General features: G+C 41.6%; 6 protein-coding genes, 1 long non-coding RNA gene and 1 pseudogene across 12 annotated transcripts in view; 1 reads left to right on the top strand and 7 right to left on the bottom strand.

The window, feature by feature from the left end:
• LOC115201328 (heat-stable enterotoxin receptor) overlaps positions 1 to 16888 on the bottom strand; it is a 29770-nt gene extending 12882 nt beyond the window's left edge. For both annotated transcript variants that reach the window (XM_029764861.1, XM_029764862.1), the window contains exons 1-13: positions 16196 to 16888; positions 15754 to 15866; positions 15499 to 15566; positions 14969 to 15184; positions 14581 to 14702; positions 10381 to 10480; positions 10001 to 10115; positions 8996 to 9137; positions 8757 to 8839; positions 8543 to 8651; positions 6205 to 6280; positions 5915 to 6017; positions 5734 to 5796 (exon numbers count right to left, since the gene is read on the bottom strand). In XM_029764861.1, coding sequence (XP_029620721.1) covers positions 5734 to 5796; positions 5915 to 6017; positions 6205 to 6280; positions 8543 to 8651; positions 8757 to 8839; positions 8996 to 9137; positions 10001 to 10115; positions 10381 to 10480; positions 14581 to 14702; positions 14969 to 15184; positions 15499 to 15566; positions 15754 to 15866; positions 16196 to 16409 — 1524 coding nt within the window. In that variant the 5' untranslated portion in view covers positions 16410 to 16888. The remainder of the gene's footprint in view (positions 1 to 5733; positions 5797 to 5914; positions 6018 to 6204; positions 6281 to 8542; positions 8652 to 8756; positions 8840 to 8995; positions 9138 to 10000; positions 10116 to 10380; positions 10481 to 14580; positions 14703 to 14968; positions 15185 to 15498; positions 15567 to 15753; positions 15867 to 16195) is intronic.
• A 13712-nt stretch (positions 16889 to 30600) lies between these two features.
• LOC115201326 (cold shock domain-containing protein C2) lies at positions 30601 to 40952 on the bottom strand. Of its 2 annotated transcripts, none has more exons than XM_029764859.1 (4): positions 40617 to 40952; positions 32271 to 32643; positions 31982 to 32104; positions 30601 to 31774 (listed from the first exon to the last, which is right to left on the bottom strand). In XM_029764859.1, exons 2-4 carry the CDS (start codon positions 32459 to 32461, stop codon positions 31612 to 31614), a joined length of 477 nt encoding a protein of 158 aa, XP_029620719.1. In that variant the 5' UTR covers positions 32462 to 32643; positions 40617 to 40952; the 3' UTR covers positions 30601 to 31611. The 2 variants fall into 2 exon arrangements, with proteins under 2 accessions (XP_029620719.1, XP_029620720.1); XM_029764860.1 differs by having other exon boundaries at positions 40733 to 40952.
• A 17984-nt stretch (positions 40953 to 58936) lies between these two features.
• LOC115201323 (aconitate hydratase, mitochondrial) lies at positions 58937 to 78039 on the bottom strand. The gene is made up of 17 exons (XM_029764853.1): positions 77963 to 78039; positions 76573 to 76715; positions 75955 to 76213; positions 74282 to 74374; positions 73906 to 74064; positions 73626 to 73776; positions 73278 to 73382; positions 72945 to 73036; positions 72756 to 72861; positions 72393 to 72550; positions 72032 to 72105; positions 63516 to 63627; positions 63116 to 63397; positions 62756 to 62947; positions 62333 to 62465; positions 61070 to 61191; positions 58937 to 60896 (listed from the first exon to the last, which is right to left on the bottom strand). The coding sequence occupies exons 1-17, from the start codon at positions 77996 to 77998 to the stop codon at positions 60765 to 60767; spliced, it is 2349 nt and encodes a 782-aa protein (XP_029620713.1). The 5' UTR covers positions 77999 to 78039; the 3' UTR covers positions 58937 to 60764.
• Positions 78040 to 78269: 230 nt separating this feature from the next.
• Positions 78270 to 90159, top strand: LOC115201325 (PHD finger-like domain-containing protein 5A). Its single transcript, XM_029764858.1, has 4 exons — positions 78270 to 78511; positions 78898 to 78921; positions 87862 to 88028; positions 89968 to 90159. Exons 1-4 carry the CDS (start codon positions 78460 to 78462, stop codon positions 90055 to 90057), a joined length of 333 nt encoding a protein of 110 aa, XP_029620718.1. The 5' UTR covers positions 78270 to 78459; the 3' UTR covers positions 90058 to 90159.
• Positions 90160 to 92650: 2491 nt separating this feature from the next.
• LOC115201324 (thyrotroph embryonic factor) lies at positions 92651 to 112783 on the bottom strand. Of its 4 annotated transcripts, none has more exons than XM_029764855.1 (5): positions 112524 to 112783; positions 102809 to 103168; positions 101399 to 101619; positions 93213 to 93424; positions 92651 to 92732 (listed from the first exon to the last, which is right to left on the bottom strand). In XM_029764855.1, exons 1-5 carry the CDS (start codon positions 112597 to 112599, stop codon positions 92711 to 92713), a joined length of 891 nt encoding a protein of 296 aa, XP_029620715.1. In that variant the 5' UTR covers positions 112600 to 112783; the 3' UTR covers positions 92651 to 92710. The 4 variants fall into 4 exon arrangements, with proteins under 4 accessions (XP_029620715.1, XP_029620714.1, XP_029620717.1 ...); XM_029764854.1 differs by lacking the exon at positions 112524 to 112783 and adding an exon at positions 104372 to 104795; XM_029764857.1 differs by lacking the exon at positions 112524 to 112783 and adding an exon at positions 104667 to 104792.
• Positions 112784 to 122185: 9402 nt separating this feature from the next.
• LOC115201321 (zinc finger CCCH domain-containing protein 7B) lies at positions 122186 to 128521 on the bottom strand. The gene is made up of 5 exons (XM_029764851.1): positions 128433 to 128521; positions 128033 to 128124; positions 127486 to 127567; positions 127230 to 127355; positions 122186 to 123658 (listed from the first exon to the last, which is right to left on the bottom strand). The coding sequence occupies exons 1-4, from the start codon at positions 128491 to 128493 to the stop codon at positions 127237 to 127239; spliced, it is 354 nt and encodes a 117-aa protein (XP_029620711.1). The 5' UTR covers positions 128494 to 128521; the 3' UTR covers positions 122186 to 123658; positions 127230 to 127236.
• Positions 128522 to 128578: 57 nt separating this feature from the next.
• Positions 128579 to 139805, bottom strand: LOC115200808 (zinc finger CCCH domain-containing protein 7B-like; annotated as a pseudogene).
• A 2143-nt stretch (positions 139806 to 141948) lies between these two features.
• LOC115201322 (uncharacterized) lies at positions 141949 to 143682 on the bottom strand. Its single transcript, XR_003879730.1, has 3 exons — positions 143245 to 143682; positions 142353 to 142409; positions 141949 to 142043 (listed from the first exon to the last, which is right to left on the bottom strand). It is a non-coding gene; the product is annotated as an uncharacterized LOC115201322 (long non-coding RNA).
• Positions 143683 to 144179: the final 497 nt, after the last annotated feature.

The raw sequence follows: 144179 nt of genomic DNA, 5'->3' as shown, positions 1-144179 counted from the left end.
AAATTATTATAGATTTTTGTTATTGTAGGATATACTTTCCCATGCATTAAATTGAAACAGTAAATGACTCCACCAAGGCAACATACATAAGGTTCAAGATGTGTATTATTACATTTTCAATGCACCACATAAAAATAAATTAAAATAATAAACCCCAATGAGTTGTGCACAACCCATGTCCAAATAATTTCAAGCTTGCTTAACCTGTTCGCGCGCGTTGGAGCTCAAAAAAATTACGACACACATAAAGTCCCGAAGCACCCCACCGTTGTGGTTACTCACTACTCGTAGATATTCCCTCAGTGAAGTTGGGCAGTTCCTTACAGGTTTCCTCACAAGATCCACAGCAAGCACAGCTACCAATGCAGACAGTACTCTTTAGCAGTAACCGATATCCAATGGAAACATGAACTCGTTAATCTTTCCCAAGCAATTCTCCCTCTGTGTCACACGATGCTAGGCTAACCTCAAGGCTGTCAAATACCTCCACGATGAGACCATAGCTTCAGTCTTTACTAAGTCTTTCTTATCAAAATTATAACAACTCTCTTATAAAATAAAATCGGTATTTCCCTTCAAAACTTGATAGGTATGGGTTTTGTTCTATTTTTATCGTCTTCTTTTATAATTTTTCTTCACCAACGGTCATAATGTAATGTCCATCCTTTTCTCAACATCTCTCTCCCTCTCTTTTTTCCCAGGCCTCTCGTTAACCAGGTCAACTCCCATTGGCCACAGCTTAACAAGCGACCTTATTGGTCAAAACTTAAACTTAAAAGTAAACCAACCTATTCACTTATACATTAAAGAAATATTTATTCAAAAGAAATGCATTAACATTATTACAATTCGGGAGCAATTCAATCACCTTTTAAATATAATACCAATTAATTATAACAAATAAACTCAATACTTGGTTCTAACAAGAATAAACTCAATACTTGGTTCTAACAAGGGTAATACATAAGCTAGGGTGGGGTTAAGACAACAACCCCGTGCAGATAACGACCGGATGAATCCAGAGTGGTTTATGTTGCCCCTTGGTCTGCATGGGAGGGGTGGAACCAGCAATGACTAAGAATTCTTAGTGTCTGCATTTGTGTAAAGGTTAGGTTACTCGGCCCAACAGCAAGACTGTTGGGTTGACCAGCATCATTATTGCAATAACTAATCGATATTGAATAAAGATGATTGTTTGAAGAAATGACAAAGTCTCTCTCACTTGATTAGAATATTCCACAACACTTTCCTGTGGCGGTCCTCATGAGAGCCAGTTTCATCATAGCGCTTGATGGTTTTTGCGACTGCACTTGAAGAAACTTTCAAAGTTCTTAAAATTTTCCGGATTGACTGACCTTCATGTTTTAAGGATTAACCCCCTTTTTTCCATTTTCGCCTCAAATAACATACCCAAATCTAACTGCCTGTACCTCAGGCCCTGAAGCAAGGATATGTATATTCTTGGTACCATTTGAAAGGAAACACTTAGAAGTGTATGGAAATGTGAAAGTAATGTAGTAGAATATAACACAATAGAGCTGGTAAAAGATAATACAAAGAAAAAAAACAACCATCTCTTGAATTTTTTTGGTACCATCATCTTTGAAATACAAGAGAAAGGCCATAATGTATTATTCCAGCCCAGGTGCAAATTAGATTTTGGCCACTAGATGGCATCAGTGTATGTGCAAAGTTTTAGACTGATCCAATGAACCATTGCATTTCTGTTCAAAATGTTATATCAAGACTTCCCAAATGTGCCTAATTTGTTTAATAATAACTTTTCATGTTCAAAATTGTGCACTCTCCTCAAACAATAGCATGGTATTCTTTCATTGTAATAGCTACTGTACATTGGACAGTGCAGTTAGATTAAAAAGAATTTAAGCTTTCTGACAATATCAGATATGTCTATGTCCTGGGAAATGTTCTTGTTACTTACAACCTCATGCTAATCGCATTAGCCTACATTAGCTCAACTGTCCCATGGAAGGGACACCGATCCCGAAGAAGTTTTAAAGTAATGATAGACCGTCGTTTCTCTTTGCTTATTTGAGCATAATATGGACTTGGTCTTTTACCAAATAGAGCTATCTTCTGTATACCACCCATAACTTGTCACAACACAATTGTCTCAAATGCATTAAGAAGGAACAGAATTCCACAAATTAACTTTTAACAAGGCACACCTGTTCATTTAAAGGCATTCCAAGTGACTACCTCATGAAGTTGGTTGAGAGAATGCCAAGAGAGTGCAAAGCTTTGAAGAATCTTAAATATAAAATATAAAATATATTTTGATTAGTTTAACACTTTTTTGGTTACTACATGATTTCATGTGTTATTTCATAGTTTTGATGTCTTCACTATTATTCTACAATGTAGAAAATAGTACAAATAAAGAAAAACCCTTGAATGAATAGGTGTATCCAAACTTTTGACTGGTACTATATAGACATATATACACATATAAAGAGCCATATACAATGCCTTCAGAAATAATTCAGACCCCTTCTCTTTTTTCACATTTTGATGTGTTATATCCTGGATTCAAAATGGATGAAATCTTCTCTCACCCATCTACACACATAACCCCATAATGACAAAGTGAAAACTTGTTTTTATAAATTGTAAGACATTTACTGAAAATGAAATACAGAAATGTACATAAGTATTCACACCGCTGAGTCAATACTTTGTGCAAGCACCTTTGGCAGCAATTACAACTGTGAGTCTTTCTGGGGAAGTCTCGAAGAGCTTTCCACACCTGAATTGTACAACATTTGCCCATTATTCTTTTCAAAATTCTTCAAGTTCTGTCAAGTTCTGGTTGCTGATCATTGCTAGAGAACCATTTTCAGGTCCTGCCATATATTTTCAAGCCGATTTACATCAAAACTTTAACCATGCTCCCTCTCATTCATATCTCTATTTAATTTGATCATTTGTCATGTTACAGAGCCATTTGACCATCTTTGTATAATGATTATTCACCTTCCTGATAAAATGGCCAAGTCCTGGCAAGTGTTTAGCTCTATCCAGTAAAAGAGAGATAAAAGTTGGTAGCTCTAAGAGCTTTCCACACCTGGATTGTAAAACATTTGCCAATTATTAATTTTTAAGTTCTTAAAGCTCTGTCAAATTGGTTGTTGATCATTGCTAGACAACCATTTTCAGATCTTGCCATGTATTTTTAAGCCGATTTAAGTCAAAACTGTAACTCGGCCACTCAGGAACCTTCACTGTATTCTTGGTAAGCAACTCCAAAGTAGATTTGGCCTTGTGTTTTAGGTTATTGTCCTGCTGAAAGGTGAATTCATCTCCCAGAATCTGGTGGAAAGCAGACTGAATCAGGTTTTTCTCTAGGATTTTTCCTGTGCTTAGCTCCATTCTGTTTCTCTTTTATCCTGAAAAACTCCCCAGTCCTTAACGATTATGAGCATACCCATAAATGATGCAGACACCATTATGCATGAAAATATGGAGAGTTGTACTCAGTAATGTGTTCTATTGGATTTGCCCCAAACACAGTGATGAAATCTGTTGGTATCATCAGAAAGATTGGTGGTTTGGTTCATCAGGCTTGCTTCCTAACTCTACGCTAAAGCTTAATTTACCCATATCCCATATCCCCAGTACATATGCCTCCTACCTATACAAGTTACTCAACATACAAAATACATTTGCAAGACTAGCCACCTGCTCTAATTACCTGGCTCCATCTGCACCTTTGTTTAACAAAATTAATCTATTGTCTATTGATGACATTAATGTACGCTAATTATGCACTTTCATCTACAAAATACTCATAACTCCCAGACAGTCTACCTAAACCCTTCAATGGATTCTTCCAGGTTAATTCTGAAATCCATCTATATAACACATTGACAAGAGAAGTATCTAATAAAGGTAAATGAATCAATAATCCATGATTAATTAGTAGTTATGTAGCATGGATATATATAGCCTGTAGAATGAGTAACTAAAGGGTTAAGCATAAGTCTCAGGAGATTGACTAGGATAAGAGAGAAATGGAGGTCTGTGTGTTTAAGTAAACATCAAGAACTGTTAAACTGTGGTTGACCTGACCTAGCTTGAACCCTCCAGGTTTCCCTGATCTCAGAGTACTGAAACTATCAGCTGGGTAAGAATTATGGTGTTGAGAGTTCTGGGGAAGAACAATTAACTCTCCTTAGTGTGTAATGTGTGTGTGTAAATGAGGAGCCTGGTATATAAAGATGTTTTGTGTATGAACTAGAGAACGTTCTCTGTACAAGACCTTTTGCAGAAAGCTGAGTCCTTGCCTAATTATTAACCCATTGTCTTACAAACCTCGGGAATTAGTCAAGGCTTATTGATTGTTAATTATTATCATTAGGATAGAAAATTATTTTAACACACAACATGTTTTTTATTATATACTGAGTATATCATGTACAATTAATGAATAATAATGAATATGAAATAATGAATATGCTTTGCTTAACCGATTGAACTATTTTTTTGTACTTATATTTGTGGTGTGGTTTTCATATACTGTAAGCCCTTTTGGGCTTCCAACTTCACCTGCACACTGTTTCTACCAGTTTTTTTTATCTGCACTGTTTTGTCTTTCACTTAATTTCTTTGGGCGAATAAATACTAACTAAATAAAACCTTAAACACGTTGTATTCAGGACAAAAAGTTAATTTCTTTGCCAGTTTTTTTGCAGTATTACCTTAGTGCCTTGTTGCAAATAGGATGCATGTTTTTGAATATTTGTATTCTGTACAGGCTTCCTTCTTTTCACTCTGTCAATTAGGTTATTATTGTGGAGTAACTACAGTGTTGTTGATCCATCCTCAGTTTTCTCCTATCACAGCCATTAAACTCTAACTCTTTTAAAGTCACAATTGGCCTCATGGTGAAATCCCTCAGCGGTTTCCTTCCTATCCAGCAACTGAGTTAGAATAGAACACCTGTATCTTTGTAGTGCCTGGGTGTATTGATCCACCATCCAAAGAGTAATTCATAACTTCACCATGCTCAAAGGGATATTCAATGTCTGCTTTTTTGTATTTTTACCCATCTAGCAATAGGTGCCCTTCTTTGTGAGTCATTGGAAAACCTTCCTGGTCTTTGTGGTTGAATCTGTGTTTGAAATTCACTGCTTGACTGAGGGACCTTACAAAATAATTGCATGTATGAGGAAGTCATTCAAAAATCATGTAAACATTATTATTCCACACCGAGGGAGTCCATGCAACTTATTATGTAACTTGTTAAGCTCCCAAGTGGTGGGCTAAGGCACTGCATCTCAGTGCTAGAGGTGTCACTACAGACCCTGGTTTGATTCCAGGCTGTATCACAACCGGCTGTGATTGTGAGTCCCATAGGGCGGCGCACAATTGGCCCAGCATCGTCTGGGTTAGGGTTTGGCTGGGGTAGGCCGTCATTGTGAATAAGAATGTGTTCTTAACTGACTTGCCTACTTAAATAAAGTTTAAACAAAAATACATATTTTTACTCCTGATCTTATTGACTCAAGAAATTTCAGCTTTTCATTTTAATTAATTAATTTGTAAAAATTTCAAAGAACATAATTCCACTTTCACATTATGGGTTATTGTATGTAGGTTAGTGAAAAAAAATCTCTATTTAATCCACTTTAAATTCAGGCTGTAACACCACACATGTGGAAAAAGTCAAGGGGTGTGAATACTTTCTGAAGGCGCTGTATAAGTTTGAGTTACCTTTTTATCGTAGCGTCCTTGGCGGATCATATAACTTTTGTTTGTCCTGTGGTCTTCGTCAATCTGACAAACAAACGGACATAGACGGGAGTTAGAAGACGTATTAGAGAATGTGACTTAACTTTGAGATCGCACAATGATGACATGCTTTGGGTCGCCACATACTGATGAACTAGCTGACCTTGAGGGAGACCAGGCTACGTTCATTGTACTCCAGCGGGGTGATGAGGTCAGAGTGGATGTGAGACCATCTCTTCCTCACCTGGCGCTCTCTCCTGTTCTGCCTGGTAACAGATAGCAACACAGTGTAAGAGGTCTCCCTCATAAAAATAGTTATACTTGACTGGGGATTCCTGTTCTAGTAATTATATTTCTATGGTCACCCTGAACATACCATGATAGATAAAACAACCCTCTATGGAATCAGGCACCAAAATGGCAGATTTAAAGTGAATCTAACTTGTGCCTTACCTGTAGAAGATGAATGCGATGGTAGCCACCACCACCACAGTGACCCCTAAGCCAATGACAATGACGTTCTGCACCCCTAAACGTGGGGGGGGGGCATGATTATGATGAGGAGACCAATAAAATGGACTGCGTCATAACTATACAATTTCTCAATGAGTGTGCAGGGAAGGGGGTAATTTAGGTGGTATTACTGTACATTGAAGTTGAGCGACTTAGGGTTCAGTGCCTTGCTTAAGATCGCTGTCGAATCCCCAAGCCAACTTGGTGAATAATCTAGTTTGCTTATGGTTTTGAAACAGCAACCTTTTGATTGCTGACCTAATGCTCTTAACCCCTACGCTACCTGCCACCCTGATCTCACAACACTGGTTCTTGTCCCATATCTTTCTTTTCATCCCTTATCGACCAGATCTGGGATGAAAAACGAAAATGAAAGACAGACCATACCGATCACTTATCGCAGACATTTTGGTGAAATCGTCCATAATGATAAATACAGTGCATTCGGAAAGTATTCAGACCTGTTGACGTTTTCCACATTCTGTTACGTTACAGCCTTATTCTAAAATTGATTAAATCGTTTTTTCCCTCATCAATCTACACACAATACCCCATAATGACAAAGCAAAAACGGGATTTCAGACATTTTTGTTATTGTATTACATATACTGAAATATCACAATATCACATAAGTATTCAGACCCTTTACTCAGCACTTTGTTGAAGCACCTTTGGCAGTGATTACAGCATAGAGTGTTCTTGGGTATGACGCTGCAAGCTTGGCACACCTGTATTTGGGGAGTTTCTCCCATTCTTCTCTGCAGATCCTCTCAAGCTCTGTCAGGTTGGAATGGGGAGTGTCGCTGCACAGCTATTTTCAGGTCTTTCCAGAGATGTTCGATCGGGTTCAAGTACAGGCTCTGGCTGGGCCACTCAAGGACATTCAGAGAATTGTCCCGAAGCCACTCCTGTGTTGTCTTGGCTGTGTGCTTAGGGTCGTTGTCCTGTTGAAGGTGAACCTTCGCCCCAGTCAGAGGTCCTGAGCGCTCTGGAACAGGTTTTCATCAAGGATCTCTCTGTACATTGCTTCGTTCATCTTTCCCTCAATCCTGACTAGTCTCCCAGTCTCTGGTCTGAAATAAATCACCACAGCATGATGCTGCCACCACCATGCTTCACCGTAGGGATGGTGCCAGGTTTCCTCCAGACGCAATGCTTGGCATTCAGACCAAAGAGTTCAAGCTTGGTTTCATCAGACCAGAGAATCTTGTTTCTCATGGTCTGAGAGTCCTTTTGGTGCCTTTCGGCAAACTCCAATGAGCTGTCATGTCTTTTACTGAAGAATGGCTTTCATCTGGCCACTCTACCATAAAGGCCTGATTGGTGGAGTGCTGAAGAGATGGTTGTCCTTCTGGAAGGTTCTCCCATCTTCACAGAGGAACTCTGGAGCTCTGTCAGAGTGACCGTCGGGTTCTCGGTCACCTCCCTGACCAAGGCCCTTCTCCCCCGATTGCTCAGTTTGGCCGAGTGGCCAGCTCTAGGATCAGTCTTGGTAGTTCCAAACTTCTTCCATTTAAGAATGATGGAGGCCACTGTGTTCTTGCGGACCTTCAATGCTGCAGAAATGTTTTGGTACTCTTCCCCAGATCTGTGCCTCGACACAATCCTGTCTCGGAGCTCAACGTACAATTCCTTCGACCTCATGGCTTGGTATTGCTCGGACATGCACTGTCAACTGTGGGACCTTATATAGTCAGTTGTGTGCCTTTCCAAATAATGTCTCATCAATTTAATTTACCACAGGTTGACTCCAATCAAGTTGTAGAAACATCTCAAGGATGATCAATGGGAACAGTATGCACCTGAGCTCAATTTCGTGTCTTATAGCAAAGGGTCTGAATACTTTTGTAAATAAGGTATTTCTGTTTTTTATTTTTAACACATTTCTAAAAACCTGTTTTTGCTTTGTCATTATGGGGTATTGTGTGTAGATTGATAAGGAAAACAATTATTTTAATCCATTTTAGAATAAGTCTGTAACGTAACAAAATGTGGAAAAAGTCAAGTGGTCTGAATACATTCCGAATGCACTGTAGCGTATACTAGAGAAATTTGAAGTTTAAAATTAAATAAGTTAGCTAATATGGGTGATTGTTAATGGAACAAGTGATGGCTACAACCATCTAACTAGTAGTAGTAGTTTAAAGGATCATAAAAAACTGTGGTGCACATTAATGTCATAAACTTATAATTGTATTTATTGTTACTGAATTAATTCAGGCAATTTATCGTGATATGGATTTCTGTGCATTTCGCTCAGCTTTAGTTTAACCCTTACCCTGGTCTGGAGTGTCATTTGGGAGATGTCTGCCCCAGATGAAGGATGGTTTACTGTTGACGATGTTGGTGTAGTTGTAGACAGTGTTGAATATAAATAAAGTTTCATACTGCGGAGGAGACAGGGAAAGTGTTAAAACATTCAAATTGACACGATAGAATGATTTAAGTCATCTGCTAAATTACTAAAATGTAAATGATGATAGCTGACCTACCTTGTTGTCAGTGGTGGTGTAAATGACTGAAAAATTCACGTCTCTGTCCCCATGGTCATCCAGCTTGTAGTGGCCTGCGATGCCTTTATGGAAACACATATACACAGCTTACACTAAACAGATCTACAGAACTACACAAACACACACACATAGACATACACACACACACACACACACACAGGTGACCATAAGTCCAGGCCAGACCACATGGCTTTATGTGTTGTTTCTTGGTCTCTTACCATCGAATGAGATGTTTCTGAAGTGGTTGATATTGACTACCTCCGTGTGGTTGAGCTCAGACTCGGGCTTGCTCCAGATCTTTCTCATCACCTGACCAAACAGCAGCACTGCATCATGGTACGCTGCCATGTAGTCATTCATCTGGAGAGAGCGGAGATTGATTGCACCCTGGTCAAAAGTAGTACATTACTTTTTGCTCCTTTAGTGATAATTGAAATGTAGGGGCAGCAGTTCATTATAATAGTTTGGGGCATGGATTGCTCACAGCTCTTTTTGTGCAACTGTGAGTGAGTGTCATTCCAGTTTATGTAATCTTTTTTGTTAAAAGCAAAATAAAAAAAGCAAAATAATTTTTTGTAGGATGTTTTCTGAGATTCTTAATGTAAACATTTAGGGCAGTAGTGCCATTACATGTTATATATGACTATGGCCAGTGTCGGTGTCTTGTGAAAGACTCACGTATGACTTTGTGTCAATTGAGAGCACTTGACTCAATCAGTGGTTCTCAATTCTCTTCTTAGGGATCCGAAGCAGTTCCAGAACTAGAACTCCTGATTCAACTTGTCAATTAATACAATTATAACACCTATGGAATTTTAACAATATCATATGGCTAACCAGAATAAAAAACCCTGTATGGTTCTTCAAAAAGATCTACAATGAAACTTTGAGATTGAGAAAGGTTCTATATAGGACCTTTCTTCATAAAGTAGCCCCTAAAAGGGTTGTAACCATAGCGGTACTGTTGGAAATGGTTCTTTATAGCACCATACTTGTTACATGTTGAACCTTATGAGCATGGTTCTTTATAGAACCTTCAAAAAAATTCTCTATTTAGCACCAAAAAGTAATCTGCTATGGTTACAAGCCAATTGACCCTTATTTGGCACTATATAGAACCATTTGTTTTTAGTGTGTACAGTACATAGGGAATAGGATGCCATTTTGGATGCAACCTCAGAGTACAGTGATAGACAGGGCCCCAGCCCAGCAGGGTGTCTCACCGTCACGTTGTTGCCCAGGTCTGTGTCCACAGTATAGTTCCTAGTGTTGGGCATGGTGAGAACCAACACGTTCTTCATAGCAGGGATAGAGGACTTATTGGTGTAGTACTTATCACTGTGGGGAGTCATGGGTGCATTGTCAATGACACTGCAAACACTGGTGCTCTCTGACAAGCAAGGCGATTACAGTATTAAGCCTCGTTGAACTCTTCCAGATGAAAAAATGCAAACACAAATAACAGACTGGGGAGAGAGAGAGAGAGAGAGAGAGAGAGGCAGAGAGACAGATAGAGAGAGAGAGAGAGAGAGAGAGAGAGAGAGAGAGAGAGAGAGAGAGAGAGAGAGAGAGAGAGAGAGAGAGAGAGAGAGAGGGGACTAACTTGTAAAGATCGACCAGGATGAAGACAACACTAGGATCAACCTCCATAGTTCCATTCTTCAGGTCAACGATATCTCCTGGTGTCCCACACACTATGAACACTGCACAGTCAGTGAAGAGGAGAGAGTGAGATATATATATATATATATATATATATATATATAGAGAGAGAGAGAGAGAGAGAGAGAGAGAGAGAGAGAGAGAGAGAGAGAGAGAGAGAGAGACATATATATCGTGGCCTTTAATGGCCTGATTGGTCTCTGAATATTTTGATAACTTTGACCGAGACGGACACTGACATCAATCTCACCTGAGAAAGCATCCGAGCGAGCGATACAAAACCCATAGTATGTGTAGCCCATGTATCTGATGCTGTCTGGTCAAAAATAGTATAGAAAATAGTCATATTCTTTTTGGCCAGACAGCATCAGATAAACTACATGGCCAAAATGATTTGGACACCCATTTCAGCCACACTCGTTGCTGACAGGTGTATAAAATCTAGCACACAGCCATGCAATCTCCATAGACATACATTGGCAGTAGAACGGCCTTACTGAAGAGCTCAGTGACTTTCAACGTGGCACCGTCATAAGATGCCACCTTTCCAACAAGTCAGTTTGTCACATTTCTGCCCTGCTAAAACTTGCTCGGTCATCTGTAACTGCTGTTATTGTGAAGTGGAAACGTCTAGGAGCAACAACGCCTCAGCCACGAAGTGGTAGGCCACAAAAGCTCACAGAATGTGACCGGCGAGTGCTGAAGTGCATAGCACACAAAAATCGTCTGTCCTCGGTTGCAACACTCACTACCGAGTGAGTGTTGCAACCGTGACCGAGCAGCCACACGCAAGCCTAAGATCACATGCGCAATGCCAACCGTTCTCTGGAGTGATGAATCACACTTCACCATCTGGCACTCCGACAAACGAATCTGGGATTGGCAGATGCCAGGAGAACGCTACATGCAAAAATCCATAGTGCCAACTGTAATGTTTGGTGGAGGAGGAATAATGGTTGGGGCTGTTTTTCATGGTTTGTGCTAGGCCCCTTGGTTCCAGTGAAGGGAAATCTTAACATTACAGCATACAATGACATTCCATACAATTCTGTGCTTCCAACTTTGTGGTAACAGTTTGGGGAAGGCCCTTTGCTGTTTCAGCATGACAATGCCCCCATGCACAAAGCGAGGTCCATACAGAAATGGTTTGTTGAGATCTGTGTGGATGAACTTGACTGGCTTGCACAGAGCCCTGACCTCAACCTCATCGACCCCTTTGGGATGAATTGGAACGACTGCGAGCCAAGCCTAATCGCTCAACATCAGTGCCCAACCTCACTAATGCTCTTGTGGCTGAATGGTAGCAAGTGCCCACATTAATGTTCCAACATCTGTGGAAAGCCTTCCCAGAAGAGTGGAGGCTGTTATAGCAGCCAAGGGGGGACCAATTCCGTATTAATGACCATGATTTTGGAATGAGATGTTTGACGAGCAGGTGTCCACATACAGTTGAAGTCGGAAGTTTACATACACCTTAGCCAAATACATTTAAACTCAGTTTCACAATTCCTGACATTTAATCCTAATACAAATTCCATCTTAGGTCAGTTAGGATCACCACTTTATTTTAAGAATGTGAAATGTCAGAACAATAGTAGAGTGAATGATTTATTTCAGCTTTTATTTCCTTCATCACATTCCCAGTGGGTCAGAAGTTTACATACACTCAATTAGTATTTGGTAGCATTGTCTTTAAATTGTTTAACTTGGGTCAAACATTTTGGGTAGCCTTCCACAAGCTTCCCACAATAAGTTGGGTGAATTTTGGCCCATTCCTCCTGACAGAGCCGGTGTAACTAAGTCAGGTTTGTAGGCCTCCTTGCTCGCACATGCTTTTTCAGTTCTGCCCACAAATGTTCTATAGGATTTAGGTCAGGGCTTTGTGATGGCCACTCCAATACCTTGACTTTGTTGTCCTTAAGCCATTTGGCCACAACTCTGGAAATATGCTTGGGATCATTGTCCATTTGGAAGACCCATTTACGATCAAGCTTTAACTTCTTGACTGATGTCTTGAGATGTTGCTTCAATATATCCACATAATTTTCCTGCCTCATGATGCCATCTATTTTGTGAAGTGCACCAGTCCATCCTGCAGCAAAGCACCTCCACAATATGATGCTGCCACCCCCGTGCTTCACGGTTGGGATGGTGTTCTTCGGCTTGCAAGCCTCCCCCTTTTTCCTCCAAACATAACGATGGTCATTATGGCCAAACAGTTCTATTTTTGTTTCATCAGACCAGAGGACATTTCTCCAAAAAGTACGATCTTTGTCCCCATGTGCAGTTGCAAACCGTAGTCTGGCTTTTTTTATGGCAGTTTTGGAGCAGTGGCTTCTTCCTTGCTGAGCGGCCTTTTAGGTTATGTCGATATAGGACTCGTTTTACTGTGGATATAGATAATTTTGTACCTGTTTCCTCCAGCATCTTCACAAGGTCCTTTGCTGTTGTTCTGGGATTGATTCGCACTTCTCGCACCAAAGTACGTTCATCTCTAGGAGACAGAACGTGTCTCCTTCCTGAGCGGTATGACAGCTGCATGGTCCCATGGTGTTTATACTTGCGTACTGTTGTTTGCACAGATGAACGTGGTACCTTCAGGCATTTTGAAATTGCTCCCAAAGATGAACCAGACTTGTGGAGGTCTACAATTTTTTTTCTGGGGTCTTGGCTGATTTCTTTTGATTTTTCCATGACGTCAAGCAAAGATGCACTGAGTTTGAAGGTAGGTCTTGAAATACATCCACAGATACACCTCCAATTGACTCAAATTATGTCAGTTAGCCTATCAGAAGCTTCTAAAGCCATGACATAATTTTCTGGAATTTTCCAAGGTGTTTAAAGGCACAGTCAACTTGGTGTATGTAAACTTCTGACCCACTGGAATTGTGATACAGTGAAATATAAGTGAAATAATCTGTCTGTAAACAATTGTTGGAAGAATTACTTGTGTCACGCACAAAGTAGATATCCTAACTGACTTGCCAAAATTATAGTTTGTTAACAAGAAATTTGTGCAGTGGTTGAAAAACGAGTTTTAATGACTCCAACCTAAGTGTATGTAAACTTCAGACTTCAAAAGTACATGGGCTACATATACTAAGACAGAGGGGAGCTGTTCGCTCAGATACTTTCTCTGGGGAAATGTATTCAGCCTTGTGCGAATTGAAGGAATATTATGAAACACGGATAGACACGAGTGATAAATTATTTTCTACATTGTTTTTTTTTAAATTGTAAAACAAATTCTCCATGAATGCACACCACTTTGAAGGCTGAATGTCAATACACTTATGGTGTTTGTCATAGATATTCCATTCAAATGGCGGGTGCACAGTGCATTTCGCTCCCGACTTGCGCAGCGGTCTAAGGCACTGCATCTCAGTGCAAGAGGTGTCACTACAGTCCCTGGTTCGAATCTAGGCTGTATCACATCTGGACGTGATTGGGAGTCCCATAGGGCGGCGCACAGTCCAGCATCGCCGGCGTAGGTAGGTTAAATTAAATAAATAAAAAAATTGTTCAGACGTTGGACTTATTTTGAAGTAGACGAACGTATGCAGGTAACCTACTGTATTTAACCTACTGTTGAAAGTGATTTACTTGACAATCAGATGAAAACATAATGACTGGTTGTGTTCATGACATATTAAAATGAAATACATATTTACAGTTAAATTCCGTCTTTACTATAAAGCCCATAAAAAAATAAAATTCGCTCCTATGCACACATAGGACGTCCAATTAGAAAAGTAGAGAGCCCCCGAATGTCACAGTGTAATTTGCACTTGTGATGGCACTTTCAAGTGAATTTACTGCTGTATGCTAATACCCTTTTATGAAACCTGACCTTGAATGCAAACACTGTAACAAGACTTTTGGAATTGATTCATGATTTATTTGAACTGTAAAATGTACCAACGCTAAGCTGAAGCATTTAATGCGTTGAACCATCATAATTATATACAAAAAAATCCACCTTGCAAATGTTATGGCCACCATAAACTGGGTCTGTGCCCCACCTTGTCCACCCCATTCAAAATGTTCTGGACACTCCATTGCTGGCCTTCCCCCTGGTGGGCTATCTATTTGCCAATCCTCCAGATTTGTGAAAGGAGTGAGATGATGTGGGTTTACTTACAATTGCTTGTCCTCTTTTTGGAGTTTAATGCCATTCTAAGGTCTTCCGCTTTGGTTATAACTTGGGTATTTTTGACATGTAAGGAAAAGTGAGCTGAGCCTGTACCAAGTGCATTGATGTACCTGAGGAGGGATGGGGAAATACAATGATATCAGTATCAACATCACATCTAAGTTAATATAATATACACAAATAAATCATCTCAGTCATCAAATTGTCTGTTAGCCTACGGAATCACTTGTCAATTAATATCCACCTTCACCCTTTTCCAGCATATTACACCTATAGAACTGACAAGTCCGGACACAAGTGACTCAAAAGCAACTCAAAGGAAACTCACAAACAGCTCACAAATGTCTCACAAGCGACCCACAAGTAAATCACTCACCAGAAGCAGTCCTCAGTGTTCTCCTGCTTCTTATAGAGGAAGGCTGTGGACCACTTGGGTTTGATATTGTTGTTGAAGTCCCAGAATTTTGTGAAGAATGTGGAGATCTTGCGTGCAGGGGGCAATATGCGGGTCAGGTTGTCTTTGTAGTCACAGGACAGAGCAAAGCTGCCTGCTGAGATGATGGGCATGAGGAGCTTCAGACCAACCTCTTGACTGGGACATTGATAGGGGAGGGAGAGAGTGATTGAGGGAGGGCGAGAGGGAGAGAAAGAGAAAGAAAGAGGGATGGAGACAGAGAGAGAGACAGCGAGAGAAAGAGAGGGAGACGGGCAGAGAGATGGAGGGTATGTGAGACAGAAAGACAGACAGACACACACAGGGGAGAGTGGGAGAATGACACAACAGTATGTAATGAATTACTGTGTTATTAAAATGTAACTACAAGAGTAAACAAGTTGAATAAAGGTGAGGGCAATATATATAGAGGAAGTAAAAGAGAAAGGGTGTCACGGCAACACAACACTTACTCAACCATCTGAAAGGTTGCATGGGTACAGGTGGGCCCCAGCAAAACCCAGCCCTCCTGGCCTGTTTTCTGAAACAAAGGAGAAGCAGCTTAGATATGTGAATATTTGTTTGTGTGTGTGTGTGTGTGTGTGTGTGTGTGTGTGTGTGTGTGTGTGTGTGTGTGTGTGTGTGTGTGTGTGTGTGTGTGTGTGTGTGTGTGTGTGTGTGTGTGTGTGTGTGTGTGTGTGTGTGTGTGTGAGTTGGTTAACACTCACAGTTAGGTTCTTCAAGGTCTCCACCACCTCACAGGTGCTGCTTTGGCAGCCTTTCTTGCTGTACAAACTAGTCTTGAGCCCAAGGAAGTTTGCAGTCAGGTTTTGCTTCACTCCTTGGAAAAGAAAACGGCAATACACCATAATGATGGCAACAAAGATTAAGGACCCACAGATAGTAATTCAGCAGAACATCAAATCTGAGCTGATAAGATAACTTAAAACACAAGAAAGTAAGCTAGAAATATTTAGGTTAGGCTAAGGTCCTTACATCTATAACACAATGTAGGCCTAGGATATCCTTATAAACCAATGTTGTTTTTTATAGCCTGCTATATGTGATAATTGTACACTACCAATTAAGGGGGCTCAGCCACGGTGGGACTTGAACACCCTGTGCAAACTCTCTATTCATTTACAGTTTTTAAATTATGATTACATTTACCATTTGGACAGCTTTTACAAGGGAGTTCAGCGTCGAGCTGGATCGCACTCTCCACAGCGCTACGGACAAATGTCATACTCCAGGGAGAGATGTCGTCATCCAGCAGAACTACGTTCATCATGATCCCATCCAGACAGTGAGGGTATATCGTCTCGCATCGGCCTGCGATCAACACCATCCAGCAGACACACACCCACCAACCTCTATAAGCCATTCTGAGGACTTAATGTATAAGCTAATGAATGTTCCTATTTTTCATAAGGCGAGTCTTTGGATTTCCCAGTCTAGATGACCTGTACTGGTACTAATTATGTTGTGGAGATGTTCAATGACAAGACATTGAGCTGTGGGTTGATAAATCCATTTGCCAGAAATGTTCTAATAATTCCAAAAAGTAAAAAGTTACTTGTCATCCCTTTTATTCTGTATTCCAAATATCGCAATATTCTCACGCAATATATATTCCATTCAGCACATGTACTTTTTCCAGTTGGAAAAGAAAACAAAATTGGTGTGTGAAAAACAGTCTATAAAAATGTAGTTACTTCTCTGAATGTCTCAAACGTTTTTCATTCATTTAACGACTCTTTCATTAATCGACTGCTTTGTTTCAAAACAAGGATATATGGATTTACACACCTGCTTTGTTCCGCTCAGATTCGTCAACTCACCTGTGCTTTCTTAACTCACCTGTTAATGAACAACTGGAATCGACACATAGTCTGAGGGATGGGTTGGTCTGTCAACAACTTCCTCACCATTCATTGTTCAAGGTCCGTATAAACCAATACTCAGACACACTGCACACTTCACATCACACAACCACCACATGGACAATACACACAGGCTAGTACACGTCCATTGGCCTGTAGGCCTATAGGGTAAAATGACTGGAGTCAACAGCATCAAATGGGTAATGTGGCATCCACCTGACTTCACTTCGAATAATGTATGGGCCTCCCTTCCATCTTATATAGCGCAAGTGAACAGCAAACCTGGTTTAAAAAAAACAAATAAAGCAACACCTCATGGCACAACGCCTCTCCTCCATGTGAACTACTTGTTGTGTGTATGTACTGACATGTACTGTACTTTTTATATATTTTTTATTTTAACCTATATTTAAATAAAGTCAGTGTATGTGTAACGGATAGATGCACACATACACACTACATGTTCATGTTTTTAAATGTATGTAAATTGTAAAGTGTTTTGCCTATAATGTATTATTTTGTTATGTGTCGGGCCCCAGTAAGACTAGCTGTTGCCATTGGCGTCGGCTAATGGGGATCCTAATAAATCAAATCAAATCAAATGGTAAGACAGGAAATGGGAAATGGTGGTTTCTAATTGGAAAGTCTGGAAATTCTAAAATCTGTTTCAAATGGCAGCCGAGATAAGATCTCAAAGGACCTGATATATATATATATAGAGAGAGAGAGAAAGAGAGCGATTTATATGTATTCATATATATATATATATATATATATATATAGAGAGAGAGAGAGAGAGAGAGAGAGAGATAGAGAGAGAAAAGAGGAGGAACAAGACCCATGGCAAGACCAAAGGTTTATAGGGCCATAAACTGCATCATAGATATCTTCTCCTCCTGGTAATAAAAGTGGCCGGATTGTGTGTTTCATCTACTCACCTTCTCAAGCCCGTCGCACTGTTATTGCCCTCCCTTAATGGGGTAATCTTCCCTGCAGCTTTAATGACTGCCCAGCTAACAACTCAAGGGGAGAAAGATATTTTTTGTAATGTTACACGTAATGTTCCCCTAATGTTTGAGTGTGCAGCTTTCTGTTAGTTAGGGGAACATTCTATCTATGTTAGAAAAAACCTTCTGAGAACCTTTTTAGGATATTTTGGCGTTAGAGTTAGAACATTCCCCTTAATGTCAAACAGAACGTACCCAGAACGTGGTTACCATGTTCTCAGAATATATAATATTAATGTTCTAGACACGTTTTATGGGAACGTTGCAAGAACATTCATGTGTCCAGTTTTCTGAGGGATAGGAGAATATTCCATCAACGTCCCACCAAACATACACAGAACATGGTTGCCATGTCCTCAGAACATAAGATATTTATGTTCTAGACAAGTTTCATGGGAACGTTGCAAGAAAATGTCCTGTGTATCAGTTGTCAGGACGTCGCCTAAAGGAACCAAAGAAACATTCTCCCCCCCCCCCAAGAAATTGTTTCATTATACATCATGCCTTGTTACTGATGCTAAGCCAATCAACGCCCTGATTGGTGAACCAATGATAGCTCTTTGTCTGTTGGCAAGGGATACTCACACAGGGCTTTTAACATACAATATCCAGTACAACACACCTATCTGAACTAATTTAAATGAGGTTTTCATTGAAATATGGGAATCTGTAGGATTTCCATTTGAGAACAAATTATGATCACATTTCCACTACTTTATCAGTATTTATTAATTCTATAAAGCTGAGCATCTCAAAAATAACACTATCGTCTTTTTGAAATCTACACCACATATGCAATGTAGAAAAAAACGTGTCATTAACAAACTCATTTTAATTAGATAAGATAGGTGTGTTGTAACTGTTGCCAAATAATGACATTAACATACAGTACCAGTCAAAGTTTGGACACACTTACTCATTCAAAGGTTTTTCTTTATTTTTGCTATTATTTACATTGTAGAATAATAGTGAAGACATCAAAACTATGAAATAACACATATGGAATCGTGTAGTAACCAAGAAAGTGTTAAACAAATCAAAATATATTTTATACTGATGACAGCTTTGCACACTCTTGGCATTCTCTGAACCAGCATGAGGAAATCACCTGGAATGCATTTCAATAAACAGGTGTGCCTTGTTAAAAGTTAGCCAATTAGTTGTGTTGTGACAAGATAGGGGTGGTATACAGAAGATAGCCCTATTTGGTAAAAGACCAAGTTCAAAGTATGGCAAAAACAGCTCAAATAAGCAAAGAGAAACGACAGTCCATCATTACTTTAAGACATGAAGCTCAGTCAATGCGGAAAATTTGAAGAACTTTTAAAATTTCTTCAAGTGCAGTCGCAAAAACCATCAAGCGCTATGACGAAACTGGCTCTCATGTGGACCGCCACAGGAAAGGAAGACCCAGAGTTACCTCTGTTGCAGAGGATAAGTTCATTAGAGTTAACAGCCTCAGATTGCAGCCCAAATAAACGCTTCACAGAGTTCAAGTAACAGACACATCTCAACATCAACTGCTCAGAGACTGCATGAATCAGGCCTTCATGGTGGAATTGCTGAAAAGAAACCACTACTAAAGGACACCAATAAGAAGAAGGGACTTGCTTGGGCCAAGAAACACGAGCAATGGACATTAGACCGGTGGAAATATGTCCTTTGGTCTGATGAGTCCAAATTTGAGATATTTGGTTCCAACTGCCATGTCTTTGTGAGACACAGAGTAGGTGAACGGATTATATCCACATGTGTGGTTCCCACCATGAAGCATGGAGGAGGAGGTGTGGGGGTGCTTTGCTGGTGACACTGTCTGTGATTTATTTAGAATTCAAGGCACACTTAACCAGCATGGCTACCACAGCATTCTGCAGCGATACGCAATCCCATCTGGTTTGCACTTACTGGGACTATCATTTGTTTTTCAACAGGACAATGACCCAAAACACACGTCTAGGCTGTGTAAGGGCTATTTAACCAAGAAGGAGAGGGATTGAGTGCTGCATCAGATGACTTGGCCTCCACAATCACCCAAACTCAACCCATTTCAGATGGTTTGGAATGAGTTGGACCACAGAGTGAATGAAAAGCAGCCAACAAGTGCTCAGCATATGTGGGAACTCCTTGAGCCTTGAGACTGTTGGAAAATAATTCCTCATGAAGCTGGTTGAGAGAGTTTCAAGAGTGTGCAAAGCTGTCATCAAGGCAAAGGGTGGCTACTTTGAAGAATCTAAAAGATTTGTTTAACACTTTTTTGGTTACTACATGATTCCATATGTGTTATTTTATAGTTTTGATGTCTTCACTATTATTCTACAATGTAGAAAATAGTAAAAATAAAGAAAAACCCTTGAATGAGTAGGTGTGTCCAAACTTTTGACTGGTACTATTGGTCCTGGATGGCAGGAAGCTTGATGTACTGGGCCGTACGCACTACCTTCTGTAGCGCCTTATGGTGGGATGCCGAGCAGTTGCCATACCAGGCGGTGTTGCAACTGGTTAGGATGCTCTCGATGGTGCAGCTATATAACTTTTTGAGGATCTGGGGACCCATGTCAAATCTTTTCGGTCTCCTGAGGGGGAAAAGGTGTTGTCGTGCCCTCTTCACGAGGAACATGATAGTTTGTTGGTGATGTGGACACCAAGGAACTTGAAACTCTCGACCTGCTCCACTGCAGCCCCGGTGGTGTTAATGGGGGCCTGTTCAGCCCTCCTTTTCCTGTAGTCCACGATCAGCTCATTTGTCTTGCTCACATTGAGGGAAAGGTTGTTGTCCTGGCACCACACTGCCAGGCCTCTGACCTCCTCCCTATAGGCTGTCTCATCGTTGTCGGTGATCAGGCCTACCACTGTTGTGTCGTCAGCCAATTTATTTGTATTTGTATATTTTTTTTAATGACGGGGTGGATCAGCTTTAATATTACGGCTAGGTTGTAGCTTCTATTCTGGTTAGAGACAGTTTGCGCTGTTCTGTGAAGGGAGTAGAACACAGCCCAAAATATGCCCAAAATAGCCAAGGTAACTTCATACAAATAATGGCCAATATTCAGTGTATCAAAGTCGAACCGCTGATCCCGGATCAGTTTTTATGATCATAAATATGATTGTATGGACAGGTGGGGACCTGATCCGAGATCAGCACTCAGACGCTTTGTGAATATGGAACATATTGCCTTTTTCTATTTACTTTGATAGTGTTTGATTCTGTACGTATCAATATTTGATGATATTTATATTCGATTTTAGATTGAGACTAGTGAAGATTCCTTCAGTCAGAAGTTACATGTTGAGAAGATGCAGGTGGAGTGCCAAAAAAAGAGACTGAACAGAAGTTCCCTACAAGACAAAATTAAAAGGACTACAACAGAGAGAACGTGGTTCTAGGGTTTAGGGAACAAGGCACCAAGGACATCTTAAAACAGTATCCAGCACTCTGTTTGTCAGCCATTGTAAGTAGACAAAAAGTCTGATAGAAAGAAATGGTAACAAGCACAACTAATGTAACGTAGCCAAGTACTGTCATCTGAACCCAAGATATATTGATGATGCATTATTTTAAAAATTTACTCTGAAATGAGATGCGGACAGATGGATGTGGACGGAAACATTCTGTCCGGATATGGCATAATGGCCGACTAAATCATTGCAGAAACGGAGAGGAGGGGTATGGTCGTGGAGTTGCTGCAGCCATTTTGCTCCTCCCCTACTTCTTCAAAGAAGATCCAAGTGGGCTATAGGTCACAGACAGGGTATGAATTTCCCAGCAGACAAATAAATAAATGCAAAGTTAGTAAAACTGTTTGAAATACAGTGTCAAGAAAAAGTATGTGAACCCTTTGGAATTACCTGGATTTCTGCATAAATTGCTCATCAAATTTGATCAGATCTTCATCTAAGTCACAACAATAGACAAACATAGTGTGCTTAAACTAATAACACACAAATTATTGTATTTTTCTTGTCTATATTGAATACATCATTTAAACATTCACAGTGTAGGTTGGAAAAAGTATGTGAACCCCTAGGCTAACGACTTTTCCAAAAGCTAATTGGAGTCAGGAGTCAGCTAACCTGGAGTCCAATCAATGAGACGAGATTGAAGATGTTGGTTAGAGCTGCCTTGCCCTATAAAAAACACTCACAAAATTTGAGTTTGCTATTCACAAGAAGCATTGCCTGATGTGAACCATGCCTGGAACAAAAAAGATCTCAAAAGACCTAAGATTAAGAATTGTTGTCTTGCATAAAGCTGGAAAGGGTTTAAAAAGTATCTCTAAACGTCTTCATGTTCATCAGTCCACTGTAAGACAAATTGTCTATAAATGGAGAAAGTTTAGCACTGTTGCAACTCTCCCTAGGAGTGACAGTCCTGCAAAGATGACTGTAAGAGCACAGCGCAGAATGCTCAATGAGGTTAAGAAGAATCCTAGAGTGTCAGCTAAAGACTTACATAAATCTCTGGAACATGCTAACATCTCTGTTGACGAGTCTACGACACGTAAAACACTAAACAAGAATGGTGTTCATGGGAGGACACCACGGAAGAAGCCACTCCTGTCCAAAAAAAATATTGCTGCACGTCTAAAGTTTGCAAAAGTGCAACAGGATGTTCCACAGCGCTACTGGCAAAATATTATGTGGACAGATGAAACTACAGTTGAATTGTTTGGAAGGAACACACAACACTATTTGTGGAGAAAAAAGGCACAGCACACCAACATCAAAACCTCATCCCAACTGTAAAGTATGGTGGAGGGAGCATCATGGTTTGGGGCTGCTTTGTTGCCTCAGGGCCTGGACAGCTTGCTATCATCGACGGAAAAACGTGTTCCCAAGTTTATCAAGACATTTTACAGGAGAATGTTAGACTATCTGTCCTCCAATTGAAGCTCAACAGAAGTTGGGTGCTGCAACAGGACAACGCCCCAAAACACAGAAGTAAATCAACAACAGAATGGCTTCAACAGAAGAAAATGTGCCTTCTGGAGTGGCCCAGTCATAGTCCTGACCTCAACCCGATTGAGATGCTTTGGCATGACCTCAAGAGAGCATTTCACACCAGATATCCCAAGAATATTGCTGAACTGAAACAGTTTTGTAAAGAGGAATGGTCCAAAATTCCTTCTGACCGCTGTGCAGGTCTGATCCACAAAACATTTGGTCGAGGTTATTGCTGCCAAAGGCGGGTCAACCAGTTATTAAATCCAAGGGTTCACATACTTTTTCAACACTGCACTGTTAATGTTTACACGGTGTGTTCAATAAAGACATGAAAACGTATAAATGTTTGTGTGTCATTTGTTTAAGCAGACTGTGTTTGTCTATTGTTGTGACCTAGATGAAGTTCAGATCAAATTTTATGACCAATTTATGCAGAAATCCAGGTATTTCAAAAGGGTTCACATACTTTTCTTGCCACTGTATGTGTCACGTCTACTCCCTCTCCTCCCCTACTAACCACCGGTCCTGGAATCCATCATTACGGACCTTGCACCAATCATTACGTGCACCTGCACTTCATCATGAGGCACACCTGGACTCCATTACCTCACTTATTACCTCCCCTATATCTGGCACTCCCTTAGGTTCTTTCCCCAGTCAGTATTGTTTCTGTGTCTATGTTAAGATGCCACTACTCTGTTGTCTCATTCCATGTGTGTTGGTTTATTAAACGTACCACCTGCTTCTCGACTCTCAGTGTCTTTACAGAATACTAACTCAAACAATGGAAGCAGCAGGAAAACAGAATATCTCCCAGACGGTCGACCAGCAGGGATAACTTCTACGTCAACACCATGACCAGCTGGCACAACTGGGGACGGCTATGGAAGAGGTTCTTCGCAGTGTGCAACATCTCAAACATAGACGGGAGGCGTTGCTGTCAACTAGCGGAGGATAGCCTACAACCAGTCGATCCAGCGAACCAACTTAACAGCCCATTCAGCAACCCGCTCAGGTCAGCGATGCCCTCCCGGATAAATATGACGTCACCCCATCTAAATGTCGTGGCTTCCTACTTCAGTGCTCCCTCTACTTAGCGCACCAGATGGGAGCCCCCACCACCGAGAGGTCCAAGGTTACCACGGTTATTTCTCTGCTGACTGGGCGTGCGTTGAAATGGGCCACGGCCGTCTGGGAGAGAGGAGAGGAGGAGCTAGATTCATATGAGGGGTTCATGGCTCTGTTCAAATGTATCTTCAATCATCCACCGGAGGGCAGAGAGGGGAGTGCGCGGCTACTCCAATTACAGCAGGGGGACCAGACAGCTTCTGAGTACACGCTCACCTTCCGGACAGTAGCAGCATACAGCGGATGGAATGAGACGGTTCTTCGTACTCTATTCAGAAGAGGTCTGTATGAGGAGGTCCAGATGGAACTGGCCTGTCGAGACGACAACCTCTCCTTGGACGCACTCATTGCGATGGCCATCCGTCTGGATAACCTACTTCGAGAGCGTCGCTGCTCGCGTCGATTCTCTCCCTCCCTCCCTCTCGGTGAACACCCTGGATCAGAGCCTGAACATTTACATTTTATATTTAAGTAATTTAGCAGACGCTCCTATCCAGAGCGACTTACAAATTGGTGCATTCACCTTATGATATCCAGTGGAACAACCACTTTACAATAGTGCATCTAAATCTTTTAGGGGGGGGGGGGTTAGAAGGATTACTTTATCCTATCCTAGGTATTCCTTAAAGAGGTGGGGTTTCAGGTGTCTCTGGAAGGTGGTGATTGACTCCGCTGTCCTGGCGTCGTGAGGGAGCTTGTTCCACCATTGGGGTGCCAGAGCAGCGAACAGTTTTGACTGGGTTGATTGGGAACTGTGCTTCCGAAGAGGTAGGGAGGCGAGCAGGCCAGAGGTGGATGAACGCAGTGCCCTTCTTTGGGTGTAGGGACTGATCAGAGCCTGAAGGTACGGAGGTGCCGTTCCCCTCACAGCTCCGTAGGCAAGCACCATGGTCTTGTAGCAGATGCAAGCTTCAACTGGAAGCCAGTGGAGTGTGCGGAGGAGCAGGGTGACGTGAGAGAACTTGGGAAGGTTGAACACCAGACGGGCTGCGGCATTCTGGATGAGTTGTAGGGGTTTAATGGCACAGGCAGGGAGCCCCGCCAACAGCGAGTTGCAGTAATCCAGACGGGAGATGACAAGTGCCTGGATTAGGACCTGCGCCGCTTCCTGTGTGAGGCAGGGTCGTACTCTGCGAATGTTGTGGAGCATGAACCTACAGGATCGGGTCACCGCCTTGATGTTAGCGGAGAACGACAGGGTGTTGTCCAGGGTCACGCCAAGGCTCTTAGCACTCTGGGAGGAGGACACAATGGAGTTGTCAACCGTGATGGCGAGATCATGGAACGGGCAGTCCTTCCCCGGGAGGAAGAGCAGCTCCATCTCATGGTCGAGGAAGAGATTCACAGACTGGTCAACCGAATGGCAGAGGACCTGCATCCCCATCCCATGTGGTCCATGTCGGTTGAGAGTCATGTGGTTGCCCTTCAGCCTAACATCCCGGAGGTATACCAGGACCTTCGGGTGGTATTTTCCAAGACCTGCGCCACCTGTCTTCCTCCTCATCACCCGTGGGACTGTGCCATTGACCTGCTTGCAGGTTCTGCGCCCCGCGCAGACGCAGCTACCCTCTGTCGGTGGCTGAGACCCAGGCCATGGAAGAGTACACCCAAGAGGCGCTCCAACAAGGTTTCATCCGCACGTCCACTTCCCCTGCGTCAGCTGGTTTCTTCTTCGTAGCCAAGAAGGATGGAGGGTTACGTCCATGTATTGATTACAGAGGACTCAATGAAATCACCACTAAGTACCATTGCCCTCTAACGTTGGGGCCTGCAGCCATCGAACAGCTCCACGGGGCCCAGTTCTTTACCAAACTGGACCTGCGGAGTGCATACAATCTCATCCGCATCCGGGAGGTGGATGAATGGAAGATGGCTTTTAGCACAATGTATGGTCACTACGAGTACTTGGTGATGCCATTTGGCTTAACCAATGCTCCGTCAGTGTTCCAGGCATTCATCAACAAGGTGTTCAGGGACATGCTTGGACTCCAGGTGGTTGTGTATATTGATTACATCCTCATCTACTCGGCTACCCTGGAGGATCACATCGCTCACGTTCAATCAGTCCTGGAATGCCTCCTGGCTAACCACCTGTTTGTCAATACTGAGAAGTGACCGTTTCATCAGAAGCCTGTCTCCTTCCTAGGCTACCAAATCAGCCTGCAGGGAGTGAGGATGGACAACAAGAAGATAGATGCGGTCAGGTCATGGCCAGTCCCCACCACCATAAAGGGGTTACAATGGTTTTTGGGGTTTTCCGACTTCTACTGCCATTTCATCAGGAACTTCAGCTCCGTCGCCGCTCCTCTCACCTCTCTCCTCAAGAGTGGCCCCCGTAGGCTGATGTGGAGCCCAGCAACTGACGAGGCCTTCCGTCTACTGAAGGAACGTTTCACTTCCGCCCCATTGCTCAAACACCCAAATCCCACGATATCCTTTGTGGTGGAGGTGGACGTTTCAGAGATGGGTGTCGGGGCAGTTCTGTCTCAACGACAAGGTAATCCACAGAAATCGTATCCGTGTGCAAATTACTCTGTCCCCTGCAGAGAGGAATTATGATGTCGGTGATCGAGAGCTCTTGGTGGTGAAGTTGGCATTAGAGGAGTGGAGCCAAGCAAGGTGGGCCCTTGTCTTCACAAGATTTGACTTCACACTGACGTATCGCCCAGGTTACGTATTGCCTAGGTTAAAAAAAACACGAAGGCTGATGCCCTGTCCTGTCTCTACGATTTGGGAGAGGGTCCTGTCCAGAATGCACCTATAATCCCATCCTCTCGAGTCATAGCCCCTGTGGTATGGGATGTAGATGTGGACCTCCGACAGGCTCTGGAGAGGGGGCCCCGCACCCACTAACTGTCCTCCTGAGCGCATCTACGTTCCCACGGGATAAGAGATAGGCGGCTGACCTGGGCACAAACAGCTGTCATCGCTGGACATCCAGGTATTTCTCACACTACCCAATCTATCTCTGAAAAGTACTGGTGGCTCACCTTGGCGCAGGGCATCACTCACTACGTCAACTCCTGTTCTGTATGTGCCCAAACCATGTCCCCTGCAACGCTCCAGCAGGGAAACTCCTTCCTCATCCCGTGCCTCAGCATCCCTGGTCTCATCTATCCATTGACTTTGTTACTGATCTCCCCTCCTCTGACGGTTTCACTACCATTTTGGTGGTTGTGGATAGATTTTCGAAATTCTGTCATTTTATCCCTCTCTCTGGTCTCTCTACTGCTCTCCAGGTCTCTGAGGCACTTTTCCAGCAGGTCTTATGGCCGGAATTATGGCCTTCCAGAGGACATCGTCTCTGACCATGGCCCCCAACTCACATCACGGGTATGGAGAGCCTTTATGTAGAAGCTTGGGGTCACAGTCAGCCTCGCTTCCGGGAATAGGTCTCAGTCCAATGGGCAGGTGGAAAGGATGAACCAGGAGCTGGGGAGGTTTCTGATGAGTCACTGGCAGGGAGAGTGGGCCCGATTCCTTCCATGGGCAGAGTACGCCCAGAATTCGCTATGTCACTCCTCCACTGGGCTGACCTCCTTCTAGTGTGTTCTGGGTTTTCAGCCGGCCCTGGCTCCGTTGACCCCGGGCCAGACCGAAGCTCCTGCAGTTGATGAGTGGTGCAGGCGCGCAGAAGTGTGGAGCGATGCTCACGTGAGACTCCAACGCGCTGTCCACTGTCAGAAGGAGCAGGCAGACCACCACTGCAGTGTGTACCCTGTGTTCCATCCTGGGGAGGTGTCTGGCTCTCTACCAGGAACCTCCCACTCCGCCTGCCCTGCAAGAAGCTGAGCCCCCGGTTTGTGGGGCCGTTCAAGGTTCTCCGGAGGATCAACATAGTGACGTATAGGTTACAGCTTCCCAGTGACTACCGTATCTCACCTTCTTTTCATGTCTCCCTTCTCAGGCCGTTGGTTTCTGGTACCTTAGCTGATGCTGTCCCCCACGGCACCCATCCGCCCCCCCTGGACATCGAGTGGGTTCCGGCCAATGCCGTCAGATCCCTACTGGACTTCCGACGTCATGGGGATCAGCTCCAGTACCTGGTGGACTGGGAGGGGTACGGCCCAGAGGAGCGGTGTTGGGTTCCAGTGGAGGACATTCTGGTTCCCAACATCATCTGTGATTGCCACCTTCGCCGTCGAGTCCTCGAGGCCGTCTCTCTGGTTGGCGTCATCCTGCGGCTGGAACCATGCGTGGGGGGGGGGCACACCTTCATCATGAGGCACACCTGGACTCCATTACATCACTGATTACCTCCCCTATACAGTGAGGGAAAAAAGTATTTGATCCCCTGCTCATTTTGTACGTTTGCCCACTGACAAAGAAATGATCAGTCTATAATTTTAATGGTAGGTTTATTTGAACAGTGAGAGACAGAATAACAACAGAAAAATCCAGAAAAACGCATGTCAAAAATGTTATAAATTATTTGCATTTAAATGAGGGAAATAAATATTTGACCCCTCTGAAAAACATGACTTAGTACTTGGTGGCAAAACCCTTGTAGGCAATCACAGAGGTCAGACGTTTCTTGTAGTAGGCCACCAGGTTTGCACAGATCTCAGGAGGGATTTTGTCCCACTCCTCTTTGCAGATCTTCTCCAAGTCATTAAGGTTTCGAGGCTGACGTTTGGCAACTCGAACCTTCAGCTCCCTCCACAGATTTTCTATGGGATTAAGGTCTGGAGACTGGCTAGGCCATTCCAGGACCTTAATGTGCTTCTTCTTGAGCCACTCCTTTGTTGCCTTGTGTTTTGGGTCATTGTCATGCTGGAATACCCATCCACGACCCATTTTTCAATGCCCTGGCTGAGGGAAGGAGGTTCTCACCCAAGATTTGACGGTACATGGCCCCGTCCATCGTCTCTTTGATGCGGTGAAGTTGTCCTGTCCCCTTAGCAGAAAAACACCCCCAAAGCATAATATTTCCACCTCCATGTTTGACGGTGGGGATGGTGTTCTTGAGGTCATAGGCAGCATTCCTCCTCCTCCAAACACGGCGAGTTGAGTTGATGCGAAAGAGCTCCATTTTGGTCTCATCTGACCACAACACTTTCACCCAGTTGTCCTCTGAATCATTCAGATGATCATTGGCAAACTTCAGACGGGCATGTATATGTGCTTTTTTGAGCAGGGGGACCTTGCGGGCGCTGCAGGATTTCAGTCCTTCATGACATAGTGTGTTACCAATTGTTTTCTTGGTGACTATGGTCCCAGCTGCCGTGAGATCATTGACAAGATCCTCCCGTGTAGTTCTGGGATGATTCCTCACCGTTCTCATGATCATTGCAACTCCACGAGGTGAGATCTTGCATGGAGCCCCAGGCCAAGGGAGATTGACAGTTCTTTTGTGTTTCTTCCATTTGCGAATAATCGCACCAACTGTTGTCACCTTCTCACCAAGCTGCTTGGCGATGGTCTTGTAGCCCATTCCAGCCTTGAGTAGGTCTACAATCTTGTCCCTGACATCCTTGGAGAGCTCTTTGGTCTTGGCCATGGTGCAGAGTTTGGAATCTGATTGATCGATTGCTTCTGTGGACAGGTGTCTTTTATACAGGTAACAAGCTGAGATTAGGAGCACTCCTACCATTACAAGTATGCTTCCTAAAGGCTACTGTGCTGATACAACCAGAGGCCTGAATCCCTCCCAAACACTGTCCTTTTTGCTTCAATTTGGACATTCTGAAGTCATCTGATCATATTATACACACTTGTTTACTCAGTCACAGAACTCACAAATGCCTGGCTACTGCCAAAAGGTGAGAACTCATTATCAGCTCATCTCGTTGTAGATCATTCTGTCTGGCTATGACTTTATTTCCCACACACCTGTAACCTGCAGAAACAAAGCTCATACATAAAAAAATGACAAGTGAAGAGGACAGACCATTGGGTTTAACGTTACTTAGTTCTTCTGTCTTAGCTTGTTTGTTCATTCGTTCATGCATGAGTCCATGGGTGTGTGCACGCGCGTGCATTTATAGGTTCGTTCATGCACGTGTCCAGGTGTGTGTGTGTAGTGCGTTAGTGTGTTGTTATCGTATACCTGGGGCACAATGTCCTTTTTAGGGTAAATGCATAATAGCAGGTTTAAGTCTGATTACTGACCACCAGTACATCTCATCAGCTGTTTCTACTGAGCTCTTTGTGTGTATTCATTTTTTCATTGTGTTTTTTATGTTGGTTTGGAGGATAGATTGCAAAGTTGACATCCCCATAAAAAAATGAAAGATTTAGATCTTTTCCATGTATTCAACCAAAGCTGTGTCATCACGGCTTATCTATCTTGGGTTTACAGTGCAAAGTGGAGAGGCCCAGATACTGCATGATGGACAATATCTTTATGGTCAGGGTTAACCATTACTTCATCCCCACTTTAAAGAGGTTGACACACTTCCACACAGTTGACCTGTTTTGTGAAGTACTGTGTGTGCCTTCGAGTTTCTCCAAAATTGGTTGAAGATTACTTGTCCTTGTCTGCCCTCTAATGGACTATCGATGTTACATGCCGTTCTAATAAGCAATTTCTGAAGCAATATTTGAATTGCTAATAACCTATTTTGGACTACAGGTTAACTTATTCATGCAAATAATAAACAATTTCACACAGGAATGTGAATAATACAGTAGTAACTTTTTATCCTAATGACAACACACTAGTCACAGTGATTTGACATAAAAAGTGCTCTAGAACACAATGAAACTTCAAACAGTTTCCCAACATAAGAAGAGACATAGTATTATATAATTTAGTCACAATAAATAAAACATGGTATTAACAATGCATATAAACCTAATTATGTTTAAAAAAGGCTAAAACTGCATGATGAAAGTATGAGACTATTGACAACAGTACATGTTCATTTCTTGTCTATTACTATGGATAACATGTGTTTTAATGATTTTAAAAAAGGAGTTTTGAACCTCATAGTAATCATCAATAACTCTTACAAAGATTAATAAATGGTCATTGGTCAACATTAGACTGAAGGAGTGGGCGTTACCAGGGCAGTATCATCAGAGTGAATTGTGCGATGGGTTAGACCAGGCATATATTGGCATTAAAACACAAATGTATAATCTTATCAACAATATCTACCTCACTTGTCATAACGAATAAAAATTAAATAAATAAATCAAAAGTATGAATAAAAACATAATTTAGGAAGGTTTGTTGCTCTTTGTTTCACAGTTTTCCTTTACAGCAGTGTCTTATTAAACGTACTAGACTCCTGCCATCTTAAATAATCTTAAATAAACCATCAACCTATAATCCAATTTAAACTCAACCCTTTTCCTAACTTAAATATTTAACTTTTCCTCATTCACATTCCAACTGAAACCTACTTAACGCTGTCTTAAGCCTTATATTACCACATTCCAACCCCCAGGGTTACACCTTCACGTAATCACTCCTTCCACTGCTCCCTGTGCTTGTTTACTTCCTCCTTCTTCTTCCCCCTTTACCTCTCTAGGCTCCTTCCTCCCCCACCTTATCTCCCTACCCTGGACTCCACTACTCCCTCCTCCTTCCTCCTCCTTTACCTCTCCAGGCTCCTTCCCACTTTCCCTCCCAACCCCCATCCTCCACTCTTCCCCACACTGCCTCTTTGCAGATGCAGGTCTAGGAGCTGATGATCTGTCCAGACCAGGTCTCATGCTTGGTTCCTGGGGCCAAGTGGGTGATGACAACCTCCATCGCCTGGATCTTCTGGTTCTTGGGGGGGATGGAACAGACTTTGTACGTGACCTCGTCACCTTCCATCGGCACGTATTCTCCATCGATACTAAAAAAGGGAGAGGGGGAGAACGTTATGAGAGAATCCAGGCCTCTTTAGGTCTAGGACATTAAAGTTTATGAATATATGATAAAGCAATAAGGTGTATTGTGATTATAAAATATGATATTAGGTACAACGCATATTGGAATAACACTTCAGTCCCAAAGTGTGTTGTAGATTATAATTGAATCCTAACACTTCAGAATCACTCACTCAGAGATGTGTACAAAGATGTCCTCTCCACCGTTGGAGGGCTTTATAAAGCCATGACCCTGGGACCTGTAGAAGGTCTTACACACACCCTTATACACTGGGCCTGATCTGGCCCGCACCGTACTGAGAGAGACACACAGGAGAGAAACAACATTAACCCATGCAGGCTTTTCTCTGGACTTGCATCCAAAATGGCTCCCTAGTCCCTGATAGTGACCAGAGCCTCATAGATCACACTCAAGGCCATGCACAAACACACTCACTATCACCACAGATTATTCCTACTCACGCTGAGTATGTGCGGGTGCGTTTGGTGGGCAAAGGGCTGGGCAGCTCGCCTGGCATCAGGGGGGGTTTCCTTTCCCTCTCCCATACCCGACTTCCCTCCCTGAGGAAGGGGAAGGATAGGGAGAGAGGGGTGCGGGGGGAGCTCAGTGGCCGTGGGGGATCGGAGGGGGACGAGGGGTCTGAATCAGCCATCTCTGTGAGGGTACCCCTGGGGGTGTGGAGCTCTGTAGGAGAAGCTGCCTCAGCCTTGGGTGGGTCACAGCCAGGGAGACAGACCTAGACTGTCTGCATGATAAGGGTGATGGGTGGTGTGTTTGTGGTGGTGGTTTAGTATGTGTCTGGAAGACGGGATACTGGAGGAGCTTGGTGGTTTCCTGGAGATAGAAAGAAATAAAAGAGTAAGAAATAGAGAAATATATGAATGAATCCGAAAGACTGCAAAACAATAACAAGGAGGGACACAGTGAAATAACAGAGCTCCAGAGTTCTTCTGTGGAGATGGGAGAACCTTCCAGAAGGACAACCATCTCTGCAGCACTCCACCAATCAGGCCTTTATGGTAGAGTGGCCAGACGGAAGCCACCCCTCAGTAAAAGGCACACACCTGTCTATATAAAGGTCCCACAGTGCATGTAAGAGCAAAAACCAAGCCATGAGGTCGAAGGAATTGTCTGCAGAGCTCCAAGACAGGACTGTGTCGAGCCACAGATCTGGGGAAGGGTACCAAAACATTTCTGCAGCATTGAAGGTCCCCAAGAACACAGTGGCCTACATCATTCTTAAATGGAAGAAGTTTGGAACCACCAAGACTCTTCCTAGAGCTGGCCGCCCGGCCAAACTGAGCAATCAGGGGAGAAGGGCCTTGGTCAGGGAGGTGACCAAGAACCTGATGGTCACTCAATCAGGCCGTTATGGTAGAGTGGCCAGGGAAGCCACTCCTCAGTAAAAGGCACATGACAGCCCACTTGGAGTTTGCCAAAAGGCACCTAAAGGAATCTCAGACCATGACAAACAAGATTGAACTCTTTGGCCTGAATGCCAAGCGTCACGTCTGGAGGACACCAGGCACCGCTCATTACCTGGCCAATACCATCACTACAGTGAAACATGGTGGTGGTAGCATCATTCTGTAGGGATGTTTTTCAGCGGCAGGGACTGGGAGACTAGTCGGGGTCGAGGGAAAGATGAACGGAGCAAAGTACAGAGAACCTGCTCCAGAGCACTCAGGACCTCAGACTGGGCGAAAGTTCACCTTCCAACAGGACAACGACCCTAAGCACACAGCCAAGACATCGCAGGAGTGGCTTCGGGACAAGTGTCTGAATGTCCTTGAGCGGCCCAGCCAGAGCCCGATCGAACATCTCTGGAGAGACCTGAAAATAGCTGTGCAGCGATGCTCCCCATCCAACCTGACAGAGCTTGAAAGGATCTGCAGAGAAGAATGGGAGAAACTCCCCAAATACAGGTGTGGCAAGCCTGTAGCGTCATACCCAAGAAGACTCGAGGCTGTAATCTCTGCCAAAGGTGCTTCAACAAAGTGCTGAGTAAAGGGTCTGTACACTTACGTAAATGTGATATATATATATATACACTAGCAAAAAAAAAAAAATGAAACCTGTTTTTGCTTTGTCATTATGGGCTATTGCGTATAGATTGAGGGAAACAATTTAATCCATTTTAGAATAAGGCTGTACTGTAAAACATTTTTTTGAAAAAGTGAAGTGGTCTGAATACTTTCTGAATGCACTGTATGCATGAATTGAACCATATTGCTATTCTACCTAAGCATACGAAATGTAACGAGCACTTTTGGGTGTCAGAGAAAATGTATCTGAGTAAAAAGTACATATAGATAGTGGAGTAAAGTAAAAGTTGTCAACAAATATAAATAGTAAAGTACAGATACTAGAGGTCGACTGATTAATTAGGGCCAATTTTAGGTTTTTATAACAATCGGTAATCGATATTTTTGGACACCGATTTGCCGATTTGAAAAAAAATAATATTATATATTTTTTTACACCTTTATTTAACTAGGCAAGTCAGATTAAGAACACATTCTTATTTTCAATGACGGCCTAGGAACGGGGGTTAACTGCCTTGTTCAGGGGCAGAACAACAGATTTTTACCTCGTCACCTTGGGGATTGGTTTTTGCAACCTTCCGGTTACAACGCTCTAACCACCTGCCTTACATTGCACTCCACGAGGAGCCTGCGTGGCTGGCTGACTACCTGTTACGCGAGGGCAGCAAGAAGCCAAGGTAAGTTGCTAGCTAGCATTAAACTTATCTTAGAAAAAACTATCAATCTTAACATAATCACTAGTTAAACTAGTAATATCATCAACCATGTGTAGTTATCTAGCGTGTCCTGCGTTGCATATAATCGATGCGGTGCCTGTTAATTTCTCATCAAATCACAGCCTACTTCGACAAACGTGTGATGATTTAACAAGCACATTTGTACCAATGTACCTAACCATAAACATCAATGCCTTTCTTTAAAATCAATACACAAGTATATATTTTTAAACCTGCATATTTAGTTAATATTGCCTGCTAACATGAATTTCTTATAACTATGTCACTTCTCTTGTGTTCCGTACAAGCAGTCAGGGTATATACAGCAGTTTGGGCCGACTGGCTCATTGCGGACTGTGTGAAGTCCATTTATTCCTAACAAAGGCCGTAATTAATTTGCCAGAATTGTACATAATTATGACATAACATTGAAGGTTGTGCAATGTAACAGGAATATTTAGACTTAGGGATGCCACCCGTTAGATAAAATACGGAATGGTTCCGTATTTCACTGAAATAATAAAAGTTTCGTTTTCGAAATGATCGTTTCCGGATTCGACCATATTAATGACCAAAGGCTCGTATTTCTGTGTGTTATGTTATAATTAAGTCTATGATTTGATATTTGATAAAGCAGTCTGACTGAGCAATGGTAGGCAGCAGCAAGCTCGTAAGCCTTCATTCAAACAGCACCTTCGTGCGTTTGCCAGCAGCTCTTCGCAATTCTTCAAGCATTGCGCTGTTTATGACTTCAAGCCTATCAACCCCCGAGATTAGGCTGGTGTAACCCATGTGAAATGGCTAGCTAGTTAGCGGGGTGCGGGCAAATAGCGTTTCAAAAGTCACTCGCTCTGAGACTTGGGAGTGGTTGTTCCCCTTGCTCTACATGGGTAACGCTGCTTCGAGGGTGGCTGTTGTTGATGTGTTCCTGGTTCGAGCCCAGGTAGGAGCAAGGAGAGGGACGGAAGCTATACTGTTACACTGGCAATACTAAAGTGCCTATAAGAACATCCAATAGTCAAAGGTATATGAAATACAAATCGTATAGAGAGAAATAGTCCTATAATTCCTATAATAACTACAACCTAAAACATCTTACCTGGGAATATTGAAGACTCAAGTTAAAAGGAACCACCAGCTTTCATATGTTCTCATGTTCTGAGCAAGGAACTTAAAAGTTAGCTTTTTTACATGGCACATATTGCACTTTTACTTTCTTCAACACTTTGTTTTTGCATTATTTAATTAAACCAAATTGAACATGTTTCATTATTTATTTAAGGCTAAATTGATAGTATGTATGTATTATATTAAGTTAAAATAAGTGTTCATTCAGTATTGTTGTAATTGTCATTATTACAAATAAATAAATAAATAAAATTAAAACATAAAAAAAAAAAAGAATAATAGTATAAAAATATCGACCGATTAATCCATATCGGCTTCTTTAAATTTTGGTCCTCCAATAATCGGTATCGGAAAATAATCGGTCGACCTCTAACAGATACCCCAAAAAACTACATGCAGTGCCTTCAGAAAGTATTACACATTTTCTTGTTACAAACTGAATTTAAAATGTATTCATTTGAGATTTGTCACTGGCCTACATACAATACCCCATAATGTCAAAGTGGAATTATGTTTTTAGATTTAAAAAAAATGAAAATCAGAAATGTCAATAAGTACTCAACCCCTTTGTTACGGCAAGCCTAAATAAGTTCAGGAGTAAAACTTTGCTTGACAAGTCACATAATGAGTTGCATGGACTTTGTGTGCAATAATAGCATTTAACATGATTTTTTAAATAACTACCTCATCTGTACTCCACATATACAGATAATTGTAAGGTCCCTCAGTCGAGAAATGAATTTCAAACAGATTCAACCAAAGACCAGGGAGGTTTTCCAATGCCTAGCAAATAAGGGGGTGGCTGTTGTTAGATGGATCAAAATAAAATAGCAGACATTAAAATATCCCTTTGAGCATGGTGAAGTTATTAATTACTCTTGGATGGTGGATCAATACACCCAGGCACTACAAAGACAGACGTCCATCCTAACTCAGTTACCGGAGTGGAAGGAAACCGCTCAGGGATTTCACCATGATGGCTAAACAGAGTTTAATGGCTGTGATAGGAGAAAACTAAGGATGGATCAACAACATTATATTTACTCCACAATACTAACCTAGTTGACAGAGTGAAAAGAAAGAAGCCTGTACAGAATAAAAAATATTCCAAAACATGCACACAAGGCACTTAAGTAATACAGCAAAAAAAGTGGCAAAGCAATACATTTTTTGTCCTGAACACAAAGTGTTATGTTTGGGGCAAATCCAATAAAACACCTTACTGAGTACCACTCTCCATATTTTCAAACATAGTGGTGGCTGCATCATGTTATCATTAAGGACTGGGGAGTTTTTCAAGATAAAAAAATAAACTGAATTGAGGCTGGAGCTTAGCACAGGAAAAACCCTAGAAGAAAACCTGGTTCAGTCTGCTTTCCAACAGACACTTGGGGACAAATTCACCTTTCAGCAGGACAATAACCTAAAAACACAAGGCCAAATCCAAACGAGTTGCTTACCAAGAAGAGAGTGAATATTCCTGAGTGGCCGAGTTACAGTTCAGGCAAGACCTGAAAATGGTTGTCTAGCAATGATCAACAACCAATTTGACAGAGCTTGAAGAATTTTAAATAGAATAATGGGAAAATGTTGCACAATCCAGGTGAGGAAAGCTCTCAGATAGACTCACAGCTGTAATCGCTGCCAAAGGTGCTTCTACAAAGTATTGACCCAGGGGTGTGAATATTATGTAAATTCAATATTTCTGTATTTAATTTTCAATAAATGTGCTACTATTTCTAAAAACAAGTTTTCACTTTGTCATTATGGGGTAGATGGGCGAGAGAAATAAACTTTACATCATCCATTTTGAATTCAGGATGTAACAACAAAATGTAGAATAAGTCAAGTGTCATGAATATTTTATTTTGGCACCGTAAGTAGTATTTTTACACCACTGACTGGAACTACGCACTACTCTTTTTTGCAAAGATTTAAGAAAATATGGCTGAAATGGGCAAGAATATCCTGTTTTTCTGCCTCAGACCTACCTAATTTTCACTTGATTTATAGTTAGACTAAATTACACACTGTCAACATCTGACTCCAGAATTATATGTTCTGCAATTTGTAGTCTTTGACATTTCAATTTTAGGATATGATCATTTTGTACAAAAACTGTTTTTTCAAAGTTACTTTCGTTAAGTAAACAATATTTTTCTTAAGTGTAGCTTAACTTCTTCCAGTTTGAAGTAATTGGTAGCCTGGTAAACTATATTTTCAGCGTAGCTTCCCCAACACTGAAGAAAGTGATTTGGTTTAAAGCACCAGCACTAATGTCACTGGCTTTGAAATCATCCCAAGACTGTCTATATAATCCAGCCTCGCCGAGCAGAGCCTTAGGTTCGATATATAATACATCATATTAACCCCCCGTGTATTGTGAATTCAGACGTCAAACGCTTTGAACAGGCAGTACAACCAGCAGATTATTTTGACAGAAAAAGCCCTAGACAATATCCAATTATTTTGCCATTGAGAGAATTGTGTCTTTGAGACCTATCACAATAGCCCTCCCCTCTTAGAGACTGCATACTAATGGGTTTCTATGCAGTGTTGGGGAGTAGTGAACTACATGTAGTTCAACTAGTAATTAAACTACATTTTGCAGTAGTTTAGTGGTAGTTCAACTGAATTAAAATCTTGGTAGTGTTTTCAGTAGTTAATTACTTTGTTTGCCATGTAGAGGTGTAGCTTAATACTGGAACAACACTACTTTTTTTTGCTAAAATAGAATATGGGTGAAGTAGGCAAGAATTTCCTTTCTTTTTTGGAATCAGGCCTTAATTCTCATTTGAAACACATTTTGTGTGTTTAATAGGCTTAATTGCACATTCTGTGAACATCTGACTCCAGAGGGATCTGTTCTTGCTAGTGCTGAGCAATTAACCAAAATGTTTATTTTTTAGACATTGGTTCAATTACTTGATTTACATTTACTTCGTTTTTTTGTGAGCCAAAGCACTGTTTCTCTAGAAAAATGAAATAAATCACGAGAGAAATCAAGTCAAGAACTATGTGGGACGGTGGGCTGCAGGGAGTTGTAGTTTTCATTAAGCAAATATTCAACCTAGTTCAGCACAGAAACGTCTACAATGCCCATACTCCATTGCGCCGGTTCACTCTGGCTCCGACAGAGATGGATACACTTTACGCCTGCTATGTTAGGTTAGATACAGACTGACCGCATGAGAGAAGAATGTACACAACACAAGGGGATGATGGATAGACAGTTCGTGAAAGTGGCATCTACTTTGAAGAACTAGTAAAATGATTTAGTCAGACAGGCTAGTCTGCCTAAGTATGCTGTAGAGCTATCTAAATAGGAGGTCTTCCCAATGTGGACTTGACAGAGACAATGGAATATTTTCAACATTTTGGCAATTGAATGTTCACTATTTTAGGCTTTGGAATTTTCATTTAAAAAGCATTTTTGTACTTTATCAAAGTAGCTTTAGTTAAGTAAACTATATTTTTTATTAAGGGTAGCTTTAGTGTAGATTAACTTCTTCCAGTGTGAAGTAATTGGTAGCTTGGTAAACTGTGATATCAGAGTAGCTTCCCCAACACCGTTTCTATGTAAAAGATAGATGAGGGAAATGTGTGGCAGACTGCATCCCTAGGGCTGCTCTCTCTATGTGACAAGTGGCACCATCTAAATATAGCTGCCTGCATGGTGGCGTAAAGTGGAGTTTGCCCTTTATTGACTGGAGGGTCAGGGTGGAGACAGGGTTGCGACCAGAGTTTAGAGAGGAGGGTTCAGGGCAGTAGGGAACCATAATGATCCAATAAAGAGGAAAAGGCACTCTATATTCTTTATTGGTAAGAAGCAGTATAATCTCTTATCCCAAAACTAATATAAGAGAAAGGAATTAATAAAATGTCCCCCATCCATGTGTCAAAGAAAGGTGGCAGGTTTTATCATGATGACAACATCACACGCTGGTGGAATTTTGACTTGATTGTGTGTACACCACAGGAGGTTGGTGGCACCTTAATTGGGGAGAACGGGCTCGTGGTAATGGCTGGAGCGGAATCAGTGGAATGGTATCAAAAACCATTCCATTTGCTCCGTACAAGCCATTATTATGAGCCGTCCTCCCGTCAGCAGCCTCCACTCTTATACACACCTCTTTTGTCACAATTTTGCACAGAAAAAAAAGACACTGAAAACTAGTATTGAATTATTGGCTATTACATACACTGACAAGTACTTTAATCCAACAACACAGTTTATCCATCTAATCTGTCTAATTTTATATATACACTACTTGTAAAAGTAGTGACTGTAAACCGATTAAAAAAATAATGGGATTATTATAGGCTGTAAATTTATATTTGACTAGTTTTGGAGTAGTGTAAACACCAGTGCCGACTGGGCTCCTTCAACTAGACAAAGGCTGTCTCAACACCACCATGCACTTCCCAAAATCTGCAGGGCACTGTGGCTGCTTGTCCTCAGCATTATCAGCATGGGAGACACGTAAATATTCAGTAGGCTACACACAGACAGTCACTCACGACGCTGCCCTTTTTGGCGGCCTTTGTCTAATCCCTTTTAACTTTAAAATACCCTAAGAGTTGTCTAATAGCGGTTTAACATGTGCTGTCTTGACTCTCACTCACTCCCCAAATCAAGGCCACCGGCATCTTGATTCCAGAACATTCTTATGTGAACCAGCTGAGACAACAGGAGAATACATTGATCGTTCAAAATAAGGTAGAAGCTGCACGAGACTACACAGTTTAAAAACTAGGCTACTCACACAACACATATTTATCCAGATAAGTTTATAGAATATAACATTTTCACCTGGATGGTGGTAGCTAACTTGTACAAAAATAGCTCCGAAAATAAAATATTTATAGCCTAATGCGCACTATCAAAATGTAGGCTATTGATTAATCGTGCTCTTACCGTAAAATGTTACTCTGTTTTCGGTCAAACGTGTTGATGTCTTGACTCTTAACTGTTATATGACGATAATTATATAATGAAATAACAATACAAATACACAGATGTGGAGAGAATACCTTCCTCTTGTATGGGGTTTCGCTGCACAAACTGGTCTGCCTGGATGATGAGGGCGCAAAATGAAAAGAAAAGAGAGAAGGGCGGGGGTACTAGTGATGGGCAGTTCGGGAACGATTCGTTCTTTTTGAACGACTCTTTTTACTGACTCGAGAGTCGTGATTCGTTTTTAGTCATAAAAAAAAAAGATTCGTTTTTAGTCGTTCGTTTGGCCTGCTGGCCGCAATGTATTCTACAGCAAGATGATTTCGCGCTCCTCCGGCTCAGCCAATATATTCTAATTGCAGACCGCAATTTGGGGGCGTTTCTTGATATGGCCATTCCTTGATTATCTGGTAACACTCATTTGTGCCCGCCATTGGTCAGTCCATTGATATCAGGAAACGCCCGTTAGTGCATGCCATTGGTCGGTCCATTGATACGTGCCATTGGTCAGTTACACGCTATTTGTATCAAGGAGACTTCAAATTAAATAAAATTGTATTTGTCACATGCGCAGAATACAACAGTTGTAGACCTTACAGTAAAATGCTTACTTACAAGCCCTTAATCAGCAATGCAGTTTTAAGAAAAATGTGTTAACCTCTCTAGTGTTAACCTCAACAGCCAGTGGAATCCCGTGGCGCGTTATTCAAATACCTTAGAAATGCTATTACTTCAATTTCTCAAACATATGACTATTTTACACCATTTTAAAGACAAGACTCTCGCAAAACATTAGATTATGTCAGCAGAGTACCCAGCCAGAAATAATCAGACACCCATTTTTCAAGCTAGCATATAATGTCACATAAACCCAAACCACAGCTAAATGCAGCACTAACCTTTGATGATCTTCATCAGATGACAATCCTAGGACATTATGTTATACAATACATGCATGTTTTGTTCAATCAAGTTCATATTTATATCAAAAACCAGCTTTTTACATTAGCATGTGACGTTCAGAACTAGCATACCCACCGCAAACTTCCGGTGAATTTACTAAATTACTCACGATAAACGTTCACAAAAAACATAACAATTATTTTAAGAATTATAGATACAGAACTCCTTTATGCAATCGCTATGTCCGATTTTAAAATAGCTTTTCGGTGAAAGCACATTTTGCAATATTCTGAATAGATAGCCCAGCCATCACGGGCTAGCTATTTAGACACCCACCAAGTTTAGCCCTCACCAAAGTCAGATTTACTATAAGAAAAATTTGATTACCTTTGCTGTTCTTCGTCAGAATGCACTCCCAGGACTTCTACTTCAATAACAAATGTTGGTTTGGTTCAAAATAATCCATAGTTATGTTCAAATATCCTCTGTTTTGTTCGTGCGTTCAAGACACTATCCGAAAGGTAAAGAAGGGTGACGCGCCCGACGCGTTTCGTGACAAAAAATGTCTAAATATTCCATTAACGTACTTCGAAGCATGTCAACCGCTGTTTAAAATCAATTTTTATGCCATTTTTCTCGTAAAAAAGCGATAATATTCCGACCGGGAAACCCTGTTTTAGTTCAAAGACAGAGAAAATAAAAACATGGGGTCGCCTCGTGCACGCGCCTCAGTCTCATTGTACTCTGATCGACCACCATCCAAATGCGCTAATGTTTTTCAGCCAGGGTCTGCAAAGACATCATTCAGCTTTTTCCCGCCTTCTGAGAGCCTATGGGAGCTGTAGGAAGTGTCACGTTACAGCAGAGATCCTCAGTTTTCAATAAAGAGAGTCAAGAAGCCCAAGAAGTCGTCAGACAGGCCACTTCCTGTAAGGAATCTTCTCACGTTTTTGCCTGCCATATGAGTTCTGTTATACTCACAGACACCATTCAAACAGTTTTAGAAACTTTAGGGTGTTTTCTATCCAAAGCCAATAATTATATGCATATTCTAGTTTCTGGGCAGTAGTAATAACCAGATTAAATCGGGTACGTTTTTTATCCGGCCGTGCAAATACTGCCCCCTACCCCCAACAGGTTTTAAGTAAAAAATAAAAGTAACAGCAGCAGTAAAATAACAATAGCAAGGCTATATACAGGGTGTACTGGTACAGAGTCAATGTGCGGGGGCACCGGTTAGTCGAGGTAATATGTACATGTAGGTGGAGTTAAAGTGATTATGCATAGATAATAAACAGAGCGTAGCAGGAGCGTAAGGGGGGGGGCAATGCAAATAGTCTGGGTAACCATTTGATTAGCTGTTCAGTCTTTGGCTTGGGGGTAGAAGCTGTTAAGAAGCCTTTTGGACCTAGATTTGACGCTCAGGTACTTGCCGTGCGGTAGCAGAGAGAACAGTCTATGGGGGGCCTAATAAAATCTTACTTGTCATGTGCTGAAAACAACTGGTGCAGACTTTACCGTGAAATTCACAGTTTAAAAATAATACAAATAAAATAGTACACGAGGAATAAAATACACAAGAATGGAGCTACAGTATATACAGGGAGTACTAATACCAGATCAATGTGGAGCTATATACAGGGAGTACCAGTACCAGATCAATGTGGAGCTATATACAGGGAGTACCAGTACCAGATCAATGTGGAGCTATATACAGGGAGTACCAGTACCAGATCAATGTGGAGCTATATACAGGGAGTACTAATACCAGATCAATGTGGAGCTATATACAGCGAGTACCAGTACCAGATCAATGTGGAGCTATATACAGGGAGTACCCGTACCAGATCAATGTGGAGCTATGTACAGGGAGTACCAGATCAATGTGGAGCTATATACAGGGAGTACCAGTACCAGATCACTGTGCAGAGGTATGAGGTATTTGAGGTAGATATGTACATGAAGGCAGGGTAAAGTGACTAGGCATCAGGATAGATAAGAATAAAATAAAGAACTGAGTATCAACAGGAAATAATGAGTTTAAAAGTGTGTGAGTGAATGTTTGTGTTGTGTCGGTATGCGTGTTATGAGTGTGTGTGTGTATGCTGTGTATGCGAATGTATGTGGGATTTGTGTGGCTGTGTCAATGTAGTATGAGTGTGTATAGACTACATATATATACATATATATACATACATACATACATACATACATACATACATACATACATACATACATACATACATACATACATACATACATACATACATACATACATACATACATACATACATATATATATATATACACACATATATATATATATACACACATATATATATATACACACACACATATATATATATACACACACACATATATATATATACACACACACATATATATATATACACACACACATATATATATATATACACACACACACACACACACACACACATATATATATATATATATATATATATATATATATATATATACTGCTCAAAAAAATAAAGGGAACACTTAAATAACACATCCTAGATCTGAATGAAATAAATAATCTTATTAAATACTTTTTTCTTTACATAGTTGAATGTGCTGACAACAAAATCACACAAAAATAATCAATGGAAATCCTATTTATCATCCCATGGAGGTCTGGATTTGGAGTCACACTCAAAATTAAAGTGGAAAACCACACTTCAGGCTGATCCAACTTCGATGTAATGTCCTTAAAACAAGTCAAAATGAGGCTCAGTAGTGTGTGTGGCCTCCACGTGCCTGTATGACCTCCCTACAACGCCTGGGCATGCTCCTGATGAGGTGGCGGATGGTCTCCTGAGGGATCTCCTCCCAGACCTGGACTAAAGCATCCGCCAACTCCTGGACAGTCTGTGGTGCAACGTGGCGTTGGTGGATGGAGCGAGACATGATGTCCCAGATGTGCTCAATTGGATTCAGGTCTGGGGAACGGGCGGGCCAGTCCATAGCATCAATGCCTTCCTCTTGCAGGAACTGCTGACACACTCCAGCCACATGAGGTCTAGCATTGTCTTGCATTAGGAGGAACCCAGGGCCAACCGCACAAGCATATGGTCTCACAAGGGGTCTGAGGATCTCATCTCGGTACCTAATGGCAGTCAGGCTACCTCTGGCGAGCACATGGAGGGCTGTGTGGCCCCCCAAAGAAATGCCACCCCACACCATGACTGACCCACCGCCAAACCGGTCATGCTGGAGGATGTTACAGGCAGCAGAACGTTCTCCACGGCGTCTCCAGACTCTGTCACGTCTGTCACGTGCTCAGTGTGAACCTGCTTTCATCTGTGAAGAGCACAGGGCGCCAGTGGTGAATTTGCCAATCTTGGTGTTCTCTGGCAAATGCCAAACGTCCTGCACGGTGTTGGGCTGTAAGCACAACCCCCACCTGTGGACGTCGGGCCCTCATACCACCCTCATGGAGTCTGTTTCTGACCGTTTCAGCAGACACATGCACATTTGTGGCCTGCTGGAGGTCATTTTGCAGGGCTCTGGCAGTGCTTCTCCTGCTCCTCCTTGCACAAAGGCGGAGGTAGCCGTCCTGCTGCTGGGTTGTTGCCCTCCTACGGCCTCCTCCACGTCTCCTGATGTACTGGCCTGTCTCCTGGTAGCGCCTCCATGCTCTGGACACTACGCTGACAGACACAGCAAACCTTCTTGCCACAGCTCGCTTTGATGTGCCATCCTGGATGAGCTGCACTACCTGAGCCACTTGTGTGGGTTGTAGACTCCGTCTCATGCTACCACTAGAGTGAAAGCACCGCCAGCATTCAAAAGTGACCAAAACATCAGCCAGGAAGCATAGGAACTGAGAAGTGGTCTGTGGTCCCCACCTGCAGAACCACTCCTTTATTGGGGGTGTCTTGCTAATTGCCTATAATTTCCACCTGTTGTCTATTCCATTTGCACAACAGCATGTGAAATGTATTGCCAATCAGTGTGGCTTCCTAAGTGGACAGTTTGATTTCACAGAAGTGTGATTGACTTGGAGTTACATTGTGTTGTTTAAGTGTTCCCTTTATTTTTTTGAGCAGTATATATATATATATATATATATATATATATATATATATATATATACACACACACACACACACACACACACACACACACACACATATATACAGTTGAAGTCGGAAGTTTACATAAACCTTAGCCAAATACATTTAAACTCAGTTTTTCACAATTCTTGACATTTAATCCTAGTAAAAATTCTGTCTTAGGTCAGTTAGGATCACCACTTTATTGTAAGAATGTGAAATGTCAGAATAATAGCTGAAATAAATCATTCTCTCTACTTTTATTTCTTTCATCACTTTCCCAAGTGGGTCAGAAGTTTACATATGCTCAATTCGTATTTGTTAGCATTGTCTTTAAATTGTTTAACTTGGGTCAAACGTTTCAGGTAGTCTTCCACAAGCTTCCCACAATAAGTTAGGTGAATTTCGGCCCATTCCTCCTGACTGAGCTGGTGTAACTGAGTCAGGTTTCTAGGCCTCCTTGCTCATAAATGCTTTTTCAGTTCTGCCCACACATTTTCTAAAGGATTGAGGTCAGGGCTTTGTGATGGCCACTCCAATACCTTGACTTTGTTGTCCTTAAGCCAATTTGCCACAACTTTGGAAGTATGCTTGGGGCCATTGTTCATTTGGAAGACCCATTTGCGACCAAGCTTTAACTTCCTGACTGATGTCTTGAGATGTTGCTTCAATATATCCACATAATTTTCCATTCTAATGATGCCATCTATTTTGTGAAGCGCACCAGTCCATCCTGCAGCAAAGCACCCCCACAACATGATGCTGCCACCCCCGTGCTTCACGGTTGGGATGGTGTTCTTCGGCTTCCCCCTTTTTCCTCCAAACATAACGATGGCCATTATGGCCAAACAGTTCTATTTTTGTTTCATTAGACCGGAGGACATTTCTCCAAAAGGTACGATCTTTGTCCCCATGTGCAGTTGCAAACCGTAGTCTGGCTTTTTATGGCGGTTTTAGAGCAGTGGCTTCTTCCTTGCTGAGAGACATTTCAGGTTATGTCGATATAGGACTCGTTTTACTGTGGATATAGATACTTTTGTACCTGTTTCCTCCAGCATCTTCACAAGGTCCTTCGCTGTGGTTCTGGGATTGATTTGCACTTTTTGCACCAAAGAATATTCATTTCTAGGAGACAGAACGCGCCTCCTTCCTGAGCGTTATGACAGCTGAGTGGTCCCATGGTGTTAATACTAGCATACTATTGTTTGTACAGATGAACGTGGTACCTTCAGGCATTTGGAAATTGCTCCCAAGGATGAACCAGACTTGTGGAGGTCTACAATTTATTTTCTGAGGTCTTGGCTGATTTATTTTGATTTTCCCATGATGTCAAGCAAAGAGGCACTGAGTTTGAAGGTAGGCCTTGAAATACATCCACAGGTACACCTCCAATTGACACAAATTATGTCAATTAGCCTATCAGAAGCTTCTAAAGCCATGACATTTTCTGGAATTTTCCAAGCTGTTTAAAGGCACAGTCAATTTAGTGCATGTAAACTTCTGACCCACTGGAATTGTGATACGGTGAATTATAAGTGAAATAATCTGTCTGTAAACAATTGTTGGAAAAATTACTTGTGTATGTAAACTTCTGACTTCAACTGTGTGTGTATACATAAATGTATACATATACACACACAAATCGTCAAAAGTTTTATAACACCTACTCATTCAAGGGTTTTTCTTAATTTATTTCTATATTGTAGAATAATAGTGAAGACATCAAAGCTATGAAATAACATGTATGGAATCATGTAGTAACCAAAAAAGTGTTAAACAAATCAAAATATATTTTAGATTCTTCAAAGTAGCCAATCTGTCCTTTGGTCTGATGAGTCCAAATTTGAGATTTCTGGTTCCAACTGCCATGTATTTGTGAGACGCAGAGTAGGCGAACGGATTATCTCTGCATGTGAGGTTCTCACCGTGAAGCATGGAGGAGGTGGTGTGATGGTGCTTTGCTGGTGACACTGTCAGTGATTTATTTAGAATTCAAGGCACACTTAACCAGCATGGCTACCACAGCATTCTGCAGCAATATTGCTATCCCATCTGGTTTGTGCTTATTGGGACAATCATTTGATTTTCAACAGGACACTGACCCAACACACCTCCAAGCTGTTTAAGGGCTATTTGACCAAGGAGAGTGACAGAGTGCTGCATCAGATGACCTGTCCTCCACAGTCACCTGACCTCAACCCAATTGAGATGGTTTGGGATGAGTTGAGCATATGCTGAGCAGCCAAAAAATGCTTAGCATATGTGGGAACTCCTTCAAGACTGTTGGAAAAGCATTCCAGGTGAAGCTGGTTGAGAGAATGCCAAGCGTGTGCAAAGAGGTCATCAAGGCAAAGAGTGGCTACTTTGAAGAATATAAAATACATTTTTGTAACACTTGTTTAGTTACTAGATGATTCCATATGTGTTATTTCATAGTTTTGATGTCTTCAGATAATTATACAATGTAGAAAATAGTCATAATAAAGAAAAACCCTTTAATGAGTAGGTGTGTCCAAACTTTTGACTGGTACTGTATGTATAGTGTGTAGGTTCAGTGCAAGATAGAGTCATAGAGCACATAGTTTGGGTAGCATTAATTTCCTATTTAGCAGTCTTGTGGCTAGAAGAGGTCTCGGAGCCTGTTGGTCCGAGAGCTGATGATCCAGTCCAGTTGCTCCAGTACCGTTTGCTGGATGAATTACTGGCAAAGTGAGAGGTTATAACTCTTCAGCTATCCCTAGCTACAAACCTCAAAATCTTAAAACATGATCTCTACCAGTGATGTAGTGGTAAATTCTGATTGCCGTCAAGTGTGAATTAAGTAACTGTCCCTATACTTTTAATGCATTTTTCCACAAAAGTTGGCTAAAACCTCTCACAAAATAAAAAAAGGTGTGTGAACTCCACCACACCACTGATGTCTACTGTATAGAAATATACATACAGTGCTTTCAGGAAGTATTCAGACCCCTTGACTTTTTCCACATTTTGTTACGTTATAGCCTTATTCTGAAATGCTAGAAGCTTGGCAAACCTGTATTTGGGGAGTTTCTCCCATTCTTCTCTGCAGATCCTCTCAAGCTCTGTCAGGTTGGATGGGGAGCGTCGCTGCACAGCTACTTTCAGGTCTCTCCAGCGATGTCCGGGCTCTGGCTGAGCATCTCAAGGATATTTAGAGACTTTAGAGACTTTATTTAGAGTCCCCAATCCACTCCTGCATTGTCTTGGCTGTGTGCTTAGGGTCGTTGTCCTGTTGGAAGGTGAACCTTCGCCCCAGTCTGAGGTCCTGAGTGTTCTGGAGCAGGTTTTTAATCAAGGATCTCTCTGTACTTTGCTCTGTTCATCTTTCCCTCAATCCTGACTAGTCTCCCAGTCCGTCGCTGAAAAACATTCCAACAGCATGATGCTGCCACCACCATGCTTCACCGTAGGGATGGAGCCAGGTTTCCTCCAGACGTAACGCTTGACATTTAGGCCGAAGAGTTCAATCTTGGTTTCATCAGACCAGAGAATCTTGTTTGTCATGGTCTGAGAGTCTTTTAGGTGCCATTTGGCAAACTCCAAGTGGGCTGTCGTGTTTTTTACTGAGGAGTGGCTTCTGTCTGGCCACTCTACAATAAAGGCCTGATTGGTGGAGTGCTGCAGAGATGGTTATCCTTCTGGAAGGTTCTCCCATCTCCACAGAGGAACTCTGGAGCTCTTTCACCTACCTGACCAAGGCCCTTGTCCCCAAATTGCTCAGGGCTGGGCAGCCAGCTCTAGGAAGAGTCTTGGTGGTTCTTGGGGACCTTCAATATTTTGGTACACTTCCCCAGATCTATACCGACACAATCCTGTCTCGGAGCTCTACGGACAATTCCTTCAACCTGGTTTTTGCTCTGACATGCACTGTCAACTGTGGGACCTTATATAGACAGGTGTGTGACTTTCCAAATCATGTCCAATCAAATGAATTTACCACAGGTGGACTCCAATCAAGATGTTGAAACATCTCAAGGATGATCAATGGAAACAGGATGCTCCTGAGCTCAATTTCGAGTCTCATAGAAAAGGGTCTGAATACTTAAGTAAATAAGGTTTTTCTGTTTTTAATTCTTAATAAATGTGCAAAAATGTCTAAACTTGTTTTTGCTTTGTCATTATGGAGTATTGTGTGTACATTGCTGAGGACTTTTTATTTAATCAATTTTATAATAAGGCTCTAAAGTAGCAAAATGTGGAAACAGTCAAGGGGTCTGAATACTTTCCGAAGGCACTGTATATAAACACTAATTATAAGCACTACTTCTGACTAATACTAAGATCCGTGGTGACGCAGGAGCAGGAAAATGCACTCACCTACCTGGCATGGTACATTATTAGCTCTCATGCATACGGGCCTCTACAGAGTCATCAGAAACAAGCACTATTATTGTTGTTATTATAATAAATTTAATTTTAAGAGCTTTTCAAAACACCCAAAGTCTCAGCCAACTTTAATGATCAAGTCAAATCACGTCAAACTGTATTACAATCTTTCAATTCACACAGATGCTTCAGTTTCATAGTGCTTGGATCAGTATCCTCTCCTCATGGAGAGGGAGGGAGTCAGAGAAAGAGAAGGAGAGGAAGAGAGCAGGATGCGAGACAAATAGACTACTATTTCCATTCCCTATGATGACATTATTACCTGCAGTCTGGCGGTGTCTCATAAGTTTATCTAGTCTAGGAACATAATACCTTCAAACAGTAATAAACCTTAAAAACAGAGAGACATACTTGGTTTAACCCAGACCCCCCACACACTCCCCAACCCTGGTCCTGGAGAGCTATAGGGAGTACAAGCTTTGTAAGTTACATATCAGAATTATTACACCTGATACAGCTTATCAAAGTCTTGATGAGAGGTTGATATGTTGAATCAGGTGTGTTAGTGCTGGGCTGGAACAAAAGCCTGCCCAATGCAATTCACCTCTAATTCAGACAGATCCCTCAGTATCAGGAGAATACATACCAACTCTAACCTAAAACTACATATTATACACTATACGGTACATATTGTGAATAAATACCAATGACATCACAGGGTCAGTGTTGATGAACAAATTTGGAATGCTGCTACAGACTGAACTCTGACCTACAGGGTCACAATCTCATATCCTATTGTGCATTTAGAGTGCTAATGAGTAGACTTTAAAGCAGGGGTTGGTGTCTCAAAGGGTCGGAGAGGATGGGTAGCCGATGGTCTGTAGTTTGGTTCAGGTGTGTGTCTAGCTGACAGACTTTAGTTTGACCCAGGGGTAGTCCCACGGACCTTCATGGGCAGTTTGTTGGCGAAGTTGTGGTTGCAGAGCTCGTCCAATGGCGGCTCAGGGTTAGAGATCGCAAACTGGACCACATCCTCAATCACCTTCCTGATCTCTACAGCTACACTATATATAAAAAAGTATGTAGACGCCCCATAAAATTAGTGGATTATTCAGCCACACCTGTTGCTGCCGGGTTTATAATATCGAGCACACTGCCATGCAATCTCCATAGACAAACATTGGCAGCAGAATAGCCTTACTGAAGAGCTCAGTGACTTTCAAAGTGGCATCATCATAGGATGCCACCTTTCCAACAAGTCAGTTCATCAAATGTCTGCCCTGCTAGAGCTGCCCTGGTCAACTGTAAGTGCTGTTATTGTGAAATGGAAACATCTAGGAGAAACAACGGCTCAGCCACGAAGTGGTAACCCACACAAGCTCACAGAAAGTGACTGCTGAGTGCTGAAGCATGTAAAACGTTTTTTTTTGTCCTCGGTTGCAACACTCACTACCGACTTCCAAACTGCCTCTGGAAGCAACATCAGCACAAGAACTGTTCGTCCAAAGCTTCACGAAATGGCTTTCCATGGCCGAGCAGCCGCACACAAACCTAAGAGGGGTTAGACCTGATTAGCAGGGTTCAGCTCTAGCCCTTGGTCGATGAGAGAAAGACATAGAGCCCTGGAAAGGAAGCAGTGCATCCCAAACCAACACTGCACTACACTGAAGGGTGTCTAGACAGGCTAAAATAGGGAGTGAGGAAGAGTGGCAACATAAAGAGGTGGGTAAGGTTAAAACAAAACAGAGTGAGGATAGAGAGAGCGAGAGAGAGGAGGTGTGGGTGGGGAGTTGAGGGACCGGAGGTCAGGTAACGGTCACAGGGGTCAGAAATATCGTCTCACCTATCCCCAGGGTCGCTCATGCTGTGTCCATGGTAACGTTAGGTCTCCAGCTCCAAGTGCCAATAAGACTCTGCCAGAGAGGTTTCTAAACAAAAAGACTCCAACAAGGTAGCCAACGCCGCCATGACACTGCTGAATAGCCTGATCAGGGATTTATATTGGAGCGGCAGTTTCGCAGCATTTATGCTCTCTAGCTCTGCACCACACCAGGAGTGGTTAAACTGGGACGAGTTGCAGCTCTGTACTGGAGTCTCTTCCACAGAGTGTCTCTATGCTGGTCACATATCCTCCCTTTGTCAGGGAAGAGACACTGGTATAATACTAGAAGCTGATCATCCCTCTGAGATTAGATTGTCTGAGACAAAGTTATACTTAACTGGTTTAAGAGCTTGAAGAGTGTTAGAACTTTGTCATCTATGCACCTTCCAGGCTCTCCAGTGGTCTGCTGCGAGCTTGATGGCCTCCCTCACACACAGAACATCCATGCCTTCCACCTACACCCAGAGCCAGGAAGGTCAATATAGCAGAGATACTGTACACTCACTGACCGTGTGTGTCCTACCTTGAGGCCAGGAATATAGTCTCCCTCTTTTGAAGTACTCAGTGCTAGGAGAGGTCCTCTCTACAGACGTCTCCATACCCAACTTGTTGTTCTCACAGATGAAGATACATGGCAGCTTCCACAGAGCGGTCATGTTGAAAGACTCAAAGATCTGGCCAGGATTGGATAAGTGGAAGAAAGTCGATGCTGATGATGATTATCTGATAGATATACTGAACAAAAATATAAACGCAACATCAATGGTGGAAAAAGTACTAAATTGTCATACTTGAGTAAAAGTAAAGATACCTTAATAGAAAATGACTCAAGAAAAAGGGGAAGTCACCCAGTAAAATACTACTTGACTAAAAGTCTAAAAGCACTTGGTTTAAAATATACTTAAGTATCAAAAGTAAATAGAATTGCTACAATGTACTTAAGTATGAAAAGTAGGAGTGAAAATAATTTCAAATTCATTATATTAAGCAAACCAGACGGCACAATTTACTCATTTTATTTTATTGACGGATTGCAGGGACACACTCCAACACTAAGACATAATTTACAAATGAAGCAATTGTGCGCCAGAGCAGACAGTAGGGATGTTCTCCTGATAAGTGTATGAATTGGACCATTTTCCTGTCAAAATGTAACAAGTACTTTTGGGTGTCAGGGAAAATGTATGGAGTAAAAAGTACATTATTTTCTTTAGGAATGTAGTGAAGTAAAAGTTTGCAAAAATATAATTAGTAAAGTAATGTACAGATCCCCCCCAAAAAACACTTTAGTACTTTAAAGTATTTTTACTTTAAGTACTTTACACCACTGCACAACTTCAAAGATTTTACTGAGTTTCAGTTCATATAAGGAAATCAGTTGATTTAAATAAATTCATTAGGCACTGATCTATGGATTTCACATGGCTGGGTATAGGCCCACCCACTTGGGAGCTCGGCCCACCAACTGGGGAGCCAGGCCCAGCCAATCAGAATGAGTTTTTTCACCACAACAGGGCTTTATTACAGACAGAAGTCCTCCTCAGTTTCATCAGCTGTCCGGGTATCTGGTCTCGGACGATCCCGCAGGTGAAGAAGTCAGATGTGGAGGTCCTGGGCTGGCGTGGTTACACATGGTCTGCAGTTGAAGCCCGTTGGACGTACTGCCAAATTCTCTAAAACGCCGTTGGATACGGCCTATAGTAGAGAAATTGGTATATGACAGGCCGCACCCAGGTGGTAAAGGTAGGAAACAGCATCTCCACCCCGCTGATCCTCAACACTGGGGCCCCACAAGGGTGCGTTCTTAGCCCTCTCCTGTACTCCCTGTTCACCCACGACTGCGTGGCCATGCACGCTTCCAACTCAGTCATCAAGCTTGCAGATGCCACAGTGGTAGGCCTGATTACCAACAACGACGAGACGGCCTACAGGGAGGTGGTGAGGGCCCTAGGAGTGTGGTGTCAGGAAAATAGCCTCCGCTCGACAGTAGTGGAGAAGGTGGAAAGTTTTAAGTTCACAGACAAACTGAAATGGTCCACCCACACAGACAGCGTGGTGAAGAAGGCGCAACAGCGCCTATTCAACCTCAGGAGGCTGAAGCAATTTGGCTTGTCATCTAAAAAAAACACTTGAGCGCATCCTGTCGGGCTATATCACAGCCTGGTACGGCAATTGCACTGCCCTCAACCGCATCGCTCTCCAGAGGGTAGTGCGGTCTGCACAACGCACCACCAGGGGCAAACTACCTGCCCTCCAGGACACCTACAGCACCCGATGTCACAGGAAGGCCAAAAAGATCATCAAGGACAAAAACCACCCGAGCCACTGCTTGTTCACCCTGCTATCATCTAGAAGGTGAGGTCAATACAGGTGCATCAAAGCTGGGACCGATAGACTGAAAAACAGCTTCTATCTCAAGGCCATCAGACTGTTAAACAGCCATCACTAACATAGAGAGGCTGCTGCCAACATAAAAACTAAAATCTCTGGCCACTTAAATAAATGGACTTAAAAGGTATCACTAGTCACTTCAAATAACACCACTTTAATGTTTACATACCCTACATTACTCATCTCATATGTATATACACTGTACTCTATACCATCTACTGCATCTTGCCTATGCCGTTCGGCCATCGTTCATCCATATATTTATATGTACATATTCATTTCATCCCTTTACATGTGTGTATAAGGTAGTTGTGAATTTGTTAGATGAATTGTTAGATATTACTGCATAGTCGGAACTAGAAGCACAAGCATTTCGCTACACTCGCAATAACATCTGCTAACCATGTGTATGTGACCAATAAAATTTGATTTGAAATTAAAATTAAATGATCTGGCAACAGCTCTGGTGGACATTCCTGCAGTCAGCATGCCAATCGCACGCTCCCTCAAAACTAGAGACATCTGTGGCATTGTGTTGGTGACAAAACTGCACATTTTAGAGTCCTTTTATTGTCCCCAGCACAAGGTGCACCTATGTAATGATCATGCTGTTTCATCAGTTTCTTGATAATCCATTACCCTGACGTGTGGCATATCTTGGCAAAGGAAAAATGCTCACTAACAGGGATGTAAACAAATGTGTGCACAAAATCGGAGCAAAATAAGCTTTTTGTGCATATAGAACATTTCTGGGATCTTTGAATTCAGCTCATGAAACATGGGACCAACACTTTAGATGTTGCGTTCATATTTTGGTTTAGTGTAGATAGAACAAATGTCACCTGGTTGGCTGCTCCATCTCAGTACAGCATCAAACACACCTGGATGTTGCCCTAGTACTGACAGGCTAGGGCCACACCTACTCCCAATGGAACCTGTAGACACACACACTGAGGATGTAGTCCTCAGAGTGAGAATATACAGTATCTTCACTAAATCCTAACCATAAAGTCAGAGTCCTTAATTCAGGGGTGTCAAACTCATTTTAGCTCAGGGGCCACATGGAGGAAAATCTATTCCCAAGTGGGCCGGACCGGTAAAATCATGGTATATATAACTTAAAAACAACAACTTCAGATTGTTTTCTTTGTTTTAATACGATCAACATAAAACATAAAGCTGGAGCCTGAGGACAGTGTGTCCACAATAGTACAAGCACAACATCACTATTAATCATAAAACACCTCAAGTTTATTTGAAAATTCTAAAGAAAAAGAACACACAAACACACAATGCCTCAGTGATTCACAGAAGTATATCACAGATCACAGAACTATATCAGGGTGTCTCATGCAGCACTTTAAGTGGGGTTGCATAGTTTATTTGACTCCTGATACCTGGCATCTTTTAGCTTTCACCAGCGCATCAATATCAGGCGTCACATCCTGAGTGGCAGCCAACTTCAGGATGTGATTCAAGTGCTTGTGCGTGAGCCTTGAGCGCAGCTTTGTTTTATTTATGCTCATTACAGAGAAAACTTGCTCACAAAGATATGTGGTTCCAAACATGCACAACAGTTTTGCAGCGAGGGCTGTCAAGTTGGGGTAACCTGGCAAGAGCTTCTGATAAAATGTGTCCAAGCCAGCTGCGGCAAATTTGCCCTTCATATCCGAATCACACTGCAAGTCTATTATTTCAAGTTGGATGCTGACGGGCAGATCAGAGGGATTCACGGTGAATGGCGAGCAAAAAACGTTGAAGTCTTTCTCCAGTTCACCAAAAATCTGAAAGCGTTGCTCAAACTCCCGTAACAGTGCCGTTATTTTATCTTTGAACCGCTTCATGTCTGCCACATGTTGGGTCGCGCACACATTTTTCAGACAGGGGAAGTGAGCTGCATCACCACCGGCGAGTTGCGTCTCCCACAATGACAGCTTCAACTTGAAAGAACGTATGCTGTCATAATACTGCGTGACGACTTTGTTGCGCCCTTGCAGCTGTTTGTTCAAGTTATTCAGGTGCTCTGTAACATCCACCATAAATGCAAGGTCCTGCATCCATTCTGCGGAATGAAATTCTAACACTGGTTTGCCCTTTTCTTCCATGAACTGTTCAATTTCTTCTCGTAAATCAAAGAAACGCCTAAGCACAGCACCTTGGCTTAACCATCTTACCTCAGTGTGGTATGGCAGGCCATAGATGTGGTCTTTCTCTCTGAGAAGGCTGTCAAACTGACGGTGATTCAGGCTTCTGGATCGGATGAAATTAACAGTTTGGATGACCACCTTCATGACGTTATCCATCTTTGTCACAACGCCTGCTTTTTCCCCGATCATTGAGGGCGCACCATCTGTAGCCAGGCTGACAGCGCGGGACCACTCCACTCCGACCCTGTCCAGCGCGCCGACGAGTGCGGTGAAAATATCAGCTGCTGTCGTTGTATCTGTCATCGGCACCAACTCCACGAACTCCTCGGTGACGGTCAATGTGTCATCAACTCCGCGGATGAAAATGGCCAGTTGTGCAACATCTGTAATGTCCGTGCTTTCATCAATTGCAACTGAAAACCCAATAAATGACTTTACTTTTTGCTTCAACTGGCTGTCCAAATCCACTGAAAGATCGGAAATCCTGTCTGCAACTGTGTTTCTTGTCAGGCTGATATTTGCAAAAGCCTGGCGCTTTTCAGGGCACACAATCTCCGCTGCCTTCATCATGCATGTTTTTACAAATTCACCCTCGATAAATGGTTTTGAAGGCACTGCGATTTCATTAGCAATGAGGTAGCTAGCTTTCACTGCAGCGTCACTGATGTCTCGGCTGTGAGTAAACACAGACTGCTGTTTCTTCAGACCCGCCAACAGTTCATTCACCTTCTCTCTTCTCTGCTGTCCTTGAAAGTTGTCATATTTGTCGGCATGAAGACTCACATAGTGGCGACGAAGGTTATACTCTTTCAGCACTGCAACATGCTGTGAACACACCAAACATACAGCTTTCCCATTCAATTCCGTGAATAAATAGGAGGATGAACATTTTTCTTGGAACACTCTGCACTCTTCGTCCACTTTTCTCTTTTTTGACAGAGACATTATTGGGGCAATGATGGTGCCAAAGCACAAAATGTTAAAAGTAGAAGCCGTAATAAATATCGCGGGCAAAACGAAGTAGCTCATCTGGACTGGCTGCACTTGCTTGACCTACTTGCTCTGCTCCGTTATAAACGGTTTGCTTGCTTAACACAATTGCTATTGCGCCATCCAGTGGACGCAATTGGAACAGCAGTTTCTTTTATTGAAAAATTGCAGCTCATTTTTATACTTTACAAAATCATCTCGCGGGCCGGATTAAACCCCTTTGCGGGCCTGATTCGGCCCGCGGGCCGGACGTTTGACACCCCTGCCTTAATTGATACAATAACCTTGCCTTTGTTAGATGAGGGATGAGCCTGGAGAAATGTAACCACTCAAATTCATATACAGAGCTATGGATACAAGGACTGACAATCCATGATATCAAAATGATAGTTTTAACCATGTTTTGAAGCTATACAGCGTTCGTTCACAATTACATTGATTACAATGGTGTAAACAAGCTATTTTGGGTTGATGGGGTAAGACGGTTGATAAGCGTATACGTTACATCTTTCATGAATCAATGTATATATATATATATATATATATATCAATCATTTTACAGTCCTCAAATTGGTAGTACCATTCGCATATTGTCCCTTTAAATAAACACAGTAAAATTGCTTTAGGCCTACACATCATCATATTATGTAACGTGATCACATACTTTCATATCTCACCACTGTTTTGTGACTACGTAAATGAGTCACAATAGTTAGTCTGCTGACGATTTCTTCACACAGCAGTTGTAGCTGTACAGTCCTGTGTTTCGACTTTAGTGCTGCCGAGTGACTTGAGGGATGTAAACATTACCAATTTGCACACGTCAAAGCATTGTCAGAATTACGCATACTTAGCATTCCATACGTTTAACTTGTAGCGAATACAAAGTACAGTCGGCGCAAAACAACTTCATCTATAATTAGCTACAGTTGAAACCAGTTAAAAAGTTCCAGAGTACATCAGCCGACTGGCTAGCCTAGCAACTATTACAGCATCGTGGCATTTTGTTTATGCTAACTTCAAAGCTTCTCACTTATACTCGTCGGGAACGTTAATGTCAATATCAAGTAGCTAGCTACAGCTTCCCAGTTATCTGTAGCTACAGCTTCCCAGTTATCTGTGGCTATCAAATTGTCACCTTCAAATAAATAATTGGTTAGGCAATGCATCTATTTTAACACGTTGAGAACAAAGATAGGGGTTGCTATATGGAAGAACGTACAGACAGTGTCAAAATCTAATGACTGCAGCTTTCTTCGTCAGCTGTCCAAACGGTTAGCATCAATGGGTATAACTTGATATTAAGAAACGCCCATACCAGAAAACACCCCGAATTGCGGTCTGCAATTACACCCTTCTCGGCTCAGCGGATTTGGAGAAGTGTGACCAACTGTCTATCATGCTGCATAGAGATGGAAAATACAATAGATAATCACATGGTGCAAAAAACCCTGTCCGAGAGGGTTATCTCCCTCCCACACAGACAAAAAAAAAAAAAGTTACTCCAGACAGCACAACTTAGACCACAGAGGCAGTGTCTATAGTCATTGAAATGTCAATTTATTTTACAACCCATTGCGACTGGATAGCACTCATTTCTGCAATACAGAAAAAAAACACAGAAAAAGACATTTAAATACACATGGATCCAGACACTTTCCATACTGTAGACAGGAGGAGGGGGGTGATGATAGTATGAGTGACTGCGATTGTTTGGCATGTACATGCTGTCTAGGGGGTCAAGGCTAGAAGGGATCCAGCTTTTGTCAAATTAACATCAAAAGTATATTTTTCCCCCTTCATTTTAACTAACCCTTTTCCTAACCTAATTCTCAGAACCTGCTGCTTATGTCCTAACCTCCTACGAAAAGTCAAATCTGATGTTAATTTGACAAATGCTGGATCCCTTCTAGCCATGACCTGTCTGGGGGGGTGAGGGAATTATATCGAACAGACATTGAGGCCATGGTACCATTTCTTCCATTGCAAAGCAGAACACAGCACAGACTCGGAAAGCTGCTGCACATCGTCACTCAACTTTAATGCAGTTGGGATTTGATGTTTAAATGTGTTTTATAAAAATACAGAAAAATTCATAAAATGTGTAATTCCTTGCGGATATGTTTCTAGGCAGAGTTAGCTAGTATGTTAGAGAGAGTTCCCATACACTGCTAAGCAATGGAGTGTTTTAGGTGTCTGACACCAGGTTCACTTCGGTGGTAAAGACAAGGATTTTTTTCCTGGCCACGTAACCTGACTCGGACAAACTCTGGGCACTAACATGTAAGATTAGATAAAAGAGCGCAAAAAATGTAAATACACAGGACAGTGCGAAAGAGTCTGGTAGTCCAAGCAACACTGTTCTCTATGAGGAGACCGCATTAAACATTTCAATGCACATCCAAGCTTTGAGAGAGAAGAAAATACAATCACTAAAATATTTGAAGCTTTGACCTGTGTTGTATTATTATTCAGTGGTGGGCTGTTGTTACAAAGAGTTAACATACACATATAGATAAATCCATTTGCCTCGTATTAACCAGCATGTATATTCTATTCTTTGTATTTTGGAGAATCTACAACAAAATTAACAAAACACATCGTACGGCGTGTGGATAGAGCAGAAAAGACAAAGCGGACACTCGATCACTAACGCAGATAGATCGTGCCGCCTGCAACAGATACAGTGCTTGACTGGTGCAACTCAGAGGCAAGGTGAGCCACTACAGGACTGACTGAAACAGACTTCAAGCCTTGAACAACTGATAACAGGAGGAGCTGCAGTTGGCAGCGTATTAGGTTACCGTTCCTCTCAAAGTAGAGCGTGTTGGTGTGTACGTATGACACTTAACGGTAAGTGTCCCTTTTTATACAGTATCTGCGAGACAACATTCATGCCTGACAGACAGTTAATTATCTGTCTACCACAGTAACTCACAGTACCTTAAAACAACTACAGTAGTACCCATCTGTGTGTATACACTCCTGTACTGCAAAGTTTGATGTGTTTCTTACATATGAAAAGTTCTGTGGTTTGTGTTTGACTTGTCTATACAGTGCAGGGCAGTGGATGTCACATGCAGTGGTTGATGATTGTACTGGACCGGAATCATCATATTGGAGGGGTGTGGCTTTTATTCTTTACCACGTCTCAAAACTCTTAAGTCGCTTCCTCTCCCTCATCACTGATTGGTTAAACAGAGCTCATATTAAAAAGTACTTTTACCTTACAGATCAGTGATAAACATAAGGAGAGGGAGGAAGCCATTCAAGACTATCGAGACGTCCCAAATCTTTAAAACACAGCATGTCCCCTGTCCTCTCAACCCCTCCCCCTGTCGCCGTAGCTCTTCTTCCCTCTCTCAAGTTACTGGAGCTCCTTCATTCTGTTGAGGGCCGAGCCGGCCTGAAACCATTCGATCTGTGTCTCGTTGAAGGTGTGGTTTAGCTGGAACTCATCTTTGGTGCCGTCACTGTGCTTCACTACTGTAGACAGGGGCTGGAGGGGCAGGGATACACCATTAGAGATTTGGACATGTGAACCTTCTGGAAACAATGTCCCAGACCCTAATCTGGAGGTGGGCGATTCTGATGGGACAGTCTCATTTAGACCATGATTAGTTCATAATAGGCTGGAACAAAAGCCTACAGATTGGTGTAAGTGCCACTCACCTTTCCTGGGGTGAAGGTTGCAAGTCCTTTGATGGAGATCTTGTCGTCTGGGCGGATCTTGTCGTAGTCAGCGGGGTTCTGGAAGGTCAGGGGCAGCATTCCCTGTTTCTTCAGATTCGTCTCTGCAGAGAGGAAAGAAAAAAGGTTAGTTGGGTGGATGTTGAAAATGAAGTTGGCGAGGGAAGCAATGTAGATGCAATGTTCTGCTTACACACAAACTGTCCCCTTTAGCCTGTACGTAAGTTCACGTGGATCCTGTACGTAAGTTCACGTGGATCCTGTACGTAAGTTAACGTGGATATAGGGCTGGGCGATATGGCCAAACATAACATTTAAAATGTTTGACGGTATTTGATTAATAAAAATGTTCTACATTTTCTTTATGAGTAGTGCGTGACCTTAGGGTGTCAACACATACATTCTAAATGATTTCAATGGGTCTTTCTCCATTCTGATCGTTTTATACTGTTCAATTCAACAAAAATAATTTCCTGCATTTACATCAATTTCTGCACTCATTTGAAAATTTTCACAATATGAAAAAATAAAATAAAAAAAAGGCCTCATTTTTAACCAAATGTTGCAATTGCGATTTAGATCAAAACACTTGGGTGAACTTTTGGAATCATGGAAATAGAATGTTTATTTTATAGTTAGAATATAAATAGTGGTCACTTTGAATACAGTGTTGTTTGACATGAATGAAAATGCCGTCGACTAGTTATTGTGACAGGGTAGTAACCAAAGTGATGTTCAGTGTTTCCTAGGGGACCCCATAATCTTTGCCTACATTAAATCTTTATTCATGTAGTCAACATATTCATGCTTCGCCTATTCCTCTTTGATTTAGAAGATACTGTTGCACAAACATGCGGATTTAGGCCTCCACTAGCACTGGTATCAGGCTGTATTAGCTAGCTACGTTTGCTCTGACTCAGTACTTTTATTAGCTAGTTAGCGATTAGCATTAATGGCTAACACAATTTAGCTTAACTTGCTAAGAAAATACAAACTAGCCATTTGCTGATTTAAGAAACAAAACAAATATTGTAATTATAGAACGCTTGTGGATTTATATTAAGATCAAAGTGGAAACATCGTCGTCATCAACATTGTTGCATGTGCTGCATTGACCATTTAACAAACATTCAAATACCGTTACAGAAGGTATAGTAAAAACCCAAACCGGTCCGTGCATCAATACCGGTATATTGTAAAATACGGTATACCGCCCAGCCCTACATGGATTTTGTAGTAAGTTACCGTGGATCCTGGCAAAGCTCTTGACAATGATGCATCTTCCTCCCAAGTGTCTGGGCTCCAGGGCGGCATGCTCTCTGCTGGATCCCTCACCGTAGTTGTCATCTCCCACAACCACCCACGACAGACCGTTGGCCTGGGAGAGGAGGAAGGTGAGGAGAGTAAAAAAAATAATACGGGAAACCATTAAAATCCCTAATCAATTGCCGTTTCATACATTGATGGCCAAATGTTTAAGGGAATGCCTAATCGATATCAATCCCTCTTAGAAAAATTTATAAAAAAGGATAGAAAAAAAAGGGTCTGAATCTTAACGAGAGACTTTCAAAAGGAAAATTTGAGTGAAAAGTACACTTGTTGATCTCAAGTGAGGATGTGGTTTGAGCTAGGGGTCAAGGGTCATTGTTCATCATCCAGGGCGCTTACCTTGTAATGGCGGGCGACGTCAGGCACACCGCCGTACTCTCCTGTCAGCTGGTTCTTGATCTTGTTGACGCCGTCGTTCTCGATGTTGACTGCTCCAATTAGCATGTTGTTGGAGATGTTGTCAAGGTGACCACGGAACTTGAGCCATGGACCAGCGGCGCTGATGTGGTCTGTGGTGCATTTCCCCTTCACCTGGAGAGAGAGCATGAATGGTGGAATGGGAAAAGGAGAAGAGTAAGGTTGACTGGAAAGGATCACATTTTAAAAAGGAGTCTTAAGTTACAGAATACATTTCTATCCGAACATTCTATAATGTCGCACCCTCCTGAACAGACCCCAGTTTGTCCTTTGACCCCTGACCTTGATGAGGATTTGCAGGTCCTCCAGGTCACCTCCGGCCCACTTGTCAAAGGGCTCCAGCAGCTGCAGCCGGGTGCTGGTGGGGCTGACGTCCACCCTCAGCTTTGAGCCACCCTCGGCAGGGGGGTGCTGGTAGGTATCCTGACCGGGGTCAAAGTCCAACTTGGGCAGCTCGTCTGCACTGGGGGGCTTCAGCTTGAACTTCTCTCCATTGGCGGCCGTAAGGTAATCAACCTCGGGGTTGAAATCCAGGGTTCCTGCGATGGCCAGGGCTGTGACGATCTGGAGGCGCAGAGGACAAGGGAAAGAGGCAAGGTGTGTGTGCAAGTGTATAATATTTCTATGCGAGTGAGAAAAGAGAAAGTCAGAAAATAAGGTGCATTTAGCGTCCTAAAAGTACCTCAGGGGAGGCGACAAAGGCGTGTGTGGCTGGGTTGGCGTCATTCCTGGCGGTGAAGTTCCTGTTGTAAGATGTGACGATGGTGTTCTTCTCTCCCTTCTTCACATCACGCCTGAACAGAAACATCAACTTAGCACCATCCCAAATGGAACCCTAATTCCCTATATAGTGCACTACTTTTGACCAAAGCACTATGGGCCATGGTCAAAAGCAGTGCACTACACAGGGAATAGGATGCTATTTGAAACACTCCCAATATCTTAAGACACATTTAAGTCTAAATGAATAACAGAATGAACATGAATAGGGCTGTAGCAGTCATGAAATTTCGTCAGTTGGTTATTGTCATGCAAATTCTGCCGCTCTCACAGTAATTGATGTTAATTAACAAACACGTTTAGCATCTCCAGGCCTCCACACAAGCTGCTGATGCGGGTCTTTGCGCCTTTGGAACAAAATCACCACAATATATCCCTTTAGGACTATCCTAAACAAAAAAATGAATATTGGGTGACCGAGTAATCTGTTCTACCAATATATTGGTAGAAATTTTAAAAAAAGTGTATTTTTCATTTTTAGACACATCCTATGTGTTTTAACCTAATCAACTATATGCACTGAGCTTGTCTTATGCTTTGAGTGCACTGTTTGATGAAATAATTAAAAAAGACATGAGGGAGTCCAACCGCAGTTGATTTGATTGTGCTGGGCGGGCTCAGACTTCCTGTGCAGTGTTAAAAAATAAATCGAGACATCGAGTGACTGACGAGCACCCGTTGTCTCTCCCTCTCCTCCCTACTGCAGCGACCAGCACAGAACAGTGTTTACTGTGCTGTCCATGTTACTGAACCTGCAAAATAATTACAGCCATTTGACAAAAGTTGTTACAGAATCCCTCATTTGTTTAACTTCATTAGGGTAGGGGGCACTATTTTCACCTCCGGATGAAAAGCGTGCCCAAAGTAAACTGCCTGCTACTCAGTCCCAGAAGCTAGGATATGCATATAATTGGTAGATTTGGATAGAAAACACTAAAGTTTCCAAAACTGTTAAAATAATGTCTGTGAGTATAACAGAACTGATATGGCAGGCGAAAACCTGAAAAATATCTATCCAGGAAGTGGGATTTTTTTTATTTTTGTAGTTTCTATTGAATGCCTATACAGTATCCATTGACTTAGGACTCAAATTGCACTTCCTATGGCTTTCACTAGATGTCAACAGTCTTTAGAAATTGTTTCAGGCTTGTATTCTGAAAAATGAGGGAGTAAGACCCCTTTGAATGAGTGGACCATTCAGTGTCCGAGGTTTTTCTATGTGCGCGACCGAGAGCACACCTTTCTTGTTTTCCTTTTATATTGACGAACCTTTTGTCCGGTTGAAATGTTATTGATTATTATGACTAAAAACAAAGAGGTTTGATTATAAACATCGTTTGACATATTTCTACGAACTTTACTGATACTTTGTCTGTTGTGATTGCCTTTGAGCCTGTGGATTACTGAACAAAATGGAGGTTTTTGGATATAAAGAGGGACTTTATCAAACATTTGAGTAAATGGGAGTCTTGTGAGTGCAACCATGTGAAGATCAAAGGTAAGTGATTAATTTTATCACTATTTCTGACTTGTGTAACTCCTCTACTTGGCTGGTAACTTTGTAATGATTTGTCTGCTGGGCGCTGTTCTCAGATAATCGCATGGTATGCTTTTGCCGTAAAGCCTTTTTGAAATCTGACACCGTGGTTGGATTAACAACAAGTTAATCTTTAAACCGATGTATAACACTTGTATGTTTTATGAATTTTTATGAGTATTTCTGTTTTTGAATTTGGCGCTCTGCAATTTCACTGGATGTTGGCCAGGTGGGACAGTAGCCTCCCACACGCCCTAGAGAGGTTAAGAAAAACATTCCCTATTCCCGCAACCCTTCCTCTCGTTACGTGAGATGTATGCATCGCAAATTGGAGGCAGAGGACATGACAAAAACTTGAAAACGGGGGAACGTTTACTGCTTGCTCAGGAGGTAAAAGGGAAGTAAGATGTGTGGAATAAATTTCACTAGTTGTGGAAAATACTGGCGATCAAGAAAAAAGGAGCAAGCGCTGTGTGCATGTGTACCAAACAGGTGCTGTTAGATTACAATATCATTTATCTGATGGTTTGGAACAATGTAAACACTAAATAAATAAGTGTACCAGACTTGTTTTGGGGGGGGGGGTGCAGACCTTTATTACAGCAAAGACTAAAAACAGTCGCATGCATTCGTGAATGCAATTGCTGACATGGAATGGTTTATTTATTGTTTATGCAAAATATTCATAGTTAGCCTTGTTATTTTAAAAACTAAAACGCTTGATTGCATTTAAAATCATGAATGACTTATGCTGTGTAATGACATGAACGACTGAATGATTGCTTGATTACAGTAGCCTATATTAAAGTATTGAAGTTATGGTATTAAGTCTAAACAGGACGCACTCTTAGGCCTACAGCTTGATGGTGGTTAAGGCTGCTATACTAAGCCTACTAATGTCAATGACAGTTATGATCATTATAATAACAATAAGACCAAGAAATGGGTCATTATTATAAATATTATTTGAGACAATTTCGAACAGTGTAAACACAAAATAAACAAGTAATACTCTAATGAAACAAAGTGTAAAGCCTTTATTACAGAATAGCACTTGAGGCTCACGGAATCAGTAGGCTATTAACCTCTTGGGTAAGGGGGCAGTATTTTGAATTTTGGATGAATGTAAACTGCCTGTTACTAAGGCCCAGAAGCCAGGATATGCATATGCATGGTAGTATTGGATAGAAAACACTAAAGTTTCCAAAACTGTTAAAATAATGTCTGTGAGTATAACAGAACTGATATGGCAGGCAAACCTGAGGAAAATCCATCCAGGAAGTGGGATATTTTTGATGTGTACTTTTCTATTGAATGCCTATACAGTATCTAAATGGTTAGGACCCAGATTGCAGTTCCTATTGCTTCCACTAGATGTCAGTCTTTAGACATTGTTTCAGGCTTGTATTCTGAAAAATGAGACCATTTTGTAAGTGGCATGCAGAATGAAGCAGAGCTCATTTGCGCTCGTGACCGATTGCGCGCCGTTCGTTGCTTTTCCCTTTCTATTGAAAACACTATTTTCCGGTTGAAATATTATCGATTATTTAGACAATAGACAACCTGAGGATTAATTATAAACATTGTTTCGACAAACTTTACCGGTACTATTAGGATGTATTCGTCTGCATGTCGTGACCGCCTTTGAGCCAGTGGATTACTGAACAAAAACACTCCAACAAAAGATTGGGACATAGAGGGACTTTATCGAACAAAACACAAATTTGTGTATCAGGGACTCTTGTGACTGCAACCATATGAAGATCAAAGGTAAGTGATTCATTTTATCGCTATTTCTGACTTTCGTGACTCCTCTACTTGGCTTGAAAATGTTTGTATGCTTTTGTAAGCGGGGCTCTGTCCTCAGATAATCACATGGTATGCTTTTGCCGTAAAGCCTTTTTGAAATCTGACACAGCGGCTGGATTAACAAGAAGTTAAATCTTTAAGTCGATGTATAACACTAGTATTTTTATGAATGTTTAAATTGACCATTTCTGTATTTTGAATTTGGCGCTCTGCAATTTCACCGAATGTTGGCCAGCTGGGACGCTAGCCCATAAGAAGTTTAAACAAACACTCAAACAGGCAACACAAGCAGGATCTGGCACACGTGAGAGAGAGATATTAAGCCAGGCACATTTAACAGTTAGTTGATTATGGACCTAATTAAGTTAGGGTTTTCTCACTATTCTTAAGGCAATGGCTGTTTTCTCGTCTCCAGGGTTCGTACAGTCAGTGGCAAGTCAAATTCATGGACTTTCAAGTACTTGTTCAAGCACCAATATTTAAAGGACCATCAATCTGTAAGTTCCTATTATGCAATTGTTTCTAGTCGCAAACAGATGGCAGTATATCGCCACAACCTCATGAAAAAAAAAGACTGACTTACAAGTTCTACTCAATACATGTTACATTACTTATTTACTACATGAGTGGTAAGTCAGGACTGAGGATGTTGACTGATTTCCTTATATGAACTGTAACTCAGTAAAAACGTTTAAATTGTTGCGTTAATATTTTTGCTCAGTGTACATATTAAATTGTCTTAATATTTCAAATATGACATGAAAGTGATAGTGTAAAAGGCCCTTAGTTGACTCAAATGTTGCATTCTATACCCATTTGAAAAGAAACAAGTTATGAATGTGTTTGATAAAGATTAAAGACTCTCTCGGGAGCCTATTTAGAATTTTAGGGACTCCAAGTTTGGGAACCACTAACCTATCTCCCTGCTTGCTTCCTCGCTCGATCTCTTTCATTGGAACCTGACTCACCAGTCGGGCTCACTACTCTCTATAAAAAAAAAGGTATTTGGGTATGACAACTTATAGTAGCCCATCTTAATTATAGCTAGCATAAATTTCAGTCAACTGCTCCTGCTGAGGTCAGGCTCCGTGTAATGTTAGCTTCTTACTTCATCCTTGTAGCCAGCAAGTTATAGCTAGCTACCTGGCTAATAGCCGGAGCCCTTGAGCTACCTAGACATCAGACTGAAATATCAGCGACTATTTACTAGTTCTAAATTCTCTGAAAGTCAGGCAGGGGGTTTGTTTGGGGGATGTCTTGACACGGCAGGAGTTGATGGATGTTAAAAAAAAAATGTTGACTGTCAGCGGAGTCTCTCTGCCACTGTAGGTCTGGGCTGAGGTAGTTTGTGTCCTCTCTGCCTGTGTCGTGGGCGGAGTTTTCCTCCACTACGTCCCTGGTTGAGTCTGGTAAAACCCCTCCATAAACATCAATATCACGCCAGGCAGGCTTGAATCTACATTTGCCCGGCATTTTAGCTATTGATGTGACGTTCGGCAGCACCTAAGTCAGTTAGTTCTGTACCTGCCTTGCTGAGTGGCAGTGTGGGTAGAAACACCTGAGGAAAGCAAACTCTGTAGTCTGCCTAAAAGTTGATTCGCGAGACCAATACATTCCTAATATTTTTCAGAATATATTCGATCATTTTCTGTTTTAATTTTAAAAGCACTTTTCAAGAACCAACTTCAGAAAATGTCAGATTTTTAAGGCCTTCCAGTACTTGAATTTCAGAGCGCCAAATTCAAGTACTTTAAGCACCTTGTGTAAACCATGCTGTCTTGTAACTCCACTGCTGCCTCCGCATTCGTTCGCCACCAATATGCTGGGTAACATTGCTATTATGCACATAGCAACATGGTCTAGGAAAAGGTGCCAATTCAAAAGCGCACTGATGTTTCAGAACCGTGGACAGCGAACACTAACGCGGGAGAAAGCGCTTCGTTATAGTGTTGCACCATTGTTCTTATATAATAACCATATACAACTTCAGTAGCACGTCTTAGAGATGGACCGTGCCATCCCCATGGCACCACAATGAATTAGTCCACTCAAAGGCGTGAAATCAGACAAGTGTCTTGTACACCATTTATTGCTTTTTGCGTGACTAAAGAAATCTTTGTCGACCAAAAGCCTATCGACTAAATGGGGTCAGCCCTATATCCATACATTTATTTTAGGCAGGTCTAAAGATACATTTTCTTCAAATCATAATGCATTTCAGAAGAACAGAATGTGTGTTGGCCTACTGCATGTTATCTGGCTATGCACCAGGTCATAGGATTGTTCATTTAGCAGACAAGATATGCTTATAAATTCTGTGCCATTATTTTATAGTAAGAAGAATATAATTGAACTTAGCTGAATAAAATAAAAAGGATATTTTTCCCCATTCAGGAGCATACACATAAGTGGCTATGTTGAGTGTAAAAATGATCATTAGAAAAATGGTCCTGTACGCTAGATTTAGAGTTAATTGCTACTTTAGTTGTGAATGATACAAACCTTAGAAATCAAAAGATGCAGTGTATTCGGAAAGTATTCAGACCCTTTGACTTTATCCACTGTTAATTTTACAGCCTTATTCTAAAATGGATTAAGTTGTCACCCCCCCCCAAACTGAAATATTACATTTACATAAGTATTCAGACCCTTTACCAAGTACTTTGTTGAAGCACTTTTGGCAGCGATTACAGCCTCGACTCTTCTTGAGTATGACGCTACAAGCTTGGCACACCTGTATTTGGGGAGTTTCTCCCATTCTTCTCTGTAGATCCTCTCAAACTGTGTCAGGTTGGATGCGGAGAGCCACTGCACAGCTATGTTCACGTCTCTCCAGAGATGTTTGATGGGGTTCAAGTCCGGGCTCTGGCTGGGCCACTCAAGAACATTGAGACTTGTCCCGAAGCCACTCCTGCGATGTCTTAGCTGTGTGCTTAGGGTTGTTGTCCTGTTGGAAGGTGAACCTTCGCCCCAGTCAGAGGTCCTGACCAGGTTGTAATCAGGCATCCCTGTGCTTTGCGCCGTTCTTCTTTACCTCAATCCTGACTAGTCTCCCAGTCCCTGCCGCTGAAAGAAATCCCCACAGCATGATGCTGCCACAACCATGTTTCACCAGAGGGATGGTATTGGCCAGGTAATGAGCGCAAGCTTTCCTCCAGATGTGACGCTTGGCATTCAGGCCAAAGAATTAAATCTTGGTTTTATTAAACCGGAGAATCTTGTTTCTCATGGTCAGAGTCCTTTAGGTGCCTTTTGGCAAACTCCAAGCGGGCTGTCATGTGCCTTTTACTGAGGTGGCTTCCATCTGGCCACTCTACCATAACGGCCTGATTAGTGGAGTGCTGCTAAGATGGGAGAACCTTCCAGAAGGACAACCATCTCAACAGAGGAACTCTGAAGCTCTGTCAGAGTTACCAAGGCCCTTCTCCCCCCAATTGCTCAGTTTGGCTGGGCAGACAGCTCTAGGAAGAGTCTTGGTGGTTCCAAACTTCTTCCATCTAAGAATGATGGAGGCCACTGTTCTTGGGGACCTTCAATGCAGCAGAATTTTTTTTGGTACCCTTCCCCAGATCTGTGCCTCGAGACAATCCTGTCTCAGAGCTCTACGGACAATTCCTTCGACCTCATGGCTTGGTTTTTGCTCTGACATGCACTGTCAACTGTGGGACCTTATATAGACAGGTGTGTGCCTTTCCAATTCATGTCCAATCAATTGAATTTACCACAGGTGGACTCCAATCAAGTTGAATTGTAGAAACATCAAGGCTGATCAATGGAAACAGGATGCACCGGAGCGCAATGTCAAGTCTCATCGCAAAGGGTCTGAATACTTATGTAAATAAGCAATCTTTTTTCGTTGTTGAAATTTGCAAACATTTCTAAAAAATAGATGTCACCTGGTCATTATGGCATATTGATGAGGAATTGGTTTTATTTAATCCATTTTAGAATAAGGCTGTAATGTAACAAAATGTGGAAAAAGTCAAGGGGTCTGAATGCATTCTACGGGCTGCATGATGCGGCTATAGGCTATTGACTTGAGAAAGTCGCAAAGAAAAGAAAACTGCCGCTCTGTACCTTGCCTCAGGCTGCACACGCCGTTTCCTCATATTTTCACCCATCAGACTATTCTCCATTTAGTCTAGTCTTTACTAATACGTTAAATTAGTTTTGATTTAGAATGGCCCATTATTAAATGAGCAAGACAAAAAAAGACGACATGTCATCTGTATACACTGAAATAGCGAAGACGCCACTTTCCTGCAGGTATGTTTCACTCTGTTGGATAGGCTAATTGTGTAATTTCGCTGCACGACAGGTGAAATTTCACCCAAACCTGTTCCTGCAGATACCCAGTGCTTAATTTGGGAAAGTGAACAGTAACACATTTTCACAACGAAACATTTGATTAAACTATTGACAGCCGCTCTCTCTGCACACTGGAGAAAGGAATGAAGGAGAGAGTAGAGATATTAACTCACTGTGGTGAGATTCTGTTGCTAAAAGGTATTGTGTCAGCCTATTTTTTTATATACATGTTTTCCTGTCATGTATATTATGCAGTAAGCCATGTATTGTATAAAGACACAATCATTATTTTAATTCAGTTTTTTTGGGGGTGGGGGCTTGGGCTGAAATATAGGCCTATGCATAAGCTCTAATATGCATATGGCTGTTTTGAATGAATCATCACCTTAGAAAAACACTGTCCATTTAATTTTGTTAGGCTTTGAAACATCCACAACTGTTTTAGACTCAGTTTCAACCTGTTGAACTTTGCTTCAAATTGATCAATCACAGTGAAGTGAGTTTTAAAAGTGTATACTGTTTTGATGCGATTAGCGATTATATTTGCATTGATGTCAGAGTGGTTTGAAGGACAGTAGAGCCCTGAGTACCAGGCATTAGCGACCTGATGATCGTACTACTAATGCATGTCCAGAGTGCATAACAGGAGATTACCATGACTCAACAGTCACATCAAATTTTACTGCGGTCATGACTCATGACTGCCAGTAATACGATCACCCCAACAACTCTTAACATAAATGAGTAAGTCAACTAATTATTACCTGTCCCACTGTCCAATGCAGGGTCCACAGGCGTTGGCCAGGACCATTCCACCAACATCACCAAGGATCTTGGACTACAGAACATACAGCTTCAAATTAGGAGCAGCTAGTAGAAGTAGTTCCTGCTGAAGATATCAACATCCATGGCTCCAATTACAAATTGGCTATATATAATGCCCTTAAAACTAGAGAGCAGAGCTGTGTCAAAGTTACCATCCTTGATTCTTAGGAGGATGTCAACAATATTTTACAACAGTCATCCTGTTACCTTGATTTTGTAGGAGAGTGACCAGCACCCAAGACATCCCTGATCATATCCCCTTCCCCTATACTAGACATCTGCCCGTGCCCATTGACTCACATATCCATCTCGTTCGATTGTTGCGCGGATCTGTTCAGACCCGGGGGTGATGGTGAACGCAGCCTTGCACTTCAGACCTTTGTCCAGGGCCTGTTTGGCCACGGAGGCAGAGCGGCCCATGTCCTCATAACTGGAGTTGGTGCAGCTGCCAATCAGACCTGAGGGGAGGGGACAGAGAGCTTAAGGAGCCACCTGCTGCATGTCTACTTTCTCAATAGAAAATCTATAGATCAGTATATAAGGCTAAAGCCAGATGTATAGTTAATAATATAGTAATAGCACAAAAATAGCTCTAAACAGAGACATGGTTGTGAGAGCCAGTGGCCAGCTATGAGGTCAAAAGGATCTGAAGGCTGCACTGACCCACTTTTACTTCCAGGGGCCAGCCATTTTTCACTGCCGTGGCCCCAATGTCTGCCATGGGGTGGGCCAGGTCAGGGGTGAAGGGCCCATTGATGTGGGGCTTCAGCTAGGAGGGACAGAAAAGTAGCATGGTTAGGTTGGGTGTGTGGGGGGGTGTGTGAGAGAGAAAGAGCAGGGGAGGGCACTCACCTCATCTAGATTGATCTCGACCATTGAGTCATACTCACAGCCCGCGTCAGGAACCAGCAGGTCAGCATAATCGTCAGCCAGGGCAGCAATGTCTGAGATGATAGGGAGGGCAACGGGTCAGATAAATGGATCAAACATCTCTTTAAAAAGAAATGACAACCCTTTCAGGGGAGCGTCCAAAATGGCACCCTATTCCCCTTATAGTGTATTACATAGGGAATAGGATGCCATTTGGGACGCATTCCCAGGACTTCCACAAACATATTCAGCATATAACCTGAGATCATTGCATATCACACACATAGACGTGTTTGACGACATGAACTGACTGACCTCCACGGCCAGTCTTCTCCAGGTAGGTCTTCATGCGGTGGTTGTAGGGGAACACAGAGGTAGTGGCTCCAATCTCAGCCCCCATGTTGCAGATAGTGGCCATTCCTAAAACCCACAATGGTCTGTAGGTTACTATAGGCATTTCTACAACACAAAATTAGTGTGGCTTGATAGCAAACACTTGACGATTATGTATGGTGTGAGGAGCACAAAAAAACAGAAGTACAGTATATTAGACCAGAGATCAGCTGGTCACCATCCTAGATAGATTATGAACTGTCTTATTGACTACATAACCCCCATGAAGTGTGCAGTAGAGTGCAGAGGTAACCAAGTCCTCCCTCTGACCTGTGCAGGAGATGGAGTCCACCCCAGGTCCGTGGTACTCCACAATGGCTCCAGTACCTCCCTTCACGGTCAAAATCCCAGCAACCTTAAGGATCACGTCCTTGGGGGATGTCCATCCTGACAGCTTGCCTGTCAGCTTCACCCCAATAACCTGCCGTTGGAGAACATGGTTAAGTGAGGTTTATGTAGTATCAGTTGTAGAAACACATACCACTGTACTATATTACTGGGACTTCAGGAAAAAGGTTTGTGTTAAATACAAACTGGGAGTCACACTTACATTGGGACACTTGAGCTCCCAGGGGATGCCAGCCATGACATCAACAGCATCAGCCCCTCCCACTCCAATGCAGATGGAGCCCAGTCCGCCACCATTGGGTGTGTGAGAGTCTGTGCCAATCAGCAACACCCCTGGGTAGGCATAGTTCTCCAGAATGATCTGAAATGATGCAATATGGTAGTCAAATATGGAACTTCATTATAAAATGTGCAATATCTTGTTAACATAACATTAACATATAATGGAATTCTGGACATACATTCATAAACATTGTATTGGAATGTAATTCTAAACTCAAGTGAAAGCATTACCATAAATCAACACTAGGAAAAATAGTGCCTTAAAGTGTAATTTCAGATTAGCCTTGTTACTGTACCTGATGGATTATGCCAGAGCCTGGTTTCCAGAAGCCCACTCCATATTTAGCTCCAGCACTGGCCAGGAAGTTATACACCTCCGCATTAATATCCTAAGGACCAAGAGAAAAGGACATATTATTATTACCGGTACTCTATTCCCTAGTCCTGCCTCCATCCCCCAGGACTGATGATTTTACATTTTAGTCATTGAGCAGACGCTCTTATCCAGTGCGACTTACATGAACAATTAGGGTTAAGTGCATTGCTCAAGGGCACGTCGCTCACCTAGCCAGCTCGGTATTTGAACCAGCGACCTTTCCATTACTAGCCCAAAGCTATTAACAGCTAGGCTACCTGCCTCCATCCCCCTTACCAGGACTGAAATATCTTGATTTTAGGGGCAAGGTCATTTGGCCTTGCAGAGGTGCCCAACCTGCTAGGTCACCAAGGACATTAACCTAAAGAGCCAATAAATGCATTTGAAAACAGAAAAGCTAGTGTTCTTTGGTTAAGAAAAAAGAACATACTAAAATAATTAGCTATGTCAAAGTGTAGGTGATAGGCTATACGTATTGGCTACAGCCTCATGTCCACACCAACATGGAGGCACCAGAAAATGTAGCCAAACTTGAATGAAAAATATAATGTAGGATAATTAATATTAACACCTAAAGGCTCGATTCTGTCAACATACTTGAGATAGGCCAGTGCCTGTTGCGCACCACAACGTCACCCACCTTGCAATCTAAGCAGAGTCAGTCAGTATTTTGAAGCCATTTAACCATAAAATGTTTCAAACCTGGACTTTTTATTTTATGAGGCATGTCTTACCTTACTTCAAAATAGCCTAGTCAAATTCTGGCCATAGGACTGTTGAGGGAATTATTTTATAAACCCTTCCTCATATCATTGAAACCAGTAGGCCATTTCGCTCAATCAACTTTCATTGTCCAGCAGCCAGACACAATCCTAGTTGCAGCTTAATAGCTTCCCTCTTTCTAAAGGATATTGTCATTTGCCACTAATTGCATTTTGGAAGAGTCACACATATAGCCTACTGCACCTATACTGTGAAGAGTTAACAGTTTATCAACATATTAAGCTAAACATTCTGATCTGTTGCACCAGCCCAACTGCTTTTAAAACAGTTTTTGTTTTTTTATGAATTTGGGATCCATCATCCCACAACTGTTCCAGATTCTGTTTGGAATATTTATTTATCGTACAGAACGACAAGCTGACCAATAGAAAATGTATATTTTTGTACTATGGGGGATAGTAGATTGACATAGGCTAGTGCTTTTGCTATACGTTACTCATCTTGTTGACTGAGGAAATGTAAATGTGGACAGTTCTAACTTATTCAATGTGTGCCTCGACATTAGATAAGAATGACACACACCTTTGCCCAACCTTTCCCCAATGTGTGGATCTTCATTTGTAGTCTACTTCAGAGCTGCGAGGAATGTGATAAGGACCAGATGACGTGATGGACATTGGCCAATAAGAATTGAGATATCTGAGAGAGCCATATGAGGGAGGTGCTTAGGAGTACAGCGATTGGCAGCCAAGAGATTATTATACTCAGCCACAAGGCATGGATTTTTTTTAGGGGGCATTACGGCCACACAAGGGGGGAGACGGCCATCGCTGTCGCCGGGAAATTCGAGGCCTGCCCCTGACCTCTCACCTTTGCCCTTGCCAGGTCCTTGGCTCCTCCAATCTGGGCCTCGATCAGATGATCACAGTGGATGGTGGAGGGCACGGCCACCTGGGGCAGGCCACTGCTGATGAACTGCAGCATGGCCATCTGGGCTGTGGCGTCCTGCATGGCCACGCGGTCCGGCCGCAGACGCAGGTACGTACGGCCCCTGGCAATGTCCTGCCCCACAGGGTCATCCAGATGGCCGTAGACAATCTTTTCTGAGAGGGTGAGGGGACGGTTGAGTCTGAAAGGGAGGGCAGAGAGTGTGCAGAGTTACTGTAAAGGGATACAAGTAGCTCTAATTGTACAGCTGACACTGAACATAAAGCATGCGTTACAGTCCCATCATTGCCTAGGCAAGAAATTGAAGTTGGCTAAGTCAGAAACAGAATGGCACCACAATAGAACAGGCCTGCCACCCATCTCACTGAAACAGGCACATGTTCTAGTGAAACAGGCACATGTTCTAGTGAAAACAGGCACATGTTCTAGTGTAAACAGGCACATGTTCTAGTGTAAACAGGCACATGTTCTAGTGTAAACAGGCACATGTTCTAGTGTAAACAGGCACATGTTCTAGTGTAAACAGAGGGGCATACAGACCTCTTGCGCACAATGTTGACATTCTCATTGAGCTTCTCATAGTTGACGTAGTTGCTGGGCTCAAAGCGGCTCATTGACACTTTGGCCTTGGCATTGAAGGCTGCAGACACGTGCAGGCGCCGCACACCCTGGCCCAGGGCAAGCTGGGGACAGAGATAATAATCATTTAAAAAAGTGAACATCAAAATAATTTGGGCCTAGATTTAAATAAGTCTTTGGTTGCTGTACTGTAGCCCATGAGTAAACAACTTGGATTAAAAAGTGTGCCTGCACCTGCAATGAAATAAGAAATAAACCATAAAAAGGGAAGGGTGGGTTTATTACAAAGTTATGCACAAGTATGTGTATAGAGAGCAGTATGTGGGTGGGAGTTGCCAATAAAACCTTACATTTTCTTGTTGAGCACATAAAGACTCATTCTAGCTCAAGGTGAAACAACTCTTCCTGTGCCTCTATATGGGAGCAGTGGAATTGTATGGCTTTAAGGCCTTTCATTGTATGGAACCAGATGAGATCATATAATTGGCACAATGCGGGGTAAACAAGCATTCGAGAATGTATGCATGTGTTTGCCAGCATGCCAACGCCAAATAAAGACAGACAGTTATCGGGAAAATTCTAATGTTTAGTCACTAATCAGCACTAAATGAGTCATTCAATTAAAATCCCTGAACCCAGGCATACAACTGACAGCTACAACAGCTGAGACATACAGCAATAAACAGGTATTGTTGTCTTTCCGTGTCACCAAAGAGGTGCTGTCACTCAAAGGTATGGGGAGGAAAACAGATCTATGATCAAACAGCTCCAGATATTAGATTTTTTTTTAAATATAAAAAAAAAACACCTTAACATAACGCAAATAAATCCATTTTGACTTGAGAGTGAAAAAACCCCCACATATTTTAAAAAAGACCAGAAAGTCAAGAATCGTATGACAAACTGCTTTCTAATGACACCACTCTCTCGGGACACTAGTCTAACCGTGTTTTCACTGGACATGCTGCGTCGTGCTTGCCAGCGCCTTGTGCGGTTGCTATGCGCACTAACCTTGCGTTAACCTTGCGACCAACAAACGTGTCCTCGGTTGAAATGACATATAGAGCGCATAGACATCGTACATTAGGGCACCTTCATCCAATTTTCAACATTACAATTGGCTTTAAAAAGCCATATTTGTGTAGAAATGACAAACTTGAGTTCATGACGAAGCTTTGACTTAGGACAAGATGACCTGGGTAGTCGGCAAGAATGATCGTATTCTCTCAGACAAACATCTTATAAAGACATCAGGTCCACATCCAAAGTGCATTCACTTGTATTTGAAGGTGAACTCTCACACATCGATGGTACGTAAATGCGACAAAATGTGTGAAAAACTGTCACTTACCTGGAGCCGGGCAACGGTAAGACAGTATGTCGCCATTTTGTGCACTGACAAAGATGTGTCGCGCAAAGGTGACGTCAGGTTTTGTAGCCGTCAAAGTCGCGTGTCTTTGCAGGAAAATAGAACGCAAGTGTGAAGTTGTATTAGAAATATAGATTTTCTGTGTCCTACTCTAATTTTGAATTCAGAAATGTATATATATAATATATTTTCTTAACTAATATGCGACATGAATGCCAAACATTAAATCCTGCTATTTTGTATCTAATATTTTGTATACCTAGCTGCAAGGACCCCGGGATGAATTTTGTGCAGTTCATATTTAATATTCTCCCTTTGAATTTAGACAGATTAATTCACTAACATATCCATAGTCATAATATTTTTAACTAACGTGAAATAATCTAAAATAATATGATCCGAAAAAGAAACTAAACCAAAAGAAAAGAAGAAAGGGTCAAAGTTCAACATAGCCATCGCATGCTCTGCGTTCGACGATAATGGCTAAACATCATCCAGATTTGATTTTTTGTAGAAAACAAGCCGGTGTCGGTAAGCTGTTCGTTTTATTTTCACTGCATATGATTGTATGAGTACTAACTTCTTGTCAGCAATTATCCGTGCTGTGAATGGGTTATTGCTGTGTTCAAGCCTTTTGTTGATAGTGGCTAGCTAGCTAAGCTAGTACAGTAACTAACATGCTAGTAGGAGCAGTTAGCAAATGTTGTTCATTCATTTAGCTAGTTAACGTTACCATAACTTTCTTCTTCGTCAACCCTTTGACTTGCCTTCTAACGTTATAGTTAGCTATATTGAAGCAACTTTGTTATTGATTGCATAACGTTACTCGCATAGCCAGCTTCATGAAACAATTATTTGTTGGCCAAGTTACTTTACAATCATGTTCAATAACTGATTTGTTCTGTTTTACTTTTCAGCTATTGGAAGATTGTGCGAGAAATGTAAGTTTCAATATAAAACGTTTACAACTTTACATCTATGTCTGTCTCAAATAGGGTCATGTCTTGGGGGTTAAGGGCCGCGACGCTCGGTTTGAACATTAACACATCGCTTGCGGTACGGTTTTGAAAGCATAAGGGCTTTATTTTTCATATTGGCAATAAATAAAATGTTTAATTGATACACCTTTTTATAGGTTTAGGGTTCCCCAAGCGGAGATATTTCCATGTTACAGAGCTTGTTTAAGGAAGACAGTGCACTCACTACTTGTGCTAATTAACGTTAGCTATCTGCATCTCCGAACACCTGTGTGTAAATGGAAGACAGACGCCACAAACGTTTTGTCGTATTGTTTTAAGACAGCTGGCTGCATCTGTCTTAAAACAGTGTATTTTTCATTTGTGAAATTATTTTGATTTGATATGAAAGTAGGGTTTTTTTTGTTTCTAGAGCCGTATCGCAATTGAGAATCTATTCACGTTTAGATTGAGTGTTTGGCTTCCAGAGCCAATTCGCCCTTTAAACATAACATATAAGGTCCTTACACTAAGGAGTAACGTCAGGCTCATTTAGTCAAATATTGGGCTAAATAAAACATTTCATACAGTGACGCCAACTTAGCAATTTTGTTGCTATTTAGCTACTTTTCAGACTACCCTGGCAACTTTTTTTCAAACAGCAACAAGCAACAAATTTAGCTACTTTTAAAAATTTGTTTGGAACTTTTAGCAACTTTTGAAAAGTGACTCAAACGCTAAAATGCACACATTTTCCCTCTAAACGACACAAAAACGATTTTCTGTCACACACTCAGTCACTGCAAAAGTGCATTGTGAGTGACGTCAGCAGCAAATTGCAAATCATTGTTGGCTGACTGCAGCAGCAATAGTACGCGTTCGACGAGCCAAACCCAATGAATATAGTTGGTCACGAATGTTTGATCTTGAACAGAACTTACATCAATCAACATATCTAAATCAAAAGTGTACAGAAAAGAGTGGGAGTCTGTAACTGAACAAATGTCAAATCATATTTTTTTGCATGGCCAGTCAATTTGAGTAACGTTATTGCGTATTTTACGTAATGACATCACAACGTCATTTAGCAACTTTTAGCAACAAATCAACCTGCCTCTAGCAACTTGCCCTGAAAATTAGTTGGAAACACTGTTCATACATGGTTGGCCGAAGTGGTCAGAAGGTTACTTTTTTGGACCTGATGCCAAAGCATTCAGGAGATAGAGGTGCTCAAAGTTGACCCCATTTTACATACCCTACCTAGCTACAGTTTGTTACGCAAGATATGTGACAACTATGTTTCCATACTCAAGGATACAGTTTAGCTTATACAAAACATTGCCATAGATTTTTAAACTAACCTGCTCTTGGCGATACTTTCTTCGTTCTCAATTCGGGAAAGGTTAAATGTCCGTGTCCGGTTGCAGGTGGTTCTACAAAAACCAGAGAACTGCGGAAATATTAAATCATGTTTTGTACTGAGCGAGGAGGTGCCTCGCCATCTTAATAAGCTTCTAATTTATAGCCTCTGTCACTTGTGCAATATGCAAGCACCTGTGCTCCGCTGGCCTCTCCTTAAAACCTGTTATGGACAGGAGTTCCGCCAGCGGAACCCCGTTCCACCAGCGGGACCCCTAGCCAACAGCCAATGGAATAGCAGGGCGCGAAATACAAAACAACAAAAATACCATAATTCAAATTTCTCAAACAATCAACTATTTTACACAATTTTAAAGATAAGACTCTCGTTAATTCAACCACATTGTCCGATTTCAAAAAGGCTTTACGGCGAAAGCAAAACATTAGATTATGTTAGGACATCAACTTGACAAGAGAATCACACAGCCATTTTCCAAGCAAGGAGAGGCATCACAAAAACCAGAAATACAGCTAAAATGAATCACTAACCTCTGACGATCTTCATCAGATGACACTCCCAGGACTCAATGTTATACAATTCATGCATGTTTTGTTCGATAAAGTTCATATTTATATCCAAAAAACCCATTTTACATTGGCGCGTGATGTTCAGAAAATGTATTGCCTCCCAAAACTTCCGGTGGATGAGCACATCAATTTACAAAAATACTCATCATAAACGTTGATCAAATTTACAACAGTTATTGAAAGAATTATAGATGCACTTCTTCTTAATGCAACCGCTGTGTCAGATTTCAAAATAGCTTTACGGCGAAAGCACATTTTTCAATATTCTGAGTACAGAGCTCAGCCATCAAAGCAAGCTATACAGTTACCCGCCAAGTTCTGGAGTCAACTAAACTCAGAAAAAGTATTTTAAATCTTCACTTACCTTTGCTGATCTTTGTCGGAATGCACTCCCAGGACTCCCACAATACATTTTATTTTTGTTCAAAAAACTCCATATTTATGTCCAAATACCTCCTTTTGTTCGCGCGTTCAGATCACTATCCAAAGGCAAAATGCGTGAGTGTAAAACCAGAGACAAAAAGTCTAAATGTTCCATTACCGTTCGTAGAAACATGTCAAACGATGTTTACAATCAATCCTTAGGGTCTTTTTAACATAAATCTTCAATAATATTCCAACCGGAAAATAGCGTATTCATTACAGAGGAAAAAGAAGGAGCGGCGCACCAGCGTGCTCGCGCAGTAAACAACTCACTGCTCCCAGGCAGTCCACTGATTGACTGGGCTCTTATTCTCTGCCCAGTAACAGTAGAAGCATGAAACAAGGTTCTAAAGACTGACATCTAGTGGAAGCCTTAACGAATGCAATATGACCCCACAGACACTGTAGTTTGAATAGGGATTAGAAAGAAAAACTACAACCCTCAGATTTCCCACTTCCTGGTTGGATTTTTCTCAGGTTTTTGCTTGCCATATGAGTACTGTTATACTCACAGACATCATTCAAACAGTTTTAGAAACTTCAGAGTGTTTTCTATCCAAATCTACTAATAATATGCAAATATTTGACTCTGGTCCCGAGTAGCAGGCAGTTTACTCTGGGCTCGCTTTTCATCCACAGTATATATGAGTCAGCATACTAGTTATACAAAGAGGCCCTATTATTTCAAAATCAAATTCGCTAGCCTATACTTATAACTTTGTAGGCCGCATGTGCTGCACCAGAATCCCATGTTCTCTTCTGCTTTTATCATTGTTTAAACGATGTGTGTAATTCCAGTCCATATAAAACAGTATAGTACAATTCAGTAATAGGTTTCACTCTCAAAGATTTGTCTACTGGAGCTAGTTTAATTTATTTACCCAAGAGAGCATATAGCTAGCTACATCTATGGGCATTATTGTTTTTTTCTGTCGTGTGTAATGTGCCTATATCATATGTATTGGATAATGGCACAATCATTTGGGCTTGGGCTCATTAAATGTTCTTAATGTAGGGTTCATAAAATGTATTTTATATATGGCGGCTCAGGTAGCATCGGGTTTGAATTTACATACCGCTTAAACCTCTTACATCTAGACGTTCCGCTAGCGGAACACCTGCTCCAATAGCCAATGATGGGCGTGGCGCGAATTACAAATTCCTCAAAAATACAAAAACTTCCATTTTTCAAACATATGACTATTTTACACCATTTTAAAGACAAGACTCTCCTTTATCTAACCACACTGTCCGATTTCAAAAAGGCTTTACAACGAAAGCAAAACATTAGATTATGTCAGCAGAGTACCCAGCCAGAAATAATCAGACACCTATTTTTCAAGCTAGCATATAATGTCACATTAATCCAAACCACAGCTAAATGCAGCACTAACCTTTGATGATCTTCATCAGATGACACCCCTAGGACATTGTTATACAATACATGCATGTTTTGTTCAATCAAGTTCATATTTATATCAAAAACCAGCTTTTTACATTAGCATGTGACGTTCAGAACTAGCATACCCCCCGCAAACTTCCGGTGAATTTACTAAATTACTCACGATAAACGTTCACAAAAAACATAATTATTTTAAGAATTATAGATACAGAACTCCTCTATGCACTCGCTATGTCCGATTTTAAAATAGCTTTTCGGTGAAAGCACATTTTGCAATATTCTCAGTAGATAGCCCGGCATCACAGGGCTAGCCATTTAGACACCGACCAAGTTTAGCCCTGATCAAAGTCAGATTTACTATAAGAAAAATGTTATTACCTTTGCTGTCTTCGTCAGAATGCACTCCCAGGACTTCTACTTCAATAACAAATGTTGGTTTGGTTCAAAATAATCCATAGTTATGTTCAAATATCCTCTGTTTTGTTCATGCATTCAAGACACTATCCGAATGGTAAAGAAGGGTGACGAGCACGACGCATTTCGTGACAAAACATTTCTAAATATTCCATTACCGTACTTCGAAGCATGTCAACCGCTGTTTAAAATCATTTTTTATGCCATTTTTCTCGTAAAAAAGCGATAATATTCCGACCGGGAAATCGTTTTTTAGTACAAAGAGAGCGAAAGTAAAAGCATGGGATCCCCTCGTGCACGAGCCTCAGTTTGATGGCCCTCTGTTCGACCACCATCCAAACGCGTTAAAGTTTTTCAGCCAGCGGCTGGAATTACATCATTCAGCTTTTTCCCGGGTTCTGAGAGCCTATGTGAGCCGTAGGAAGTGTCACATTACAGCAAAGATCCTACATTTTCTTTAAACAGAGCCAAGAAGCTCAAGGAATGGTCAGAGAGGGTACTTCCTGTTTGGAGTCTTCTCAGGTTTTTGCCTGCCATATGAGTTCTGTTATACTCAGACACCATTCAAACAGTTTTAGAAACTTTAGGGTGTTTTCTATCCAAAGCCAATAATTCTATGCATATTCTAGTTTCTGGGCAGGAGTAATAATCAGATTAAATCGGGTACGTTTTTTATCCGGCCGTGAAAATACTGCCCCCTAGCCATAACAGGTTAACGCTGTAATGAAATCCAGACATTTATATGCTTTATAATGCTTTTGAATGACACTTCTGGTTTTGCCGGGAAATACCGGGTTACCCAATCAGGGAAAGCGTTACCATGTTTATCTCTCAATACGTAAGTGAAGTTTAGTCTAGTGCTGTAAGTTGCAGTAGCGGTGTGTGTGGGTAAAATCATCGGAGAGGCCAATCCCCTCCCCCAAATAATTACATTTGGCTTGTGATGCTGATTGGTCTGAAGCCAAATTCGAACTGGCTTCCCTTGATGTTTATTTTTTTTGTGCGCCAGGACTACTCACAGCTGAGCTTACTCGGTTTAGCTCAATGCTGATTGGCTATTATGGGGGTGGGGGGGCTAATGCTCGCTGGCTTCCCTTGAATTCAATGCTACGGCGGCAACAATGTCATACTCTTTCTGACCATAAAGCATCAGATGGATACGCTACCCATACTGAGACTGAGGGGCGCTGTTTTGTTTGCAGAGATGCTTTTACTGGTGAGATATATTCAGCCTCTTGCGAATTGAAGGAAATGTATGAAACCGAGAGATGAAAGATAAATAATTTTTTGTAAATTTTGGGGGAAGCCTGCCTTCCCTTGGTAACTATGAATACATCCTACTGGTAGCTTGGTTATCTTTGAATGCAGCAGGTAATCATTCTTAAAGTCATTACTTAGTCAAATTAACCCCATAATTGGTATAAACTAATGGTTTATGTTAAGATTTATGAATTATATTCATGACATTTCACATTGTTTATCTACATAATTTAAATCTAACATTAATTTGCATGAGACAAAGTCCACTTGATCAATAGTTATTACGCTAGTATCCTATGATGCCACTGGTGCCGATGACCACCAACTGGTCTGGGGCAGCCATCTAAGGTTGCAGTGACTTTATATTCACACAGCTTCTAAGGACATATGAGGTTTACATGCCACATTTCATTGCCCAATGTCCATTGGTTCAGATCTTATAGCCCTGGTGTGATATGGTGCCATCTAGTGGTGTAGCGTGGCTGACTTTGAATGCAGAAGATTTTAAAAGTATTATTATCATTAGCATATGTGCTAACAGGCATCAATAGGTACAGTGTGGCCATAATTGAGTGCAGTAACAATTCTTTCTCAACATTAGACTGATGTAATGAGTGTAAATGCAAAATCTAGAGTGAATCTGAAGTATGGTTCATGACAAGATGATTCTGGGCATTAGCATTACAAATGCAAAGAATGAGTTGCTAATAGTTTCCTTGTTTTTTTTAGATATCAATACCAAATTCAGTGTGGTTCTTCTTAGGGATGTCACGTTTAAAGTTGATAGCCAACTGTGGAGTGTATTTACATTGGTTTAAATGGACACGCAAAATCTAATTTCTTTATTTGTAAGTAACTCAGGCATTTTGACCAATCCCTCTCAAAACAAGTTAAGACGTGCCATGGGCCATATTCTGAATTTTGTGTCATTTGGTCCTATGGTTCATGAGAAGAAGATTAAGTGTTTTTAACATTTTAGCGTATGTGCTAATGTGCATCTACTGGTATAGTGTGGCCATCTTTGAATGCATCAATGTTAATTTTCTCAAACTCTCTTTAAGGACTATTTTGATGAGTCCCAAAAACAAATATGGAGTGAATCTGACTAGGTCCATGAGAAGTAGGTTTTTTATTTTTTTAAGCATTAAAAGCGAATTGTTAATATTTTCCTTTTCCTGGATTTATAAATTGAATGATAAGTACCCATTCATTCTTTATAACTGAATAAATGCCTCATGTGCTTAGTTCAACTGTCATAACCCATCAGAACCCAAAATATAATCTTGTTTTACGCCAATGTTTGTAAACAAAGAAAATGTAAACGAACACTAAATAGCCTCAACGTGGTTGGGCTATAATTTTAATATCATGGATGGTCAATCATTGCTTCCAAAGCTTGGTCTATACATTTGAGTGGTTACATTTCTGCAGCCCCATCCCTCAGCTTTTTACCGAAACTGGTGGGGAGAACGGTTTCAACTGCTGATTGCCACTTTAAGAAAAAAAATACAGAGAATAACAATCGGTTTCAACCCCTAATTACTACCAGTAAGATGGCCCACCCACCGTCAGAATAGACATTCACATCTATCTATTCCCACGCAAATCAGCATTATTTGATGAGTGGGCCTCAACCATTTTTGTGGTACCATTTGAAAGTTGAAATTTCAACTTAATTCACATTTTAGTACATTTATCAGCCAAAGCATGACACCCACCCTGTATTCAAGAGTATGCTGTGTCTCAAACGATGGCAGGCACAACACAAATACCACAGATGTAAAATAGGGTCTAAGCTTCATGTATGAACAATGAAAAACATCTGAGTTTACGCGTTTTAATATAATCAATGTTAAAGGGGGGGGGACATACAAGTTTGACAAACAACCCTGTTTGTAAGTTTTCATATTATATCAAAATCAACCGTTTTATATTTTTCAGTGATGAAGACTTTGATGGTAGGGTGGGGTATGCAACACGGGTCAACTTTGAGCATCTTGATCTCCTGGATGCTTTGACATTCAGGTCTAAAAAGTCATTTTTAGACTTCTGGATATCATAAGTTGAATGCACCAATTTGTAAGTCGCTCTGGATAAGAGCGTCTGCTAAATGAGGTAAATGTAAATGTACTCCAGGCTAACATGTATGGAAGATTCCGTGCAGTCAGAGGTATTGAACTCCTATGGAATGACCCAATAGACAGAAGTCAATGCCCCCCTCTCTCAAACTGTGTAGTTAATACTTTTTTTTCTCCACTTCCTCAGATATACACCCTGCAGTTAAAATATATATATATATATATATATATGCGAAAGAAATATATATGAAAGAAAAGCAACATTTTGTCCATTAAAATAACATCAAATTGATCAGAAATACAGTGTAGACATTGTTAATGTTGTAAATGACTTTTTGTAGATGGAAACGGCAGATTTTTAATGGAATATCTACATGGGCGTACAGAGGCTCATTATCAGTAAACATCACTCCTGTGTTCCAATGGCACGCTGTGTTAGCTAATCCAACTTCAACAGTGAAGAGGCGACTCCGGGATGCTGACCTTCTAGGCAGAGTTCCTCTGTCCAGTGTCTGTGTTCATTTTGCCCATCTTAATCTTTTCTTTTTATTGGCCAGTCTTAGATATGGCTTTTTCTTTGCACTCTGCCTAGAAGGCCAGCATCCTGGAGTCGCCTCTTCACTGTTGACATTGAGACTGGTGTTTTGCGGGTACTATTTAATGAAGCTGCCAGTTGAGGACTTGTGAGGCGTCTGTTTCTCAAACTAAACACTCTAATGTACTTGTCCTCTTGCTCAGTTGTGCACCGGGGCCTCCCACTCCTATTTCTGTTCTGTTTAGAACCAGTTTGCGCTGTTCTGTGAAGGTAGTAGTACACAGAGTTGTACGGGATCTTCAGTTTCTTGGCAATTTCTCACATGGAATAGCCTTCATTTCTCAGAAGAAGAATCGACTGACGAGTTTCAGAAGAAAGTTCTTAGTTTCTGGTCATTTGGAGCCTGTAATCGAACCCACAAATGCTGATGCTCCAGATACTCAACGTGTCTAAAGAAGGCCAGTTTTATTGCTTCTTTAATCAGCACAACGGTTTTCAGCTGTGCTAACATAATTGCAAAAGGGTTTTCTAATGATCAATTAGCTTTTTAAAATGATAAACTTTGATTAGCTAACAACGTGACATTAGAACACAGGAGTGATGGTTGCTGATAATGGGGCTCTGTGCGCCTATGTAGATATTCCATGAAAAATCTGCTGTTTCCAGCTACAATATTAATTTACAACAATAAGTGTCTACACTGTATTTCTGATCAATTTGATGTTGTTTTTTTTTTTATGGAAAAAAACAAGGACCTTTTTAAGTGACCCCAATCTTTTGAACGGTTATATATTTCAACACTTTGATGGCTTTATGTGCATAGCTCAGTTCAAAATTGCATTAACACACTCATCCCTCTCTCCCAGGCGATGGAAAGTGTGTGATCTGTGATTCGTATGTGAGGCCGTGCACTCTGGTGCGCATCTGTGACGAATGCAACTACGGGTCGTACCAGGGGCGCTGTGTCATCTGTGGAGGTCCCGGGGTGTCTGACGCTTACTACTGCAAGGAGTGCACCATCCAGGAGAAAGATGTAGGTGTCCTACCCTCTCACCCCTTTCTCACACTCGGATTGTAAAAGGAGTAGGAAGATCTGCACACTTTTGAATGCTCCTGTATAGTTAATATGAACTACATTGGAATAAACTATATGGGATAATTCAACAGTGTGTGCAGGTACATCTTTTACAAGCTCAACCTAATATTTATTTATTTATTAATTCCATTCCTTTACTTTAGATTTGTGTGTATTGTTGTGAAACTGTTAGATATTACTGCACTGTTGGAGCTAGAAACAAGCATTTCGCTACACCCTCAATAACATCTGCTAAACATGTGTATGTGACCAATGAGATTTAATTTGATTTCTACTCCTTTCACAACATTTAATGTTGTAAGCAATTTATAGATGTCTAAGCAGGAAATTGAAATGAAAGTGGTTCTATAATTTAGAGTAATTTTCAGCAATCCAGTTTATACCCACTGTCTCACGTCAGATAGCGCAACGATTCTGTTGGTTGAGGGATGAGCATCGCATAGGAGTGACACCACCTGTCAGAAGACCATGGTATACCATAAATATTAGAGGAAAGGAGAAAGCATTTTCCCATGTAAGGAAATGATAAAGATTCCTGTCTGTCAAAGTGGTCATGCTTTCTAATAGTGTTGCACAGGTATACCGGTACCAAAACGTCATGATACCAACATTTCAGAATACTCTAGTACCGTTTAATATGATACTAGAGACTTTTTCTGCCAGACCGATCTAAACAACCTGCTGGCTCCTGTTATACAGTGTTTATAAAGTCAGTTCAATTTAAGCAACAGCCACTAGTCTATTGTATGCAGGTTCAATAATATCCACTTCACTTTCATTCACATATCAGATGTGGCAGCTGTAATCAGCTAGCCGCATCCCTACCAGCCCTCACTCATCTGTTTCTCCCCGTCCGCTCTTCACACACGGCTATTCCTCTGTCTGTCTTTTTTTTTTTTTTTTTTTTTTTTATTATTTATTTGCGATGGCTAGTGGGGATGCAGACCCTGATGAGTCTTCTGTTATTAGATTTGTACATTTTGTTCGATTGGAGCAGCGCGCAAAGCGAGCAATGTTGATACATTGTATAATTTCATTGCCCAAGTCTAAGACACTGCATCTCAGTGCTAGAGGTGTACCTACAGCCAACTTGGTTCGAATCCAGACTATCACAACCGGCTGTGATTGGGTGCCATAGGGCAGCGCACATTTGGCCCAGCGTCGTCTGAGTTTGGCCAGTGTAGGCCGTCATTGTAAATAACAATTTGTTCTTAACTGACTTGCCTAGTTAAATAAAATGTTTTCACCCCTCTACCAATAACTGCCCTTTGAGGCATTGGAAAACATCCCTGGTCTTGGTGGTTGAATGTATTTTTGAAATTCACTGCTGGACTGAGGGACCTTACAGATCAGTGTGTGTGTGTGTGTGTGGGGGGCGTGGTACAGAGATGAGGTAGTCATTAAAAAATCATGTAACTATTATTGCACAGTGTGAGTCCATGCAATTTATGGGATTTGTTAAGTACATTTTTACTCCCGAACTTATGTAGGCTTGCCATGACAGAGGTTCAATACTTATTGACTCAAGACAATTCAGCTTTATTTTTTTATTAATTTGTAAACATAAAAAACAAACATAATTCCACTTTGACAGTATGGGGTATTGAGTGTTGGCCAGTGATGACAATCTCAATCTCACTAAATGTTTAATTCAGGCTATAATGCAACAAAATGTGGAAAAAGTCAAGGGGTGTGAACACTTTCTGAAGTCAATGTACTTGTTCAGCTTGTCATAAAATCTTCCCAATATGTACTACCCGTTAAGCTCATTTTATTCACACTATATGAGGTGTCTTGGTTTCAATACCGCCACTCTGGTTTATACCTGCACTAACTGTTTGCTACTCTCTCTACACTTCTTGGTTTGACCCTACAGCGAGACGGTTGCCCCAAGATTGTGAACCTGGGCAGCTCAAAAACTGACCTGTTTTATGAACGGAAGAAGTATGGCTTCAAGAAGAGGTGAAGACAGGACAGTCCAACATGCTTTGCTTCAGTTTTGTTTTTACTTTTCTTTTTGTAAACATGTTTTGACAATACAATAAAGCTTTCTTTTATATTACTGCAATATATGTTTTTCCCTTTAGTTATAGGGGTAATGATCTAGTGTTCACACTTCTGTGAAAGGTTGTGGACTGATGATTACACCCCTGGCATGGCCAAAAAAAAAAGCGTCCAGTTTATCCAATGGCTAAGTTGAGAAAGCTTTGTCCTAAAGCTATTGGTGTGTTCCGTTTCAACTGTCCTGTCTAATACTTACACAGGCAGGTACTTCAGTCCAAAAACACATTTTTTCAACAATGCTTTATTTATATATACAGGACATACAGTAGCCACATGCAACATTGTGTAGAAACTAATTCTCAAACAGTTAATTTCCCCTGCACCAGTTGTATAACATTTTCTTGGTTGTAGCGTAAGAAAGTAATTGTGCTAGTGTTTAGGGGGCACCCAATCCAGTCGGTTTCCCTTACTGACATCGATCAATCAAGAAACTATATATCAATCAAATTCTTGATTTGTCTGTTCTCAATCATCTACTTCCCAACATGTTAGATCACTTTAAGCACTGATCTATTGTTGAGTTATAGTCAAAGGACTGGAAGAATTACAATCACTACCACACAAGTCTTGTCTCCAGATTTTGCAAACAACCAATAAATGAAGCTGTCAATTTGAACAAGATTCTCACCTCAACTCACAAAACCAAATGTAAAACTTTCAACAACAAAAAAATAATGTAAAACACATCCAGACTACGTTCAATGTATTTCTTCAGATAAATTCCAAAACGAGCTGAAAGCACTGCAATCACTTATTTTCCTCTAGTTACTTTCCTAATTCCTGCTGATGTAACAAGGAAACATGGACCAAAGGGGAAAAAACTGAGGAGACAGAAACCCTGAAAGGAGGCTTGAATTTCAGTGTATGATATGGTATTGCACTGAGTCAGCTGAAGACACTTGAAGGTCCTTGTTGAAACAGGCCCAGATCAAGCCACAGAGTTAAAAAAAATAATAATAATTAAATCCTGGTTTTGACAAAAGGAATTAAAAAACTGCAACATACAAACTTCCCCATAGTTCTGATGTAGTCTGTTTTCCGGTTTCATGAGGTAACTACAATGTATTGTACTCATTGCAGAAAGAGCACAGAATCGGTCACCTTTTTACATTGTGTGGCAACTGTCCATATATTATCAAGGTCCCAGAGAAGTTGGATAAACCACTTTGCATAGTAGTAAACATGAGAAAGGTTGGAGTTTTACATTTGGTTGAGAACACAATTGCAGAAAACTTGGAAATTACACAGTAATGTCCTAAATCAACAGGTTGTTTTTGTACGGAGTTATTTGAAAATAAAGCTCACTTTAAGCATTTCTTTATAACACAGAACCTGAAGAAAGAAGTTTCTTGGAAATGACGATCCAAGACAATAGACCAGACAGAGAGACTGAAATATTACCAAGCATTATGTACAGTTTTAAGCAAGTGTTGACTTGTATTGAAGGTCTTAAAACCACTACCAAGCAGTATTAGTCCCCAGATTAATTTGAGTTATTGTATTATATTTTAATTAAACTGGAGACTTGGAAGCAAACTTATGAAAACCAGAACTGCTTAGTTTAGACTAAAATCCCCCAAAAATAAAAGCCCTTTTCAGTTTACTAAAATGTCACCCACCCTTATCCCACCAATCCCAATCTCTTTACCAGCAAATGTTGTACAAAACATGATCAGAATACACAGTCTCATTGTAGTGTATTGAAAGTTGCACTCCCACAAGTTAAAACAGAAAGTGAAATAAGTGGCTGAAGAATAGCAACATTTACCTGGATCTAACTCTGCAAATAGAACTGCTGGGTGATTTGAAAAGTCAATCAATCCATCAATAATATAATACTTTTAGCAAAAAAAAATGTTTTATTTACAATCTGTAGAAACTATGAGAATAGAAAGGTCCAGAAACATCACAGCACAGAAAAATATAGGGCAAATAGAAATCAAAACTGGATGGTGTTCAGAGATAGATGGGAGGGGTTGAGTGGAGCTGAAGGGTGGGACTAAAAACAAGATAACTCATGTAAAATATACTGTGTCCGTAAAATGTATATAGGTTCAGAACTTTTGTGAAACAGCACAGTTAAAAATATGGTAAAAGGAAATTAAAACTGGATGGTCTTCAGAGATGGGAGGGGTTGAGGGGAGTTGAAGGATGGGACTAAAAACAAACAAAATATAACTATTGTAAAATACACTGTGTCCGTAAAAGGCCCAAATGTTGTCGTCCATTAGTTTACTCACATTAGGGGAGTGGTGGTAGGGTTAGGGGAAAATAATAAAGGAAAATATATATATTTACAAAACAAATATATGGGGGATTAGCAATGATGCATACAATTACATTGCTGGAAGCTACAATCTATTTGCAATGTTAAAGCTGATCTACCCCCTAAAATGTTTTAATAAAAAGTCAAATAAAAACAATAAGCAGGGGTCACTAATACAATTCCACAGTATCTACATGGCAACATCATTCACTCTCTTCCACACTCCATCTTCTGATCCATCTATCCATTGTATTTGATTCAATTACTTCACCCACGCAACAATAATAGTCTACTGGTCTTCCAGCAATGCACTTGAAAGAGAAGAGAAAAAGTAGATTATTTACCAGGAAAGGAAGACGGGGAGTTAACATGAGGGGATGTTAACGTTTCAATTACCACATTAATCATCAATTCTACCCATCAAACTTGTGTTATACAGGGAGTATTGTGTTATAAAGGAGCGAAACACAAGGTCATGTCTCACTGGTTATTTTGTATTTGAACATTTTTCAGTGTATTCATTGCAATAATATGCCTGCCTTTCTCTACCTCAACGCGATGTCATTGTTTCCTTTTCCTCATCTGTCTCACTGAGGAGCTCATATTTACTGCATATCACTGTCTCTCATTGTTTCGTATGCAGCTAATGTGAGTAGTGCAACAGTGGGTATTCACAATTGATTTATGAATAAACAAAGGATGTTGCTACTTAGTGACCTGACCAAAATGAAGTGACTAGCTGATGCAATCTGTCTGCAACGGCCGGCAGTTGTCTGTGTTTGGTCCCTTACAGCTCTCCGAATTTGGCCACGTAGCGGGCCACAACATTCTTGCTGCGGGCAAAGTTATCCCGTAGCTCGCCCACTTCCTGTCTTAGCGCCGTGTTCTCACGCTCCAGGAACGCTGCCCGCACCGTGATCTGGTTCTCCTTGAGTCGGCGCGCGTCCCGGGAACGCTTCGCCGCCACGTTGTTCTTCTTCCTCCTCTGCCAGTACTTCTCATCCTTGAGAGGGGGAGAGAGGGGGAAAGAGAAAAGAGCAGAGAGAGAGAACAAGGTTGTTATTGAAAGCGACCTTGATGATGAGAGCATGCTTTCAATTCAATGTCACTGCAGTGTTATTGAAAGCGTCCAATGTCGCTGCTAAGTTATTGAAAGCTTTGTTAAAAAGCAAAAGCTAGTTTTCCCCGCACTGGCGCTAGGTCATTTAAGTAGACCTTCAGAATGACTGAATGCTCTATGACAGTGGTCACCAACGTTTGAGTCAAGATCACTTTCGCAGTCAAATCACATTTTATTGGTCACATACACATGTTTAGTAGATGTTGCGGGTGTAGCAAAATGCTTGTTCTTAGCTCCAACAGTGTAGTAGTAGTATCTAACTATTCACAACAATACACAAATCTAAAAGTAAAAGAATGGAATTAAGAAATATATAAATATTAAGACAAGCAATGTCGGAGTGGCATTAACTAAAATACAGTATTTACAGATGAAATGAGTAAAGCAGTATGTAAACATTGAAGTGACTACTGTTACATTATTAAAGTGGCCAGTCATTCCATGTCTATGTATATAGGGCAGCAGCCTCTAAGGTGGTTGAGTAGTCGGGTGGTAGCCAGCTAGTGATGGCTATTTAACAGTCTGATGGCCTTGAGATAGAAGTTGTTTTTCAGTCTTTCGGTTCCAGCTTTGATGCACCTGTACTGACCTCGCCTTCTGGATGATAGCAGTGTGAAAAGGCAGTGGCTCGGGTGGTTTGATGATCTTTTTGGCCTTCCTGTGACATCGGGTGCTGTAGGTGTCCTGGAAAGCAGGCAGTGTGCCCCTGGTGATGTGTTGGGCAGACCGTACCACCCTCTGGAGAGCCTTGTTGTTGCGGGCAGTGATGTTGCCGTACCAGGCAGTGATACAGCCCAACAGGATGCTCTCAATTATGCATCTGTAAAAGTTTGAGGGTCTTAGGGGCAAAGACAAATTTCTTCAGCCTTCTGTTGCGCCGCATTCACCACACTGTCTGTGTGGGTGGACCATTTCAGATTGTCAGTGATGTGTACGCTGATGAACTTGAAGCTTTCCACCTTCTCCACTGCGGTCCCGTCGATGTGGATTGGGGCGTGCTCCCAAGGCCCAAATCGCCGTCATTCGCATGAAGACGAGACGGAGATATCAGGGACGTAGGTCAGTGTGCCTTATAAGGATCTGACGGCGAGTGAGTAATCCCCCTCTACCATCAGTCCTATTAGCCAACATGCAATCATTGGATAACAAAATGGGTGAGCTCCAATCAAGACGATCCTACCAGCGGGACATTACAAACTGTAATATTTTGTGTTTCACCAAGTCGTGGCTGAACGACAACATGGATAACATACAGCTTGCCTGAGTTTTCGGTCCATTGGCAAGATAGAACAGCTGCCTCCGGTAAGACAAGGGGTGGCGGTCTGTGTCTATTTGTAAATAACAGCTGTGCACGAAATCTAATATTAAGGAAGTCTCAAGGTTTTGCTCGCCTGAGGTAGTGCATCTCACTATAAGCTGTAGACCATGAGTTTATCTATATTTTTCGTAGCTGTCTATTTACCACCACAAACCGATGCTGGCACTAAGACAGCCCTCAACAAGTTGTATAAAGCCATAAGCAAACAAGAAAATGCTCATCCAGAGGCGGCACTCCTAGTGGCTGGGGACTTTAACGCAGGGAAACTTAAATCTGTTTTACCTCATTTCTACCAGCATGTTAAATGTGCAACCAGAGGGAGAAAAAAAAACTCTAGACTACCTTTACTCCATACACAGAGACGCGTACGAAGCTCTCCCACTTCCTCCATTTGGAAAATCTGACCATAACTCTATCCTCCTGACTTCTGCTTACATGCAAAAACTAAAGCAGGAAGTACCAGTGACTCGCTCAACAAGGTAGTGGTCAGATGACACAGATGCTAAGCTACAGGACTGTTTTGCAAGCACAGACTGGACTATGTTCCGGGATTCTTCCGATGGCATTGAGGAATACACCACATCAGTCACTGGCTTCATCAATAAGTGCATTGATGGCATCATCCCCACAGTGACCGTACGTGCCCCAACCAGAAGCCATGGATTACAGGCAACATCCGCACTGAGCTAATGGGTAGAGCTGCCGCTTTCACGGACCTGGACACTAATCCGGACGCTTATAAGAAATCCAGCTTTGAAAGACTGGTCATGGCTCACATCAACACCATTGTCCCAGAAACCTGTACAATAGGAACACATACGTGAGAATGCTATTCATTGACTACAGCTCAGCGTTCAACACCATAGTGCCCTCAAAGCGCATCACTAAGCTAAGGACCCTGGGACTAAACACCTCCCTCTGCAACTGGATCCTGGACTTCCTGACAGGCCACCCCCAGGTGGTAAGGTAGGTAACAACACATCCGCCATGCTAATCCTCAACACGGGGGCACCTCAGGGGTGCATGCTCAGTCCCCTCCTGTACTCCCTGTTCACTCATGACTGCATGGCCAAGCACAACTCCAACACCATCATTAAGTTTGCCGACAACACAACAGTGTGATCACCGGCAACGATGAGACAGCCTATAGGGAGGTCAGAGACCTGGCAGTGTGGTGCCAGGGTAACAACCTCTCCCTCAACGTGATCAAGACAAAGGAGATGATTGTGGACAACTGAAAAAGGAGGAGCGAGCACATCCCCCATTCTCATCGACGGGGCTGGAGTGGAGCAGATTGAGAGGTTCAAGTTCCTTGGTGTCCACACCACCAACAAACTATCATGTTCCAAACACACCAAGACAGTCGTGAAGAGGGAACGACAACACCTTTTCCCCCTCAGGAGACTGAAAAGACTTGGCATGGGTCTTCAGATCCTCAAAAAGTTGTACAGCTGCACGATCGAGAGCATCCGAACTGGTTGCATCACCGCCTCGTATGGCAACTGCTCGGCCTCCGACCACAAGGCACTGCAAAGGGTAGTGTGTACGGCCCAGTACATCACTGGGGCCAGGCTTCCTGCCATCCAGGACCTCTATATTAGGTGGTGTCAGAGGAAGGACCAAAAAAAATGCCCAAGACTCCAGCCACACTAGTCATAGGCTGTTCTCCCTGATACCGCACGGCAAGTGGTACCAGAGTGCCAAGTCTAGGTCCAAAAGGCTTCTTAACAGCATCTATCCCCAAGTCATAAGACTCCTGAACAGCTAATCAAATGGCTACCCGGACTATTTGCATTGTCCACCCCCCCTCCCATTTTTATGCTGCTGCTACTCTGTTTATTATCCTTGCATTGTCACTTTACCTCTACCTACATATTACCTCAATTACCTCAACTAACCAGTGACCCCGCACATTGACTCTGTACCGGTACCCCCTGTATATAGCCTCACTATTGTTATTTTATTCTTGCTCCTTAATTATAATTATATATATATATATATATATATATATTTTTTTTTTACTTCAGTTTATTTTAGTAAATACTTTAACACTTTTTTAAAATTAAAACTGCATTGTTGGTTAAGGGCTTGCAAGTAAGAATTTCACTGTAAGGTCTACATTAGATGTCGACCGATTAATCGGAATGGCCGATTAATTAGGGCCGATTTCAAGTTTTCGTAATCGGAAATCGGTATTTTTGGACACCGATTTGGCCGATTTAAAACCTTTATTTAATTTTTACACCTTTATTTAACTAGGCAAGTCAGTTAAGAACACATTCCTATTTTCAATGACGGTCTAGGAACGGTGGGTTAACTGCCTTGTTCAGGGGCAGAACAAATTATTTTTACCATGTCAACTCGGGGATTCAATCTTGCAACCTTACGGTTAACTAGTCCAACGCTCTAACCACCTGCTTTACATTGCACTCCACGAGGAGCCTGCCTGTTACGCGAATGCAGTAAGAAGCCAAGGTAAGTTGCTAGCTAGCATTAAACGTATCTTATAAAAAACAATCAATCATAATCACTAGTTAACTACACATGGTTGATGATATTACTAGTTTATCTAGCCTGTCCTGCGTTGCATATAATCACTTAGGTACACGTTGCTCCAACATGTACCTAACCATAAACATCAATGCCTTTCTTAAAATCAATACACAAGTATATATTTTTAAACCTGCATATTTAGTTAATATTGCCTGCTAACATGAATTTCTTCTAACTAGGGAAAATGTGTCACTTCTCTTGCAACAGAGTCAGGGTATACGAAGCAGTTTGGGCCGCCTGGCTCGTTGCGAACTGTGAAGACTATTTCTTCCTAACAAAGACAGCCGACTTCGCCAAACGGGGGACGATTTAACAAAAGCGCATTTGCGAAAAACGCACACAATCGTTGCACAAATGTACCTAACCATAAACATCAAAGCCTTTCTTAAAATCAATAAACAGAAGTATAGATTTTTAAACTTGCATATTTAGCTAAAAGAAATCCAGGTTAGCAGGCAATTTTAACCAGGTGAAATTGTGTCACTTCTCTTGCGTTCATTGCACGCAGAGTCGTTGCGAACTAATTTGCCAGAATTTAACGTAATTATGACATAACATTGAAGGTTGTGCAATGTAACAGGAATATTTAGACTTATGGATGCCACCCGTTAGATAAAATACGGAACGGTTCCGTATTTCACTGAAAAAATAAACGTGATAGTTTCCGGATTCGACCATATTAATGACCTAAGGCTCGTATTTCTGTGTGTTATTATGTTATAATTAAGTCTATGATTTGATAGAGCAGTCGGACTGAGCGGTGGTAAGGCACCAGCAGGCTTGTAAGCATTCATTCAAATAGCACTGTCGTGCGTTTTGCCAGGAGCTCTTCGCAATGCTTCAAGCATTGCGCTGTTTATGACTTCAAGCCTATCAACTGTGTAGCTAGTTAGCGGGGTGCACGCTAATAGCATTTCAAACGTCACTTGCTCTGCATGGGTAACGCTGCTTCGAGGGTGGCTGTTGTCGATGTGTTCCTGGTTCGAGCCCAGTTAGGAGCGAGGAGAGGGACGGAAGCTATACTGTTACACTGGCAATACTAAAGTGCCTATAAGAACATCCAATAGTCAATGGTATATGAAATACAAATCGTATAGAGAGAAATAGTCCTGTAATAACTACAACCTAAAACTTCTTACCTGGGAATATTGAAGACTCATGTTAAAAGGAACCACCAGCTTTCATATGTTCTCATGTTCTGAGCAAGGAACGTCAACGTTAGCTTTTTTACATGGCACATATTGCACTTTTACTTTCTTCTCCAACACTTTGTTTTTGCATTATTTAATTAAACCAAATTGAACACATTTCATTATTTATTTGAGGCTAAATTGATTTTATTGATGTATTATATTAAAGTTAAAATAAGTGTTCATTCAGTATTGTTGTAATTGTCATTATTACAAATAAATAAATAAAAAATAAAATCGGCCGACGAATCGGTATCGGCGTATTTTTTTGGTCCTCCAATAATCGGTATCGGCGTTGAAAAATCATAATCGGTCGACCTCTATTCTACACCTGTTGTATTCGGCGCATGTGACAAATAAAATGTGATTTATAGTCCCCGATCAGCTCCTTTGTTTTGTTGACGTTGAGGGAGATGGTTATTTTCCTGGCACCACTCCGCTAGGACCCTCACCTCCTCCCTGTAGGCTGTCTCGTCATTGTTGGTAATCAGGCCTACTACTGTTGTGTCATCTGCAAACGTGATGATTGAGTTGGAGGCGTGCATGGCCACGCAGTCATTGGTGAACAGGGAGTACAGAAGGGTGCTGAGGAAGCACCCTTGTGGGGCCCGTGTTGAGGATCAGCGAAGTGGAGGTGCTGTTACCTACCCTTACCACCTGTGGTGCGGCCCGTCAGGAAGTCCAGGACCCAGTTGCACAGGGCGGGGTTCAGACCCAGGGCCGCAAGCTTAATGATGAGCTTGGAAAGTGCTATGGTGTTGAAGGCTGAGCTATGGTCAAAAAGCAAGCAGAGAAACTGCTCAGATTATTATTTTTTTGTTGTTGCATGATTATTTTTTTTTTACATTAACCTAATAAAAACAGTTCTGTAGAAATGAGGTTTGTGCAGTAGGTAGGTCGAATATATTCTCACAGCACATTAGCTATATGCCTGGCAATATTGTTCTTCTCAGACCATATTATATACACTGAACAAAAATATAAAAACGCAACATGTAGTGTGCTGGTCCAATGTTTAATGAGCTGAAATAAAAGATAACAGAAAAGTTCAATACTTACAAAAAGCGTATTTCCCTAAAATGTTGTGCACAAATTTGTTTACATCCTCGTTAGGAGCATTTCTCCTTTGACAAGTTAATCCATCCACCTGACAGGTGTGGCATATCAAGTAGCCGATTAAACAACATGATTACACAGGTGCAGCTGTGCTGGGGACAATAAAAGGCCACTCTAAAATGTCTAGTTTTGTCACACAACGCCACAGATGTCAAGTTGAGGGCACGTGCAATTGGCATGCTGACTGCAGGAATGTCCACCAGAGCTGTAGCCCGATAATTTCATGTTCATTTCTCTACCATAAGCCACCTCCAATGTCATTTTAGAGAATTCGGCAGTACGTCCAACCGGCCACACAACCGCAGACCACATATAACCACGCCAGCCCAGGACCTCAACATCTGGCTTCTTCGTCTGAGACCAACCACCTGGGTAGTTGATGAAACAGAAGTATTTCGGTCTGTAATAAAGCCCTTTTGTTGGAAAAAAAACAAATTCTGATTGGGTGGGCCCGGCTCCCAAGTGGGTGGGCCTATGCCATCCCAGACCCATCCATGGCTGTGCACCTGCCCAATCCATAGATTAGGGCATAATTTATTTATTTCAATTGACTGATTTATATTTTTGTTCAGTATATTTTAACCCTTGAGCTTTGATAACAAAATAGATCAGTTTGTGTAGCACTTGCAAGGCACAGCTGAGCATAAATTGAAATAATTTGTACCTGCATCTGATGATCATGGTGCTTTCAAGACAACTGGGAACTCTGGAGAAAAAAAAAAGTTAAATCATGAAGTCAGTGATCTTCAGGTTGGAGTGCTAGAAATATACCTGAGTTTCCGACTTGGAATTCAGAGTTGGCTGACCGTTCAAAAAGATTTTTCCCGGCCAGATCTAGTTTTTTCCCCCTGAGTTCCCATTTGTCTTGAACAGACTGAAGTCGGAGATGTCCAAGTTCTGAGTTTCCAGTTGTTTTGAACAAGGCATTAGTCTCAGCGGAGGGAGGGAGAGAGCAGCAGAGGGTCCGCCTCTCTCGGTCCCTCTCTCCCTTCCTTTCCTACGGTGAGACTGACCAGAGAGAGCGGACACGGTCTTCCACCTGATGGCGAAACTTGAGTCGCACCGCATCAGCATCTGCCTCATGCACAAATTCACATTGTTCCTACGACCAGAGAAAGTGAAACATTTTTCGATATTAAAATAGACACGGCAAGCTGCTAATAATAAAAACGCAGGGCTATCAATACACTTGGCTACTAACTCAAAGCAGCTGCAGCGCGAGTGGTAGTACGAAGAAGCGCATTTTATGTTGTGTAATAGTGTTGAATAAAAACAGTGTTGACAGTGCTGAATAAAAACAAACATGAACTCAGTCATAAAAACAGCAGCTCTTTACAGTCTCTCTCAGGTCATGGTTTTTAAAAGTTATGAAATCTGTAGGCACGGTGACACTCGATTTAGCCACAGATCTCCCAACAGCGGCAAAAAAAAAAAAAAGGAGCAAGCCTTAATCATTGGCTTTCTACAGAAATGTTTGGTGATCGACTAGGAATGCCTTGAAGATCGACCAGTCGCAGTTGGTGACCACTGTTCTATGAACTAACTGATGGTACTGTAAACCACAATTAAATAACTTTTTTTAAAACATCCTATTTCTCTTCTTGGAATTTGAAAAGAAAACGTATACACCTACCTACCACACCCTTATCCTCGTTTCCGACCTCCATGTCTCTGACTTACCTTAGAATCCTCAGGTACATACACCTTCTTGGCCTTCTTGATCATGGGCTGTGGTTTGAGTTCCTCCTCTGAGAACTTGTGTTTGCGTGGGTTGAACAGCTCTCCTCCAGGAATGCTGGACAGGACCAGGTCTGTAGGGTCCGGATCAAAGTTCACGTTCACCTCAATCTCCTCCGGGTCGATGGTTTCAGGGGTCAGCCTGTCCTTGTCTGTCACCACCTCTGTGGGGGAGATACAGGTGACCAAGCATTAGGTTAAGGTTTCAAGTATACCGTTTTGGTTTGTTGGGTTCTAACTTGAAATATACTTATTCCTGTCACTATATAAGAACATATGAATTTCATTACATGTAAGATAACTGTTTATATTTTGTGTCAATGAAGGGTGAATAAGGAATGTGTATCAAAACTTACTGAGGGAGGCAAAGGGCAACAGTTAATCTCTGATAAGGCAAGCCAGCTGCGGAACTAAAGAGGAGCGAGGAATTCGGCTTGAGGTCAAGTCAGCAGAAGAAGAGAGAAGAAACCTCTGACAGGGGGTCCAGAGGGGCCCACCACAGCGACCCTCTTACAGTCCTATCTCACACACATACACTTCCACGCCCACAAAGGTTGTAGCATCAGGCAGGGCCATGACTACACCAGTAAGAGGAACCAATTAAGTTCCTGCCTAGCAACAGACATGTATTGGCTGTCTAGATGTGTAAGGAGTTAACCCCGCCTAGTAGAAGGCTATAAATATATGTACTTGTATCTTCATATCTTGTCTTTTCAGCTGTATGACCCAATGGGATGAATAAACTTGGTGTGAGCTTTTTCTAGTCGTCCGTTTGAGTCATTACTATTTGTTCAGAACCTAACAGGTTGATGGGCAAATGCTACCATCAGTTTTAAGGGTAAATAAATGCTCCCAATGTAAATGGAACATTCTGTTCGGTGAGACTGCAAGTCATTTCATTCCTGTAGAAACATACATTTGGCTCTAACCTGTTTATATCCTGAACTGGAGAATATTAAAATAAATCCAGGCTTCTACATTCGATAAAGATGGCCTCATGTAGCCCAGCCCAGTCTGCTGGTCAGCTCGTAATAAACACCAAGGTTGTCTTGACCACTCAGCATAGCTAGGATCTATTTTTACCACCATCTACAGCGTTGAATGACATTCAAACAAACCAGTATGTGTTTCTCCGTACATGTGCCATGTGTGCCCTTGGTGCTCAGACATGTCTGACTGTCTATGGCAGAACCAAGAACAACTTACTTGGTTTACTTTGATCTTAAATACACTTGAGTCACACTTTGTATTAATTATGTATTATACCATGTAACTACTAGGGTAATTCTCTATGTAATAACACTAACAGACCATTAGGGCATAAGGCTCTAATGATTTCACAGTGTAGCCTACCGGTGTTGGCTGTGATATCAGCACTGTTGAGGGTGATGGTGACCACCTCCTCCTCACACTGGTCTAGTTCCAGGACCGGCAGCAGGGAGATTGGGGCGGCTGGGGCTGTCGTGGTGCTGGTTGGCTTCTCTGTCTTCTTCACTGCAATTTCCATGTTGAGAGCATTGTCCAGGGACGAGGTGGGGATGCCGTTCTCGATGAGGAACTCCTCCAGGTCCATGTACTCCAGGTGGAAGGTCTCCAAGTTGTACGGGATGGTCTTGTCCCAGATGGCGGGGGTCAGGGCGGCCGACGGACCCATCCCGCTCCCTCCTCCAAGGTCCACATTGTCCCCCGTAAAAAGCTTATCCTTGTCATTGTCTGTGGCAGCAAAACAGAAGAGCCTTGCTTAATGTTATGGATTATGGCAAGCATGATAAAACAAGTTGAGTAAATGGTTTTATCCATTTACACTCAGGACATATTCCATATAAGTGGTCCATGTGAGAACCAAACCCACAAATCTGATCATGCAAGCACCACATTTCAACCAATGGAAGAGATATGATGAAATATTAGGCCTACATCACTTTTTGGTGGAAAGGGGACCTTGACACTAGCCAGACGAATATGTGACCTAGCCTACTAATATATGCAGTTTTCAAAACAACTGGGTACTGAAAAACTCCTGCTTCAATGCGTTCAAGACCACTGGTAACCCGAAGAAACGACCTCCGACTGGGAAAATCGTTTTCAACGGTCATCCAACTCGGACTTTGTGACCTGAAAATCACTATCCATGTTACCATTAACCTGTCCATAAATTTTTTTGTGACGTTTATAAAGTTCGCATACAAAATGCCGGCTAGGGTGCGTTTCCATGCAACTCGTGTGGATGAAAAAAACTGGACTTTTTTGCGCAAAAATGTACAGCATCAAATACAAATGTAGTGGTGTAAGTGTTTCCATTACCCATTTAAGCAAATAAATTGGCTTAAGCCTGTACGACAACAGCGCCCCGCATACCTTCATAATGATTCGGCAATCATCGTTTATTCGAAAAACAGTCTCAATCATCATTTGTCGCAACAAATAAAGTTCGTCAGAAGAATAATCCCCCTACCGAACGGAAGGGGGGAAAGTATATCTTTAGAAAATGTCTACTATATCTGCCATTTCCATTTACACGCGTCGCATTTTCTTTTTTGCGACATTGCTTTTGTCGAATAGAGACGAGTAAATGGAAACCTGCCTAGTTAGTGGTGAGGAGGAGAGTTGAAGGGAGTGGGGAGAGAAGAATTTACTGTCAACTGTGTATGCTGTCTGAGAACCACGGGACTGAAGTGCAGCTACCCAATTTTAGTTACAATTCTGATGAAGGGATACCTGAATGCTTGGTTGATCATAACACTATAGAAACAAACGGACAGGATGTGATTTTGTGTAAGCCTATCAATTTTAGGCTACTACTTTGCATAAATTGTATCCCCATTCGGCTTCACCCGGCACAATTCGGCCTCTTCTCAGTTTGTTGCCTATAACAAACGGCGCGTGTAACCCCCACACAGAAGCATCTAGACTTACCATCGTCGCCCTCCAGTAAATTCGGTGGGGGCATTTCCATTATTTTCTGCAATACCACGGGAAACGCACCCGGTGACCCCTTGAAGGTTTCAGTCTTAGTGGGGATCGTCTCTCCAGACATTTTCGCCGGTAATTACGCAACAACTAAATTTAAAGATAGGCTACTTCAACAATGAGGGCTGGACTACCCTAACAATCTCCTGTCCGTGAAAAAAGTAGCCTATCAGTTCAGAGATAGTGACACCGAGATTAGGCTAAAGGTTATGTTACAGCGAACGACTAGACATTAGTTTACCTCTTCAGATCTTGACCGATTCTTCAAATAATCCCCCCCAAAAACGTTTCTTGGTCAAGAGAAATCGCACCTCGTAGAGTAGAAAATATACTGCCAGCCCTGCCCGGATCTTCTCTGCCATTATGAATATTAACATTCTTTGCGCGACGTAGGCAAGGCGTGACACCATTGGTTGACAAAATATTATATATCCGTTGTAACCCTGCATAAATTAGAGGAAAACTTGTTGGGAGAGAGGAGAAACCAGAATGATATCTCCATTCTGTTAGACTTCTGCTGGCTTCACGTGCTCATGGAAAATGGTAATGCCACGTTCAAAACGCCTGAGAATAGTAGTGTAAAGTACTTAAGTAAAAATACTAAAGTTTTTTAGGGTACTTTACTATTTATATATTTTTGACCATTTTCTTTTGGAATGTAGTAAAGTAAAATTTATTTTTTACTCCATACGTTTTTTCTGACAACCAAAAGTACTCGTTACAGTTTGAACGCTTAGCAGGACCCAGAACATTGTCTAATTCACACACTTATCAAGAGAACATCCACAGTCATCCCTACTGCCTCTGATCTAGCGGACTCAGTAAACACATGCTTTGTTTGTAAATTATGTCTGAGTGTTGGAACATGCCCCTGGCTTTCCGTATATTATAAAAAACAAAATGATGCCGTCTGGTTTGCTTAATATAAGGAATTTGAAATCATTCATACTTTTACTTTTGATACTTAAGTATATTTAAAACCAAATACTTTAAAACTTTTACTGTGTGCAAAGCTGTCATCAAGGCAAAGGATGGCTACTTTGAAAAATCTAAAATATATTTTGATTTGTTTAACACTTTTTTGGTTACTACATGATTTGTGTTATTTCATAGTTTTGATGTCTTAACTATTATTATACAATGTAGAAAATAGTAAAAATAAAGAAAAACTCAATGAGTAGGTGTGTCCAAACTTTTGACTGCTACTGTATATCCATAAATATGCTGCCGATTCATGATTTCGACTGGCTGAGAAAAGCTGCCTGCCCGTCTGTCTCATCCCGTTCATTACTATGCGACAGCTTGAGATCGAATTTGAATAATTAAACAATGTTGCCAATGTCCGAGACACAGACAGCAAGGTTTCAACAAATCTCCACTGTTGAAAACTAAAGGTTAGTCTAAAAGAAATGCGAGTTAATGTCTGGATGCTTTTTATAGTGGAGATCAAGTTTATAAATTGCCTGGCTGGGCCGATGAGACAGTGTACTGCACAGACAGATGGAATAGAGTAAATAGGCATTTTAACGTCCTAGATTTATCTGGTGGTAACTTGTGGAATAGACACTGTTTGGAATGTGGTTTTAACCAATCAGCATTCAGGATTAGACCCACCCGTTCTATAAAAAACAATAACCCATTGTTGATGTTATTAAGCATGGATGAAGTGGTGATGTGTCCAATTTAACAGGTGTACTAGTGGATTTTCTAATAGTCCTTTCACAACTGTTGAACAAATATTGTGCATTGACAATGAATATAGTTAAAGGAGATTTTTTTAAATTATTATTATTATTATTATTATTTTTACAACCAACTCTCTATTTTTGATGTAAATGGCATGTTATATTGTTGCGACTCCGTAATAATTGGGACAGTGAAGCATTTTTGTATTTGAAATCAAACAATGACTATAAAGTACAGACTGTCAGCTTTAATTTTAGGCTATTTGTCCATATCGGGTGAACCGTTTACAACTACAGCACTTTTTGTACATAGTCGTCCCCGTCCCCCCATATTAGGGTACATTAATGTGGATGCTACCATGATTACGGATAATCCTGAATGAATCATGAATAATGATAAGTGAGAAAGTTAGACACACACATATCATACCCCCAAGACATGCTAACCTCTTACCATTACGATAACAAGGGAGATATGATACAGTATTTGAGTCTAACATTCTCACTTATTATTCATGATTCATTCAGGATTATCCGTAATCATGATAGCATCCACATTAAAGGTGTAAGTGTTTAGACACGTTCTATTCTCATTTACAATAAAAGTGACTCCAAAATTACACAATACGTGATATACTATACATTTCTATTGGGCACAAAATAATCTTAAACACAACCAAAACAAACAGAAAATGGATCGAAAAAATTTGTAGTCACAAGCATGATGTAGTCATTGCTTGCTAAGATTATTGGACCAAATACTTAACTTTTCACTACACATAAGTGAATTTGTCCCAATACGTATTGTCCCCTAAAATGCAGTAATTTCTAAATGCTTCACCTGATATGGATAAAAACACCGTCAAATCAAAGCTGACAGTCTGCACTTTAACCTCAGTCATTGTATGATTCAAATCCAAACTTTTGGAGTATAGGGCCAAAAGAAAAAACAATGCTTCACTGTCCCAATAATTACAGAGGGCACAGTGTATATCATTGGAATCTACAGGCGGTAGGGTCTACTGTTTCAGAAAATAACACTTGCTTTTATTGCCTAGCCTATGCCATATAGTAAATGTGAGCAATATTTTGTCATTCTATTTATTTTCTGCCCTTTAAACGCTGATAAACAATTGTTCCCATTGTCTCCAGTTGGCCTGGTTCATTCGGTTCATTCTCACATGGCAACACGTGCCGTCAACGTATGCCCCAAACACACGGAGACCAAAGAAAACTGCGCAATGAGCGCCTATGCTGCAACTTTCGAAACACATGAAGGACGGGTCTGCTCTGCTGGAAGCGCGGAGCTGTGCGATTTGAGACAGATGTCACCTGGCATTTTGCCTTGACACTTTTTTTAAATTAATGTATTTATTGACACATTATAGAGTCAGATCTCAAGCGCATCTCCATATGACACTATTGTGCCACTGGCATTAAGCATGATCGTTTACTATAAACACTAGACATGTCTAGACACTCAACAGCCGACATACAGTACCAGTCAAAAGTTTGGACACACCTACTCATTCTAGGGTTATTCTTTATTTTGACTATTTTCAATATTGTAAACTCAGCAAACAAATAAAACATCCCTTTTTCAGGACCATATCTTTCAAAGATAATTCATAAAAATACAAATAACCATACAGATCTTCAATGTAAAGGGTTTAAACACTGTTTCCCTTGCTTGTTCAATGAATCATAAACAATTAATGAACATGCACCTGTGGAACGGTCGTTAAGATACTAACAGCTTACAGACGGTAGACAATTAAGGTCACAGTTCTAAAAACAAAAAGACACTAAAGAGGCCTTTCTACAGACTCTGAAAAACACCAAAAGAAAGATGCCCTGGGTCCCTGCTCATCTACGTGAACGTGACTTAGGCATGAGGACTGCAGATGTTGCCAGGGCAATAAATTGAAATGTCTGTACTGTGAGACGCCTAAGACAGCGCTACAGGGAGACAGGACGGACAGCTGATCATCCCTACAGTGGCAGACCACGTGTAACAACACCTGCACAGGATTGGTACATCCAAACATCACACCTGCGGGACAGGTACAGGATGGAAACAACAACTGCCCAAGTTACACCAGGAACGCACAATCCCTCCATCACTGCTCAGACTGTCCGCAATAGGCTGAGAGAGGCTGGACTGAGGGCTTGTAGGTCTGTTTAAGGCAGGTCCTTACCAGACATCACCGGCAACAAAGTCGCCTATGGGCACAAACCCACTGTCGCTGGACCAGACAAGACTGGCAAAAAGTGATCTTCACTGATGAGTCGCGGTTTTGTCTCACCAGGGGTGAGGGTGGGATTTGCGTTTATCGTCGAAGGAATGTGCGTTACAACAAGGCCTGTACTCTGGAGTGGGATTGATTTGGAGGTGGAGGGTCCATCATGGTCTGGGGCGGTGTGTCACAGCATCATCGGACAGAGTTTGTTGTCAATGCAGGTAATCTCAACGTTGTGCGTTACAGGGAAGACATCCTCCTCCCCCATGTGGTACCGTCCCTGCAGGCTCATCCTGAAATGACCCTCCAGCATGACAATGCCACCAGCCATACTGCTCGTTCTGTGCGTGATTTCCTGCAAGACAGGAATGTCAGTGTTCTGCCATGGCCAGCAAAGAGCCCGGATCTCAATCCCATTGAGCACGTCTGGGACCTGTTGGATCGGAGGGTGAGGGCTAGGACCATTCCCCACAGAAATGTCTGGGAACTTACCGGGTGCCTTGGTGGAAGAGTTGGGTAACATCTCACAGCAAGAACTGGCAAATCTGGTGCAGTCCATGAGGAGAAGATGCACCGCAGTACTTAATGCAGCTGGTGGCCACACCAGATACTGACTGTTACTTTTGATTTTGACCCCCCCCCCTTTTTTCAGGGACACATTATTCCAATTCTGTAAGTTACATGTCTGTGGAACTTGTTCAGTTTATGTCTCAGTTGTTGAATCTTGTTATGTTCATACAAATATTTACACATGTTAAGTTTGCTGAAAATAAACGCAGTTGACAGTGAGCCTTTTTAAAAGTTAATTTGTGGAATTTCTTTCCTTCTTCTTTGAGCCAATCAGTTGTGTTGTGACAAGGTAGGGTTGGTATGAAGAACCAAGTCTATATTATGACAAGAACAGCTCAACTAAGCAAAGAGAAACTACAGTCCATCATTACTTTAAGACATGAAGGTCAGTCAATACAGAACATTTCAAGAACTTTGAAAGTTTCTTCAAGTGCAATTGCAAAAACCATCAAGCGCTACGATGAAACTTGCTTTCACGAGGACCAACACAGGAAAGGAAGACCCATAGTTACCTATGCTGCAGAGGATAAGTTCATTAGAGTTACCAGCCTCAGAAAATCGGCTATTAACTGCACCTCAGATTGCAGCCCAAATAAATGCGTCACAGAGTTCAAGTAACAGACACAACATCTGTTGTCAACAACATCTCTCCTCCTGTTCAGAGGAGACTGCGTGAATCAGGCCTATATTGTCGAATTGCTGCAAAGAAACCACTACTAAAGGACACCAATAACATTAAACTTGCTTAGGCCAGGAAACACGAGCGGTGGAAATCTGTCCTTTGGTCTGACGAGTCCAAATTTAAGATTTTTTGGTTCCAACCGCCATATCTTTGTGAGACACAGAGTAGGTGAACAGATTGCTGAACCCCCCTTTTACGCTCCTGCTACTCTGTTTATTATCTATGCATAATCACTTTAACTCCACCTACATATTACCTCAACTAACCGGTGCCCCCACACATTGACTCTGTACCGGTACCCCCTGTATATAGTATCGCTATTGTTATTTTACTGCTGCTCTTGAATTATTTGTTACTTTTATTTCTTATTGGTATTTTTTAAACTGCATTTGTTGGTTACACCTGTTGTATTCGGCGCATGTGACTAATACAATTTGATTTAAGATGATCTCCGCATGTGTGGTTCTCACCGTGAAGCATGGAGGAGGAGGTGTGATGGTGCTTTGCTGCGATTTATTTAGAATTCAAGGCACACTCACCCTGCATGGCTACCACAGCATTCTGCAGTGATACGCCATCCCATCTGGTTTGCGCTTAGTGGGACTATCATTTGTTTTCAACAGGACAATGACCCAAAACACACCTCCAGGCTGTGTAAGGGCTATTCGACCAAGAAGGAGAGTGATTGAGTGCTGCATCAGATGACCTGGCCTCCACAATCACCCAACCTCAACCCAATTGAGATGGTTTGGGATGAGTTGGACCGCAGAGTGAAGGAAAAGCAGCCAACAAGTGCTCAGCATATGTGGGAATTCCTTCAAGACTGTTGGAAAAGCATTCCAGGTGACTACCTCATGAAGCTGGTTGAGAGAATCCAGGCAAAGGGAGTCTACTTTAAAGAATGTCAAATATATTTAGATTTGTTTAACACTTTTTTGGTTATTACATGATTCCATGTGTTATTCTACAATGTAGAAAATAGTAAAAATAAAGAAAACCCCTTGAATGAGTAGGTGTGTCCAAACCTTTGACTGCTACTGTTTATTTAGACATGGGCCTTTATATGCATATATTCCATAACAGCCAAATGCACAACATACTAAGCCCTTACTCAAAACATTTAGATATAGGGATAGACATGATATACAAGTTGTCAAACATTTGTTTTCTACAGATCAAGCAAAGGCATAGACAGCATTCTTGTATTGTAATCTGAGAAGTAAGTTACTTTTTTTTAGGGGGCATTACTGCAAGAGTACAGAGTGTGCTGTTTTGTCTGTATACAGAGCTAGTCTAGCATCCTCACCACAGTAAGAGGTGAAAATATAGATGCCATCCACTACTGTCTTTATGACACCTTCATAAATTCTTTACAAGGCCTACATAGATGCTTCACAAATTTAAAAGCTATTGATTGGCCTACTATACAGTATAAAAGCTATTGTATCAGGTCCTCCTTACATCTGGAATGTTGCCAAATGTGTCATCACCTTTTTTCACTCTCTGGATGTTTGCTTCTGAATAATTTGTGAAGCATCTATGAAGGCCTTATAAAAAAGTCCATCCAAAAGGGGTGATATGGTATGAAGGAGACAAGAGTGTATCGGTCACCATCAAGAAGAGGGGATGGACCTCTAGGGAATTACTGGCGCTGCCAGCATGACCTTACACTTTGTCCTCCTCCCCTCGTGTGTGAGATATGATCTGATATACTTTATATAAATACACATGCAGTACAGAAAACTGGAAAGTTAGTACACAAGTCACACATTTACATTGTCACCTATTCAAAGCCTCTGCGACCTACTTTCCGACCTTGTATTGGGCCTGCATCTGTCCTATGTCCCACTGTTCAGCAGCCTGATGGTTGATGGAATGAAACTCGCCTGGCTTATATTATTGCTTAACAGTGGGGCCCTTAATCTCCTTCCTCAGGGCAGCAGCTCAAACATTGGGCAAGATTGTGTTTGAGTTCCTCTATGACGCACTTGGCTTTGATCCCACTACGCAGCCAAGGGCACCAATGTGTGTACTTAAGTGTCTCCCACGGCTTTACAAACATTTGTGTGAATGTGTCTAATTATCAGCAACTGGTTTGGGAAGAGGATATCACAAGATTAGTGAGCTCTGTGTTTACACTTCATATTATTAGACTACCAGCATTTCCTTACCAAGTGCATACCAGACAGCTCTTATGTGGACAGGTTGCATCATTAGGTTTTAGGTGCCAAGTCCTGTCCAGTGGTATTTGGGTGTTGGGAGTTGATGTCAGTGGTTCAAGTGTTGTGAATGCCCTGAGTAATTTGTATCCTGAGTGTAATCAGTACGTTTAGGAGTACCAGACACCACATGTATTTTGCAACAGTCCATGTTTTAATTGTCTCATGAATTTAAGTGAAAAATCAAATCTACTCTAATCTTGTTTTACAATCTGGTTGGACTGTTTACATAAATCACATCCAATCCAATCTCACAAATGACAGAACACAACCATATCCTGAACAGAACAAGTGATAGAGCCCTCTAACGATGAAAAACCGCAATCCTACTTCTCCCTACAACCCCCACACCACATGATGCTGGCATGTTGATTAAATCGGAGGTCAATCTTGTGATCAAATTGCCTCGGCTAACTAAACCGAGACGCTGTCAAAATGTCACCAGGGTTTTATTGAGGTTACGCAATATATAGGACATGCAGTGAGAAATGAGTCCAACATTTTGTATTTATAGTCGAAGAGTGTTCACAGACAGGACATTGTTTATGCTTGCAACAAATGTATCAAATACGTTGTATGGTTGGAACATAGGGTCGCGCGTGGTTTACTATAGAGCTGGGGAAACATTCGTTATTATTCAGACACAGCGCAATTTATTGACAATTTTCACAAAGAAATTACGATTATTTCGCTTCTTCTTACCGTTATAATCAAATGTAGGAACAGTGAAGGGGTCCTCTAGCAGAGCTTTGAAAATCTCCGGAATCTCTGAAGACATCTTTTCTAAAAGTTTTTAAAGATCACCTGGTCTGACTATCAATTAAAAACTGGAGCAGATATGAAATTGACAAGATTGATCAACGCTTCCAAGTTAAACAGCAGAAAAAATATCCACATGTAAAACGAGATTGATGGTCATGTGGAAAATTTAAACCTCGTTTTTATGACCACAAGGTTTGTATCCCGCCCCTTAGCCTTTTTCCAAATGATGCCTAGCTGATCTAGCCAATCACTGCTAGAAACCTACGGAAAGAGTCGTGATAGGTTTCTCCTGTTGTCCGACAAAATAGGGAAAGCCAATCGGAAGCGTTTACAGTATTACCTAAGAAACAAAAATACGTTGTTACGAAATAAGTCTACGTGCTCGGCAACAAAATAAACGAATTAGTTGCCTCTTACCGTTTGTCTTTCCTAAATAGGTCACTGATCTATAGATATGTAAACGGTAAATTAAATTTGCTATCGGATTGTTCTCTGCACAGAAAATATGCAGAGGATTATAGGGCATAGCATTTTTATGGGGGGGGGCTTGCCTGTTTTGGATTAATACATATCACATAAGTTTGCAAACAATGTAAAAAATTATATATCATTGCGTTAATAAAGCTACATACAAACATTCTCTTTTTTGTTTTCTTGAGTAAGGTAGCTCCAAAATGCAGGTGTTTCAGCCAACATTACTGCTTTCTGTGGTGGGGCAAGCCATCAGAAAATACGGAGCGTTGCGCCGTGATTGGCTCAGTATTCGGTCACTCATGGGGACACTACGTCACCCCCATTGGGAGATATAACAAATTCTAGCCCCTTGGGTGCCGCCATAGAGTTACAGTGGGGGGAAAAAAGTATTTGATCCCCTGCTGATTTTGTACGTTTGCCCACTGACAAAGAAATGATCAGTCTATCATTTTAATGGTAGGTTTATTTGAACAGTGAGAGACAGAATAACAAAAATATCCAGAAAAACGCATGTCAAAAATGTTATAAATTGATTTGCATTTTAATGAGGGAAATAAGTATTTGACCCCCTCTCAATCAGAAAGATTTCTGGCTCCCAGGTGTCTTTTATACAGGTAATGAGCTGAGATAAGGAGCACATTCTTAAAGGGAGTGCTCCTAACAGCAGCTTGTTACTTGTATAAAAGACACCTGTCCACAGAAGCAATAAATCAATCAATCAGATTCCAAACTCTCCACCATCGCCAAGACCAAAGACCTCTCCAAAGATGTCAGGGACAAGATTGTAGACCTACACAAGGCTGGAATGGGCTACAAGACCATCGCCAAGCAGCTTGGTGAGAAGGTGACAACATTTGGTGTGATTATTTGCAAATGGAAGAAACACAAAAGAACTGTCAATCTCCCTCGGTCTGGGGCTCCATGCAAGATCTCACCTCGTGGAGTTGCAATGATCATGAGAACGGTGAGGAATCAGCCCAGAACTACACAGGAGGATCTTGTCAATGATCTCAAGGCAGCTGGGACCATAGTCACCAAGAAAACAATTGGTAACATACTACGCCATGAAGGTCTGAAATCCTGCAGCACCCGCAAGGTCCCTCTGCTCAAGAATACATATACATGCCCGTCTGAAGTCTGTCAATGAACATCTGAATGATTCAGAGGACAACTGGTGAAAGTGTTGTGGTCAGAAGAGACAAAAATGGAGCTCTTTGGCATCAACTCAACTTGCCGTGTTTGGAGGAGGAGGAATGCTGCCTATGACACCAAGAACACCATCTCCACGTCAAACATGGAGGTGGAAACATGTTTTGGGGGTGTTTTTCTGCTAAGGGGACAGGACAACTTCACCGCATCAAAGGGACGATGTACGGGGCCATGTACCGTCAAATCTTGGGTGAGAACCTCAGCCAGAGCATTGAAAATGGGTCGTGGATGGGTATTCCAGCATGACAATGACCCAAAACACACGGCCAAGGCAACAAAGGAGTGGCTCAAGAAGAAGCACATTAAGGTCCTGGAGTGGCCTAGCCAGTCTCCAGACCTTCATCCCATAGAAAATCTGTGGAGGGAGCTGAAGGTTCGAGTTGCCAAACGTCAGCCTCGAAACCTTAATGACTTGGAGAAGATCTGCAAAGAGGAGTGGGACAAAATCCCTCCTGAGATGTGTGCAAACCTGCTGGCCAACTACAAGAAACGTCTGACCTCTGATTGCCAACAAGGGTTTTGCCACCAAGTACTAAGTCATGTTTTGCAGAGGGGTCAAATACTTATTTCCCTCATTAAAATGCAAATCATTTTATAACATTTTGACATGCGTTTTTCTGTTGTTATTCTGTCTCTCACTGTTCAAATAAACCTACCATTCAAATTATAGACTGATCATTTCTTTGTAAGTGGGCAAACGTACAAAATCAGCAGGGGATCAAATACTTTTTCCCCCCACTGTACATTACAAGTGCCCATCCAAGAAGGCTCAAGGTCATTGGCCACAGATAAAATGTTAAATCACATTATGTACAATAGCTTTGATAGGACTGATCATGTCAACATCCTACTTTCAAAATCTTAGCTAGCAGTCATCATTACGAATCAAATCGACAATCTACTCAAAAAACATTTTTATTCCTTGTCATATGAAGAGAAATAATGAAGAGAAATTATAGATAAAACGGATTGGTGCTCATCGGCCATTGGACATAAACATTACACAACTATTGGAAATAGCAAATTCAACGATGAGTGGTTTGGAAAGAATCAGTGACAGTGGCTGTGTGGTCTCAAATCTGGGATTAAGGAGCTCTTTTCCAAGTTTAAAATGATAAACATTCAACATTGGCCATGTTGTCAATGAAGCATTATTTGTGCCGCACTCAAAACAACTTAACTCGAAACTGCGAAAACTTGACTTCAGTGAGTTCAAGACATCTGGGAAGTCGGGAATAAACAAGCTCCGACTGGGAAAATACGTTTTCAACGGTCATCCAACTCAAAATTGTAAATCCGGCCTCCAGTTGTTTTGAAAGCACAATACATCCAGAGAATGCCAGACTTTGATGACAAAATTTGCCCACGAAGGACCGCCGCGCCACCTTCATGCTCAAATGAGTCCAAAAATGTATTGTATGCTGCTGCATAAATTATGTAATATGCCAGGGAGATAAGTATACTGGAGCTAAGAAAGTAATACGAAGTGTATGTTGTGCCGTAAGATGTTAGTAGCCCATGTGCCTCACCCTAATCATTTGGTATATTTACCCCTCTTAATTTTGCCTACTGTTCTTACTTGGTGGTGCACATGTAGCCTATAACCTGTTTTTGAGAAATGTAATCGTCGAATATTGTAAGAGCTTTCATTGTCTGCTTATATGGCCCCTTTATTTATCCTGCGGTTCTGACTTGGTGTACAGGGAGAACACTAAGAACTGCCCTTGTTCTGAATTCTGTCGCAGTACATTGCAAAAGTCCTAGCTCCTCATTAATGTCTTAATCGAAATTAAGGATTGCCACTGATCCACTTGTTGTCCCCGTATGCCATAGTTTGTACATCTCAATTGTCAGTAGAAACCACATTTGTTAAGCGAGTCAGCCATATCAGCTGTTTTTTTAAAGGCCTTAAATGAAGCCGAATTAACTGTTTCGCTGCCAGAGAAGGCGCTGCTGATGGCCAGGTGTAGCAGTAGTAAGATGTTGGGACAGCTTTATGTAGGCCCTAACAGTTTGTGGGCACCGTTTGTCAGCATTAATAGCTCAATTAATGTATTTTTTAGTGTTGTGGCTTTGCTGGCATGCATCCCACTTTAATTTTTTTTTGCCCCACCAAGATTTACATGCTAAAACCGCCACTGGTCCACACCCATCAGAGTATGTGAGCGGAGTTGAGCGGTTGGAAATCACGCTCACCGTTCCGGCGCTCCTTTCCTTTTGCTCCGCTAAAAACCGCTCCATTCTCACAGGGAATCTATTTTGTGACTACCTGGACCTACTAATTGGTTTTTAAGTATTGAAACTAAACCACGTGGATTTGAATGAAACGTTTTGAATAAACATGAAAAGGTGAATGTACTGTAAGAAGCGAACATAATTTCAAATAGGCTACATGTCATATTAAACAGAACATAAACACTAAATAGGTCAAGACAGGGAGCCTAAGAAGAAAATTAAATATTTAGTCTATATTAATTTAAATTATTTCAAGGCTATAGCCTACAAATAAATACATTGTGAAGCATTTGCTAGTGCGACACAATAGGCTTGTAAGGACATAAAGCGCGCAGCATTAAAACACATTCGTTGTATTAATGTATTAAATAATTATAGTCTATAAATTGCGCAAATAGGCTGTGACTTAGAATGAAATACAAATTAAACGAAAAATGACATGAGTGCGATGGAGCCTGGATTAGCCGGCCAGCAGCGGATAATATCCTCTCTACACTTGCAGAGCCACAGTGAATGCTAAACACCCGTTTGGCCACTCTTGCCAGGCTGGGCAGAGATGCAGTGTTGTTTTTTGATTTTTCTATTGGTAAAAGATTTTTAGCCAAAAAAACTAAATCAAAACAGAAAACTCCTTAACGTGGGAATATGCCAGGTTTATTGGGCCAAAATCAATTATGCCTATTGTATAGATACTAGAACGAAAATGTACTAAACATTTAAGATATGTGACATTTACTTTATAAATACTTAGCTACAATGACACTTAGTTATCTACCCACCTCATTCATTTCTTTTAGCATGTCCACATAGTAGCCAAGTAAACCATCATAATTTTGGTATAAGAGTCTTTTTAGACTCCACAATGATTCTTTAGTTGTGGACATCACTGCACTCCCTCCCTTACTCTTGGTCCTCATCTCTGTAAGCCAACTTGATTTATAACCTGTGTGTTTATCAGTTTCTTTATGAAAATATTTAGCCAACTCCATGACAGCAGCTAAAGGAAGAGTCTATTAGCAGCACACAAGTAGACTACAAATGCATGCTGGGGCGGGCATGCCCTGAGACCGTGGAGCGCTAATGGAGCGAAATATGAGCGGGCGAAAAGCCTGATGCTCCAGGCTTTTGGAATCTCGCTCCACGCTCAAGTCAAATTGGGCACGCTCCGCTCAAATACTCTATAGATCTCATGCATCTCTTTCGGATGGCACCCTGTCCTATCTTGGGCACATGTAGTACATTTAAAAAAAAAATAATAATAAAAAAAATAAAATACATTTCATTTCAGTCAACTTCAGCCATGTTATATAGGAGTAGTCATAGCCATGGAGACCTCTTGCAAGGTCATACTTCTAGGCTGGGATCTGAGTCTGGGTTAGAATTCTAGGATCATTGTAGATCCAGTACATCAGGGTTTTTTGGTTTCAGCGTTGACGTTGCCCACCAGTAATAGCAGAGGTTCATAAAGATAGCGGCCCCCATGCACTTACCACAAATTCCTCGTTTTGCTGAGGTACATAGCTAAGGTATTGTAGCCTACATTGCGTTCCTTTAATTTTCTGTATGGTCATAAGCACAGTAAAAATGATCAATTTTAGCTTGACGCCGGCAATTTTAAAAACCAAAAAGATAGATTGTGCTGATTTATTGGCACATTGTAAACTACGGCGCGAGACACGGTTCATACTCAGTGGATAATGCTAAAAAAAAAATCAAGTAATATCGGAATTCTGCCATCTTTATGCACGTTCGCCAATAGAATCTCATAGAACCACTGGAAGCCTATTGAGTCCAATAAACCAAATACAGCAGAGAAGTAAAGACACATTTCGAATGATCATTTAGGTCAATATTCTTGCTGTGTCCAAACTTAAATATTCCAATTAATACTTTCAATATACTGTTAAAGCTGCAATGTGTAACTTTGTGGGGGACCCAACCAAATTCACATAGAAATGTGAGTTATAGATCTGTCATTATCATTGAAAGCTAGTCTAAAATACACATCAGATCTGTTCTGTGTGCACTATTTCTATGCTTCCTGAAAAGATATTTCACAGTGGTTTAGATGGTCACAAAATGAAAATAGGCTAACTATTAGAATTTTAGCAACCAAGAAATGGCAGAGAGAATTCTGCATACTACACCTTTAAATTAATTTATGGGGTGGGGTGAATAAGAAAATCAAAGTCACACCATTTCTCTAAAACAGTCTGTTTATTGTTAAACACTTGAGAGATTTGGTCCACCTGTGGTCATAATTCACTTCAAACCAGGGAAAGAAAAGGTCAAAACTAAGACTAACAAAAGTAAAAATACAGTACAAAAAGAGGCCTTGTTTTTTAATTTCTTACAATCCTGGTTCCTATTCCATGTTGTTGAAAATAATCCATAACTATGATTGAAAATGTAAATTGATATCAGCAAATTGTGTGTGTGGATACAGGGAAAATGGTGTGAACTGAGGTTTACAAGCACATATTCGGACTTCTACTTGAAAAGATCAACAGGAAAAAATAAAAAACATCTGACTATGCTTTTTGGGGCCAAAGCCACTTCTTAAACCAAGACAAATGAGTCAGTCATGATCAAATGCAGTTCTCTCTGGTGGGTATTGATACTATCAGGTCAGACCACTATTCTATTCCTCCAATCCTGTCTAAGCACAAGGCCAGATACATTATTATTAACCATTCTGAAATAACCATTTGTTTACAAACATGAGTTTGTTGTTTTAATTATGGCTGTTTATTGAACACTTCTAAAGATAGTGGTCAGAGGTGACAAGCCTTTGTTTGTTTACTTATCCTCTGCAGCAGAGGTAACTTATTTTCCTGTGGCGGTCCTCATGAGAGCCAGTTTCATCATAGCACTTGGTATTTGCGACTGCACTTGAAGAAACTTTCAAAGTTCTTCAAATTTTCCAGATTGACTGACCATGTCTTAAAGTAATGATGGACTGTCGTTTCTCTTTGCTTATTTGAGCTGTTCTTGCCATAATATGGACTTGGTCTTTTACCAAATAGGACCATCTGTATACCACCCCTACCTTGTCACAACACAACTGATTGGCTCAAACGCTCTAAAGGAGGAAAGAAATTCCACAAATCTACTTTTCACAATACACACCTGTTAATTGAAATGCATTCCAGATGACTACCTCATGAAGCTGGTTGAGAGAATGCCAAGAGTGTGCAAAGCTGTCATCAAGGCAAAGGGTGGCTTCAAAAGAATCTCAAATATATTCTGATTTGTTTAACACTTTTTTGGTTACTACATGACCATTCATCGAGCAAGTGACCTTGGATGTGTCCTGTTTTTAATTGAACCTTATGATTTTAATTGAAAGTTAACATTTATGGTAACACAAACCCACATTCCTGGATATCACAACATTTCATAGTTGTGAGGTCTTCACTATTATACTACAATGTAGAAAATAGTAAGAATAAATTAAAAACCCTGGAATGAGTAGGTGTGTCAACCTTTGACTGGTACTGTATGTATGCATGTACCACTTTGAGCCTGTAATAGAACCCACAAATGCTGATGCTCCAGATACTCAACTAGTCTAAAGGCCAGTTTTACTGCTTCTTTAAAATCAGAACAACAGTTTCCAGCTCTGATAACATAATTTCAAAAGAGTTTTCTAATGTTCAATTAGCCTTTTAAAATTACAAACCTGGATTAGCTAACACAATGTGCAATTAGAACACGAGTGATGGTTGCTGATAATGGGCCTCTGTATGCCTATGTAGATATTCCATTTAAAACAAAATCTGCCATTTCCTGCTACAATAGTCATTTACAACATTAACAATGTCTACACTGTATTTCTGATCAATTTGATGTTATTTTAAAAAAATGGACAAAAAAAGTGCTTTTATTTAAAAAACAAGGACATTTCTAAGTGACCCCAAACTTTTGAAATAAACTCAGCAAAAAAAGAAACGTCCCTTTTTTCAAAGATAATTCGTAAAAATCCAAATAACTTCACAGATCTTCATTGTAAAGGGTTTAAACACTGTTTCCCATGCTTGTTCAATGAACCATAAACAATTAATGAACAGCTTACAGACGGTAGGCAATTAAGGTCACAGTTATGAAAATTTAGGACACTAAAGAGGCCTTTCTACTGACACTGAAAAACACCAAAAGAAAGATGCCCAGGGTCCCTGCTCATCTTCGTGAACGTGCCTTAGGCATGCTGCAAGGAGGCATGAGGACTGCAGATATAGCCAGGGCAATAAATTACAATGTCCGTACTGTGAGACGCCTAAGACAGCGCTACAGGGAGACAGGACGGACAGCTGATCGTCCTCGCAGTGGCAGACCATGTGTAACAACACCTGCACAGGATCGGTACATCCGAACATCACACCTGCGGGACAGGTACAGGATGGAAACAACTGCCCGAGTTACACCAGGAACGCACAATACCTCCATCAGTGCTCAGACTGTCCGCAACAGGCTGAGAGAGGATGGGCTAGGGGGCTTGTAGGTCTGTTGTAAGGCAGGTCCTCACCAGACATCACCGACAACAACGTTGTGCCTATGAGCACAAACCCACCATCGCTGGACCAGACAGGACTGGCAAAATGTGCTCTTTCACTGACGAGTCACGGTTTTGTCTCACCAGGGGTGATGGTCGGATTCACATTTATCGTTGAAGGAATGAGCGTTACACCAAGGCCTGTACACTGGAGTGGGATTGATTTGGAGGTGGAGGGTCCGTCATGGTCTGGGGCGGTGTGTCACAGCATCATCGGAGTGTGCTTGTCAGTGCAGGTAATCTCAACGCTGTGCGTTACAGGGAAGACATCCTCCTCCCCCATGTGGTACCCTTCCTGCAGGCTCATTCTGACATGACCCTCCAGCATGACAATGCCACCAGCCATACTGCTCGTTCTGTGCGTGATTTCCTGCAAGACAGGAATGTCAGTGTTCTGCCGTGGCCAGCGAAGAGCCCGGATCTCAATCCCATTGAGCACATCTGGGACATGTTGGATCGGAGGGTGAGGGCTAGGGCCATTCCCCCCAGAAATGTCTGGGAACTTGCAGGTGCCTTCGTGGAAGAGTTGGGTAACATCTCACAGCAAGAACTGGCAAATCTGGTGCAGTCCATGAGGAGGAGATGCACCGCAGTACTTAATGCAGCTGGTGGCCACACCAGATACAGACTGTTACTTTTGATTTTGACCCCCCTTTTTAGGGACACATTATTCAATTTCTGTTAGTCACATGTCTGTGGAACTTGTTCAGTTTACATCTCAGTTGTTGAATCTTATGTTCATACAAAGTTTTGCACATGTTAAGTTTGCTGAAAATAAACGCAGTTGACAGTGAGAGGACGTTTCTTTTTTTTTGCTTAGTTTATATGGGAAATTCTTGGCCTCGGGTAATATTCCCTCTAACTTTTTATATTATATTTCAAGTATTGGGTCACCAAAATAAAAAATGTTAAAAGATTTTGTATATAAATTGAAATGTCCAGCATAACGAATTGAAATAAATATAGCATTCATTTTAGCTTTATTATTTAAAAAAATCTTATTTTTTAACTGACTAAGAATTGTGCCATGTACCCCAGGCGTTTCACAGAATTTTTACTTGGGAAATTAATATTAAAATGTGCACATAATTAATCACTTTTGCCATTAATGCAAACATATATATTTGTGTTCTTTTGTTGAAAAAGTATTTATCAAATAAATGCATGATTATTGATTAAAAATCACACAATTTAGCTCTGTCCGTCAATCTACACTCAACCCCGTCATGCCAACCAAACTCTGCCTATAAAAAAAAAAAAAAAAAAAAGGTCAGTCCACCCTTATGTGCCATCATTAACAGGAACTGACATCATTGAGCAATTTTCAACTGCATGGTACAGAAACAGGCAAGTAATCACCTTTTATATCTGTGTTTTTTAAAGTCAGGTGGGGATCGTCGACCTGAATAACTCAACCCCATTACCTTAAATAAACATGGAAAACTAGTACTTATCAAAATTAGACTAACCCATAAAAATATACAATCTATTAATTTCATGCACACCATGTGGTCTCGTCCTTCACATGAGGAGCAGAGGCCATTTTGAGGCAAAAACCATCACGTTTCATTGTAACGGGGCTGTAAACCTGTGACAGGGTTGAGTTACTTACAGCATCTAAATTAATGAATTAATCAATATATTATACATTGTTTATATTCACTTATGAAACATTCTGTAATGTGTTCCATGTGAGCAAAAAATATATATTAAGGCAGGTAGCCTAGTGGTAGGAGAGTTAGGCAAGGCTCTTAACTTCAGTTGTTCCTTTAAGTCACTCTAGATCATAAATTACTCTGATTATAGTGTAGACGTGTATATTCTAAGAATCTTTGATTTAACGTTCTCCATTTAAACATCTAGGAAATGATGGCACCCACATCAGCAGCAAGACAAAGGCAGTGTCGAGGAAAAAGGGAACAATACCTTGAGAGAAAGGGTCAGAGATGGAAAAGAAATGTTGAAGCATGGAAAAATAAAAATATCAGTGATTTAAGTGAGACACCAGCATCAGAAGCGTAAACAGTAGAGAACAGCATACAAAAGAAGCAAGGAGAGGAAAGGAGCACTGAGGAACTTGACCACTCCTCCACAAAGTACAGATGTTGAACATGCGATGGAGATGATGCCAAGCTCGATAAAAGCGGTGCCCTCCACCATGAGAATACACCAGGTCATCACCCTTGCTCTTGGTGAGCTGATGTCTCGTGATGTCAGCAGCCTTTGTTCAACAAAGAAGGACCTAAACTGTGCATGCTTTAACACACAGCACTTCAGTTTCAGGCAGAAGGTCCTGGCTGCTCAAGAACAGCCAGAAAATGAGGAAAATCCACAACCTGTGGATGAAATCCAGTGTGGGAAATGCAGGTCTTCTTGGGCAGTGGTGTGTAGTGGAATTTGATTACCTTTATCTAGGCATCATCCTCAGCACGGATGGCATGAGTGTACAAGTGAAATGTATGCATCGTGTCGGACCAAACAGATTTCACTGGTCTCTAGCGAGACGACATCCACTGGTATCAGTTTGATGAAGTCCTTGAGATGATTCCACCCCCACAGCGTGTGACATCCCGCCACCTAGACGTTGAGAGTTGTGTTGGCCAGACTATCAGGAAGAAAACAATGAATGAATGAATGAATTAATATGGTGCTCCTGACACTAGTGCTGTAGTCACAGCTGTTCTTGCATTCTAAATGCTCTTGGAAAATGTTCAGTTTGATGACACGTTGAACTTTACTGATGAAACCTGTTGAATGTTATTAATTACCCTAATGCCTGATGTGTTTTTATATGTGCGATATTGACTGCAGTTCGGGTTAATAAAACCCAGATTATTCTAAATATATCTAATGTCCTTATTACATGGTTACATACAATGAAATGCAATGTTGTGGGGTAAATCTTGGAGGGATTTTGATAGTAAACTAAACTATTTTATATGGAAACCGATGTGTCTCTTCAACCCCGTTACAGTAGTCAACTGTCACCCTAGTCTCAACCCCATCACATTACAATAAAATGGCAAAGATGAATAAATATGAATTATGTTTTCTGAGCTCAGTCTGAAATGTTAAAGGACAATCCCAAGATTAGATTCATGTTATAATTCTGAATTGAAAGCATTTTTTTATTTAAATGATGACCCGCTGACAAAATGTCTATTTCAGGGTTTAATATAGCAAAATTCTGAGATTTTACATACATTTTATATTTATAATAAAATAAATGGTTTAGGGGACATATGAGCATTAGGTACATGTTGATTTTATAACAAGCATCTTTTACAATCATGTTCAGACAACTTCCATATTGTCTATGACAGGGTTGAAGATAAATGGTGTCCATATCAGACAAAAATGGACAATAATAAAATGGCTTTAATATCTGATGTGGGGAAAAAAATTATTGAAGGTTTAATATGTACTTAATGTTGTGAGGTGTTCAGAAAATGCATTTATTCTAGTAAAAAGTTTTTTTTTATTACCGTAGCCTAAGAATGTATGCATGTATGTATGCATGCATACACGTATGTACGTACATATACATGCACACACATTGTGTGTACATGTATATACACACATGTCAAAATTTAAGACAAGGCTAAAAACGTACCCTTTAAGCCTAAATTATGGGTAGTCCTATTTTACTTTCATTTACTTTTTATGTCTTCATTGATATTGTGCTTAACATCTTTTCATGACCTCTGACACATCCCAGACAATCAGTTTTTCCCTTGATGAATCAGCATAGGTTTACATTTGAGGGCTAATGGGGCAAAGGTAATTCTACGTTATCCTAGTTAAACTGGTGGTCGACATGCCAATGAAGCCACGTCACCTGACCAGTAGGGCTGACCAGTAGGGCTGTGACAGTCATGAAATTTTGGATGATGGTCATTGGTCTTTTTGGGGGGTTTTAAGATGCACATTTTCTCCTCTCCTCCTGACTGCAAGTTGTCTCCTCTCCCGACTGCAGGGTGGGGGGCATTGCCTAGGCAACCAAATACTAGTTTGCTACAACAACTTGCTTGCTTCAGCAAGGAGCAACAAAGATTCATCACGTTGTGAAGAGTCCATGTTACCGCAGAAACCGCACGAATAACCGACTGTCCCGTCTTCAGTCAGTTGTTTGTAAATAAAAAGAAAACGGTTATGATAAATAATAACAATGGTTCGTCAGTTTCACGATTATGCTGTAATTGTGCCAGCCCTACGGACCAGGACAAACCAGGACTTGTTCATGTGGTCCACGAAAACTCAAGCTCTAAGCATACGGCACAGTATGTTTGAGTGGGTCTGAGTGAAGAGTCTGCGAGTACTGAAGCTGAAGACAGCTGCTAGTGTCACTTTTGACCCCTATAGTCCTCCAATATCAATGCCATATTATGAAACACTGTGTTCCATTCTGAGCCTGCTCAGTGCATACGTATGTGAATGCGTGTACATGTCAGTGCTGACCACAGGTTGGGCTGCCTGGCTTGCTTATGTAGCCAAAAGACTGCCATGCAATTTCTATCAATAAAGGGGAGGATAGGTGGGGTAGGGGTTTATTTTAAATGTGATATAAGATTTGTCTTGGGTATTCCGAATACATTCCCCAACCATATATCATTTGATGGCTCTCTCATTATGGCATTGACTGGCTTTACATTCATAGTCCTCTACCAATATGGCAGACAAATAGAGTGAAGCACTAACTACCATGGACAAACAAAATGGCGTACTCACAATTTCTGTCCTATTTCACTCTCCATCTTTCTACGTTCCTACAAGGAAAGGAGGGTAGGATTTGGTTGTAGACGTCTGTCCTTAGCAACACATATAGGGGGCTTATTTGTAAGGATGAGTGACCGCCCGGTTTCACCCCCCTAGACACCTCTAGCTAAACAACCTAAACACGTTCTGTGCATTTCTCTGCCTCATTTCTGAACAGCTGAAATAAAAACCCTGCAGCGATTTGAAAGAACATTTCAAAAATATATATATTTTGTAGCCTAATTTGTTTGGTTGTTTAGCGATCGGGAAGAGGCGTCATGAGAATTCGGCCATGCAGCCACTCCGTATTTGTAAAGGGGCGACTTTGAGGGCTGTAATATAGGGGAAGGGCAGACAAGTCCAGTACAGTGACATCTGCAGCGTGCTAGAAATGCAATGAGGTTCAGATTGAAGTTAATAACAGCCAAACCTTAGTCAAACCCCTCAGATTATGGGCGTGCATTTTCTTATACATTACTTTCTGTGTGTGAGTCGCACAAGGCGGTGCCTGTTGCATCAGCAGTTTGTCGTACTGTAAGGGGGTGTGTGTTAGCATTCAGACTCTCGTCACAGGCGGTAGGTACTGTAGCTGGTCTCTGGTATAGTGGGAGCAGGGTCACTTATCCACAGCTCCAGGGCCAGCTCCTCCTCAGCCTGACAACACTCACATATCTCCTCCTGACAATCGACGCCCAGACTGACACACAGAAAATGGTCTCTCCACATCAAACATCAGAAAAGGCTAGTATAAAAATATACCACTTGTTTTTAATCCTTAAGGGGTCTACTGACACAGCCGTGCATCAAATCTAAGTAACATAAAAAAATCCCCATCAGTTTCAGGTTTTTTGCACGGGCTGCGTCTCAATCTACTTTAACCGCCTATGTCAGCCTTCTGCATCTGCAGAAGATGGCCGAGCTATAACCTTGTTTGCCAGACCATGAGGAATCTCACAAAAACCTATGTAGCGTCCGAACGGTTTGAGCTACAAAACTATTATTCCACTCTATGGAAAGGGCACTCTCACAAGTGTCAAGGGACTCGTCTGAAGGTAACCCATACAAAAAGGAATGGAAGAAAGGAGGTAGTTGTGCCAACAAAAATAAGGGATTGTGTCCCAATTTTTTAAAATATTTCCTGAGCTTTCTCATATCTGCTAAATATAGGACATACACATCAAAACCTTATGATTTATTTTTTGACTGTCTTTTTTGCCATTTATGAATGTGTTACTCAACATGTTTCTATGGGCTATAGTAGTAAAGGCCAAATTCTATATTTGATCAAATCCTGTATTTTTTGGGGGGGGGGGGGATCCCTAAAGGGGTCATAAAATTCCAAATCAAATTGCTAATGACCATCTTAAAACAGTTCCATGTTACCTTAGTACCCCACCCCCCCTATGACTTAAGCCACTCACCAATGACTCAGTGTAATCTGTCGTCATGGAAACCCATTTCTCCTCCAGAGACGGGGCCTGCATCAGTGATTCTATTCTGACTGGTCAGCCTGAGCCACATGTCATACATCTGCTGCATGTCCCTCACTGTAGACAGAAGGGGACAGGGATTAGCGCCGCAAACAAATACACTGTAAATACATTATTTGTTTGGCCATGAGACACACAAAAAGAGGAAAATAATGAGAGGAAAAGCAACAGAGAGACAGAATCTTACAGCTGTTGTTCTTCATGTACGTCCAGACGTCCCTATCTTCCAGACTGTGGGCGAAGGAACAGTTCCCGATGTAGTGGCACTTCTGCTTCATCACATGGACACATCTAGGAGACTGCTTTAATACTGCACTGCATGTCCTGATGGTGCACTTTCCTGTGATTTTATTTGACAATCCTTATCATCGGATGTCAAAACACAATTGAAACGGATGCTGACATACTGGCCCTTCTTTACAGAAACCCTTTTCCTTCACAAGTAGTAGCAAGACAGATAGCTAACCTACTGTGGAACAAAGGCCAAGCTGCCTATAGGTGTAAAGATGAGGAGGAGAGCTATAAACAACATCAGCTGTATTCAGCATGTGAGAGGTCTGCTGGAAATGATTGCCTGATTGGAGAGATTAAAACAGACCCCGAGGGGAGGGAGGGATGGAGAAAATTAATAGAGGGGTGGCTCAGTTCATACTTATGTGGGTGTGATTGTGTGGAGAGAGGGGAAGGGAGAAAAGAGTGAGTGATAGAGGGATAGAGAAGGGGGAGGGACTTACGTCATACTGCTGTGGGTATGCACGGGAGAAGGGAAGCGGCCGCACAACGACCCACTTCTTCTTCTCAAAAGACTTCACCAGCAATACCCAAGCTGGAGAGAGGTGGAAAGTGGAAGACAGATGAGGAAAAGAGATGAGAGATGGGTGGGAGAAAGAGAAAAGAACATGAGTATGGACTACAATCATCAAGTTAGTGAAATTGACCATTCAGAACAAGGTATTATGCATTTCTATAGAGTTAATCCTTTAATGGGCCTATTTCTTTAACATTCCTTTTATCCTATTAATTATCAATTCAGGCCTGGTCATGAAACAGATGGTAGCCCCTGCAGCCTCATATTGACATGAGAACTTCAGCACTTACCATGAGTGCAGATGTCAGTTTGATATAGTCTCTCACCTGTGTCGTGCTTTAGCAGTGCTGTACTTGAGGGCCTTGTCTGGTTCGTGGACCTGTCCATCCCTCCAGCACTGGCCACAGAAACTTCATCTTCAGGTTTAACCCCCTGCCATCCCCTCCACCCTTGAGATTGTTTCCCCCTCCCCCTATTCCCCCACCCCTCCACTACAGCTCTGGTGGGACGTGCATAGGCTGAGAGCAAGAGTGAGAGAGATTTTGTAAATCAGGCCCTTAAAACAATAACCCAAATGATGTATTGTATTAGGAGACAAGGGCATCGTGCCCATCTCATGCTCATCTTCTGTTTCTGAGCATTTGGCGCTAGCCTGTACCATCTCTTCATGGGTGATACCTGGGGGAGAGAGAGGGAAGAGAGACACAAAGTAACAGATGATAGCGTGAACTTTGGTTATTTTGCTGCAATCCTTCATAGAGTGTGTCTGTGTGTGCAGCCATGCGTGCAAACATACGAGTACTTCTGTACCGGTGTCCTGCTGCAGCACCCAGCACTTCGAGTTCTATGACGGAGTGGGCGAAGGAGCAGCTGTCCTCGCGCTGGCAGCTGTAATGCACCTCGTGGCGACACATGTCAAACTGGCAGAGGGGGTGCAGCGGGCGCACCTTACTGTAGCGCACGTTGGCAGAACGCACCACATGCACTAGGCACCTGAGAAAAAGGGGATGAGATAGAAGGAGAGGGCAGAAGGGGACAGGGTGCAAATAGCTGACTGGAATATTGTCTGAGGGAAATTGGATTTAGGATCCATTATACCAAGGTAAAGTGCTTATTTGGATCTGATACACTGAAGGACAGAGAGAGGACGACGGAAAAGTACAGAAAGGTCTAGGTGACTCACTTGTTATCGTCAAAGGGATGCCGGGCAGTGAGGTTTGAGTTCTCTTTGCTGTGCTTGCTGATGATGCGAGGCTTACTGTCAAAACATTCCTGCAGAGAGGTGGAGAGAGCGAAACGGAGTGCGTGTGTACACATACAGAATACTGCAAAGTTCACCATGGGGAGGTCTATGTGAACACACCCTACCTCACAGAGGAACATGGACATGCCCATGTGCAGCTGCAGCAGGCGTGTGACGCTGAGTGCCCGTCTCACGGTGCTGCCCAGCGGGTCAAACAGCAGCTCCCTTCCTCTCCTGGGTCCACAGGTCTATTTCCTCCTGGCAGTAGGCAAATGTGCAGTTCTCCCCATATAGGCATTCCCAGCGCTCCTGGACCTCTTCAGGGAGACAGAGGAGGAACAGGGAAGAGGTATGAGGTAGAGAGTACATAATATTTACTATCTCTGATAGGCAAATTCTGTTTAAGTAACATTAAAACTACTGCCAGCACTTATGTGCTTATTTGAGTAAGAGAACATGCATGTGCTGGTGACACTGTCTGTGATCTTTTTAGAATTCAAGGCACACTTCACCAGCATGTCCACCACAGCGATACGCCATCCCATCTGGTTTGTGCTTAGTGGGACTATCATTTGTTTTTCAACAGAACAATGACCCAAAAACACACCCTCCAGGCTGTGTAAGGGCTATTTGACCAAGAAGGAGAGTGATTGAGTGCTGCATCAGATGACCTGGCCTCCACAATCACCCAACCTCAACCCAAACCAATTGAGATGGTTTGGGATAAGTTGGACCACAGAGTGAAGAAAAAGCAGGCAACAAGTGCTCAGCATATGTGGGAACTCCTTCAAGACTGTTGGAAAAGCATTCCAGGTGAACCTGGTTGAGAGAATGCCAAGAGTGTGCAAAGCTGTCATCAAGGCAAAGGGTGGCTATAGAATCTCAAATGTATTTTGATTTGTTTAACACTTTTTTTGGTTAGTACATGATTCCATAGTTTTGATGTCTTCACTATTATTCTACAATGTAGAAAATAGTCAAAATAAAGAAAAACCCTGCAATGAGTAGGTGTTCTAAAACTTTTGAGACCGGTACTGTACATACCTTTGCAGAGCACGAAGGCCCCCAGGAAGTAGTCCATATCCCGCGAACCTGCTGAGAGAAGAGTAGGTGGACTTACCATTCAATTCATTTTTATTCAAAATACTTTATTCATCAAACAAGGTGCAATTATGCAGACATTGATGTAACAGACAACATTGACTTAATACTGCTTAGTATAAAATAAATCCTCAACGTAACATATTCTGGAGGGGTAAGAGAAAGGTCATGGGATTTATATCTTGGATTTTTTTTAAAACAAGTATAGTAGGAGTAGCCAGAGACATCCATGTTGTTATAAACTCAGAAGAGAGGAGAAAGAAGTTGAGAGTATCCATCGGAGTGTTCAGGCGTTATGCCGCTGTCTTACTGTGTGAGGGGAGCTGTGTTTGTAGATCCCAGGGACGAAGCTGTGAGAAATTCTTCCCCTGGAAAACAGAACAGCAACACAAGGACATCAGACAACATGTGGCCATACAGCAGTGCTGCTGACACGGACTAGCTTCAACAACAACTAACGCATTCCCAGAGGACTGTTCAGCGTCAATGGGCAGTTCCGGGAAGGTTTAAGTAACAGCTGACGCAGGTTTAAACTGTATGGTTGCAAAATAAGAGTGGATAGTGGCAAAATAAAAATAAGAAGCCTGCTACAATGGCTTTGGTGTTTTCAATATAATTGACATCACCAAACACACACCCGGACACATACACCTTGTCCATACATCTCATCCACTCACCAGGCAAGGTGTACTCGGAGAGGGAGTCCAGCCCTCCTTTGCCTTCTGTGTCCCCAGCCTCCTGGGAAAAGGCCCCCAGGGCATCCAGCGCCTGTGTGGAGGTCTGGTCCCTCTAGCCCAGCGAAGGGTAGGGCTCCAGGGCGGACATCTGGCTGACAGTGAAGCTGAAGAAGGCAGGGGGTGGCTGGGGCGAGGAGGCTGGAGGAGTATGGAGGGTGCAGGCCCACAGCTGTGTTGGGGAGGTTGGTGGGGATAGCACCTTGGACTGGGCTCTGTGACTGAGGGAGAGAGAGACATTCTAGATCTCCTTCTAGACAAGAAATGCATAGCTCTGTGCTCCATGTAAGGTACTTCAGTGGTGGAAGTTAAACTACTAAAATGTGCAACCCGTCAGGCAGTAGTGGAAAAAGTACTCAAATGTCATACTTGAGTAAAAGTAAAAGATACCTTAATAGAAAATGACTCAAGTAAAAGTCACTCATTAAAATACTACTTGAGTAAAAGTCTAAAAGTATTTGGTTTTAATATACTTACGTATCAAAAGTAAATGGGATTGCTAAAATATACTTAAGTGTCAAAAGTAAAAGTTCATTTCTAATTCCTTATATTATGCAAACCAGACGGCATATTTTGTTTTTTTTCTCTCCCCCAGATAGCCAGGGGCACACTCCAACACTCATATTCATTTACAAACTAAGCATGTGTGTTTAGTGAGTGCGCCAGATCAGAGGCAGTAGGGATGACCAGGAATGTTTTCTTGAAAGGGGGTGAAGTACATTTTTTTTTTTTTTAGGAATGTAGTAAGTAAAAGTTGTCAAAAAAATAAACAAAAACCCCAAAAAACTACTTATGTAGTACTTCAAAGAGTACTTTACACGGCAGCGTAGCCTAGTGGTTAGAGCGTTGGACTAGTAACCAAAAGGTTGCAAGTTCAAATCCCGAGCTGACAAGGTACAAATATGTTATTCTGCCCCCGAACAAGGCAGTTAACCCACTGTTCCTAGGCTGTCATTGAAAATAAGAAAATAATTTGTTCTTAACTGACTTGCCTAGTTAAATAAAGGTAAAATAAATAAAAAAACACCACTGATGTCATGCAACTCCCAGAAATACTTTCTTAAAATGTTCCTATATTCTACTGACTAATGTCTGTACCTCCTCTTTCATCAAATGTCTACTGGTCAACAGTGGGACGATACAGCACGGTCAGCATCCTTCATTGACGTGACCTTAGTAGCGACCCTCTCACCTCGCTGACTTTCTCAGAGATGCAGTCATCCCCCAGCAGGCTGTCCAGATCGTCGGGGATCACGCTGCACTCCATGTGCTCCGACACTGTGACAGAGTAGGGCATGGGGGGGCAGGCCCATACTGGGGCTATCAAATAGGTCAGCACAGGGTGTGGCCACTGGGCTCGTCGCTGACAGGGATGGGTGTGGCCAGAGGGGCAGGGATACACTGGGCGTTGGACAGATCAACTGGGAGGGAGGAGAGGGATAAAGAAAAAAGAGGAAGATGAGATCGAACCATGGAGAGAAGGGAATTTGAGAGAAACGCCAATGACAATGACAAATTGTTAAAGTTAAATGTTATGTTTTTACGGTGAGCTGACATACCTGATGCAATGTCAGTCAAATATTCTGCCCATTGGAGGACATCTAAAATAAGAGACAAGGCTTGGTTAATCAAAACATTAACCATTCACCCGTAATAAGAAAATGTCAATAACCACGTTTCCACCCACAGTTTTTATGCGAGTAAAGTCATACCGTATAAATAAAAATCACTACAGCTGTGATGGAAACAAGCTGTTTTGGTAACATTTTATAAATAAAGAATTTGTTCATTCGTGATCTTTTTGTGTCGGTAAAATGAATGTGAAATGGAGGTGGAAACACTTATGCGAAAATATTGATATAATAACCATAATATAGGAGTAAACTTGAAGTCATGCAATGATATGGTGTGGTCCTCCCACTACGACTCGCGAAACCATGCAGTTAGGCTACAGATTAAATAAGTTATGATGAACTTCACAGGGTGGTGAAAGTGCCCTTGATGATCCTTTCCAATAAATATTGAGGCTCTTATTCTGGTGACATGATGATAGATGCAAAATGGCAGTCGTGTTTATTGCGCTGTCCCTGCAACATTATTTGAGCCATTTAGTTTGTTTCTGACTGAAAAGCTGTTCCCGAAATCCCTAATTTGTTGAAGAAAAACATTCCCCATTGCCTCAACCCTTGCACTCTTTACGTGAATCATGTAAGCATTGCATGTGACCAACAGGGCCTGACCTATAGCCGATCATAATCACATCAATAAATTGGTTATAACAAACTCTGAACACAGTAATGTCGACAGCAAAATGGATGCGAAGGACGTGAAAAAGAAACAGGAAACGTGCAAAATGTTTACCGGTTGCTCCGGAAGAAAAGGGGAAGTCAGATCGGTGGAAGACCTTTGACTTAGTTGTGGAAACTACTGGAGATCCAGAAAAAGAAGGGTATAGGAGCAAGCACTGCGTGAGTATGGTGTGAGTATTGTGTGTGCCAAACAGTTGCTGATAGATTACAATATTATTTTTTATGACCATTTGGAAGTGTAAACACTAAATAAATATGTGTACCAGAGAGTCTGTTCCAACGGGGAAAAATATTTATAAAGCCTTTATTACACCAGACTAAAAACCGTTTACATGCATTTGTGAATTGTGGTTTATTTATTGTTTAGGCTAATTATTCATCTAATTTTAAGGCAAAAATGCTTGATTTCATTTCGAAGAATGAATGTCTTGTATCTTGTGTGATGACAGGAACGAATGAATGATTGATACAGTAGCCTATATATTGAAATATTGGCATAATAAGTTGAGGTATTAAAGGCTAAACAAAACACGCTCTAAGGCCTACTGCTCGATGGTGGTTATACAAGGCTGCTATACAACTCCTACTAATGATAACGGCACTATTTATTATAATGATCAAAATAATAATAACAACAACAACGAGACCAAGAAAAAGGAAGGTATAGGAGCGAGAACTGTATGCATATTATGTGTAACAAACAGGTGCTGTTAGATTACAATATTTTTCTGCCTGTTTGGAACAGTGCAAACAACATTAAATAAATTATAAGTAATACCAATCTGTTGTAACGAAGAAAAAAAAAGGCTTAAATTACAGCATTGCAAAGACTTAAAAACAGCCAAAACTGTGAAATTGCTTTATATGACATTTTGCCGTTGCATGAGCCTTGTTGCTCACGGAATCAGTAGGCTATTAAACAAACAGTCAAACAGGCAACAGAAGCAAGATCTGTCTTATTTCTGTAAATATAAATGGATGATTTATAAAGCCAGGCACATTTAACAATTAGGCTATTGATTATAGACATAAATGTGGTTTGCTCCCTCAATTTTCTTAGACATTTAGGCTAAGCCCTATTCGCATGGGACTAGAATTATTAGAGAATGTTGGTTATGTAATAATTACCCCAGAACATCCGTTATTCCAGAGGACGAGTCGGGCTGGATTTGTTTTTTCCCCAAACTGCCCAGTAATTCATAATTTTTCCCCAATAAAAATTGACAGTTGACGGAAGCCTGGAGGTTTTCTTCTAGGCGTGAAGATATTTCAACAAGTCCAGGCGCTAACAGGGCTACACTGTCAACTCGAGCTTGATTCCAAAGTTTCTAAACCATACCAAACCATCTTTGGAACACAGTGCATTTGGAAAGTATTCAGACCCCTTGACTTTACCCAGATTTTGTTACGTTACAGCCTTATTCTAAAGCAGATTAAATTGTTTTGGGATTCTCTGCCTCTAACCCTCTAACCCTTTTACAGGGGCTGAGTCACTGACTTACTGGTGTTCTTCCATGCCGTCCATGGGAGGGGTGCGTCACTTGAGTAGGTTGAGCCACTGACGTGGTCTTCCTGTCTGGGTTGGCGCCCCCCCCTTGGGTTGTGCCGTGGCGGACATCTTTGTGGGCTATACTCGGCCTTGTCTTCGGACGGTAAGTTGGTGGTTGTAGATATCCCTCTAGTGGTGTGGGGGGCTGTGCTTTGGCAAAGTGGGTGGGGTTATATCCTGCCTGTTTGGCCCTGTCCGGGGGTATCATCGGATGGGGCCACAGTGTCTTCTGATCCCTCCTGTCTCAGCCTCCAGTATTTATGCTGCAGTAGTTTATGTGTCGGGGGGCTAGGGTCAGTCTGTTACATCTGGAGTATTCTCTTGTCTTATCCGGTGTCCTGTGTGAATGTAAATATGCTCTCTCTAATTCTCTCTTTCTTTCTTTCTTTCTTTCTTTCTCTCTCTCGGAGGACCTGAGCCCTAGGACTACCTGGCATGATGACTCCTTGCTGTCCCCAGTCCACCTGGCCATGCTGCTGCTCCAGTTTCAACTGTTCTGCCTGCGGCTACGGAACCCTGACCTGTTCACCGGACGTGCTTGTTGCACCCTCGACAATTACTATGATTATTATTATTTGACCATGCTGGTCATTTACGAACATTTTAACATCTTGACTATGTTCTGTTATAATATCCACCCGGCACAGCCAGAAGAGGACTGGCCACCCCTCATAGCCTGGTTCCTCTCTAGGTTTCTTCCTAGGTTTTTGGCCTTTCTCAGGAGTTTTTCCTAGGGAGTTTTTCCCAGCCACCGTGCTTCTTTCACATGCATTGCTTGCTGTTTGGGGTTTTAGGCTGGGTTTCTGTACAGCACTTTGAGATTTCAGCTGATGTACGAAGGGCTATATAAATAAATTTGATTTGATTTGATTTGATTTTTTCACCCTCATCAATCTACACACAATACCCCATAATGACGAAGTAAAAATACTTTTTTTTACATTTCTGCAAAAAAAAACATCACATTTACGTAAGTATTCAGACCCTTTACTCAGTACTTAGTTGAAGCACCTTTAGCAGCGATTACAGGATCGAGTCTTCTTGGGTATGAAGCTACAACCTTGGCACACCTGTATTTGGGGAGTTTCTCACATTCTTCTCTGCAGATCCTCTCAAGCTCTGTCAGGTTGAATGGGAGCTTTGCAACACAGCTATTTTCAGGTCTCTCCAGAGATGTTCGATCGGCTTCAAGTCCGGGCTCTGGCTGGGCCACTCAAGGACATTCAGAGACTTGTCCCAAAGCCACTCCTGCGTTGTCTTGGATGTGTGCTTAGGGTTGTTGTCCTGTTGGAAGGTGAACCTTCGGCCTAGTCTGAGGTCCTGTGCGCTCTGGAGCAGGTTTTCATCAAGGATCTCTGTACTTTGCTCTGTTCATCTTTCCCTCGATCCTGACTAGTCTCTCAGTCCCTGCCGCTGAAAAACATGCCCACAACATGATGCTAACACCACCATGCTTCACCGTAGGGATGGTACAAGGCTTCATCCAAACATGAAGCTTGGCATTCAGGCCAAAGAGTTTAATCTTGGTTTCATCGGACCAGAGAACCTTGTTTCTCATGGTCAGAGTCCTTTAGGTGCCATTTGGCAAACTTCAAGCGGGCTGTCATGTGCCTCTTAATGAGGAGTGGCTTCCGTCTGGCCACTCTACCATAAAGGCCTGATTGGTGGAGTGCTGCAGAGATGGTTGTCCTTCTGGAAGGATCTCCCATCTCCACAGAGGAACTCTGGAGTTCTTTCGGAGTTGACCAAGAACTGATGGTCACTCCTTGACCAAGGCCCTTCTCCCCAGATTGCTTAGTTTGGCCAGGCGGCCAGCTCTAGGAAGAGTCTTGGTGGTTCCAAACTTCTTCCATTTAAGAATGATGGAGGCCACTTATCTTGGGGACCTTCAATGCTGCAGACATTGATACAATCCTGTCTCAGAGCTCTACAGACAATTCCTTCGACCTCATGGCTTGGTTTTTGCTCTGACATGTACTGTCAACTGTGGGACCTGATATAGACAGGTGTGTGCCTTTCAAAATCATGTCTAATCAATTGAATTTGCCACAGGTGGACTCCAACCAAGTTGTAGAAACATCTCATGGATGATCAATGGAAACAAGATGCGCCTGAGCTCAATTTCGAGTTGCATAGCAAAGGGTCTAAATACTTGAAGTATTTGTTTATAGTTTTTTATACATTTGCTAAAATTAAAAAGTTTCCGCTTTGTCATATGGGGTATTGTGTGTAGAATGATGATGAAAAATATTTATTTAATACATTTTAGAATAAGGCGTAACAACTTAACAAAAAGTGGAAAAAGATAAGGGGTCTGAATACTTTCCAATGCACTGTATGAACAAAAGTATTCACTGTGAAAGTTGATACATGTAGGCACATCATATATAGGCTATGCACAGCACTTATTTCAATTTATCAAATTAGTAATGGTTTCTTACTCAAACCGTGAACAACACCTGTCAAACTCAAACATTTCTCTCGAAACACATGGATATCAATTCGCATAGGACTAGTATTTTCAGAAAATCTTGGAGTTTGCCAAAAGACAGTATGTTATTATGGCTGGAATTGTTATTCTCCTGCCATGTACAAATCACTAACATGGCAGATTCGGACAGGACTAAAGTTACAGATGATGTGGTGTTTTGTGCTTGGCAACATAATTACATCACCCAACCACCCCCAGTAAAACTAATCCCGTCTGAATAGGGCATTAGGCTAGGGCTGTGTCCTCGTCTCTGCTGCCTCCACACCATTGTTTTCAATCCCAAAATGCTGGTTAAGTTTGCTATTATGCATATAGCATTTTAGGGAAAGGCGCACTGAAGATTGGTTCTAAAACACAGACAGCGACCACATCCAATGAAGGACAAAGTGCATTTGTTATAAAATAATATGAGATTCATTAGTGTTGCACCATTATTTTTGCATAATATAACCATATACAATTTCAGTATCACGTCTTAAGAGTGATGGACTGTGCCATCCCCGTGGCCTGTGCAATGGATTAGTCCACTGCGACATGCAGAAATCAGACAGGTGTCTTGTGCACCATAAAAAAATATTTTATTCAATTGCTCGACTAAAGAAATCTCGGTCAACCAGCAGTCTATAGACCAAACAATTGACTAGTCGACTAAATAGGGTCAGCCCTATTATCTGCACTATTGGCTAGTGCGCACATGCCAAGACCAGAGTAGGCACATTTGCTATTTAACCGTTTTTGACAAAACTAAAATCGGTAGAGTTGAAAATGCAATGGAAACACATTGAACTTTATATTTTTATTTGGTACATTAAAACTCAAGCAAAAAGTACATTGTGTGTACTACGTCATCGTACACAATTTATTCGCAACAAGTCAGTTTGGTGGAAACACACCACTGGTGGGAAAATGCACATATTTTCTTTAAGCACATTTTAGAATATTCGCATGAAAATCTGTCGCCAATTGGATGGAAACCTAGCTAATGAGAAACTATTTTTTCAAGACGCCAAGACACTCACCTCTCCTGCAGGTGAAGAATTTTCTCTATTGCTCTCCCCCCTGACATTGAGGACTCCACCTGTAAAGAGAACAGTATCACTTATATGGACCACTGCAGATACAGTGCATTCGTAAAGTATTCAGACCCCTTTACTTTATCCACATTTTGTTACGTTACAGCCTTACTCTAAAAAGGATTACATATTTTTTTCACCTGAATTATCATATTTATGTAAGTATTCGGACCCTTTGTTGAAGCACCTTTGGCAGAGATTAAAGACTCGAGTCTTCTTGGGTATGACGCTACAAGCTTGGCACACCTGTATTTGGGAAATTCTCCCATTCTTCTCTGCAGAGCCTCTCAAGCTCTGTCAGCTTGGATGGAGAGTGTCACTGCACAGCTATTTTTCAGGTCATTCCAGAGATGTTCGATCAGGTTCAAGTCCGGACTCTTTCTGGGCCACTCAAGGACAGAGTCTTATCCCCAAGGCACTCCTAGGGAAAGGGGGATACCTTGTCAGTTGTACAACTGAATGCATTCAACTGAAATGTGTCTTCCTCATTTTACCCAACCCCTCTGAATCAGAGGTGCGGGGGGCTGCCTTAATCGACATCCATGTCTTCGGCACCCGGGGAACAGTGGGTTAACTGCCTTGCTCAGGGACAGAGTGACAGATTATTACCTAGTCAGCTCTGGGATTCGATCCAGCAACCTTTCAGTTACTGGCCCAACGCTCTAACCACTAGGCTACCTGCCACCACTCCTGCGTTGTCTTGGCTGTGTGTTTAGGGTCATTGTACTGTTAGAAGGTGAACCATTGGCCCAGTCTCAGGTCCTGAGCGCTCTGGAGCAGATTTTCATCAAGGATCTCTCTGTACTTTGCTGCGTTCATCTTTCCCTCGTTCCTGACTAGTCTCCCAGTCCCTGCCGCTGAAAAACACCATAGGGATGGGTGCCAGGTTTCCTCCAGATGTGATGCTTGGCATTAAGGCCAAAGAGTTCAATCTTGGTTTCATCAGACCAGAGAATATTGTTTCTCATGGTCAGATTGATGAAGAAAAATGTTTTATTTCATACATTAACATTTTAGAAGAAGGCTGTAAGGTAACAAAATGTGGAAAAATTCAAGGGGTGTGAATACTTTCCGAATGCACTGTACCTGTCCTGGCATTTTGATCTTTGAGTGGATAGAGAGTCAGAGGTAACTAAACTCACCTGAGGGCTTATGTAGGCCTTACGGACCTTCAGGCCTAGTTTATTATTAAAGTACATCCCACAAACAATAACTTTAACTGAGATTTTTTACACATCTTAAGAAATGCGAGTAACTAAAAGTATGTCGTAGAATAAATTGGATTCATCATTTTAATTGAACTATGGTTCCGGTGCTCGTGTGCCCTGTGGCCTTGCCTTACATGTGGGGCAGTGAGAAGGCATCCAGTGCCACACCCATAGACCTCCCGGAGTCGACCCAGCTCCCTTAGAGAGCAGTTCTGTAGAGCAGCCTGCGACCGCCCTCACACACGCACAACGCGCTGTCGCAGTCCTGCACATCCAGCTCAAACTCCCCCTGGGGGAGAGTCAGGGAGAGCGAGAGATATACAGAGAGAGAAAGAGACATACATAAACAGAGACACAAACATAGAAAGAGGGAGAGAGAGGGAGGTGGAAAGGGAGAGAGAAGATGTAAAAACTGACTGGGAAGTTGTCTGGGGAAAATTAAAATGTGGGATCCATTTTGTTTAGACAAAGTGCTTATTCAGACCTGATATAATTATCGGTTTAACTTTTGAGACATACTGTACTAATCAAAAGTTTAGACACCTACTTATTCAAGGGATTTTATTTATTTTTACTATTTTCTACATTGTAGAATAATAGTGTAGACATCAAAACTATGAAATAACACATATGGAATCATGTTGCAACCATAAGTGTTAATTCTTCAAAGTAGCCACCCTTTGCATTCTCAATCAGCTTCATGAAGAATGCTTTTCCAACAGTTTTAAAGGAGTTCCCACAAATGCTGAGCACTTGTTGGCTGCTTTTCCTTCACTCTGTGGTGCAACTTATCCCAATCCATCTCAATTGGGTTAAAGCCGGGTGATTGTGGAGGCCAGGTCATCTGATGCAGCACTCAATCGCTCTCCTTCTTGGTCGAATAGCCCTTACACAGCCTGGAGGTGTGTTTTGGGTCACTGACCTGTTGAAAAACAAATAATAGTCCCACCAAGTGCAAACCAGATGGGATGGCTTATCGCTGCAGAATGTTGTGGTAGCCATGTTGGTCAAGTGTGCTTTGAATTCTAAATCAATCACAGTGTCACCAGCAAAGCACCCCCACACCATCACACCTCCTCCTCCATGCTTCACGGTGGGAATCACACACGCAGAGATCTTCCATTCACCTACTCTGCGTCTCACAAAGACAGTTGTTGGAACCAAAAAATAATAATTCTCATTTGGATTCATCAGACCAAAGGACAGATTTTCACCGGTCTAAATGTTCATTGCTCGTGTTTCTTGGCTAAAGCAAGTCTCTTCTTATTGGTGTCCTTTAGTAGTGGTTTCTTTGTAGCAATTCAACCATGAAGGCCTGATTCACGCAGTCTCCTCTGAACAGTTGATGTTGACATGTGTCTGTTACTTGAACTCTGTGAAGCATTTATTTGAGCTGCAATCAGAGGTGCAGTTAACTCAAACGAACTTATCCTCTTCCTTTCCAGTGGCGGTCCTCATGTGAGCCAGTTTCGTCATAGCACTTGATGGTTTTTGCAACTGCACTTGAAGAAACTGTCAAAATGTTATGCCATTTTCTGTATTGACTGACCTTCATGTCTTAAAGTAATGGACTGTCATTTCTCTTTGCTTATTTGAGCTGTTCTTGCCATAATACGGACTTGGTCTTTTACCAAATAGGGCCATCTTCTGTATACCACCCCTACCTTGTCACAACTGATTGGCTCAAACATTAAGAAGGAAAGAAATTACACAAATTAACAAGACACACCTGTTAATTGAAATGCATTCCAGGTGACTACCTAATGAAGCTGTTCGAGAGAATGCCAAGAGTGTGGAAAGCTGTCATCAAGGCAAAGGGTGGCTACTTTGAAGAATCTAAAATATAAAATCCATTTTGATTTGTTTAACACTTTTCTGGTTACTACATGATCCCATATGTATTATTTCATAGTTTGTCTTCACAATTATTCTACAATGAATAAAATACTAATACTAAAAGGGAAAACCTTAGAATATGTAGGTGTCCAAACTTTTGACTGGTACTGTACACATGCTAACTAACCATTTTAACATTGTTAAGCGCGTGTGTGTCTCTTACAAACCGAAAGTGTGACGCTGCCCTGTTGACATGGAGGCTCTCCAGAAGCTCGGGGGGGGGGGGGATGACCAGTGCCTCTGCATAGCGGGCCACTTTGACCCGAAACACCACTATCCCGAAACACTGTTTCCCTCATCCAGCAAGTTACACACCAACTGGGTCAAAAACGCCTGCGAAGAATAGGAGGTGGTCCAAGGGAGATTGTGAGGATGATAAAAGATAACTCATAACTGAGAAAGTGCAGATTTGTGGACCGATACATTTGATGACAGGTAGGTGGCTTCATAAATGTGGGTAAGGCAAGAGAATAAACATTTAATGAAACAAATTGGTACCTCATAACCCTCAGGGTCTGGTAAAGGCAAGCAGGACGTGTATAGAAAATGTGAGATATATTAAAATCAGTGCCACCACATTTACTTTCTGTGTGCTTATACTGACTATACAAGGAAAAAGAGAACAATCTCAAGATGCCTTACTGAATAAAGCCTATAGCTTTCTGGATTTCCTCCTTTTCTGTGGTTCCATATCCATTGCTAAAAAAAGAAGGTAACAATACAAAAATAACAATCATAAATGTGCAATATTGACAAACACAAAAGGATGCTGTTGTCAGATCTACATGCCACAACCAACCAAAGCAGTGTATTACACAGACACGACGAGAACACAAAACTTTCTTCCATTTTGAGGTCTACTAGTTAATAATAACAACAACCTGCAGGTCTAAGTATCCCCGCGTTCGCCTAAAAATAACTCGGCTCAGAGTAAGGTTAGCTGGAAATACAGCAGAATAAGCATGATTTAGCGAATCAAAATAACTAGTTAGGTATGTGATGAGCCAAGCATAAATAATGTACATTAAATGTTCAAATGTCATTTTTAGATAGCAAAAAGTAATACCAAATATTTCGGATGAAGGTTACAGGATAACTTCGAGTGACTGACGTTAACGTTATCTACCCAGCTCGTTTTAGCTTGTAGTTAACGTTAGTTACTCTTTGGTTTGTTGACCTACGTCTGATCTGACTTCAACCAGCAGTGACACTACTTATATATATATATATAAATAAAATCTAGCCGTTAAATATATAAAATACAAAACAGTAGCTAGCTATGTCAGCTGGCAATTCAGTTTACAGAACATTTTTTAAGGTTATTTATGGAGAGCCCATTTGCCTGCATCAGGGACAGCATCGTAACACCGGGGCTAACTAGGTAGCCCAGAGTTAGTTAGCTGGCTAGGTCAGTTCAAAATAACAGTGACAACTGACTAACAGATATACAGCTTCATAACTGTTATTTTGTAAATTCGTAAGGTAGCTAAACTGACTGTACATTAACATGCTAGCTAAAAAGTTAGCTACTCACCGAAAACACCTCGTCCTTGTTCTTCTCCCAAAATGTTTTTACGGCAATAAATAAACTTGCATTAAACTGTTATCTAAATAACTTAAAATATTAATCCTCCAGACACATATTTGTCCAGGGTAACTGGTTGCTGTATCTGGACGGAACATGTGAGCGTTTTAACCCCAAATTCTACACAGTTCTTCCCCAATGAAGTTGCGCTCAAATCAAGAGAAGAGACGCTTGGTCCTGTAGAACTGCGGGTTGGTTGATAGTGGCTGTTTTCAATGTGACCACTAGGTGGTAGTTGCATTGATGAGCAAGCAGAGTCAGAGTTGACAAGAGTTTGTAAATAAATGTTTATCATGTTCATACATTCCTTTTTGATTGTTGGACAAATTTTGAAGTAACCTGTGGGAAAAGTATTGATATTACGCAAAAAGAGATGTATGCTGGTTGCTGGAAGCTGTTTACCAAACCAGGGCGGAGGAACCAGTGTCTTGTTCTGTACCCGTTTTACTGAGCTTCATTCATAAACTATTGGACTCAGGTCGCTCTGCCTCAATCTTGAAGGTGTATGCCTCAGCCATATCGGCTAACCATTTAGTCATCGATGGAAAATCGTCAGGGACCCACTTCCTCATCTGCCAATTCGTACAAGGTGTCCGCCAGCTTCATCTCCCCGGGCTAGTATTGGAGGCTTTGACGAAATCTTATTTCGAGCATACGGAGGATCCGGACATAAAATGGTTCTCGGAAATTGCTGAATTAACTCCACGTGCTCTCTCTGAGCCCTATCTGCATACGATAGAAGACAGACGACCTTGGCGTGACTTTATGGCCCAACCTGACTTTATGGCCAAACCAGCCTTTTGCCTAAGGTTTTATCACTCCTTGACATCAATCAAGCCATCAAACTGGCAGCCTACTGCCCCCCTCCTTTCCAGAATGTGGAG

Source organism: Salmo trutta, chromosome 10 (genome assembly GCF_901001165.1).
Source record: "Salmo trutta chromosome 10, fSalTru1.1, whole genome shotgun sequence".
Taxonomy (NCBI): Eukaryota; Metazoa; Chordata; class Actinopteri; order Salmoniformes; family Salmonidae; genus Salmo; species Salmo trutta.
This window is presented reverse-complemented; position numbering and strand designations above follow the sequence as displayed.

Excerpts from the sequence above, each read along its gene's own strand:
- LOC115201326 (XM_029764859.1), bottom strand. The coding sequence starts at position 32,461 with ATGGCTGATTCAGACCCCTCGTCCCCCTCCGATCCCCCACGGCCACTG. Across the intron at positions 32,105-32,270 it reads CGCACCCGCACATACTCAGC|TACGGTGCGGGCCAGATCAG; the intron begins GTGAGTAGGAAT and ends TGTCTCTCTCAG. Across the intron at positions 31,775-31,981 it reads ATCTTTGTACACATCTCTGA|TATCGATGGAGAATACGTGC; the intron begins GTGAGTGATTCT and ends TCCCTTTTTTAG.
- LOC115201323 (XM_029764853.1), bottom strand. The coding sequence starts at position 77,998 with ATGGCGACATACTGTCTTACCGTTGCCCGGCTCCAG. Across the intron at positions 72,551-72,755 it reads GCCCCTGGAAGTAAAAGTGG|GTCTGATTGGCAGCTGCACC; the intron begins GTCAGTGCAGCC and ends CCCTCCCCTCAG. Across the intron at positions 63,398-63,515 it reads CCTTTGTCGCCTCCCCTGAG|ATCGTCACAGCCCTGGCCAT; the intron begins GTACTTTTAGGA and ends CTGCGCCTCCAG.
- LOC115201325 (XM_029764858.1), top strand. The coding sequence starts at position 78,460 with ATGGCTAAACATCATCCAGATTTGATTTTTTGTAGAAAACAAGCCGGT. Across the intron at positions 78,512-78,897 it reads TAGAAAACAAGCCGGTGTCG|CTATTGGAAGATTGTGCGAG; the intron begins GTAAGCTGTTCG and ends TTTACTTTTCAG. Across the intron at positions 88,029-89,967 it reads GCACCATCCAGGAGAAAGAT|CGAGACGGTTGCCCCAAGAT; the intron begins GTAGGTGTCCTA and ends TTGACCCTACAG.
- LOC115201324 (XM_029764854.1), bottom strand. The coding sequence starts at position 104,492 with ATGTCTGGAGAGACGATCCCCACTAAGACTGAAACCTTCAAGGGGTCA. Across the intron at positions 103,169-104,371 it reads TTTACTGGAGGGCGACGATG|ACAATGACAAGGATAAGCTT; the intron begins GTAAGTCTAGAT and ends TTGCTGCCACAG. Across the intron at positions 92,733-93,212 it reads GTGGCCAAATTCGGAGAGCT|TGCATTGCTGGAAGACCAGT; the intron begins GTAAGGGACCAA and ends TTCTCTTTCAAG.
- LOC115201321 (XM_029764851.1), bottom strand. The coding sequence starts at position 128,493 with ATGGACAGGTCCACGAACCAGACAAGGCCCTCAAGTACAGCACTGCTA. Across the intron at positions 128,125-128,432 it reads ACTGCTAAAGCACGACACAG|CTTGGGTATTGCTGGTGAAG; the intron begins GTGAGAGACTAT and ends ACCTCTCTCCAG. Across the intron at positions 127,356-127,485 it reads GTACATGAAGAACAACAGCT|TGAGGGACATGCAGCAGATG; the intron begins GTAAGATTCTGT and ends TTCTGTCTACAG.